This window comes from Magallana gigas, chromosome 5, assembly GCF_963853765.1.
Source record: "Magallana gigas chromosome 5, xbMagGiga1.1, whole genome shotgun sequence".
NCBI lineage: Eukaryota > Metazoa > Mollusca > Bivalvia > Ostreida > Ostreidae > Magallana > Magallana gigas.
In genome coordinates, this window is record NC_088857.1 from 15665510 (window position 1) to 15809688 (window position 144179).

The 144179-nt window shown below is 32.9% G+C and overlaps 6 protein-coding genes and 2 long non-coding RNA genes across 10 annotated transcripts in view; 5 read left to right on the forward strand and 3 right to left on the reverse strand.

Moving 5' to 3' along the window:
* The first annotated feature begins 10179 nt into the window (after positions 1–10179).
* Positions 10180–29361, forward strand: LOC105338092 (uncharacterized). The gene is made up of 5 exons (XR_010714172.1): positions 10180–10261; positions 11545–11598; positions 21178–21237; positions 22772–22842; positions 28852–29361. It is a non-coding gene; the product is annotated as an uncharacterized lncRNA (long non-coding RNA).
* Positions 17636–20506, reverse strand: LOC136269746 (uncharacterized). The gene is made up of 9 exons (XM_066085160.1): positions 20362–20506; positions 20153–20227; positions 19817–20026; positions 19548–19655; positions 19261–19432; positions 19070–19155; positions 18779–18848; positions 17933–18655; positions 17636–17785 (listed from the first exon to the last, which is right to left on the reverse strand). Exons 1-8 carry the CDS (start codon positions 20468–20470, stop codon positions 18361–18363), a joined length of 1125 nt encoding a protein of 374 aa, XP_065941232.1. The 5' UTR covers positions 20471–20506; the 3' UTR covers positions 17636–17785; positions 17933–18360.
* Positions 29362–35652: 6291 nt separating the features above from the next.
* On the reverse strand, positions 35653–45588 carry LOC117683811 (uncharacterized). Its single transcript, XM_034453723.2, has 4 exons — positions 45561–45588; positions 36793–37240; positions 36357–36572; positions 35653–35973 (listed from the first exon to the last, which is right to left on the reverse strand). Exons 2-4 carry the CDS (start codon positions 37237–37239, stop codon positions 35653–35655), a joined length of 984 nt encoding a protein of 327 aa, XP_034309614.2. The 5' UTR covers position 37240; positions 45561–45588.
* A 539-nt stretch (positions 45589–46127) lies between these two features.
* Positions 46128–48588, forward strand: LOC105323935 (uncharacterized). Its single transcript, XM_011423005.4, has 2 exons — positions 46128–47980; positions 48074–48588. Exons 1-2 carry the CDS (start codon positions 46403–46405, stop codon positions 48518–48520), a joined length of 2025 nt encoding a protein of 674 aa, XP_011421307.3. The 5' UTR covers positions 46128–46402; the 3' UTR covers positions 48521–48588.
* A 2969-nt stretch (positions 48589–51557) lies between these two features.
* LOC136275576 (uncharacterized) lies at positions 51558–55128 on the forward strand. Its single transcript, XR_010714168.1, has 2 exons — positions 51558–52050; positions 54342–55128. It is a non-coding gene; the product is annotated as an uncharacterized lncRNA (long non-coding RNA).
* Positions 55129–65020: 9892 nt separating this feature from the next.
* On the reverse strand, positions 65021–68505 carry LOC136275661 (uncharacterized). Its single transcript, XM_066085299.1, has 2 exons — positions 66914–68505; positions 65021–66574 (listed from the first exon to the last, which is right to left on the reverse strand). The coding sequence occupies exons 1-2, from the start codon at positions 67319–67321 to the stop codon at positions 65903–65905; spliced, it is 1080 nt and encodes a 359-aa protein (XP_065941371.1). The 5' UTR covers positions 67322–68505; the 3' UTR covers positions 65021–65902.
* Positions 68506–105457: 36952 nt separating this feature from the next.
* Positions 105458–114736, forward strand: LOC105338091 (uncharacterized). 2 transcript variants are annotated; one of them, XM_011443074.4, is made up of 6 exons: positions 105458–105609; positions 109684–109768; positions 110350–110403; positions 110892–110951; positions 113166–113245; positions 113687–114736. In XM_011443074.4, exons 2-6 carry the CDS (start codon positions 109692–109694, stop codon positions 113734–113736), a joined length of 321 nt encoding a protein of 106 aa, XP_011441376.3. In that variant the 5' UTR covers positions 105458–105609; positions 109684–109691; the 3' UTR covers positions 113737–114736. The 2 variants fall into 2 exon arrangements, with proteins under 2 accessions (XP_011441376.3, XP_065941082.1); XM_066085010.1 differs by lacking the exon at positions 105458–105609 and adding an exon at positions 105968–106009.
* A 21373-nt stretch (positions 114737–136109) lies between these two features.
* Positions 136110–144179, forward strand: part of LOC105338090 (uncharacterized) — a 26093-nt gene continuing 18023 nt past the window's right edge. The window contains exon 1 of one of the 2 annotated variants that reach the window (XM_011443072.4): positions 136110–136264. The gene's annotated coding sequence lies outside the window, so the exon portion shown is untranslated. Of the gene's footprint in view, positions 136265–144047 lie in introns of those variants that run through there. The other variant, XM_011443073.4, reaches the window with a different exon arrangement.

Here is a 144179-nt window from a genome sequence, read left to right on the forward strand (position 1 = left end):
TGGGGGTCATCAAAAGCATTGGGAAAAGTCTTATTTATTTACATCTGGCAAATACATGAATCAAATATGTAATAACAAGGGTCGGTGGATTCTCATTCGACCGCAGAATATTAACTGGCAAGATTGGAAATATAGAGCTTACGTCAATTTCACCAGTTACCTTCAAAACAATTAAAATGAGCGGGGAGAAATTGACGCGGACGTCTGAGAAAACATTGGATTGAAACTTTAATTATGGAATCCACCTCAGCGTTTCGTACTTGCTATGCAAGTCAAAGCGATCAAAAACGTTTTATTTAAAGTGATTGCATATTTTTTTCATCCAGGGACGTAGCATCAAGGGGGGATTTTTAAAACAGCAAAGATTTTTGTTAAATTTACATATATAAAAAAATGAATTATCATGGACTTACCCCCTCCCCCCACCCCACTTCTTTGGGAGTATGCCAAAATTGAAATGAAATAACGAATTTCACACAGAAAAAGAATTTATAGGTAGACTTAGTCTCTAAACCCCCCTTCCCGATGAAGATTTTCATGATTTTGGGGGGTTTTTTTGTGTGTTTTTTTGGCTTTTCAAGATTTTTGACAAGAACCCCCCCCCCCCCATTATTTGCAGAAACGATGCTACGTGCCTGTCATCAATAAGTACGTATATAATTGGCAAATGTGAGAGATCCCAATTCGGGAGAGATTATACGCAAGGGAAAGCATTGACCTTTGACTTTAGAGAATCAGTTTTCACAAGTCTGAAATAAAGTAGGGCTATATTGTTGCAATGCGGATCAGTTTAAAAAAAAAGTTCAATGGGACGATGTTTACGAAGTTGAAAGAAAAACCATGCCAGCTTGTATTGTATAATAAACACGGATAAGTCGTTTTAGACACTTCATGTACCTAGTATAAACAATTTAATTAAAGTTGAATGACTGGTCACATTTGAACTCAAGGAGAGAGTAATAAAAATGGGATCTCTACGTACGTTGTACACACGGGTATTTTTTATTGTACACTATACCGTTGAAATCAATTTAATTTTAATGTAGAGAAAGTCCTTGAGTTTCCAAAAAGTTTACAATTATGACTCGCAAGTTGTACATTTTCTTTCATCGAAGGAGTATAATTTATCTTTGTTTTGACAATTTTAGAGGGGCGCGCGCCGGGTGCACCCCCTCTGAATCTGCCACTGGTGTTCGTTATTTATCTAAAAAGTAAAGAACAACTTACGAGATTGAAGAAAATGAAATGGGTATATTAAGCTAGACGACCGAAAGATTTGAGAATATTCATCAATATTGCACAGCTATCTGAAGTTTAAAAAGAATTACATGTATATCGGAATTACAAATACTTTCATATATTCGGTTCTTTATTTATTGATTTACAGTTTCAGTCCAATGTTTTCTCAGACGTCCGCGTCAATTTGTCCCCGCCCATTCCAAATGTTTTGACTGTAACGGGTGAAATGGATGTTAACTGTATTTTTCTATTCTTGCAAGTTTATGTTCAATAAAGGTATATAGGGTATGTTACGTTTAAAGATATTAAAAATAAGAGGCTGCGTGGAATAGAGGGGGTGTAAATAAAAGAAAATAGGTTTTTGATTGTATGATGATATGTACATGTACTAGGCCTGTACATAGTTTTCCCCTCATGCAGTTATATGTATTATATTTTGTTTTGAATCTAGCCGAAAATACTTTATTTTACAAAAAGATCTCTATATACAAGTACCAGACCCCACGCAATTAGCAAGGTCATTGTATTCAGATTAAACAAAATTAAATTGCTCACCTTTTCCAATCTTTCGTACGTGGATTATTCTCTTTATATTGTATGTTCCAGGCAGAACCTGCCGACGGACTTGTCTTCTTTGATTAGCAACAGAAATATTCGTTGTCACTCACTTTTACAAAATCTATTTGCTTTCCTCGGGTTTTGGAAGTCATTTGCAGGGGGAGATAATACAATTCACAAAAGGGGGAGGTAATGCTATTATAAGGGATACGACCCAAAAGTATGAATATTTATTTGTTAATTGTCAATTGTCAGTTGTAAAAGATTAGTGCGAATGTTTCTCGACCTGTTGCAACACTGCTGTTGTCATAGGCAAAACCCCATCGTGAGCCCTGGACCGGTAAATGTCCGAGTAAAAATAAACTGGCGACTTCGAAGGAATAATGACGTATATCTCCGCTATTTTAAGACCCATCAACTTTAAATTCGGCATGAGTGTATCTCAGACATTACTTTTCTGAGAAATACATGCATATTGCGAGTGTTTTAAAAATTAATTGATTTATTAGGCTTTTGAAGCGAGCTGGAAGTTTTTTATCTGGGTCAGAGTTCGACCCCTTTCTTTATTTACGGTTACATTGAAATTAATGTTAAAACGGGCTTGGCCCCTTTGGAAAATCATGAATTAAAATGAAATGCAAAGAACTTTGGTTTGTGTCTCTAAAGAATAAGACTGCGATTTATAAAAGCTCTACCGCCTACCGTTATAAAAGTATAAAACTATTTGTCAAGGTAATTACTATCGGGGTCGAAATTTCTTAACATGAATGTAAGCGATAATGCTTTAAATTAAAGAAAAATCGACGTCATTTGAGTGTTTTACTACGGAAAGATTTTACTTGGACGCGCCGACGCGCTGAATACAATTAGCCGAAAGTACCTTTTATTTTGGGTAGGGTATTTGACGCAGAATCGTAACAAAATAACAGTATCACTTATTTTTACATCAATTTTAGGGGCAATTATCACAGATTACGCTGAAAATTTTATAGTTTTAAAGTTTAAAATACTTTACTGGTGGCTTTTATTACTGGTGCTGTTGTTTTTTCTCCCCGCTAACTTGTTATGAGCACAAACAATACTGCTTTTAGTGTGTCACATTTAGATATGCTTGAAACGTTGTATTTTTAATTCTGCATTCAATATAAAAATAAATAACTCACCAATTGAGCTTTGTATAGCTCTGTATCTTATTTATAACAGGGCGATTGAAACAAAAAACAAAACAAATGTTCAGCTCAAATTGCGATTATGTCCCTTTAAAGAAATTATGATAACACATTCTTTTGCTGCTTCTTACTTTTTCGGCATGAATCTAGTTGCCTTATCGAAGTTTTCGAGTTTTCAGACATGTAGACAGCTCATTAATTCTACAATTCGGATTTGATTTTGGAAACGGCAATTTGTACAATATTGCGTCCAAAAAGGAGTGCATATATTTTTAAGGAGCGAGACATTCAAGTAGACTAAAATAAAATAAAAAGTTTTAATCAAATGATTGTCATTTAATTTCTTGATATAATATTACTTGCACTTTTTTTCCAGTCCTTCGTTAAACGCCATGACGATGATACGACACTGTTACACGAGACACCGCAAATATATAGAAGCTACTTCTCGAACCATTAACAAAGTTAAGTTTATATGGTGTTTAAGTAAAAGTTGGGATCACAAGTCATTTGAGAGGAAAGAAAAAATGGTAGTGTATTGTTTCAGTTTCATTACGAAGTTAATTATCAACAGTTTCTCCTTAATGAAAAGGCGGCAATACTAGAGGTGTATATAAAGGGCCTTTCTAAAACACAATTCACCATTGCTACTGACACTCTTTGGACTACTTTGTAAGTTAACTTTATTTCCTTACTTTTAAATTTTTTGGGACCCTAAAATTTAAACACGCATAAGTATTTAAAGGCTGTGAGACGATATGTAAATTTAAACCTTTACCTGTTTTAAAAAGGGATATTTTCTTTGGATCTAGTATTTTTCAACTTCTCCTCTAAAAGAGTCGTTTCACAAATCATTTACAAAATGGCAACAGCGCAGGGTGTTACATTGTTTGTTTAAGGAGAAAGCTGTGTTCGTTGATTTATGTATAAAGATAATTGTTAGGTATGAGAAAGTGAAACAACAGATGTCATTCATTGTCATCCAGACTTTATTGAAACTATGTCTTTTTATGGGAATTATTCCATTTACTGAATTCTAGATGTATGATAGATCATATTCATGCTCCTTAAAACAAAGCACACTTGGCACTGTATGAACGATTTTCTGTTTAGAGGGGTTGAGGTTAAGACAAGACATGTTTTTAACGAGTGCATTATCATTTTTACTTCAAATCTTAAGAGCCTAGTATTTTAAAACAACATCAAATTTTAAAAAAGCTGAATCTTGAGTTCGGTGGTCAAATGAATTTTCATACCAGGTTTGAAATTTAAACATTCTGCACTTTAATTTTAAATGTTGCTTTTAGTCTGGTATAAATTTCAAATTACCTGAAAAAATCTATTTTACTTTTTGAGTCACAATTTGCGAATTTTGGCCAAGCATTAATTATTTTACATTAATTTTAAATGGTGTAAGATATTCTGGGACACCCTGTACCATTCTTTCTAAGCATAAAGAATGAGTTTCATCAATCTGATTAAAACCAGATCCTCGATGCTCCCGTATTAATGATGTGTCACATATTCTGGCCTTCAAATTTGCAGTTTTCTCCTCTGACTTGATCACGCTTTCTACACTTCTGTAGCATTTCACACACACGGTGCTGTTGGTAGAAAAGTTTGTTCCCGTTATTTTGAAAACATTATCTTTACGTTCCGTCGTTAATTTCAGCTTCCTTTCAAAAAACTTGTTGATTTTAACTTTTCCATCCTCCTTTTTTTCGTACTGTGTAAATTAAACCCCACACAAAACACAAATATCACTGAGTACACATGTTTTAGTCGGAGTTTCGGGAGCCGCCATGTTCTACTTTCGTTTTAAATGCGTATTCGTAATACATCGGGATTTATGAAAGGATACATGAATACCGACCATTTTTCATAACCCTGCAAGCGAATGTTTGATTGGATAAAGAAAGGGTCACCAGGAGATGACCCTTTACCGGGCTTCTTCAGATCCTCGTAGCGACACATCATTAAAACGGGAGCATCGAGGATCTGATTTTAATCAGATTGAAAGTTGCATATATATTTTTTCGCCTAATTGACTTTTATCATACTGATTTGCATCACGCAATCTTTTATAATAATGTAATTTTTGCTGATTCCTAGTTGTACTTAAATTTGCTCATTTAAGCATCAAAATGAGACTATTTACATGTAGTTTCATATATGCGCTCTGTCCGCAAAATTCTCAAAGAGTCGGAATTATGTTTTAGATGAAAGAATCTTTTTCCTTGCTTTTATCACGTAATGATGTTTAGGTTTGATATTCACAAAAAATAGGGTGGTTTTAGGGGGAGGGGTGTATCTTTTTAAACTGACGTCCATTTTGAAAATACGTTTTCACTCACTTTTTCTCACCACCATCGTTTGCAGATCCAGATCACTTAAAAAAAATATCAGTTAGTTGCAGTTTCCGTTTAATTCTTCGCTGAGTTTTCTCATACTGAAATGAAACTTGGTATGCAGATTAATCATAAAATATCTAGGTCGAGTTATTTTTTGGGTACGATCAAGCAAGTTGATAGAGTTATGCCCCTTGGACTTAGAAAAATTCCAGTTATTTACATTCCGTTTATTATCTCTGCAAAGGTTGAACAAATTGATACATGTAACTGATTTATCATGAAGAACGTGCCCCTGCGAGATGATCATGAACAATTCATGATTTTCCCTTGAATGATTCATGAATTATATTCATGAAATGTTCATGAACAGTTCATGAGGATCCCATGAACTTATTATTGGACATTTTAAAGTCATGAATTTTTGTTCATGAAAAAATGTTGATGAATATTCATGAACATACTTTTTCATGAATAATTCATGAACAGTTATATTCATGAAGCTTCATCATTTGATGAATGTCCAATAATAAGTTCATCGGATCTTCATGAACTGTTCATGAATAAGTTTAATGAATCTTCATGAACTGTTCATGAATATCATTATGAATTTTATTCATGCATAATTCATAAATAAAATTCATGAACAGTTCATGAAAATTCTTACCTTCTACATTTTGTATATAAAAAGGTAAAATCTCCTAAAAAATCAAATATAAAATACTTTATTATAATAAATTGAAGAATAATGAGACAATATCTTAAGTCTCACATAATTCTTATGTACTGACTATCACTTTAAATAATCAGCAAGTTTAATAAAGTTGTTTTAAAAAACAACAGGTAATGATATCAATACTAACTCATTAGCTTTAAAGGAATGTTACAATATTAGAATTGACATACCAAAATGCAATGATTGGAAATATAAGCGACATTAGAATATGATTGCTAGTTGATAACTATCAATATGTTCTTTATAAAATCTTCCTTTGTTGCATCTTCCTTGACTCTGCTCATGTTATTTTCACTTGTATTCCATATATTGCAATGTGCATTTACTGCATGGTAGGTAAAATGCTCCATCCTTTAAATGATTATTTTCTACAAACCCAGAGTGTCTTGGTGACAATACTTCTTGGTGGCAATTCTTCAGGCTTCACATATAGCCTCTTCGGTGGCAGAAAAGTTGTACCTCTGTACTGTACAAAAATAATATGACATTCAAATAGCAGTATAATTATGACATGTCGTTTAAAACATTTGGAACATCAACTAATCATTCAATCATCGCATTTAATTTTTATTTCAAATATTTTTATCAAATGATAAAGCTGAAATTGCACTAGAGCTTAAGAATGAGAGTGCCTACCCTAGAAAAAGTGATATCGCAGAAAAATAAAACAACTCAAGATGAAACAAGATGAAAAATTCAGGAGAAAACATAAATAGGCAATATGCCTGCTGTTCAATCCATTTCAATGTATCTATATACTTGAATAAAATACTTCTTAAATTAATTACGATGAAACTATAACTGTTTTCAAATTTGTAAATGATACTGGCCATTCTATTAGAAATTTTCAACATCAGCATATAACTTTACCTTGTAATTGCACCGATTTAGGAATAACAAATGTGTAATTTATTATCAATTATGTAGTTAAAACTTATAAGTTAGTCAAAAAAGAATTTCACTACAAATTAAAAACCGCCATTTTGAAATGTTTGAAAAAATGAACAAAACTTTATCTTACGCATGATGACTCCCTCATAAAAGTTATTTCAATATACATGTATACATACTATATTACCTTTAATACCATTACTTTGAACTACATCTGCTGCATTATCTTCTTGCATGTTCCATGCTTAATTAATCCATCGCTCATGTTGAAGATCCGTCTGCTTACATTCAAAATGCGTAATCACTGGGCGGAAGTGACGTAAAAGAATCAAAACAACTCGCTGACTGTGTATTCTGAGACTCTTTCATTTGGTTAAATAATTTTTTTAACATATGTTAATAATAATCAAAAAATATCTTTAAATGAAACTAATTTTAAAATGCTTAAGTTTTCATTATTATATTTTCAGAGATTATAAGAAACGTACGATTTAATATCGTTCGGTTTACACAAGTTGTGTCTGTTAAACTTCAACCCCCTTCGTTTTTGAACCCTCAAGGTTTTGGAACTTAAAAAATAATTTACACTCAATTAAATATTCTTTCATACTTTATTTCTATAATATGCATTAATGTTTTAAAGTAATATTTTCATTATTGCTTAGTATTAAGTTAATTGACAAATTGAAGTTCAGTGTGTTTTTGTAACGGAGGCGAATCAACATGACACCTCATAAACAATGGCGGACTCCTCGAAACTCGGAGTGTAGTTACAGTAGTAACGGTAGTTGTCTGAGTTTAAACAGCTAATCAAAAATGAATTGTTTGAAGTTCTCAACGGAATATTTACGTAACGGATTTGTAACTTCTTAGAATGAATCGCTTTCAAATGTGTGCAACAGTAATGCCTTTTACAAAGAAACCGCAAAGGTTCTAAACTCGACGGGGTCCAAATTTCAACCGAATGTGCTCGGAACATTTTCTCTGTCGTTCTCACAGGAACACACGCACTTCGTCTTGTGTGTATTTATGCTTCTATGATAGACTGACAACCTACCACGTCTTTAATAAACTTGATATACAATGTACTTCAAACAAGTTGGAATTCAACGTATACTAAATCTTTTTTCCAAAGAAATATGCAAATTTTTTAATTATTTCACTTTTTCAGTTTAGTTTACAAGATTTGTAACAACATAAAACAGTCATAATGTATCATCTGCAAAGACTGATTATTCACTGATAAATTATGTCATTTAAAAAAAAAAATATAAATTGAACAATGAAGAAATTAAGCGTCAAATTTAGGATCTAGTAATGACCATTTGATCATGATGTCCGAGACCTTCGTTGTTGTCAATGAATTTACATGTTTCTTAGAATTGAATAAATAATGTAACTATAATATATCACATCTTTCTTTTTCAAAATTAAAGATGCCACATTTATATAGGTGTTTGCATGAATATTCATGAATGTTCATGAAGACTGTGTTTTAATATTAATATTTTAAGATGTATAATTTTTTTCTAAAAAGATAATGTTCTGTAGCCCTTTTCACAAAAAATCTTACGATTGATTTTTATCGTAAGTGAAAACTTAAGTTTTTATTCATTTCCACAAAACATCTTATAAGATTCTTACGTGTAAAATTTGTCGTAACTTTACGATAGCACATACCCTCTCGTAAGTATGTCAAAACTGTAAATAATAATCTTATTATGTAAAATACACAAGAAAAACAGCTAAATATAATGTTCTGGGCTACATTATGCCTTTATTTCGCATTATATAGCAGTTATTGTTGAAAAAATACACAAATAAATTCAACAAAAATTTTTACGGCAAATTTTTCTCGTAAGATTTTCCTACGTCACACTAAACACACATTGTGATTGTGACGTCATATTTTGATTTCTACTACATCACATTGATTTCACTCGATGTTAGTGGTATATAATTTCAGTTTTGCATCCTTTTGTAGAGAATGTTGGTTTATCTATATGTTTCTCCTGTTTTATAAGAATTATTTAGTGAATTCAAATCGTTGCTAGGGAAAGAATAACTCGTAAGTAAATTCTTAAGTGAAACCTGTTACGAATGCGTTCGTGAAAAGCACTTAAGATTTCTCGTAAGATATTCTTAAGTTAAAATCTTACGCAAAACCTTAAGATTTTTTGTGAAAAGGGCTACTGAATACTAAGAGTAAACTATGTTATTTATAAAAGTATTTGAAATTAATTATATATTTCGTAAATTAGAACTTCATGAAAATTCATGAATGTTCAATACCTAGAACTATTGAATACCAGGTATTTCCTTTATTCTTGTATATTCATAATTTATTCATGAATTACATTCATGAACCACCTTTATGAACCAGTTATGAACCAGTCATGAATACATCATGAAACTTCATGAACGGTTCATTAAAGTTCTTAAAATCATGAATTTCATCTCGCAGGGGTGTTTTTGATTAAGATGTGATGTAGACGATTTATGCAACCTATAAATCTAAAACATTAAACACGTTATATTTGATACATTGATGCATCTCAGATAGTAACGGCAGCTATAAATGGCTACCATTGATTTTAAAGGGGCATGATCACGACTTTGGTCAAAAACTATTTTTCCGAATTTAATGTCTACAATGCTTCAGTAAGACATATTTAATAGGGAACCAAAACTTGAGGGTCTTTCGATGAGTTATAAGCGAGTTACAGAGCTTACACTATTTTGATGTGAAAACAAAGTTTTTGTTTACATTTTGAATGTTGAAGTGATAATTTCAGTTTTAGCCCTATAGTTAACGTGTTAAATGTTAAGAACTGTTTTATTTATGCTTAAAATGAATAACAAGCTAGACAAAAGCTGCTTGGAAAAGATATTTTAATGGTGTATTGAACGTATGTTAACAAAAACAGGACACGAGTCTTGTTTACAATGATTGTGAGCTCTGTATCTTGCTTATGGCTCTATGTCTGACTCAAATTTCATATGATTATTCGAAATGCATTCCTAAAGCATAGTGTAAAATAAAAGAAGAAAATAAAATTTGACCCGAATCGTGACCATGCCCCTTTAAGTTCGAAAGGTTATTTCAATATCATTTCCATTATTTTACCTATAATGTACACTGCCTATAATAAAGGCTTGTGCACTCTATAATGTATATCCAAGGGAGGGAGGCAGGCATAAGTGTTTCACAAACATCTCTTGTCACATTTATTTTCAGAAAAGATGACAAAACTAATCTATATAGCTTTGACATTTGCCTGTGTTTTGACATCAGGAATCTGCAAGTTCTTGCCGGATTTGTAAGTACATACATTATCATTTCACTTATGCTAATGCAAAAACTTTAAATAAATATTACTATTTCTGGGATACATGTACCTAACAGCTAAAATTAACGATGTTTTCTTTTTTTTTTACATTACAAACTAGAAATAAAAGCCCGCGCAAGTGCGGTAAATAATTTTTTACCCACAAAAAGAGCTTTGTATTTTATTTTATTTTTGTGTACATATGTTTGGCATATACTTTTTTGCCTTAATTGTGGGTTTTTTTTCTAAAACTATTATTTAAAATCAATTTTTGAAATTAAAAAGTAACTGGTTTGACATATGGAGAAGCAGGCAGATGAAAATCTAAACTGACGTTGATTGTATGAGGTAAAATTTCTTTTCCCTGCAGCTGAGTGAAAAATTAAACTTTCGGCTTTTGACTGTAGTCTGTATGTGTTTTATTGTTTCAAATGAATATATGAAATCTTCATTTAAGCACCATCTATTGTGTTAAATGTCAAACCTTATTCACATATACGTGCATCATATATCAAACCGGAAATGGTGTAGTGCGTGGTCATAGCATCTTTTTTTTTATATCATATTGTTCTTCAGGTCAAATTTAACTATAATTTTTTTAACAGTTAATATTTCAAATAAAAGCCTACTTTGAAAGATAGGGTGTGGGTGGGGGGGGGGTGGTTTATCAAAAATGAATATTTTTAATTAATTTCACGACAATAACTGATGAGTTAAAATTCATTTCTAGTTTACAGACATCATCTTACTCATTTTGAAATACCAAAGGTTCGACCAGGTACACTAATGCAAGTATTTTGAGAGGTTTTTTTTAGGGGGGGGGGGGCAAACGTCGTCATGTTTAAGTTCAGAGGTGTCCGTGTGCATCAAATTGACTTCTATCATTTTTATAATTCTTTCTGTGAAGAAAGACACATACATGTAATATGTATATATGCTAAGTATTGATTTATAGTACTTGAAAATCCAGCGGAACTTGGCTATGAATACGATGTTTTGAGACTTTTTCGAATACAATAAAAAAAATAAATCTTTTTTTTTCAAGACCCGTCCCGATGCGCTTCGCCTTTTTTCATTCACACTTAAAACAAACTTTATTTTTTAGGTGTTAAATATACCTCTTGAGGAAAATATATTGTAAAATATTATTGTATTTTAATATACCAATATGTGATATTGTGTTGAAAGTAAAATGCAGTCAAATACGGCATCAAGTGCACATGCACTAATTATGTTAGTTAAACACAAACTGGTTATTACCCTTATCATTGTAGGCAATATGACTCGGAATTCTTCAACAAGCTTCCACTCGAAACCGACTTGCAAAGGTAAAGCGTTGTCCAGCATGTCTTACAACATTGTTAAGTTGTTTTATCACTGATTCGTTTACATGGCAGTCTACATTGTACGTGTTAAAATGTTCTTTATTCAGGGCTTGACTTTTCAATATTGGATTGTTATGAAACTTAATGCCAATAGTTAAATGTGTTCAAATCACAACAAATAAAATCAATTTATATTGGCATTACTTTTTGATAAGAATTAAGCACAAACAAAATAGACTTGATTCAAAAGATATGAAATTGCGAATATTTTTTTCTATTGATGTGTTCCGCTTAAACATGTTTGGTGGCACTATCATATTAAAGTTAAAATTGTATCTGTAAGTCAATATCATTTAGCGTATTTTTCTTTTGGATTTATGACGCATTATTTTTGATAAGCACATGACCAATGCAGAAGAAAAACAATAAAAACATACATAATTTTTTATTTCATTAATATCAAATATATATTTAACATCAGCAGATCAAGGTCAATATAAGTAGTTTAGAATATTAATGCTTACGTGTGTGTAGTGTTATCATCGTTCAGTTTTCTGGTAAAATTGAATCAACACTTGGTAGAGTTTGGAAAATTGATAGAGGATTTGAACTGGAATATATCTTAAAAACAGTTGTTCAAAATCTTCCTCTTTTATTTAATAATATACACTGCCCTTTATGAATATTCAAATTTGCAAAGAGTTAATTTATTTGTAGTATTTATAAAATTCTGTAAATCTAAATATTTGTGGAAGAGTTTGAATGTTTTTGTTAATCATTGAAATAATAATCAAAGGCAATGAATCCGAAAAAAATGTCAATTTGTTAGTTTTTTTAAAGTGAAAAATAACACTACAATGACACTGTGTAGAAACGGACTATGGTAACGCACTTTAACCTAATCAAAGATGGCGATAGGGAAGCAAGCTTCGATTTGTTTACACAAGATTAAGCATTTGTTGGGGTACATGTAGTACATGTATGACGAAATAAATATACTTTACACGATTTGAAGTGTATAAACGAAACCATTGCAAAACATTTGCAGAATCTTTCCTTACAAAAGCGAAAAAGCAGGGAATTTTTTTTACTATGACTGTGTAAAGCAAGTTCATGACTAGGGTAAAGATTTTTAAAACTTTAAACGTTATTAGGGTAACGCTTTAAGGAATTTCTTATAGAGAGCATACATGTATTTGTATTTATATTTGTAGATTACAAACGTACTCTTCTAGATCTATAACCCATTGCGTAATACACAACAACACTGAAAAATACACTATTTAATTACACGTTTTGCTATTTGACAAAGACATATGTATACATGATTAATATCTAATAAATAAAGATTGCCAACATATTTCAATTCATTAATTATAACGCTAGGAACATATTTTTTCACTTTTCTACAATGACCATGTCGAAGTCACGCAATTTTAACTCCCTTCCTCGCAATCACGTACACTAACGATTTTTGTCTATTACTTTATGATTAAAACTTGTAATTTGAGAGTTAAACATTTAAATTTTTAGCTTTTATTCAGCAAACTGTCTGCACGAAGAAATATTTGTTACCATTACAGCGATTCGAAGTCGTGGAATGCGAGTCACATCAGGCGCGTAAAGCCTTACGAGGAATGTGTGCGAGAACCGTGTAAAACGTTTCATCAGGTTATTGAGAATTCATTACGAATATTTAACTCATAGAAAACAATAAACACTGTACTATTACTTCTTTCAGCAAACTTGTATTCTTTTTCAACAAACAAAATAATAAGAGAGTTGTGAGACGGAGGCTGCCTATGAAGAATGCCCATAACGTTTCCGTATCGGTACAATATTCGAATACGCAATCCGTCAACATGTTTTATATGGTAAACAAATTATCATAATGACTTCCATAGGCAACCCGAATCAACTGTAAGTGACAATGTGATGTTGTAAAATGCATGATTGGATACAGTTATCATACATAACCTCAGACATCGGTCAACTGCCAGAACCTGTTTATCAAATTTTGGGTATTTGATTTCATTGGGTTTAATTGATTTTAAAGCTGTATAGTACCATTTGGAATGATACAAAATTCAACAACTACAAAATAATGAAAAATATTCTGTTCATATTCTATGAAATGCGAATTATTTACTCTTATCAACCCTCTTAACGGATAATAACAAGATGGTTAATTACAATAATTACAATATATTTGTCCAAGCAATTAAGCCTGAAAATATACGCCGTTATACAGCCAGATTTTGGGTCTGAAATCTAAATCATTTATTTTGTTCTCTCCATAACAATGTTTAGGATTTAAAAAAAGGAAATCATAAAGCAGTGATACCCTGCGGAAACTTCATTTTTATTTCGTTATGCGTATCTTCTAGTAGATTTGAATTTTTGCTGGTTTTATGTTCGGAAAATATTCTTCAACGCGGTTAGAATGATCAAAGAAAAAAATAATCATTTGATTGCATAGCATCCCCCGTCATGTAGTTAATTTTGAATTTTATTCTCGGTGTGTGTAAATAAAAAATTAACAACGTATTTACACCACCCAGCAAAATTTACAACATGGACACCCCTTAAAAATATTAATAATGTGAATAATTTTCAAAAGCGATTTGCAAACCGTTTAGCGTCGGGCAAAGCGTGCAGCGTTTCGTGAAAACTGTTAAGCGCTTCGGTTGAACCGCCGTTTAGCAAGCATGTGGTAAAGTAGTAGATTTTAGGGTCTGTAGTTAAAAAAAAATATTCGTATGTTATATTTCCAAATACTAAAGCACGATGTGATGCGTTTCTTCCATACTAAGAAATTTAACAAACGTTCGAATAACAATTCATATGTTAATATAATAAATGTAGATGAAAAATAAAGATGTACATTGTAACATTATGTATGTATAATTTTTGAATGCACATTGATGAAACTAGATATAAAAAACGAACTCATTAAATAGGGTCATGCAATCGCTCGAATATCCAAATTCAAATTATGCAAAGCAAAGACAATCTCCGAAATCAATTTTTATGACGACCTATATTATGTTTGAATACGTAAACGCACCGCAAACTTTACTCTATAAAGTATGTTTTTTTTTTCTTCACGTCATCGTTAATTACACAAATGCGCCATGGGAAAAAGAATAATGCATACCACGGCATATTGCGTTACTTTATGCATACATTGTTGATTTCTATTGTTTATCATGTTATATAAAAATATTTCGACATGCATTTTGAAAATTTATTCCAATCTCCGTAATGTACCGAGGTCATAACGGATATTCCCGAGACCTCAGTCTCAAATGTGCTTCCAATACCTTAAAAATATATCTAGTTCAAACAGTCTTAAGGTACTTCACTACACCAAAATGTTATTTCATTTTTCATTACAGTACCAATAGTTAGACAGATATCAAATATCCATGTGATGATAGTAATATCTTGCGTATTTTAAAATAATTTTTTAATGTTTTTTGTGATTTTCATTCTAAAAAATATTTCCAGTACATAGTCAATAAAATAGAAGAAGTAATTGTTTCAAAAGATAGATCATTTCCTAAGACACTTAAAAAAAAAATACAACACCTCATATCATTCAAATATATTTTTATTAAAATTATTTGTGTTTTTCCTCAAAACAATCAATGTTCGTATCTTCTTAATCTGTGAATGAATAATTTAGAAATTTTGTTAAAAATAGTAAAGAAGTGTAACAAAATGAATACAATATGAAAAATTGAATGAAAAATGTTACAAATAATTGAAATAATTTTTCAAAAAATAATATGGTATGAAAGATCCACTTGTAAGAGTTATCTTTCCTAATTCTACGGACTGAATCACCATGGGACTTTTTCATGTCTAAAACATACTATTTTCAATACTTTGTTTGAAATGATGTAAATTTGCTGCATTTTTTGTTTAATTATTAGAATATAAATCAAAAGTATATGACTGAAAATTACTGGTAATTGAATTTAGAAATTAAACCTTTTGATTGTAATAGAAAATAAAACAATATATATATATATAAACCTTTTGATTGTAATAGAAAATAGAAAAGAAAACAATATATATATATATATATATATATATATATATATATATATATATATATATATATATATATCCTTTACACATTAAAAGAAATTTACTTACATATTTCAGCAAGTACTCTTTGCAAACTATTGTACAATGAAGGATCAATAATATGAGTTAATAAATTATTAAAGAAAATTTTATTCTAAAAAAAAACTCACATAAATTTACACACAAATGCATGCAATGGACAATACAACAGAAAAAAAGGACAATACAAAAGAAAAATAGGAATTATAATAATACTGATATATATTTTATATTTAAAAAGCTTGCATGCAACTACATGTACTACAGACACAGACACAAAGAACACAAACAGTACACCACACATAAAACTTACATGATGAACATCAAGTTGATACGCTATAGAAACACAAGCTTTTCAAACCAACATGATCGACATACTTACAAATAGTGTGTTTTTCCTCAACGATGTCACTAAACATGTTAAAATCTGCAATTGTATAATACATCTAAAAATTTATGGAACAAATTAAAAAATATGTATACGTTAATAAATTCTACATATATTATTAAAATCAATGTTCAGAACAAGCCTTAACTATCAAAGTAAGTTTAGCAAAAGTGATCATAAATTTTTCCAACTACAGTTTTGTTTTTTGTTACCCTAACAGTGCCCTGCTCAGTCTTTTCTCCTAAAACCATCTTTAAACCATCAGCACCACCCCTTTCAATAGCAAGTCTAAGATGGTCATAAGACAGTCCAGACAAGGCAATTTTTTTAAGCATGTAGGGAGATATGCATGAAGAAAGGGGAGCTAGTGTAGCAATCAATTCATTAGTTTTACTCTTGCTCTCAATGGAGGAAATGATAAAGTCTACACCAAAACTGTGCTTCAGCATAATTTCATATGAAACTTTATGATGTAGAACCAAAGATTGTAAGGCCTTAACATCCTCCAATGCTGAATGGGCATTGAAAGCCAGTCCCATAGTATCTTGTACCAGTGTCTGTAGTTTATAGGAGTGTTGTTCTGGCAATATTTCTCTAAATACATGAAGACTGTCAACAAATCCAGCAATTGTTGATTTTAGTCCACTCTCTGGATACTGCATAACAGATCTCATTAGAATTACAGAATCAAATACCTTTCCGTTATGACAAACTAGGATAGGATTTGGAAAATTTTTCAGCCATATATTAAACTCTGTCAAACAAGTCTGAATGTCAACTGAGTTCACTTTTGTTTGTTGGTAAAACAATTGTCCACTGGCAACATGGAGACCTGTAACTGCGGTTGCTTTGGCAGAAATGGGGGATTTGGGAAGAACGTACCTATTAAAGGTTTCTTCTTCAAATATGCAAGCAAGCTGTGTTATTTCTGCTGATGTACCTATGAAATAAATTAATTAAAATGTAGTATATGAGCTATGCTTCCTTGAATTAAATTTTAACAATAAATAATGTAAAAAAAACCAATGTTACTTAAAGCAAACTGCTCACATGTGCTGATAAAATTTTGTTTTACTGTAAGTGCCCAATAACAATAAAATACATGTATTATTTTAATGCAGTGAACATATAATAATAAGTAAAATATGTCTGCATGATTCATTCATGAAATGTCATTTCCAGTGTTAAAACAAATGATTGTTCAAACCTAGTCCAGTTGTTTCCAAGTCAAAATAAAGAAGGTTTGAGTCTGTATGGGTAGGCACTGAAACAGGTTTGGAAGCAGGGGTGCAATCTGGGATTTCTTCTATTTCAGCATCAGCACAAGACAATCCAACACCTGATTCATAGGTTTTCCCTTCTTTTATTTCTGAAGTTGATATCTATTGATAAAATTTTACAATGTGAGTTAATTTGACATTGCTAATGGATCGTTTGAAATATAACAATGTTAATTGATTGCAAAAAGAAATTAAATCTTTACACTTAACAAGAAAAAATTAGAACAATTCAACTTACTTGGCTTGATTTCAATTTCTTTAGTTCATGTCTTCGTCTTTTGCACTCAACAGTGCTTTGTCGCAATTTTTCTTTTTCTCTCTTTCGAGAAACCCTCCTTTCATGTACATTTGTGTGCATCCCTGGCGAGAGCATCAAAGTATCGTAAACCTGATGAAAAATAAAATTAAATATACAGAGAGCAATACTTACATTTCATATACATATTACATGCATACATTTCTTATTTTGTAACTAGCTGTTATAATGATATATACTATAGTATTATATAATTATTCTATGTAACATCTGATATACCTTTCCAATTATCAGATGTCCAATATTCTTATGTGCAACAGCAGCTGCTACTCTAAAGGATGTGCTCTCAGATCCACTGTAATATAATGCTTTGGGATTTTTGCAGGCCACTACTTTGTTGAAGTTTTCATTTGCCTGAGTGCTTCCAATATTGGAAAGTTTACTTGCATTTTTTGCTAAATCACTGAACAGATGCTGTAAATCTTTGAGTAAATCCACTCCAGAAAGATATTTTCCATATGGTAAATTTATGGGTTTATAATTTTCTGGGTCCTGTAGATATTTACACCACTTTTTTTCACATTTCTTGTGGTTTCCAAATACATGGAGAGGAATAGAGTCTAAATTTCTCTTTAAAGTGTCTGTGTCTTCGTTGGATTTAACAGCATATGTAAAACATTTTAGTAAATGTTGAATGGATTTTGGACCTAGAAGAGGATACTTTTTCTCCTTTTTGATGTCATAGAGTTTACTGCCAGATTTTTTTTTGTATGATTAAAATCCGAAATTTTTTGGATATTTGGATCAAAAGACATTTTTGCCTTGGCTAAGGTTGTTGAGTCATTATCCATTATAAGATGTTTTACATGGAAGTCACGCGCTTTTAAGTCATGCAACATTTCTAAAGCCATATCTGGTTCCATTGCCTTTGAGGATTTTTCCCAATTTCTTCTACAATCATGTTTATTCACTTCTGCTGATAATGGTGCTTTATCACAGAATCTGTATTTTAAAGAAATCAATTTATCAGTACATGTTTTTATCTGATTACATCTAAATTCAAGAGAGAGAGAGAGAGAGAGGGAGGGAGGGGGAGAAGAGAAGAGAGCACACTAAAAGCCCTACCTGCATTTCTTGCACCGAACAGCATATGAAAGAATTTTTCCTGTCTTCTCTCCAATCATACTCGCATGCCCTTAAAAAGCAACAACACTTTGTCTTATTGCTATATTTCAATACCAGTAAGTCCAACAGTATACATGTACATGTATTTCCTACTTACAAGACTGTTTATTATCTCCCCTTAAGGGAACTACTTTGTTTTAAATACAAAAACTGCTATACTGTTAGGTTTTATGTAGCATTGGGATGCTTGAATAATTATGCAAAATATAAAAAATGAATGATGGATGTTACCTGACAAACTTGCATAGTTTCGACCGCTACCTCTAGTCTGCCATCCAGCATCAAAGGACACAGAAAATTTTTCGGCATCTTGTGATCTATGTTGAAATTTGTATCAATTTATAAATAATCTTTAACCTATCAAGTCACTAAAAGAATATCATATGTTGAAATAAATCAGTAAAAAAACATTTCTACTGAACCTTTTTTTCTCCTCGGCAAGGGCTTCATTACAAGTCTCATTTGCAACAGCTTCAAAAATACTGCCAACCTCCCTCTCTCGTCTCTTAAAAGTTACAGAAGTTACAGTGGGAATATTCAAAGCAGCAAGGAAATTGTTAACGGTCATTTCTCCAAGTCCACAAAATACCACAGCTGCAATGAAAATATATTTTTTTTTCAAGATTTGATATTAGAAATCCATTATTAATTTTCTTTCATGTTTTATAATTTAACAATTATGTATCAATCAATAGAGTTAATATAATACCTGCACCCAATTTGGTATTAATATCCCATGTATTTTGACCATGTCTCTTGCCAGTAGGTACATTATTAATTTCATTGCAATTATTGCAATGGATTTTGAGGAGACTGCCTATAATAAAAGAAATGTTCAACAACTTGTGTATTTTGAAACTGTAAGTTATCTACCCTCTCTTATAATTTTAAAGATTGATATATTTTAAATTAAATGATATATTGTCATCTATTCAGATAATTATAAATAGGAGGAAAACTAATTAATGTCTTAGATACCTAGGCCATATCTGGTTCCTCCAACACAGGATGAAAGTTTTAGCTCTGTAGAGCAATTACTGCAGCCTTCATCTAATTCTGCAGCCAAAACACTCAACTCTACATTCCTGCGACCTCCAAGAGCCCCCTCCTCTTCTTCCTCATCCTCATCTTTTTCACTTTCAATCTCTGATTGACATGCCTCATAGTTGTCATCAAAGCAATCATATGCTATGATATAAATCAATATTCAGTCAGATCGAATTTCAGTTGGCCATTTAATTCATTTAGTTGTCTATCATAATTTATACTCAGTAATTGCAAAAATCACGGTGCATTCAAAAGTAGTTAATTTACCTGGTGACAAAGACTGGTTATGTTCTTGTTGACCATCAACATCATCATGTAGTTCCAAGTATTTATGTTTTAGACCTAGATAGAATTTTAGCAAAATGTAAATTTCATGGTTTTCTCTGAATGTATCAAATGTTATGATAAACTAATGCAATGTTCTTTGTGCCTATAATTATTTAAAATTTCAAACTTATTTTATATACACATCATACCTCTGCTATAACAATGTTCTTTACTTATATTCTCAAGCTGTCCATCCGTAATGTCACCTAAAGTTGGTAAACACACATTTCTGTTTGCCGACTCCGTGGGCGTGTCCATATTTCATTGTCGTCTTGTTGCTCTCAATGTAACTTTGTTCTTTTTTTCGTAATCAATATCTCCCTTTCAAAAACGTTTTAAAGATTAAGATCTCTTACAATAGTTTTCTTCCTCTTTTTTAAAAGAGCTGTACCTATACAATTCGTCCCCGACAAAAACAACCGTTCCCGGAAATACGTTTTACGAAGTGTATTTTTTTGTGTACTGCGTCATCAAAAACTGATGTAGTGCAAGACCTTAAACGACAGTAGCAGTGATGGATATCGAAAAAAGTCTATTTCAATATTACTAATTGTTTAAAGCAGTTACAAAGTCAACCTATGAAAAAGCAGTTACGAAGTCAAATTATGTAAATATTTAAATGTTAAACAAGTTAGTCTACCCTAGTCACAGAAATACTTTACCCTAATCGCAAAATATAGCTTAATTAGCTTTACCCTAGTTTGAAGGAAATGTTCGGCTCGCGTTATCTCTGTAATTACGAGGAATTAAAAACTAACACCGCCTAACATATACTGCACAAGAATTTTTAGAATCAACCATGGAAAAGGTGAAAACTTGCGCGAAAAAATTTCATTTTAAAAAGGAATTAGCCTTATGTAATGATGAACAGGGGCCTTTTAACCTTATACTATCAAGGGTTTTCTTTAATATGAAAAAAAATTATATTTTATTACTTCTTCACAAACTTTTTTTTTTTATTTCAGAGAGGAATCGTTTTCAATGCCACTGAACAACCTTAATCAATTTCTGACTGATTTGCAACGGTATAATTCTTGGGAAAAATATAGAAAGACAGTGTTCAATACTCTATGAATGTTATTTTACGTAAGACATTGGTTCTTTACAGCCTGTTTACCGTAAAATACGACGAGCGCACACCCCTTGTCATAATGGTGAATTACTTTGCAAACTTGACGAAACAAGATATGTTCGTAAAACACATATGCCCCCTCTCTTGGAAACATCTGCGAAGTAAATGAACCTAAACTGCAAATAATTGGAATTTGACTACGTCCAAGGCACATAATTTAGTCACCAAATGCTTGATTGTATCCAAAATTGAACTTGACCTAATGTTATTTTGAATAATCTGTTTTAGAACAACGATGACAAAATCTATAAAGAATAAAAATGAACAAAAACATATTTTTTTCGATCGAAGTCGAAATGCTCTTGTAAGAGAAAAAGAATATTGTACTCTATAGCTCTCCCTAAGGTAGTATTACTTACAATCACCCTCTTATATCTTGAGTAATAAAACATATGAATTACTAGTTCTAGTTCACGTCCTATACCGTTGTATTTTCACTTTATATACTGAACCATAATGACCAAATTTAATCAAATGAATACATGCATTAGAAAGGTGATAATAAAGTCTTTAAATTCAGTTTTTACATGTATGTAATGATTTTGTACCTAATTATTCTGGTTTTTTTCTTCTCGCATTCTTACTAGTGTGATATCGGTTTGTCCAGTGAGAGATTTGTTTGTCTTACACTGTACATATTACTACGCCGCTTTGAAACGTAAACACACACTGCTTACTCTAGAGAAACGCATAATGATTGATTGAAAGTATCCATTAAGTAATTGTTTTGCTTAATGAATTACAATTTATCATATTTTCATTAATGAAATTATTGTATTCTATCATTTTTACTTGCACTTTTTAAAGCACACGGAGGGATAAACCGAAAGTAATCTTTTGAACATCATAACAGAGGATTTTCAGTCATCGTTTTTTAATGTTAAATGCGAGAAAATAATCATCCATTATATACTCATATGGTATAGTGTAATTTCCCTGGGTGCCAAGATTCATGGTCTAGGACTCAACAGAGTCTGGTCCTAGACCGTGAATCTTGTCTTTCCGGTGGAATTTCACTATCTCACACTCATAATAATGAATGATTCAGCTCACCTGAGTTGATATTTCAAGTTAGCTTTTCTGATCACTTTTTGTCTGGCGTCCGTGTGTCTGTCCCTGGACAATTTTTGGACCCAACAGGGGTTTCAGAGTTTGATGTAGTTTAATATTTCAATAAACAATTATTAAAGATCTTTCTGAGAAACGCAACGTTTAATGTGTGATGTTAGTATAAAACCATCATGTAACAAAAGGACCTCAATGTTTTATCGATTAACTTGAAAAATTGATATTTTTTATACAGGATCTATTTTAATATTATGTTCAAGTATTTTGTAAATGACGATAAATAGCTGATTTTATTATGGATATAGTTGCTTAAGCTCCATGTGTCTCTTGTTATTTAATACAATCGCCCTACTTTACAGAAAATCAAGAGATGGTATACCATCAGGTCTTCTTTCCGAGATGGATGCACAGAGGAGAAAAATGAAATTGGGTATGTATTGAAACTAACATATTTTCATTGCAATCTCAGCCTATCTGGCCTTTCTGACGTGCGGTAAAAGAACTTTGAATGTATTACGTACGTATCCATGACATCTTTTTTAAATTTATAAATGACACGTAGAAACTCAGAACATTAATTTTATTTTATTTTATTATTGAAACATTTGCTTTCCCTCGGGAAAAAAGATAAACCATTAAAATTTTACCAAGAAGTAAAACAGGTTAATGTTTATTAATGTGAAAATTTTCCAGTCAAATGCATCATTAGATTATTTCTGATAAGCTGTCAAACTTGCTTAAGTCAGTGACCTGACGCTGAAAGCTCATGTGAGCATTTCTGATCACATTTTGTCTGTCGTCTTTCTGTCTGTCCGTCTGTAAACTTTTCACATTTTCAACATCTTTGCCAGAACTACTGGACTAATTTCAACAAAACTTGGCACCCTTGGGTAAATGGAATTCAAGGTTTTAAAAATTAAGAACCACGCATTTTTGCGAGGGGAAAAATTAGGAATTAATGAAAATGTTTGAAAAATTTGTGTGGAAGCATCCTCAGGTAGTGTAAATTCAAAGTTCTAAAAAACATGACACCCATGGGTAAGGTAGGGCCAACATAAGGGGTTTATCTTTTACCTAGGAAATGTATGTAGAGTAAAACGTTTAAAATCTCTCTTTCAGAGACTTTTCACCCGGGAAATCTGAAACTTATGTAAAAGCATCCTCTGTGGTGTAGAATCAAAGTTGTGAAAATCATGACCCCTTGGGGTAGGGTAGGGCCGCAATGGGAGGGGGTGTTTCTAATATATAGAGTATATCTTTAAGAATGTTCTTGAAACCTAATCAGACAGAAAACTAAAACTTATGTAAAAGCAACCTCAGGTGGTGTTAATTCAAAATTCTTAAAATCATGACCCCCAGGGGTAGGGTGGGGCCACAATGAGGATCAATTTTTTCCGAGGAATATATATAGAAAAATCTTTAATTAAAGAGAATCAAAGGGAAACCAATTGGCCAGAAAAGCTGAAACTTGTGTGGATGCATCCTCAGGTAGGGTACATGTAGACTCAAGGTTTCTTCAAATCATGATCCCCGGTGTTAGGATTGGGTCACAGCGTAAAGGGGAGGGCAAAAAAAAAACCATAAAAATAAAAAGAGAAAATCTGTTTTTTAGAAACCATTTATTTTTAAATTTTGCTTATTTCTTTAAAATTGTTTAGACTTTGGCCCCTGGACGATTCTTAGGCCTTACAAGGGGGGTTCATAGTTTGATGTAGGTTTATATCCCAAATGTAAACAATTGTTTATAATCATTTTGAGAATTGCAATGATCAACATGTGATATGGCTATAAAATCATTGATAAAATCATCTTGATTATTACCATAAAAATATCCACGGTAAAAAACATAAATTTTTATTTTTACTGGATCTACATGTATTACTGGATCTACATGTATTATACCACATTGTCCACATAGTTGTATTATGACTCCATTGAGCTAATTTCATCATACATATTGTTCCTCGGGTGAACAATGTGGCCCATGAGCCTCTTGTTATGGTCAGGGCCAAAAAGGCATAAAAAGGCACTGTTTCTGAAAATCCTACCTACTTCCACACATGTTTGGATAAAAACTGATTGGTTGGTTATGATGTTTGTGAAGCCCTTTACCACAGTTGTGAAATTCAAGGCCCCATGATCTGAAATTCAAGCCCTAGGGCGGGACAAATTTGGCCTTAAAATGAAAATGTATGAAATCTTTAAACATTTTCTTTTTAACCTCAGCAATAGTAAAGATAATCTAATACCTGTCCAGGAGGCCCTCTACAAACATTGTGAAAATTTTGATTCCTGGGTCACGGGGGCCTTGGGCGGGGCTATTATGGATGTATAGTGAACATGTAGTTAATCTTTAGCAGTTTCAGCAGATTTGGGTTAAGACTCCAATATGAAAATTTAGGTTGTTTAAAATTAATTCTACGTTTAACGTCACATGAAAATCTTAAACCTACGAGGGAGGGAGGAAAACAATAAACAAACAAAAATTTCAAACAAATGTGTATTTATTGAAAGTCACCCATTCAGTCAGTTACCAATACATCAACACTGTCATATAATGCATATGGTAGGATTCACTCCATGTTAATTCTTGCATTTTCCAAGCAAATACTTTTGTGTAATTTGGGTTTATACCCTTTCTGTGAGTACATCATGTATACTAGACGAGAAGTGGAGTGACTTTCAAAGCAGATCAAGTGGTTCAACCACTAAATTTTCATCACCATAAAAGTAGCAAACCAAAGGAAAACTTTAAATTTCCTTTTGTGGAAAAAGTTTATCAACATATGTGACTCGCAAGTTATCTACAATCAAAATAATGACATTATTTCATACATTTTCATAATGACACATTTTAGAATTTATTATACCAGAGCTGTGTTGTCAGATTCACTGTATCTAATACTAAGAACTTAAAACAGTGTTCTTGAAATAACTGCCACCCTACAAGTGTATTCCACTTCCTCTTTCCAATTATCATTCCTTATTAAAAGTTTTTTTTAATGTAGATACAATTCAAATGTAAGGGATTTGCAGTCGAACTCTAATCAGTTAATTATGCTGACTTGATGCATGTAATGCTGGGGCTCAATCATATTTCTTCTTTGGCTTTCACTTCAAGATATTACATTCATAACTGTCATATTTAACATCAAATATTGTTAGTTTAAACATTAGTATGATTAAGGGTTTATTCACCTTTGAAATAGAACAAAAGTTAAATAGTAACAAAGTTATCACATCTTGAAGTCAACATTGAAGTTTATGGGGAAAGGTATAATTTTTAAAGTCTATTGAATATATCTTTTCAGTACAGTGTTGGTACAGTAAGAAGTTACTTATTTAAATCTTTTCCCGTCTTAAAAAAATGCAAAAATCGTGACTTCAAAGTACACACTTTGGTTTTTTTTTTTAATAAATTGGGTAGTAATTTCAGTTGTTGATGGACTGCTTTAAAAAATATATACAACAAATCTCGTTTTTGGGGCGAAAGTTGGTTCAGCATGGTTCAGGCTCTCTGACTTGACAACCGACATCATACAATCCTGAAATAACATGTTTACTGTCAACTTCGATCATGTGCTGATCCATCATTTTTCGTTTTTAAATGTTTTTTAACACTTGATAGTGGCGTAGAATCTCATTTTCTTCGTATTATGAACTATGGTACAAACGAATTAAAATCGTACAAATGCATCTCTAATGGTACAAACTAATTTAGATGTTTAAAAATCCAGAAATGACTATATATATTGTTTGGGCTTAAAATGGTCCCCTAAAATGAACATCGTCATTTTACTATAATTAGGGTCTTCCGTTTCCAACGGAAGACCCTCTTGTTATTCTATTGTTTCTTTTTATTATTAGGGTCTTCCGTTTCCAACGGAAGACCCTCTTGTTATTCTAGTGTTTCTTTTTATTATTAGGGTTTTCCGTTTTCAACGGAAGACCCTCTTGTTATTCTATTGTTTTTTTTAATTATTATTATTCTTCTTGTTTTTCCTTCTGACTTCTTTTTTGCTTTATATCTCAAAAACTATTCAACCAATTTGCAAGAAATTTTCAGGGATTATTTTAATTTCTTGTCCTTCGAAGCCTTCAAACTTTTAGATATTAAGTCACTTCCGGTTTCTAGTTACGTCATTTTAAAAATTTTCAAAAAGTGATTTTGTCCAGCACTTTTCTCGTAAACGGTTGTTTATAAAGACTTGAATTTTTCTGTGATTGTAAATCTGCGGATTGACTTATGGCAAATGTACAGAAAAAATTATTTTGTCACTTCCGGTCGAAACCGGAAGTGAAACAAATTTTTCGAAAAAATGAATTTTCTGATCAAATCAAAAACGAATATGTGTTTTGTAGAACTTATTAAGCTGAATCTAACACTGAAAGCCGTTTCAAAATCGGGCGATGCATAACAGAGATATTGGAGTTTAAAAATTGATTTTTCCGGAAATTTTGATTCTGCTTCCTTGGTTTAAAAAATAGCGTAATATTCAAAGTAAAATTAACTCGTACCAAAAAAAATTGTTAAGTCGTACTTGAACACATTCGGATTTTTTTTGTTAAGTCGTTCTTAAAATCGGAAATGTTTTTGTTAAGTCGTACTTAAAATCATTCGTACCAGGAATAATTCGATTTTTTCATCTTTTTATTTTCGTTACTCTTGTTGTTAGTTTAAGAGCTCTGCTTCTGACAGGAACTTCCAGCTTTACTTCTGACATTAACGGAAGACCCACTCGTTGCTTTGCAACGAGCTTTGCTCTAGTTATTATTATAATTCTTTTTCTTTATTTTTCTGACTTTTTTAAAGCTTAATATCTCAAAAAGTTTTCAACGGATTTACATGAAACTTTCAGGGAGTATGGAACATCACTGTCCCTCAAAGATGTTAAATTTTCAATTTTAACGTCACTTCCGTTTTTACGTTACGTCAATTTTTAAATTTTAAAAAAGTGATTTTGTCCAGGGCGTTTTTCAAAAACGCTTCAAGATAGAGACTTGGAATTTTCAGTGTTGAAGCATTGATCGTTTTTATTTGGACATAAGGCTGGAATTTAGTTTCCGTCACTTCCGGTCCAAACCGGAAGTGTTTTAAAATTTTCGATTTTTCGAATTTTTCGTTTCAATTAAAAATGTTTCTGAGGTTTGTAGCGTTGGTTATGCTAAATACGAAACTGAAATCCGTTTGAAAATCGAACGACGCATTACAGAGATATCGGGGTTTAAAAATTGATTTTTCCGGAAATTTTGATTCCGCGTCCTGGGTTTAAAAAATAGTGTAATGTTCAAAGTAAAATTAACTCGTACCAAAAATAATTGTTAAGTCTTACTTAGACACATTCGGATTTTTTTTTTGTTAAGTTGTGCTTAAAATCAAGAAGGTTTTTGTTAAGTCGTACTTAAAATCATTCGGATTTTGTTAAGTCGTACCAGGAATAATTCGATTTTTTCATCTTTTTATTTTACTTTCTCTTGTTACTGGTTTAAGAGCTCTGCTTCTTACAGGAACTTCCAGCTTTACTTCCGACATTAACGGGAGACCCACTCGTTGCTTTGCAACGAGCTTTGCTCTAGTTCTTTGTTGTATTTGTACAAATACACATTTGAAGTTTTTACATATTTTATGCCCCCCTTCGAACAAGGGCGGGCATATTGCTTTGCTGCTGTCTGTCGGTCAATCGGGCGGTCGGTCCACTAACAGTTCCTATTCATTGTCTTCGCAGAGGATGAACATATTGAAATGGAATTTGGTATACATGTTTATCATGATAATGTCTATATCAAGTTTGATATTGGGTACGATCGAGCAATTTTTGACATAGTTATGGCCCTTGGACGTAGAAAAACTCCAATTATTTGCAGTTTCCGCTCATTTTCTTCGCAGAGGATCAACATATTGGAATATAAATTTTGGTACACAGGTTTATCATGATAATATCAAGGTCAAGTTCGATACTGGGTACGATCGAGCAATTTTCGACAGAGTTATGGCCCTTAAACGTAGAAAAACTCCAGTTATTTGCAGTTTCCGCTCATTTTCTTCGCAGAGAATCAACATATTGGAATGAAATTTGGTATACAGGTTTATCATGATAATATCTAGGTCAAGTTCGATATTGGGTACGATCGGGGTTATACCCCTTGGACATAGAAAAATTCCAGTTATTTGCAGTTTACGTTTATTTTCTTTGTGGATGTTTCCAAGAGAGGGGGGGGGGGGCATAAGTGTTTTACAAACATCTCTTGTTTATTTTAATAAAAGTGTCCACAATTTAAAAATATGACATCATTAAGTTTACCTTTTCCCGCCATTTTTGCATTCCTAGCGTAAAACGGCTTTTTTTTTCAAGAACTAATATCATATATATAGTTGTTTTTTTCTGTATGCAACTCATTCTTCATTGTTTGTAATATTTATAAAAATTACTTTTTTCAGAAGCCTGGGATCGTTTCAATGAATCACAATCATCTCAAGGGAAACGCAAAAGATGGCTCGTATGAAAATTATTGACTGCTGGTGCAATGTAAAAATTTAAATCTACTTACAAATACATTATACGGCCATTTATTGGTCGTGTTTACAATTTACAACAACAAAAGATTTAGAATTGAATTCCCGAGCATTGCAGTGTTGTGCTTTGTACATGTGATTTTTTGGATGTTCAATTACATGGCAATGAAGTGTCCGCAGTTTTCACAAAATGTTTGTACTTTTGAGTTCAATTTACTCTAACTCTAATTGTTATTTAAAAAAAACAAAACAATGACTTGTAGTTAAATTTACCAATTTACTCTATCAGACATTTGTTTGATTTTCCAGTAATAAATATTCTCATAGGTTTTCTAGTATACAAAATTAAACACTTCAGTTCTATTAAACAGCCGAAAACAGTCTTGAGAATTAATAATGTTATTAAAAAAAATATTTTTCACATGTAATAGAAACTGTTCCTTTGAATGAGTGTATGCCTGTTGGTTGTTTATTTTCAATAAATATATAGAACCATTTCACACCTGAAGTCGTCAACATTGTTTGGAAGTTCATTATTCACGTACTAGTAATTCATGTAATATATAATTTGTTTAGAATATTATCTTATAAATATTTTAAACAATAAAAAGAGGCCAATTGGCCTTGACGGACATTTGAGCACAATTGCTCTTTGACTGACAACTCAGGAAGTCTCGTGTTTGCACTTAAAGGTTCATTTTTGGAGCCTTAGTCCTTACCCAAGACTGCTGACCTCGTTTGCAGACATTTAATGATCAATCGTTTATATTATTCATTTTCGTTTCGTTTAATGCATGTTAAAACGCACTTTGACAAATTATGCACTTTAAAAACAAGAGGCCAATAGGCCTTAACGGTCACCTAAGTACTATAGCTCATACACAAACTTGTCGAGGAGTCTCATACATGCATTTTATAAGGTTCGTTCTGGAGTTAAAAAATTATACTATTTTAATGACGACCACCTTCTTGCCCGAAATTTTTCAAAAAGGACTATGAAACTTATCATTTCAAAGAGAAAAAAAATAAAGATCATAATAGAGTGCATGACCTGATATTGAAAATGTACAAGGCTTTGATATAAGATAATTTTCCCACATTTGTTAACTTACAAGATAGGTGTCATATGTCTATTTTTTCATAGGTAATTTAAAACATGGTGACTAGTATACATGTTTTATTTAAAACAACCTCCCATCCCCATGCCAAGGGGCAGACAGAAACTCTCCCTTTGGGCATTTGAACAAAAAATAATCAGTTGCATACTATTGGATCTATTATGTGTTATATTCAACATACACTAACTTAAGCTCATCATTTGGTATTAATACCAAAATGAATTTACATGTACTGTTTATCATTGATTTTGGTTTACTAATTACTACTTTACTATTAATGAGTCTATTTGTTTATTTAAAAAGTTCAAAAACTGTTTTTGTTTCAAATAATAAAAATACTTACATAACATTTTTGATCATAAATCTTCTTAATTACATAATATTTGATGATTTATAACTCCATTATGAAGAAGCAAGGGAAGATAACTCCATTAAGAAGAAACAAGAGAAGATAACTCCATTAACTTTCACAATATCTTAACTTTGATAGACAGTTTCATTCTTTCTCTTTTCTAAATATGTGCATTAAATCATATCTGTTATTAAAGTTCCTGAGCAGAATAAAATAATATGACAAATATATGCCCCCTCCCACTCCCAGCCATAACCCTTGCCTTACATGTAGGCGACATGAAATACTCACAGGTGCTTGTGGATTGGACCGTGCACTACCCCCCCCCCCCCCCCCCTTCTATTTTTTTTTTAATTTCTTTTATTAATTGTCGTTAACAACCCCTTATATACGTCTCCAGTCGAAAAATAAAAGTAATATCACGAATCGGTAGCATTTTATATTCACTCTCGTTTCCCCTATATATATAAAGGGAGAAGGTAAGCAACTCCCGTTTGTTTACATTGAGGTACCACCTGGGAAATTCAAACGATTACTACATCAAAAATCGCTATACCTGTTGGTATTATCTTTTTTTCTCATTTCCATACACATCCTTCTATCTGAAAACTGATATAAATTAGCATGCTGAATCGTAATATATCCCACGAATAAACATTTGTCACTCGCGACCACGATATTATGAAACGTTCCAAGTAGACGCTACGGAAGTTAGCTGCACAGCGACATCTATGCTAAGAACGATAACTCTTCCCGTGTTCCGAATGTCATTGACTTAACGGTAACGCACGAAAGGCCCGAAAATATTTAAGTACATATCGATGAAAATGGATGCTGATCAATTGTTTACCTTCCAAGCAGCTATTAATGACCATTACTTGTCATCACTGGCCAAGCTGGGACAGGCAAAACGTACATAACGAAAGAAATCGCAATTAAATAGTCTAGTCAATATACAAAATAACCTCACGAAAATTGCTACAAAAAGTTTTTCTGCTTTAAGTTACACTACAATAAGTCTTAATAACATATTAAAAATATACAAAAATCTAATTTGCGGAAGACGTTGAAAAAGGGATCCTTAATGTGACCGCGAATCGTAAAATTTCAATTTTTATTTATGGTGCGGTTTGTCCTCCATACACAGAAAATAGGACGTCATGATGACACAAGACAGTGACGTATCACTTCACAAATCCCTGAGACGCTGTGAAAGCATGGTCATTGATATTAGATAAGCTGCAATGATCATTCCTTTTACATAAGTACTTAAAGTACTTATTTTTTATTCGATGCTTTGCGTAAGTAGGTAACGACATAAATTTAGGCCAAGTAGGCGACTAGCTAAGCTTGCGTACCAGAACAATCGCCCAGTGCCCGATTCTTGATATTTGCCCGTAGATTAACATAAGTTCCATAATCTGAAATCAAATAGGCCTATTTCAAAGCAGATGCCAAAAAAACAATTTATTACTGAACGGGAAATCGCCATCATTTGTTTGAAAAAATCATCTACGGTGAGCCATGTGTGACACTTTTATGTATAGATACATGATAGATGGGTCATTCTACACACAGATGCCCAAATAGTGTCAACATTTCTGAAGAAATTGAAGTAATTTTAAAAATCGCTTTTTTGATCAAAGAAAGATATTAATGCTTTTATTCTTAATATTGGCCAAAAACTTTATAAAAAACCAACATAATTATTTTTTTTCCTTAATTAAAGTATCAAAGATGTTAAAAAATACGATGTCCCAGGTCTTCGTTATATGCATATAATTCATTATAAAATATTAAGTTACTGTCCGTATGGTAATTTTAAAAGCTTTTTAGCAATTGATAAACATACTTATTAATGCTTTTAGTGCAACTCCCAATTTCTACTTTTCATTTTTTTTAAAAAGTCAATCTAAAAGTTGTCCTATGTTTTTTTTGTCATTACCGTAACATAACTTTGAATTCGCCGCTCCCGAAAGACAAAGGCGCGTTTTTTTATAAACATCACGTGACTCATTATACCCGGGAAAGTTGATGAAGAAGATGCAGGGTGGAAGTTTGGAGAACGATGTAAGTACCTAAAACTTAGTCTTAACATTTTAAAACTTTAATAGTATGTTTATTGTGTGTCATTACCGAATGCCAAAAATTACAAACACCTTAGCCTTAAGCGGAAAATTATTTAAGTCGTCGATAAATTTGATTAAATTCATAACCAATTCAGACGCTATCAGCAGCCATGATGACACGGTGGGCCCTTTAGGTCATTAAAAAAAAAATTGTCATTACCGAAACTGGTCATTACCGTGACCATTTTTCGAAACGTTCTCGTTACGGTAATGACAATGTGTGACGGCAGTGACAATTAGATGATTTTCAGTTCATTTATATAAATATTCATTATATAAATATTTTATCATTTAATAGAGTAATTCACAAATATACTGAATATCATAGTAGTTTAAATAAAAAACTATAATATCTATTTGAATTATACAACATTTTATGTGTATTTTATATGTTATTTCAGATTAAACAAGAAGAAACTATAATTTATGAAGATTTAATAAGAATTGAAAAATTGAGTGTTTTATCGGAGAAAACACTGGTTAGCCTTTTACGCAGCTCCAGCGATCAACATCGCCATATTTGGGCTGGTCTGGTGGCCGATGCGTATGACAAGTGGTTACATTCGAAGGAACTTCTTATTTTACAAAACAAAGTAGTAAAGCATCCTTACTTGAAATGGCACTGTCGGCAAAAGAAAGAGCAAGAAGATGGAGAGAGCGACAGAAGAACGATCCCGAAAAACATCAGAAATACTTACAAGCAGAGAAAGAAAGGTATGAGTCGAGAAAAATCAAAGTACTAAAAGTACTGAAAAGCGCTAACCTAGCTTGGTTCTAAGAAAATTTACTGTGTGCAAGCGTAGGCGGAAATGAGCCTTATTGAAATTTTGGTTTATGTTTAATGAATATCAATTTAAAGTATCGAAGACCAGATTTCTTTAAATATATGTTACTTTTTGAAGAAGATGTGAATTAAAGCTTGTATATGGATACTTGCCTGAAACATGGTACATAAAAGCCTTTGATTTTATAAAACTTAATTTCTCATGTGGTTCTTGTGTTCGACGTTTTGAATGTTTTTTGGGGTCTAATGCTTGCACTTTATATTGTTGTTATACGTTTGCACAATTGCATATTTTTTGCTTTTTTGATATACTTACAGTTCATCATCATAATTCACTTCATATTATATTAGATTATTACCAGTTTGAGCGACATTTTTTTTTAGGTGTGTTATACCACCTTTAATAACACTATTCTGTTTTGTTTTGTTATACAGCTATTGGCGCCATTGAAGGTTATTTTGCAGCAAAGCTTAATAACTAGTGTCAACAATAAAAAAATAGTTCTTAAAACCGTATAAAAATTACCAAAGGTGTGGTAGAAATTTGCAAATACATCTCACAATAAATGACTCAAAATGAGGAAAGATAACGTTTATTTGCAGATGTTTCAAATTAGACCTTGTACAAATTATTTTGAAGTAATATTTTAACTTATCAAAATTGTTTGAACAATGAGTTATTTTTACAACATATACATGTGGTAAAACTTCAATTTGTTAAAAATGGAGAAAAGTAATTTTTATGTTATTTGGAAAACAGATATGGAATTGATGACAATTCTAATAGAATATATCTCTTCACAAGATGATTTTTCATCAGTCAGTGACAAGAAGAACTGTCTTGGTAAATTATGTAAGAAAAAGTGAGATTTTGGCAGCAATGGAAGAGGGGAAATTATAAATGTTACATTATGAAACTGAGAAGTAGTGTCCAATAATTATATATTAAAGTTAAAGTAAACAGAAGTTGGCATGTTTATATTCATGGCATTTACAAGCTGAGTTTTATCATTCCTCTTTAAACAATAACTTGTACAGTTTCTATGTTGTGCATAATTTTTACACATTTGGAAATGCAACAAAAGACATATTGAAAGTATACAAAAAGTGTTCTTGCAAGTAAAATACCTAACACTACTGTATAATTTAAATGCTAAACATTGAAAAATGATTAAAATAGACTTGGACATAACCTTGTCATGCATTTTTTTTTATCATAGTGTACAACAAAATGAGTTTTAGGCTTTTTGTTATTGGCATATTGAAAGTAAAATTGGAATTTTTCTGATATATATCAGACTGGTAAGTTTTTTTCTTCATAACCAAATAATAATAAAAAATAATGATAAAAAATAATGATAATATCAATGGAATATGAGAAGTGAATGACAAAATTCAATCTACATAAATGTATACAAAACCTATATTTACAGGTGTGTACAGTTCAACAAAATATTGGTACAAAGAATACACGTATTATCAACTCAACAATACTTAGAAGTTTAGCCATTATCTATAGTAGTTGACAATTAATAACAAATCATTCAAATCTCAAGTTACATTTAGAAACATCACAAAGACAATTAATGACATGCAAGATTGTCTGGTTGTTAACATGAAGAGTAAACTAAACAGAAGCTTCCCTGTTTAAAGTATATTAATTTTAGAAATATCTATGATACATGTTTATTAAAGGAAGTAGTTTAAAGCTCTGTACTACAAGTAAGTGTGAAGACTAAATACTACTTAAGAAAATGTACTATTACTAGTAAACGCACACACAGTCAGTTAACATATTTTTAAAAAACTACACATGAAAGGTACAGGTTCAAAATATGTTTTCTTTCAATTTTCAGCCATGCAGATGCAAAGTCATAACAGAGTCTGTTGCTAAGAAATGATAATTTTGGATTTTTGTGAATGATAAGGTGACATATTTATTATTTTTTACAGTTGTTATAGGAAATAACAATTAATTTTTCAGTTTCTTCCAAAATATTACCTGAATCTGTCAGAATTTCATAAAATATCAGTTGATCAAAAAATTTTGAAACCAAATAAAAAATAGAAAGGTAGTCTGCTACAAACATCTGTCTTATTTAAAATACATGTACAAAAAAACATAAGAAAAATTTGTTGTTTTTTGATACAAATAACATCCCAAAAATAAGCACTAGTTGCGTAAAACACATTCAAACACATATGAGTATATCCTTTGACTCATGAAAGTGTAACTATTATTTACAGTTGTATTCTAATTTCTCAAAAAAAAAAAACTCCCAGAATCTAGAAAGAGTGACTATATATGTACTTGCAAGTGCATGTTATTTACAAAGGCAATGTTCATTCCATTTTCTCAAATTGTGGATGTGGAATCTGCTTTGCTGGTAAAATTCCAAGTTGCAGATTAAGAATTCTTGATCCCATCATGACAGCTTGAAGTTTGAATGGAATTCTGTTGATAAGGACGTTTTCTAACTCCTCTTCTGTCAGAAGGCAGGCTTCGTCAATATGGCTTAATGCATTTTGCATCATGTCTTTTTCAATAACAATGTCTCTATATTGTTCTTTGTTGTCTTCTTTGAGGCAGACTTCCCAGGAAGTTTCTGTTAAACTAAGGGCTTGCACTGTTCCTGATACATTTGCTTCCAAGGGCTGTATTTCCTAAAAGAGGTAGTACAGAATACAGAAAAAAGATACAGAACATGTTTGTAAAAAACTGTACATAAAACAACTTATATGCTGCGCCAGTAGTAATACATAGCATGTGCCACATAAAAAAATAGTGCTTTTAAAATAACGTTATTTTAAAGTGTACAAATTAGAAATAAAATAAGTAATAAGGAACCATTCTTTGAATATAAGGAGGTGATAATTTTGGCCAGAGCGTGGTCAAATTTATCATAGACCTTCGCGCTTTATTGGATTTGACCATTACCAGATCAAAATTATTACCTCATACTACTCGACAAAGAATGATTCCTTATTATTTAAAAATTATAGTGATTAGTGAAAATTATATCAAAGATATTTTTCAAAATCTGTACCTGTATCGTGGTGTTCCTAGTCGTATTGAGGGCTTTCGTTCCTTGCCACTCATTCAGGAGACAGTGTGTGATTTGCAGGGTGTCCCCAATGTTTATCGCTAGTTCAGCAAGTTCTCGCCATAAAGTAATCTCGATGGTAGAACTGTTCTCTTCAATTGTAATGGTCCTTATAGTTGTTTCTGATCCACTTACTCTTACAGTTCTTGTAGCCTCATTCTAAAGAGAAGAATTGCAAAATTTTACACATATATATATATATATATATATATATATATATATATATATATATATATATATATATATATATTTAAACAAGTTTATATTTACTTTTGTTATTAAATCTTAGTACATGTACAAGCAAACTTCTAATTTTAAATAAAGAGGAGTATTGATAAAGTGATTGTACATCTACTACGGGAAGCAAAGCAATTATCACCTTAATCACTTGACCTTTCACAGAGCAGATGCTTCTGAGGGGAGCAGTGTGCACTTCTGCAACTTTCTTTTCAGGAGAAAGTGGTAAGATTAACTGGACAGCACTTGTCCTGATTTCATCTGGAATTTCTAGGCTAGGTTTACCCATGATGGAGGTTTTGGACGACATTGTTATCTTCCCTCCTTTCAGGATGAAGTTTCGAACAAGGAAAGTTTTCCCTTCAACAATTTTGCTGTGTTTGGTTTTGTCAGAAAGTGTGGCCAACATGGAAGCAGATTTGTCTGCAACACTGAAGTTTAGTAGTTCCCCCTGTTGTCCGTTACTATCGAGAAACTTTGCTGTGTGACCTTTCTTAACTACCACCACGGTTACTCCATCTGAGTAAGGAACTGGCTTAGAGGTCCCACTGTGACAGTTTTTAAGCTCTGACAGGCTTTTCTGAGCCATTCTGAAAGTAAAAAGCATAAATTTTCATAAAACAGTGCATTGAAATTTGACAACAAGTATAGGGATAGAACATGAAAATTAAAATTGCTTAGTTGTTCTTATATAAGTAACTGAATGTTTGTTTATCATTGAAATTTATCCTATTGAAGAAAATCAAACAATTTATTAAATATTGATGGCAAGGGTTATTCAAATTTTATTTCCCTGCTATAGTTTTCTATATGAGAGATGCGATGAATCAATTTAGTTGTTGACTTAGTTGACTAACACTAATGATGGTCGGATATACACAAGTATTACATTTGACTTGCAGAAGATTTTTATAAAAATGGTAAGTAAGCAACAATTGGTTTGTGGTCAGAGTAATAGGATTCTAATGTAGCAGATGAAATTTGATCATTGGACATCATGTTTGTATAAAGGTGGTCTAAACAAGTACCATAATCTGTTGTTGCATTTTGAACAAGCTGGCGAATATTTTTTAAATCCATAAATTTACTTAGAGTATTTTGATTATTGAAGTCCACATTTGTGTCTCCCATTATTATAATAGGTTTGTCCATTTCCAGAATGCCAAGCAATTGATTAAGGATATTGCAGAGTTTGCACAAACTGGTTCCTTGTGGAGAACAATAGAGGAATACAATCTGATGCATTTTTCCATTGTGAGTGACACACACGAGTACAGAATCAACATTTTCACACAAGAATAACCTTTTAATGTCCATAACTCCCAGCTTTGTATATACAACAATACCCTTGTAAGACCTTCCACAATTTACACCAACATCATCATCAAATCTGTACATATGAAAGCCAGGAATGTTGTAGTCATCATTTTTATCAGATTGTTTCAGTCTGCTTTCAGAAATTGCAATGATGTCACTTGCATGCATGTTGCTTTCATGAGCTAAGTCTCTAATGTGCAAATGAAGAGATCTTGTATTATGGTACACAATTTTAAGATCACTGGTAATGTCTTTCAAAATTGGCACACATGAATGCATATGGGTTTCAGTTCTTAATCTTTCCATTTCTTGCATGACATGTTTAGACACAGCAATCTTCTTTTCATTTAATTCCAAGATGAAGACATCATTTAATTTTTTTATGCGACTTAGTCCAACATAATGCATATGTTCAATTTTTCGACTTCCAAAGTGCAGGACTGCTTTGTTCATTGTTGATCCTTGCGATTTATGAATAGTTTTAGCACACGCAAGGCGAAGTGGAAACTGCCTTCGAATTACGAAAATATTTCGATGCTGACCTACATTGAAATTTCTAGTTATTTCCAGAATTGGAGTCCATGTCTTACTACAATCTGAAGTATACAAATGTGCGTATTTTGATCGAGCTTTTGCTCCAATTAGCAAAGTTTCAAATTCAACCCAGATTATACTACAACGAGTAGAGTTTTTTACTCTAAAATCCAGTTTTTTTACTATACAAGAAGTACCATTTGTAAGACCATCTTCAACATCAATATTTATACAAATTTCTGCTGGCAGGTCTTCAACTATCAATAATCTACTAACCAGTCCCATTGTCTTTGAAGGATCATCTGGTACTTTGTTCAAGAATATTTTCCTTGTTTCTTCTTTTACATCACCATCAACAGCATCTATAGCGGCAATTTCACATTTCTTTCTATCATCTGCTTTCTCAAAAGCTTCCATGTTGTGCAAATCAACTAAAGCATTAACAGTAAATAAATGTTGCAAAGATGAAACATTAGAATTTACTGTTTCAGGTGCAGTCAATCTCTGTTTTAGTTTAGCGATATCAATTTCTGTGTGCATGCCTTCTCTTAATCTATTTAACAACTCAGCAAATTGGCCATCTTCCTTCTGTCGCATGATTTCTGTCAACTCAAACATTCTGAAGTAGTCTTGCCAAAGATTTGTTGCTAGAGGCCCATATCCATCTTGCAATTGTTTGAATATCCAGTTATCAAATACAGGTTTCAACTGGAACAGATCTCCTATAGCAATAATGCTCACACCTCCAAAGATTTGTTCAGTGGCAAAAATTTCCTGAAGTCTCAAGTTAATGAAGTTGAACATTTTGTTTCCACCCATTGATATTTCATCGATGAATATAACTTTTAAAGATCGAAATTTCACACGAAAAGTATCAAGCTGCTGAACATCCAATGGTTTGAATTTTAAGCTTTGATTAGCAGGAATACAAAATAAAGAATGAATTGTATGGCCACCAATGTTGTGTGCAGCTTTTCCTGTTGGGGCACATAACACTGCTTTAATTTCATCAGGGTTGTCTGACAAAGACTTCACATAGAACCTTGTAATTGCTTGGTACAAAGCTGTGGTCAGAACACTTTTACCAACACCTGCTCCACCAGTTAGGAAGTAATAAAATGGCAAATCACTATTCTTAATTTTGCTCAAGACATGATAGAAAAATATCCTTTGTTTTTCATTCAGATTCCTTGTTAGTTGTGTATATTCACTATGATTTATACAATTAATCAGTGTCTCACTGCTTATTTGCTTTCTTGTAATACCAAGGTCAATGCCTAGATCATATTCATGTCCCATATCCTTTGGGTTAAAACAACCATGATAAAGACCTTGATTTTCTACCTGTTCATTTGTGTCTATTTCTTCAGCATGTTGAACTTCAGGTGCAACGACATAATTTTCATAACTCTGTTCATTACTGTTATTTTCCACCAAGTCTGTTATTCCATTATCCATTTCAAACTTTTTTTTGTTGGTATTGATTACAGAAATGCATTCATTATATTTTGCCTCATATGAATCAGAATTACCCAGCAGATCTTCCTTTTCCTTCTTCCATGGATAAAACAACATCAGCTGTTCTCTATAATAATTTTCAGGATCTTGTTCTTTATTATACCTGACATACCGAATAATTTTAAGCTTTTTCCTTTTTTTCAAAATGGTTCCATTTCTCATTGGTATTTCTTCATCAAACACTTGGCATTCATTGTTGCATTCCTCTAATGAAATCTCATCCTCATTTGTTTCAAAATGCTCATCTTCTGGTAAAAACTCAAGATTTTCTTTCGTTGGTTCATCAAATTTCTTAGGATATACAACATCATATCCTGACACAAAGTCAGCCAAACAGCAATTTTGTAGCACTCTTGGTCGACGCTGGTACCTTTGTAGAGCATTATCAGACTGAATATCAGTTGAGTTTTCTGGCATGTCAGACAAAACATCATAGGGCTTTAAGAGAAATGTGCGTGTTTCACAAGGTGAAGTATTGATGAACACAAAAGATCTAGAACATGAGCGTAATGACAATTGCAAAATCAAATATACTGCCTCCTGTGCACTTATTTCAACATGAGAAAGGAATTTATTTCCAATATGCCTCACCTGTTGCTGCAAATTTTTGTTTCCTTGCCGGGCTTCATTGCATGCTTCATACATAAGATTTGACATTCCTCTTTGGGACTTCGATATGTAATTAACTACATAAGCACCACATGCATAACCATCAGTAATGAACTGGACATCAATATTCGCTTCCCAACATCGAAGAATGAGTTCATTGTATGCATTTACCCTTATTTCTGACACATTTCTTTTCAGGAATATCTTAGGTGTTTTCAGGGAAGATCTTATTGCTGTAATATAGATTTCTTCACTCAAATTCAATGTTTTGAAGAAATCAGAAAATGTCATTTCTACACCTGATTTTAATTCATTCAAGAATGAACAAATTTTATCATATTCTTTTGCAATATCTGGAAATTTTTCCTTCTCAAATTCTTGGAATGGTTCCAATAACTGGGTACTGGACATGGGAGGCAAAGGAAAGTTGAAACGACAAATATTTTGGCCTCTTTTTCTACAAGTTCTGGCATGTCTGTGAGTTTGATAGTTAATGAGTTCTGGTATGTCATCATTTTTTTGACAAGTAGAATGTTTTTGTACAAAGTCAGCAATTTCTTCATTGCTGTTTTCACCATACTTTGGAGCACCTTCAGTCCAAACAAGCATATGAATATGGGGCGATCCTCTTTGTTGGAATTCTACACGGTAAAAGAAGTCCTGTACATTTCCAAGTGGAGCCAAAGGTGACTTCAACACATCCGAAATAAACACCTGTACTCTATGATCAAAGTATCTTGTACAGGTAACAGGATCACCTTGTATCAACTCACATTTTTCTGTCCATGTTAGGTTTTTAATATCATCATCAGTATACTCTACATTTTTAACCAATTTGCCGAGAATTTTCAGCAAGTCAGACCACTTAGTCTCAGCAGCTGATAATGAGCAAAACCAAGTAGGTATGCCAAGCTGTCTCATCATGGCAAACAGGTCTTTTTTTGCATTTTCCCAATAAGCTGGTGAACCACGCAGTTTCCTCAAAACCCTGAATCCTTCATTAAGTCTTACAATATTATCAAATTCCCCAGGGTTGAGTACATTTCCAACAGTTACCTTTCTTCCTTCAGTTTGACACTTTCTCATTGCTAGAGAGACTTTATCCTGAATTTGCTTTACCTGAATTTTTTTAAGTTTGAAAAAAATATTTGGAATTGAACTTGCTGCACGTCTATCTAAGCTGCGCAATTCCCATTTGCAAATTGAGCTGTAATGAACAGGAGTTTCACGATCTTTATTTTCAGGGCGCATTTGACCACAATAAATTGTAGGAAATGACAAAATTTCTGCATTCTTGTCCTGGTACAATCCAAGAGGAGTCTGTCCCTCACCAGGTGAAAATGACATTGTTTTACATAATGATCTGACATCAAGTGGATGCAATAACGTATCAGTATTTCCAGTTAGTCGACTTTCAAAGTTGGGATCCTCTGTCCATTCATCAGAGCTGGAATCATCTGTTGAACAATCATCAACATGATCTTTCATGTTATTATTTGATGAATCTTGTTCAACATTTGAACAGTCATCATTATCATCAGTTTGCAATCCTAACCAGTTCTGTTGCTCTGAATCTATGTTCCATTGTTCATTGATAGAAATTCCTTGTTTTTGAAACAAAACACTATTCTGTAACAGCCAATGTAGAGCTTTAATACATTTATTGGGTCGAATTGCCTCTTGCAATACACAGTGTTTAAAACTCTGCTTTCTTTTTAGCTTTACTTGTACAGTTTCAGAGTCAGATAAGGTTCTTGGTAATGTTGTGACTGTTGTTGTAACATCTGATGGAACATTAACAACATTACCGCGTAAACTTTTTTGACCTCCACGGGGTTTTTCAACAAGTTGCATAAAAGGAATTCTAGGGCTAAATAATCTCTCTTCTAACTCTGTAATCAACAACTCTGGAGGCTTAGGAGGAAAACTCATTCCATTTACAACAGCTAATGCTGGGACCTTGCATGCCTTGATACTATTGTAACAAGTATTGCAAACCCATTCAATATCATCAACACTTTTAAGTCCTGTCAAACATTTGTTTGCAAATAACGAATTGTGTAAATTACTTGCATTTCGAACACTTTCTTTGAACCAAGTTTGCGTACAACAAGAACACTGATATACTGGACCTCGTGTCACCTTTTTATGAAAACTTTCAATTTTTCTAGCAATTTTGTTGTCAGGACTAGACGTACTACAATTATAATGACTGTCATTACCATTTATTTGAGCAATGGGTGGACTAGTTCCATCCAGGTGTGTTAGAGAACTACCACTGATTTGCAAACATTGATATTTTGTTTCTGGTGTATTGGTAGTACTTTCATTACAAATTGTGTTTTCATTTCCCCTTTCTACAAGATTTCTATCTAAATCAATTGCTCCCCTTTTTCGCCTTTTACCATAATTAATGTCAAATAAACAAAGTTCATATTGCACTGCTTCTAAAGGAATTGTTGCACTTAAAGACACACACAGTTTTCTCAGGAAAACACAAATGTCTTCTAAAGAATAGAAAACTGATAGAACAGCAGTTCCATTTGGTAAACAGAGTCCATCCATTCCTCTACTATGAGAGTCAAACACATAAAATGCACCTGTTGTTTTGTAATACTTGATTGCTATAGCAGCAGAATGAAAAGTAAGAAGCAAGGAAACTTCTTGACGAGCTAATGATGAAACCAAATTTAAGCTTGATTCTAATGATAATCCTACTCCATCTATGCCTCCTTCCCTACACATAGTTCCTACATATGACTTTTTTCCATAAACTGTGAAACAAATGCTTTGAAACAGAATAAATTTAGGTATATCTGAAAAATGCAAAAGATCATGACTTTCTCCTTCACTGCGAAGTTTCTGATATAAAGTGTCCCCAGTTATCAAAACAAAATTCATATCTTGTGTGTCAAAATCATCAATTTTTTTCAGAAAAGATTTCATTAGAAATGATATGCAGTTTGTCACACACTGCCTTCCCCTTGAAAAATTGGAAAAACATTCATCACCTTGACAAAAATCTGCAAACAACACTTTTCTTTGATTTAAATTTGACAATTCCGCACTAGCCATTATACAAATCTTTTAAAAAACTTAGTATGCACAATTGACTCAAAACTTTGTTTGTAATGTATGCTCACTCAGCATAAAGAATTGAAGTAACAGAATGAACAAGTTTTTTAAAATATACATGTACATGTACTAGTTCACATAAAAGTCTGTCTTTTTTTATCCTTTCTTATTTATAATCAATAACACTGATAAATAATTAGAATAACTCAGTTTTAACAAATGCTGCACTTTTGCATGTCATTTTCAAGAAATTGTCTGTTTTAATTCATACAATATAATTAAGAATTTTAAAAGTTCCTTTTACTCTAAATAATAAAGGAAATTGCTCGATATGCTTTTATATGACAACATTTTTAAGTGATTAAAAGGATATGTATTTGAACAATACAGAAAATAAAAACTCAAATATTTTTCAAATTATCATCACAATGGTCAAGGATTTTTTTTGGGAGGGGGCGAAAGCTCTTGTTTGATCACCTACATTTTTTTAAAACAATCTTTTTCCTTGTAATAACATACGCACTCTTCTTTTTCTTATTTCATGAACTAAAAAAAATTCAAATTGGAATGTTTATCTAATGTATCTTGAAATTTTTTTTGTCACATATATATATTTAAATCAGAAGATTAATACTTTCTTACTATCCTGCAATTTTCGCACTCAATATTCAATTTTTTTTCTATCAATAATATTGTGATTAACCAATTTTGATGTTTGTCTTCTGGGAATTTTGTTTCATACAGTTTTTTTTATTGTTGTTATTGCACAAGTTGGTTAACAAATTTTGTTTAGGATTTTTTTTTGTACATGTATTTTTTTCTCTCAATATTGTCACTTTTTCCCTCAGAATAACTTCTTCTGTGCTTAAAACTGAAATGATTTCACATTAAATTTCAAATTTTTATGCAGCTTTATATTTTTCAATATTTTATTAACTACATTAAATCTGATAAAGTTGCTTCTCAGGTTCTCTGTTTTGATTGAGCACGATTCTCATTTCTTTATATTCACAATCTTTCAGTTGCTTTTCAAATTTTATCTCTCATATTCATAAAACTCTCATAATATCTCAGATGTCTCAATTTATGTTCTTAAAATGTCTTTTGTACAATGTTCTTCAATTAGATCTCATTTTTCTCACATATTCTCAATGGGTTTTTGAATGCTCTTATGGTACTGTCTCATTAGATTTCTCAAAGATCTCTTTGTATCAATGTGTTAAATTGTCATATAAACTCAGATAGTTTGCTCTTCAAATTTCTGCATTCAATACTAGTACTGTGGTTCAATTGTGTGCTCTAAATTATTCATTTACTTAAATGTTATTCTGACGTACAAATATATAATCTGCTACGCTAATATATAACAGTTTTTACAAACTTGTAAAATTGCAAATTTCTGATTCAAATACGGATAGTAGAATAAATTAGCCTGCATACATTCTACATTTACAATATTATCTCAGTCAAAGAAAACCATCGAAAAGAAATAAACAGACTTTCAATATTATCTCAGTCAATGGAAAAACAATATTAAAACATGTCGCCTTTTTACGATTATAGTACAGTATAGTCAATGAAACATGGTAAACAAGTAAACAATCATATGCGTAGGCTATCTAAATAACCGGAGGGGGTCATCCGATTGTTTCCTTGTTAGAATATAAACTATTTAGCAACTACGTATAACAGGATGATAAAGTAAATTGATAAAATTTATCCCTACAGAAATATTTTTCAGTCAAGTACGTAAGCGATCAATCTCGAACTGTAAGATTTCATGCCATTTATCACTGTTTATGTGTTAATTTTATATAGTACACAGTCTAACATGGAGTACTCAACCATAAAATTTACCTTGATGTTGGTTTGGTCACGCCTTTTATCGCCTTTTCTTGATCTTGATAGGTTGTATCCACAATCAATTCTCGGATCTCGATAAGCTCTGTTTACAAAACAAACCCACGCTATATTTTGGCGCCGGGCTGTTCGATGTATTCATTCGCAGTAATGTAACAAAACTACGAATTCGCAAAAAGATATGTTAAAATCACAAATTATAGCTTTTGAACAGTAATTTATCACAGTTTTTGACATTTTCTTGCAAAGAATCTATTTTATTTTTCTATATTTTAGGTTCTGAATACGCACTATATTTTTTCATCACTGCGTAGCATCCCGTGCAGATGTACGTAAGCCCCGCAAACCAATCGTATCTACTCGGCCATTTCCGTCACCCTGATAACTGGTTCCCTATACCTCTTACCAGTTTAAATGATGTATATTTCTGCTCATAGAGGGCAGTTATTCCTTGCACCGGAAATAGAAGTCTAACGACAATAAAGCGCTGAGCTATGCTTAGCGCTTTAAAAAGCGGAAAACTAAAAAATGTATCACAGATGACTGACAGGGAGAAAAGAACAGTGCGTAAAAGATGGAGAACAAATCAAAAACACAAAAGAAAAAGGGACAAAGATATTATAGATTTGTTATCTACAAACACTCCTCCGAATTCCCCCCATGAAAGAACATCAGTTGCTTTTCCAGTGGACTTAAAAAAATCTTCTGGAAGGAAAAAAGTAAGAAAGGACCGCGCAAAGGCTTACAGGGAAATAAAGAAATTGAAAGATAAATTACAAAAGAAAGAGAAAGACATTGAAAAGTACAGAAAACGTTTGCTCAGAGAAAAAGCAAAATATATGAGAAATGTAACAGACTCACCGAGAACAAAAACTAACAAATTACTCAGAGGCCAAAGTGTTTCTAAAGAAGTAAAACGTATGTTGAACTTTCACCATGCAATCATAAAAGGATTAAGAGAGAAGTATAAACAAGCCAGAAAAAGAAAAACCCAGAGAGCAATTGTCAACATTTTACCTTCCAAGTTATTGCGAAAGTATAGACTAAAATCTGTCGCTGCTGGGGCAATCGGATACTCAAGAAAAAGAATTCTTACTGCAATGAGCACAAAATCTTCAAATTGCGGAAATAAAAGAATTCAAAGAATACAAACAGCAGTCAAAATCTTTCTGCAAAGGGATGACAACAGCCGGTCCTCTGCTGGGAAGAAAGAAACAATCACCAGGTTTAAGATAAAGAAGCAGAAACGATTTCTTAATGATGATATGAAAAACCTACATGCTAAATTTCTAAGTGAGAACCCAGAAATGGGAATATCATATTCCTTCTTCTGTAGAGTCAGACCATTTTGGGTAGTAAAAGCAACAGAAAAGGACAGGCAAACTTGCTTGTGTATCAAACATGAAAATCTTCAATACCAAGCAGACAGATTAAGGGATCTGAATATCATTGGGACGTCAAACATTAATGTCCTCGCAGATATGATTTGCTGTGACTCAGATAGCAAGACGTGCATGTATAAGGAATGCATAACATGCAAAGAAAAGGTGATTACCGTAGATGCTCTTGAAAATGACCTAGGAAAACAGATAAATTGGAAGAAATGGACAACTCGTAGGGTCGAGAAAGTTAAAAAGGTACAAGGTGAAGAAATAAAGTACACTACATCCATGACTACCAGAGAAGAAGAGCAAGGCACAGTCGAGACATTAGTTGAAGATTTTCAGGCAAACCTTAAGAAAACTTGTCGACATTTATACAACATAAAGCACCAATATGCTGTATTACGAAAACTTAAAGAAAATATGACAGAAAATGAAATCATAATTCATATTGATTTTTCAGAAAATTACAGTTGTAAATATAACAAAGAAATTCAAAGTGTCCACTTTGGTCCAAGTCAAACTCAAGTTACTTTACACACGGGTGTGGTGTACTTCAAAGGAGAATGCACCCTGTCGTTCTGCACTGTATCCGACTACAATAAGCACGGACCCCCTGCAATATGGGCTCATCTAAAACCTATTCTAGCCCATGTAAAGGATGTGCATTCCACAATAGATACTGTCTACTTTGTTAGCGACGGTCCGACCACTCAGTATAGGTGCAAAGCAAACTTCTATCTCTTATCGTCATACTTTTTTGATCTTGGGTTTAAGATCGGCAACTGGACATTTCTTGAGGCAGGGCATGGTAAGGGTCCAGCAGATGGGATCGGGGGTGCAGTAAAACGGTCGGCTGATGCTGTCGTTGCGCATGGTGGGAGTATTACAGATGCTAAAACCATGATGTCTGCTCTAGAAAACACTGGGACAAAAATAAAGTTCTTTCTCATCACAGAGGCAGATGTAGAGCCAATCCAGAAGCATCTCCCATTGAACCTAGACACGGTACCACAGACGATGAAACTTCACCAGGTAAGCTAACCATGTTAACATTTTCTCTAATCTCTCACTAAATATAATTTATTGTGATATAGTACAAATTTTGTAATCTCGCTTTACTTTCAGGTGTTTACAAATAGAAGATGCGCCGTTCAAGTTCGTGTCCTGAGCTGCTTTTGTCAAAAACCAGACATGTGCTCTTGTTTTACACCCACTCCATTCACTTTTACTCATGAAGCTTCGACAGCCTCTCCGACTACATCAACAGAAAATTCAGTAGACACTTTCCAAAAGTCTATAGATAACCAGTTAGTAGGGAAATGGTGTGTTGTTTTATATGATGATATTCCATATCCTGGTGTTGTACAAAACGTTGATGATGATGATGTTGAAGTCCAAGTGATGCACAAAATCGGAAATAACCGATACTTTTGGCCCATGATTCCAGATATATTGTGGTACAATCATTCGCAAATTATTTGTGAAATAAGTGAACCGACTAAGGTTGGTTCTAGGCATTATCAGCTTTCTAAGTCCGACTGGGATAAAGTGGTGAAAGTGGTTGATGTTTAAAAAAAAATGTTAAACTGACAAAACTAATGCTTTGTATTTCATGTCTTTAAATAAAACTTTGTTTTTGTGTGTACGATTCTCTTATTAATGGTTTTAAAACGTCTGCTAATAATATATTTTGTGTATACTGTCATTACCATAACGTCTTGTCATTACCGTACGCCAAAGTCATTACCATAACACACTCTAAACATTGTAATATATTATAAAACAGTAGACAGAAATACTATTTTTTTGTATTTTTTAAATTAGTAAGACTTTAAGTGAATGCCCGAAACGTAATGATAAAGATATGATATAAATTAGACCCTAAAAGAACAAGGACATAATGTACAAACTTAAGACTTTAATAAACAGGGCGTTGTTTCTGCAATTACTCTAAAACAAACTAAACGATTTACAATTTTTTACGTCGGTTTTAATTGCATCATTTTATTTTATTTGGGATGTATGAAATATATATTGAAATAGATCATATGACTGATTAAAATGAAAATTTATTCTTGTTACGGGAATGACATTCATCAGTGAATAACACATTTTAAGTGCTAATTAATTGAATTTTATCACCAAGAACTTCACTGCTGATAATAATAACTTGTCGCACTATTTTTAAAAACATTAGAAACATAGAAATTATCCACATTTACACATTTATTAATATCCAGAATTCAGGTATTTGTTTGGGCATCTCTGTGTAGAATGACCCATCTATACGCAAGCAAGATAAACAGTACAAATTCTAAAGCAGTTTTTGAAATTCAGTTTGATTTTTAATTCTTTAAGCCTAATATTTAAAATTTATGCACATACATGGATAAGACAATTTTTTAAAAATAATATTCTTCGATTCACGTGATTTAAAAACTCAAAACACTATGAATTGAATTAATATAGAAAATGGATTTGTGTTTCCTGCAAGAAAGATCTAGGTACAGGAAAACAATTGAATTACGTGAAAAGGGAAGCATTGGTGTTAACAATGCAAGCTCTGAAAGAGGTGATTCTATATCTACTAGGGCTGGACAGGTCGTTCATGAGGAATGTCGACGCACTTATGTCAATCCTATTGTTATAAAAAGTTTGAAAAGAAAATCAACATCACCGGTAATCCTTATTCCATCCAAATCACTTAGATCAGAAATGCAATTTAATTTTAAAGAAGACTGCCTATTTTGCGGAAAACCGGTAAAAGATAATGCAAAACGAAATAAAAAGTGTACACTCGGTTCAAATAACTCAATTTCAATCAACTTTAGAACAGATTTGCAATGATAGAAACGACGAATGGGCAGTCAAAGCTCAAGGTAGGATAGAATTTGCTAGGGACCTTCATGCGGCTGATGATGTTTATCACAGTACCAGTAGTGGTAATTTTCGATCAGGGAAAAAAGTGCCAGAAGTGTTTTCAAAACGTAAGGAAAATGCATCTTATTCACGAGGTCGACCAAATACTGGCCACACATTGTTCTTACAAGTGACAAAATACTTGGAAGAAAATGACGACGAACAGACAATAATCAAAGATCTAGTAGACCACATGAAAAGTCTTTCAGAAGACGAGGCATATTCCAATCAACAAATGAAAATAAAATTAAAGGAGCATTATGGTAATTCAATCATAATAACTGAATTAAACGGCAAATAAAATGTAGTTATATTTCGCCAGAATGCCGTAACCATACTGCATACTTTCTATAAGGAATCAGTTCTTAAGTCTGACGAAGAGAATAAAAGGTTTCTGATTAAAACAGTGGCAACACTGATCAAGAATGATATACGAAACATGCCGGTAGATAAAGCATTTTATCCAAGTGTTCAGGATATTCTGTCAAAAGAGGGTCATTTACCAGACAGTTTATCATCATTTCTGAAAGAAGTAACTTCTGAGAATGTCTCATCAACCAAAATTAATTCAATTGGTCAAGCTATTATACAAGCCACAAGACCAAGAATAGTGATAGAACCTCTTCAAATTGGACTTGCAGTGCAACTGCATCATATGTTTGGTTCCAGGTTTCTAATAGATACCCTAAACAGTATGGGGTTTTGTTCATCATACTCTAAAGTCAAGAAATTCGAATCATCTGCTGTCATCTCCTCAAATCAAGAGACATGCCCTTAAGACGAATCACATTATCTACAACTTGTAGCAGATAATGTAGACCAAAACATCAACACCATTGATGGAAATAACACCTTTCATGGTATGGGGATTATATCTTGTTTATCTCCCGGGTTAGAGAAAAACCCTCTACGCATTCAACGCTTGGATGTTACTATTGATGCCTTTATTGCATCTGGCCATATCAGCTTATTTTACTTCAATGCGGAAAACACAAGAAGTTCACGCAACTTAAATTCCAAGAGCTGAGACCTCTTAAAAACATTAACTTTTCTTGGAAGATCGACACCTTGAGAAATGTTCTATGGCCTTTAAGATCACCTCTGCCTGGTTGGTCTGGGATGATGCAAGTGGTTCAAGAAGGCAATAATCAAGGGGTTTCAGATATAACGTTTTTGCCCATGATTGATTGGAACCCAAGTGATTTGAATTGCATCTTTTCAACGTTGATGTTTGTTTCCAAAAAAGCTTCACGATATAATCGAACTCTAATCATAACATTTGTCGAGATACTGTTGTTGTTATAGGCAAAAACCCATTGTGAGCTGTCCAAGTAAATATAAATTGGCGACTTCGAGAGAATAATTACGTATATCTCCGCTATTTTAAGACCCATCAACTTGAAATTCAGCATGAGTGTATCTCAGACATTACTTTTCTGAAAAATACATGCATATTGCGAGTGTTTTAAAAATTAATTGATTTATTAGGCTTTTGAAGCGAGCTGGTAGTGTTTTTATCTGGGTCAGAGTTCGACCCCTTTTTAGGCGGAAGCGCCTATTGCAATTGCTTTCATGACCTTCTTCGTCATAGGTCAAATTCCTGCCCTTTTTCATGGTAAACTATCGGATGTTATTTAAACTAAGGGAACACAACTCTATAACACCCCCACACACACTGTTCGTTCCCCGTTTAAACATCGTTTCTGATAATAGAACTGTGGTATGTCTCTAAATTTTTACTTCATCGTTTTTAATTATCCATTGAAAATGCCTATAGCAAAGATAGCAAGCGGTAGATTTACGTTTTTGATAGTACAGGAACGAGCGATAACTCTTGCGATGGTATGCGACATAAACAAAGGATAAGCACGGAGTCTGATGCCTGTAGATGAAATTCCGAGGTAATAGTTCAGTTTGAAATTGCGTGTTTATGGGTACAGAAGGAAAAATTGATAGGGAAACAGGTAATGAATGCTTTTTTTTAAAAAACGAGGGTGTGTATAAATCTATTTAAAAAAGATTATTAGAATGATACAATGCCTATAAATTATTTGTAAACATACCAACGTTTCGCGTAGTAATTAATCTCGGACAATACTGCATAACGTTATGCAGTGTAAAAATGTTGTCAACAAACCCACGTTGAGAACAACTGGTGACTGTCCATCTTCGACATACGTAAGGTAAGTTAGGTAATTAATGTGTTATTTCTCATTGTATAAACGTTTGCCTCATCATTTTAGATTTTCATGTTACAAAATCTTTATCGAGGCGCTGGTACATTCTTAGTCCGAAATTCCTCTGACTCTAATCCCCGCTTGTATATTGTGACGTGCGGAGTAGACATGTCACAATATAAAAGCGGGGGTTTGAATCAGAGAAATCTCAGATAAGTACATAAATTTTATGAAAGAATTTATATTGTTTGTGTTAGGCATTCATCGATAATTCTGAAATGTCGGTCTTATGTTATGAATACTGTACAAGGCGAGGCCTACAGGATATCTTTAAAGATTAAAATTTAGCACAATGGAATCGCATACAAAGGAAGATAACATTTCCTTTTTTTAAACTTTTATTATTTTGTGACATCTTTGCAGATCTATATTTTCATATGGTGATTTTATAATATGTTACGAACTGCACTGAATGATATAGGGTTCATTCATTTTGCTTACAAAAAATTACAATATTCAGCTTGGTTTAAAAATGACTCATGAATAATGCAAATGAATTTTCTCTAAAAATATCTCAAATATAGCTTATAAGTATCATACAAGATACAATTCATTGGTTGATATAATAAATATTCCAGGTAGGCTATTGCAAAGATATTTAATTGAACATTTTAAAAAATTAATATGATTTATCCTTTTACCTACTGTATTTACTTATATCTCAGAATTACCTTATCATTACTCTATAATGAAAGTGACTAAAATTTCCATTGGATATTCTCCGTGGTTTTCTCGTTTAAGTATGAACTAATTATACCCATGCTCGGAAGAGAGGGGGTATATTGTTTTACCCTTGTGTGTCTGTTTGTCTATAACACAAATTTTGTCAAAGATATCTCAGCAACAATTGCAGATGCTTGAAATTTTAACTCAGTCTCAGGGCTCGACATTAACGCTTGTCCGCTTGTCCGGTACCAGTTAAAAAAATATACGGACAAGTGAATATTGCTTGCCTCTTGTCCGACTGGACAAGTGCATTTTTATGTAAAGAAGTCTCCAACGTTTTAAAAAGTAAAGAAAGTTTTGTGATAAGTTTATCCGTAGTCCCGTTATAAGTTTATCGATTAGTTATTTTGAATTTCGATCCCGACTTCAAATCGAAATGCAATTGAGTTACTCTTGATCGGGATTGAAGTTCACTAATTACAAACAACTTTCAACTGTAAAGGTGTGGATCTTAGTTCTTACAAAGTACCAAACACACATGTAATCAAAAAGAAAGGAAGAACAGGTAGCAAAGATAACTTAAGGATTAATCATTAATGGAAAGAAATGTAATTTATTTTAGGTTTCATTCATCATTGATAGACTATGATGACTTTCCATGTTTAGTTTAAAAAAAACAGCTGAGAAATCAATATAAGAGTTACATGTATTTTAAAACCTGATGCTAAATTTAAAATGTCTTGCAATTTGCCATGACAAAGCTATAGCTGACAAATCATGTTTAATGTTAAATGGAACCAATACATTTAGGAAAGACACTTTAAGTTTCCATTTAAGAGGTCAGGTTATTAATGATGGTAAGAATAATCAATAAATGACTTTATTTTAGTAATACAGAAATGTAGTTTTCAAGATAACAATATTTGATCTTTAATATTGAAAAAAAGTTTTGGACAAGTGAAGTTGAAGTTCGGACAAGTAAATATCTTGGTCACTTGTCCGAATGGACAAGTAGGAAAAAAAGTTAATGTAGAGCCCTGAGTCTTTGTTAAGGCATGCCTTTCAGTAGGATTGATTTTTCAAAATATTTGATGTCATCTTCCCATTACATGTAATGTTAACTATGCTTTTTTGTATACACATCAGAGCAGGGGTATCACTAGTGAGCATTGACTCACAGATATCTTGTTGTCATATCTTTAATAATATAGTAAATATTCTTGTACTAAATGCAATTGAAAACTGAAGAATTTTGGAGAAAAAAAATAAACTTTCATTTACTGCAGTTCAATTACTATAGTTTCCATTACTTGTATGTAATATACCAAAATAACCTTACAGTTATTGATAATTCATTTCGTGTGATCTTCTTATATATTTCATCCTTTATTTGCAAAATACATGTATACTTTTGAAAATAAATTATTTAAGGTAAAACACATGAATTCAAAATATTTTATAGATTAATTTTTTTTTAAAATCCATGTTTTCTTTATTGGAGGTCAAGTATATTGTAATGAAATATTGCTTGATAACATATCCATTATTCATTTTTCATCAACACATTTTAGAATATCCTGCTGAAAAAGACAGTTGTCATTGGTATAATGGATGCAAGACAACACTAGTGAATTCAAATTGTTGTTACCACAAATGGCACACTCCAGGATTACACGCTTTCCAAAAACACCATTACGGCATGCAGCCATAAAGGGATTCTTTGAAAGTCTATAATCTGTAATGGTGGAAGTTCTCTTGAAGATTCCATTAGTATAAAAATAAAAAGTTCAAATGTCTTCAATACTAGAGACCTGTGATTTGGCAGTACAACATGGAGCAATTGTAAAGGACACATAATTTGTACATTATTGAATATCAATATATAGTAATCCATAATATACTGGGCTTTTACATTGTATTGTAATTCTCAACATTTGCATATGTGTTTGATCTTTGTAAAATATGTTTGGTATACAGTACAGTAAGTAAATACATTATTTCTAAGTTTTAAACATTTGTCAACAAAATATATTAACTGCAATCTGAGGATCAATTAGAGGTCTGCAATTCTCCACATATAAAATGACTTTGAAATCATCCTGTTACTGTTAAACTTGAGAATATATTAAGAAAACATCAAAATCTCTTTATTGAATACCTTTTTTAGAACACATTGTGCAGATATTTTGTGTATTATTCTATGAAGCTGATTTCTCAATGGCTATTGCTTCTCAGGTAAGCAAAGTGACACACATACTACTTGATTCTGTAAAATACTGTAATCAAGTGATGTACAAATGTAACTTCTGCATTTTTGTGAAACATTATTGTAAAGAATAAAATACTACAGTTTCAGAAGTTTAGTTTACTAAATTCTAATACTATAATATTCTTTCATCATTTTGATGTCAAAATGAACATTTTTAATAAATCGGCATAATAAATGAAAATGTATTCCTGTAATTTCAGCTTGTATATAAGTATCAACTGTTATACGAATGTACTTCACAAAATAAATTTTTTGATGTTTGAATTGCTCTTCTCATTTAATCTTTATTTTAGGCATGATCCAGACTAATCTGGTGCAGTAACAGAGTATATCCACATTTACTACGTACATATATATACCTTAATTGACATATTAGAATAGTGTTTTATGTTACATGTATCAAACTAATTCTTAAAAAGAAAATAGTTTTAATAACACTATAACATTGACAACTTGCTATCATGCTTCCGCCTATCAGTACTTTCAGTACTTTGATCTTTATTTATGGTTACATTGAAATTCATGTTAAAACGGGCTTGGCCCCTGTGTTACAGACGTACAAGTTCAGACACCAGAATAATCGTAAAGCAAAGCTATAAGAAGCCTAGTTCATCAACTCCTTCGGTGCATTCCAGGCGGCAGATATACCATTTAAGTACATCACTGGTTATCTAGTTATACATAATATTCTTTGCCGACATATCAACTATTTCCTTCCACGATCGCCTCTCCTTTCATGGTTATGCCCAGTTGCATATTCCAGCGATCTCACATGAAAACCGGTTTTAACGAATCTTTCTGCACAGTGAATAATATAACAAGCTATTGAATGTATTTTCTTTTTGTTTTCAATTCAGTCGGTTCAGATTTTAACTCACTATTTGTGTTTAATCCATTAAATTCAGCTCAATACCTCTGCATCAGCTGAAAACGCATCCATTTTGAATATTGTTGCTGTTGTTGTTTTGTATTAATACGCGCCGCTTCATTTACATTTTTTATCAATGACACTTCACATTTTATGATTCACAGGATGAATGACCATCTTTAAGTCCTCCTTAAAGATAGCTTAAAGGTGTTTAAAGGTAGCTTAAAGACGATCTTTAAGCCACCTTTAAGCTATATGTATTGCTTAAAGGTGGCTTAAAGAAAGCGTAAAGATGGCTTAAAGGCAGCTTAAAGACTATCTTTAAGCCACCTTTAAGCCACCTTTAAGGACAACTTATAGGTCCTTAATGTCCAAACTTCTTTAAGCCACCTTTAAGCCACCTTTAAGCTACCTTTAAGCCACCTTTAAGCCATTAAAAAAATTATTTCAATATTGTGCTTAATTTCCAACAAAATGAATTAACTTTATGAAAGAAAAGGTATTAAAACGGTTTTTGTTCCATCCAGAGATGTATCTAGCCAAGACTAATAGGTGACAAAAAATATTCTTGTTCAGGCATGCGCTCTATATTTCCCATTCGTAAAAAGATTTGTAAATAATGTCAATTTTTGACCGATTTTAATTGAATTAAAGAAATAGCGTCACTTCTGACGTTATATACTGCAAGTGAGTGCAAATAAATCAAATAAATGTTTGAAAAATATATTTTATATCAACTCTTCTAAAAAATAACATAACATTTAATTGAACCCGAAACACTTCAAAAAATGGCAAATTATGGGGGCCAAATTCAACTCATATCATATATACTTTTTTAAAGCCCTTTTCCAGCTTTTTAAAACTATCCATGTCGTTCCATTTCATTGATCAAAAATACCTATTAATGTACATCTTTCAAAAAAGATCTTAACTTTCGTTTTGGTTGGAGTTTATTAATATGCCTTCCATTACCAAAAAACCATAGCACACACGCCACATGGGCACAACAACCAACTGTACGCATGCCTGCCTTATATTGGCAATACCAAGCAGTTATTGCATCTTTACAATCTGAAAGAGAAAAGGAAATATTTCTTTAACGATATGCGTCTCGACTGAATTCTGACACGAATAATATTATCAGCATCATGATGGATGTCAATGATGTACTCGCCCTCATCATCCATCATTTTTCGAGTGTAACTGGCTGCTTGTTAGTCCCCTACCGGTTTCACCGGAGGGGACTATAGCTTTCCTCCGCGTCCGTCCGTCCGTCTGTCAGTCCGTCTGTCTGTCCCACTTCGGGTTTCCACTGTTTTTTTCTTTGTGCGTTTGACGAATGACATAAAAGTTGCTGAGCAGCTTCAAAATATTACACAACAGACCAAGTTTATATTTTTGTAGCGTCTGGTCAACATAATTTCGAGAAAATTAATTTTTTAAACTCCAAATTCTTTAATGATCGGGTTCGTTATCGGACTCGGTGTGTACTGAATAAACAAGGCCAGTATGTGGTCAGTAATAATATCGTGCATTATTTTTGGTATCATTACATATATCATTTGTAATAACAAACAAATAAGTTCTGTAAAATGATGTCAAGTATTGTGTTATACATTTTAAGGGCAGTTTTTTTTTTGGGGGGGGGGGGATGGGGGGGGTATTATTATTACAATCGGGTTCGTTGTCGGGTTTGGGCTGTTCAATAATAGACTAGAGTATTCGAGACTTGAAGATTGACAACTCGGGGTACAGAAGCAGTAAGTAATAATAACAGTGCATTGTTTTCACATATTTCTACCAGCGAATACTTAATGGACTTGCACGAAATAAAATAAATAGCATTATTTTCACCACTTTGTATTTAATTTGGATATCAACTGTGTAGTTTGAATTTCCTCTGTATTTTTGTTTAATCTCCTAATATATTTTACGGTGGGACCGTTGGAGCGAGCGCAGTTTATGATTAAATATATTCTTTAGTTTTTCCATGATTTTGAGAGGATTTTAGATTTCGGTTATTCAATTTACAGTAATTACAGTTAGAGTTATTTCCCCTTATTTAAACATAATTGTGTTGTCAGACTTCATGTCAATTTTTTGTCGTCTGGCTCTCTACTTAAAATCTCCCCTGATTATTAAAACTACGCATAGAATACTGTTCTATTTACCTTAAAAACATGATGTTACACATTACACATTTTATCTGGTTCTCAAAAGTTTTACTATGGTTCTGGCAAGAATGTGAGAACGCCATTTGCATTGTGGGTCTACTTGGAATTGCATTTTGTGGATTTAAATTTACTGACGCCGAAAAAATCTGACAGATCAATGTGCAAGAAAACCACTGTGACGTCACGCGAATGTATTGATGTTAATAGGCAATATAACTCATTTTATGGAATGATCTGTGTACGTTGTGTAAGCAGTATATATTTACAATGATTGAACATAGTCATGAATTATTTTTTATCCTGCTTATTCTCGTGAGAGTTTGAAATGGGAAACCATATTTATAGGGAACCGCTGGACCAATAAAAATAGGGCATAACTGGTCCAAGTAACTGACGCCAAAGAATCTATGGAATGAATGTGCAGCTGGTCCAAATTTTCTATTCGCACACGCCTTGCCGGTAGAGCTCGCTTCACTTGCCGGAGCTGCGTGCCGGCGAGCTGGGCTCGCTATTAAACAGAGTTTAATAACATGTTATTTATGTCTCTGCTATTAAAGTATGACATCTCGTTTAGTTCTTAAATAACATGTTATTTATGTCTCTGCTATTAAAGTATGACATCTCGTTTAGTTCTTAAATAGTTATATGCTTCAAAGGTTTCATAAAATAATACAAACTTGTACCCAAATTTTCTCTGAATTATTTTGTATTAAATAAACAAATGTTTGTGGATTCTAAAATATGTAAACATGTTTCACTGTAGGTGTTTTCTTAAGATCACAAAAATGGCATCGCCTAGCCCTAGCCCATCTAAATTAACAAGCCCAGCTAAAACTCCCAACCCTGCTAAGAAGCGACGTGTGGATAATTTAACAGACATTATAAAATCCACAGGGGATGATTTCGATACACAAATTACATCATGCTTATATCATATGGGAAAAAGGGACATAACACAAGCCACAAAAATACTAGAGAAAGTGAGGAGATTAATGAAGGCAACCAATGCACAATATATACTGAAATTAAATGAGATAAATAGGGAAATGTCAGCCCTTCACCAAAAGGTTGATGGACTGGAAAAAAGAGAAACATATCAATCAAGGCGAATTGCTGATCTACAAAGCAAAATTGAAAATTATAAAAGTTTGCTTTCATTCGATGAAGATTTTGCTACTGATGAAGTTGAATCATCTGATTTATCTACCCATTCAGAGTCCATGATTGGATCCCAGATAGCAGAGGTGCTAGGAACCTCCACCAAGGAAAATCCTCTGAGTCCTATAAATGACAATATCTAAACATGACATTAACACTCTCAAAATTTAATTTTGAAACTCTGTTGCTAAAAATTTAATTCTGTCATTTGTCAAAATTTAATTTGAAATTCTCTGTTCTTAAACATTTTATCCAATCAATTGTAAAATTACTATATGTGTTTATAATTACATATAAATACACAATATAAATTACACTGTAATTAGATTTAAGGTAATTTGTGTGATTTTCCCCAAACAAAAAAATTCTTTTTTCCAAACAGAGATGTTTTTATTTAAAAGGATAAGGCAGAAAGCTAATTCTTTTTTCCAAACAGAGATGTTTTTATTTAAAAGGATAAGACTGGAAGCTAGCTTAAAAAAATAAAATAATTATTGTGTAATGAATATTGTTTGTTATGTTGTTATGATTATATTTCAGACACTTCTAGATTTTTTTTTTATCTGATGGTTTATCAGATTGATTTTTAACACTCTTTGTAGCTTCACAATAACAACTTACATATGAACTCTTATTTTGTTACATTCAAGCTGAAAGATACATATAAACTATAATCAAATTTTAGACTCAATTTTTGTGCTTTATAATTAATGCAACTTGATGAATTGGTACTGACCTTTGTTTTATTTACTCCCACTATTATAGGAATTAATAAAGCACAAAATTGATATTCCCAGATAGACCATGCCTGATAATTATACTGGTGATTACATATTTTTAAAGATCCGATGAAAGTATATCAACCTCAGAGTTTGTCCTCAGTTGATATACTTTCATCGGTTCTTTAAAACATGTATCAACCAATTCATTATTTTATCATAATAAACCCAAAGATGTATTCCATTGATATAAAAAACTTTATAATGGCTAAATTGTAGAATTTATAGCATGATCATGTGACAGCAATTGACAAATCATGTCCCTGAAAAAAAACAATACTATAATAATAGATGTTATATATTTATATTGTAATACAGTGATCTCGAATCTACATCTGTTTTAGGGCTGTATTGCACTGCGACTGTGTTTTACTGTGTATATTTAACATACAAATATATTTAATTAATTAATTTATATGGCCCATATTTTACAGAGTTGATTTTAGCATGATATAGGAAAATGAAGAAAACATGCCTCAAATGCGGAAAAAATCACTTTCACAAAAGCAATACTTCGACAGAAAACGGAAGAAAAAATCAGCACCAGAAAGTCCTGTTCTTCATGATGAGTCAGTTCATAAAACAACACCAAATGAAAATCCTGTTCTTCATGATGAATCATTTCATGGACTATCTGTAGATGATGTACTCAGTGGTGAAATGGATGTCCAAATGATGGATTTTATCTCTCAGGTTTTGAAAACACAGTTTAAATCTCATTTTGAATGTCTTGATGGGCTATTGCCACCTTCATATCTCTACGGTCTGGAAAAGTCTGGCAGAGAACATTCTAAAATCTAAATAAAACTTTGCAGTGCAGATACATATAATACCCGGTCATTATATGGTGTCAACCCAAGTGAATGGTAGATTGTGTGTTTATGATAGCTTATACAATATCTGTCATTTAAATGCCTTAAAACCTCAATTAAGATTACTGTATGATACAGATGTAATAAATAATGTAATTTATACATGCCCACAGTCACAAGGCTGCAGCAATTTATGTGGATTTTTTGCAATTGCAAATGTTTTCAATTTACTTTGTGGCAAGAATTTGGAAAAGATAACATTAGACGTACAGCACATGAGGACTCATGTAAGAAACTGTCTTTTATCAGGAAAATTTGAATCATTTCCTATGTTGTCAAGAAATAAAGACCAACTTTATGACAACACAGATTTCAATGCACAACATGAGTTTCAGAATATTCACAAAGATCAACAAGAAATGATATCTGGACCAAATTTTCTTAATAAAGTTAATAACACTATCAGGAAAAGAACTCAACGGCAAAATATTTCCAAAGACAACAAGGAACAATTAAAAGAAAAAGATAAGATGCAACACTCTAAGAAAAGAAAATTAATGCCAGAATCTGAGAAAGAAAAATTGAGAGCAATAGACAGAGTAAAACATCGAGTAAAAAGAAAAACACTGACAACGCAAGACAAGAGGCCCATGGGCCACATCGCTCACCTGAGGAACAATAGGTATGATAAAATCAGCTCAATGGAGTCATAATACAAACTATCTGGACAATGTACAATAATTCATGTAAATCCTGTATAAATAAAATCCATTTTCCCCTGGATATTCTTATGTTTATAATCATTAGTCCCTTTTCTAACAGGATGATTTTATAGCCATATCATATGTTGAGTATTGCAGTTCTAAAAAAGATCCGTAACAATAGTTTATATATGGGATATAAACGTACATCAAACTCTGAACCTTCTCGTGAGGCCAGAGAATTGTCCTGGGGCCAAAGTCTTAACAATTATAAAGAATAATCTGGCTGATTTGCCCTATATATTCCTTTGTTAAACTTTGACACCCCCCCCCCCCATTGACGCCCCACCCTACCCCTGGGGATCATTATTTTCACAACTTTGAATCTACACTACCTGAGGATGCTTTCACACAAGTTTCAGCTTTCCTGGCTGATTAGTTTCTGAGAAGAAGATTTTTAAAGAATAACTCTGTTTATTCCTATGTAAAACATCGACCTCCCATTGTGGCCCAAACTTACCCCCAGGGGTCATGATTTTCACAAATTTGAATCAACACTACCTGAGGATGCTTCCACACAAGTTTTAGCTTTCCTGGCTAATTAGTTTCTGAGAAGAAGATTTTTAAAGATTTACTGTATATAATCATATGTTAAACTTCGATCCCCCATTGTGGCCCCACCCTACCCCCGGGGATCATGATTTTCAAAACTTTGAATTTACACTACCTGAGGATGCATCCACACAAGTGTCAGCTTTCCTGGCTGAATAGTTTCTGAGAAGAAGATTTTTAAAGATTTACTGTGGATTCCTATGTAAAACGTCGATCCCCCATTGTGGCCCCATCCTACCCCTGGGGGTCATGATTTTCACAAATTTGAATCTTCACTACCTAAGGATGCATCCACACAAGTGTCAGCTTTCCTGGTCGATTAGTTTCTGAGAAGAAGATTTTTAAAGATTTACTTTTTATATTCATATGTTAAACTTCGACCCTCCATTGTGGCCCCACCCTACCCCCAGGGGTCATGTTTTTCACATCTTTGAATCTACACTACCTGAGGAGGATGCTTCCACACAAGTTTCAGCTTTCCTGGCCGATTAGTTTCTGAGAAGAAGATTTCTAAAGATTAATCTATATATTCACTTGTTAAACTTCGACCCCCCCAATTGTGGCCCCATCCTCAGGTGAGCTAAAAAGGTTAAGTTTACAATTCAATAAGTTGGTTTCTGGAAGAACAGATTTTGAAAATTTTCGTAATAAATATTGACAATTTACTGTTACTTTTTTAATCTTTAGCTTTTAAGATCTGTGTACAAACATAGAATTGTGAGCTAATCTCTGTATCTTGCTTATAATTCGAAGCTTAACACTCAAATATGGTTAGTAAATAGAAATTGTAAACAATTAAACACAAGAAACATGCACTACATGTATAATGAATTATATATATACATGTATATACCTACATATTTCCGTAAGCGATATCAAACTCTATTTAAACTGAATAAACTAGAGAAAATGTCGAGCATCTCAACAAAACCTATTGCATTAATCTACCATTACGCAAAAGATAATGCCGAATTACCGATAGAATGAATTGTATTTCAGTACTCCTACATCAGATTTTGCTTAATTTGCGCAGGTAAACAGTTAACGTAACTGTTTGATTTACCGAAGTCTCTGTTTGATTTGATACGTAAAAATCACGAAATACAGACGATAGTTTCCAGGTTACAAAGCATAAATAATGAAAACGAAACGAAAATCAGAACAAGCTAACACCAACGTCATGTGTGAAAACTGTCAACGTATTGAAATATTTAGCCTCAATTTACTTCACAAAATCGGCACCAATATATTTTTCATGTTTCAAAATTTCCCTTCATACGCGTAGTCAGATCGACCCTTTTTCGTATAATGTCATGGCTGCTTTAAACAAAGAACCTCGTTTTAGAAGTATGGAATACGAGTCTTGGTAAAATGGGTATGCAAACCCGGGCCGTGGCAAAAAAAAGGCCGGGGCAGATCGGCAATCGTCAATTCCAAATACGCATTATTTTGCAGCAATATCTACAGCGAATACAAATATACTAGTCCATCAAATATCCTGAAATTTTAATGAGATTGGCAGATTAATAACTGCCAATCTTTTGTTTTGCCCAGGCCAAGTCTTGCCTACCCATTTTATCGGATGCCGAGCCCGATGCTATTAAACTGATCGAAACACGCCTTTCCTTTATTATTATTTTCGTAATAACTTAGATTTGAAACAAAATTACCCCTTAATTTTTGCAATTTTTATTTTCCTTCCCATAAGGATAATTTATGCTAAACTACGTTGAATTTGCCTCGGTAGTTCTTGAGAAGAAGATTTTTAAAAATGCACCCCCCTTTTTCTACAGTTTCAAGGTTTTCTCCGCTTTGAATACAGATCGGACTTTTATTTTTGCAATTTATATTTGCCATCCCATAAGGATGCTTTGTGCCAAATTTGGTTGAAATTGGATAAGCAGTTTTAGAGAAGAAGTTCAAAATGTAAAAAGTTTACAGACGGACAGACAGACAGACGGACAGACGGACGACGGACAAAATGTGATCAGAATAGCTCACTTGAGCTTTCAGCTCAGGTGAGCTAAAAATGTTATAAAACAAATCTAAATGCACTAATAAAAAAATCAATAATTGGTTTTAAAAATTTTTTAATTAAAAGGTGTTCCAACATGCATAAAACCTACTTGATAATTTTCCGACATTAATAATACATGTATTAATCAGACATCAAATTCTTTTAATAGTATATAATCTTCAAATAAGTATCAAAATTTAAGTTCCAAAGGAATGTATGCTTGTGAAAATAAGAGTGTATTTTTTCCATTTTTCATAGGAATGAATACCCTCTCTACACAAGTGCAATTTTTTTGGACATTGAAAAAAAAAAAGGAGTTACATGTAATCTTGTGATTGTTTAATTTCTAGTATATAGTGTGTGGCATTTACCCCTGGGAATAAGTTCAAAGACAACATAGTATCAGTCAATAAAAATCACTTTTTGATTTAACTTGGTCTATTAAAGAATACTTGAATTAATTACAAATGGAGTTAAATATATTGTATTTCTAATTTTTAGAATTTAAATGAAAAATCTAAGGAGAGATCACTCTGACTGCAAAGAAATACTTAATAAACGAAATTTTTTATTGTGCAGTGTAGAAAGGGTTTTTTAACAGATGGAAAAAAGGACATCACTGAAATCATTCAATATGAAAAATATGAACAAAAAAATATTAAAATGTAGAAAATATTTACTCCATGCTCATTAAAAGAAAGAACACAATATCTGGCTCAAGAAAAACAAAATCAATACTGACTAGATGCACAAAACCTGCATGTTAAATTTCACTAATTAATCAAATTTTTTATTAAAGTTCCCAGAAATATATCTTTCAATTCTGAAATTATCATTTTCCATTCTTGTAAATCGATCTATTTACTTCTTATGTTACAAGTGACTGTACACTTGTTCAAATATAACAGTTCAACAGTAATTGACCTATGGAAAAAGGGACATAATTCCAAAATTGAATGACATAATTGAGTATAAAAAATTAAAGCTTTTTGCTTCTTTATAAAAACCAATGCACAAAAAAAATATAGTCATAAACGGAGTAAATCTACATTCGCTACACTACCTCCATCTAAAAAAGTTACACAACAATGTTTACTAGGAATTTTTAAGGTGTTGTTGGTACCTCTTACATCGTCTCTTTACATACCATGATCAATAACATACTTTGTTGATGATCACAGTACTAAATAAATCCTTCATAACAGTTTCCAGCATTCCAAAATGACATGGAAGTCAAAATACTAAAAATTGGTTTACACCAGTCACAAACAGAGTAAATCTACATTCGCTATGCTACTTCCATCTACAAAGCCTACACAACAATGTTTACCAGGAATTTTTAATGTGTTGTTATTACCTCTTACATCATCTCTTTACATACCATGATCGATAACATATTTTGTTGATATTCACAGAACTAAATAAATCCTTCATAACAGTTTCCAGCATTCCAAAATGACACAGAAATCAAAATACTAAAAAAAAGCTTGTTATTGGTTTACACCAGTCATAAACAGAGTAAATCTACATTCGCTATGTTACTTCCATCTACAAAGCCTACACAACAATGTTTACCATGAATTTTTAAGAGAAGGTGTTGTTGGTACCTCTTACATCATCTCTTTACATACCATGATCAATAACATACTTTGTTGATATTCACAGTACTAAATAAATCCTTCATAACAGTTTCCAGCATTCCAAAATGACACAGAAGTCAAAATACTCAAAAAAAAAGCTTGCTATTGGTTTACACCAGCAACATTAGTAAGATGGACAATGTTTTGCACATTTTTTGTTTCATTTGAGTACGCTACTCTGAAAGAATTTGACAGAAGAAAATCTTCAATGTTTTCCGCATTATCAACACTGAGGTGATTAGCAATACACATTGTAAATAATGTTGAGGAGAAAATTGATAGCTTTACTTTCTGGTTTCCATAAGAGAAGCAGAGAGTACCATTCATGGATTTTTGTAGAGTTTGTTTGGCCATTTTCATTTTGCAGGTTGGGCATCTGATGAATTTAGAATCATCATCTGGCAGGGCAACTTTTCCCTTACACATTTCACATGAAAAGTGCATCACTAAACCTACTTGGGTTATTTTTCCTTCCTTTTCAATGACATCATTATCTTCAGGTGCCTGTAAACAATTGACCAAATCATCAATGCTTTCAATGCTTGTAGCTTTCGTAGCCGTAATAGTTTTTACATTTTGGAACAGACGGGTTGAGAGTTGATTCAATCTGTAACTTTTGCCAATTTCTAGCTTTGTCACCATCTCATCCCATAGTGTCAATTTCATTGTTGCCGTGCTATCTCCAACGATGACTTCTTGCTTTTGAATTGGAAGTTCTCTGACTATTTGTACTGATACTTCTTTTGCTGACAAAATCTTGACTTCAACAGCAACCTAATCAAGACATAATGATTAATAAGTTAAAAAATAAGTTTACTATGTTTTCATAAATAATTACAAAGAAATTAAACATTTACTTTGATCTAGTTGTAATAAGGGAAAGAATTTAGCAGTAAAGTTGTACAATGTACATGTACTGGTCAATGTCTTGTTACGGTAGGTGGAAATACGAAGGTAGGTATTAATCTTTTAATAGCTACGTAGGTAGAAATAACCTGTCGACTGGATCTAATAAATGATATGCTTCTTATCGGCTTGAACATGGATAGTTAATATCCCATCCTTGTATGGGAGGAGGGGTGATAATTATTTTAAAACAACAAAAAGAAATACCTTGTTGAATTCTGGGGTGTTCTGCACTTCTTTCAGCGTTTTGAACTTTTCTCCTGCCGAGTCATGATCATCCTCTGTAGATTTCTGGTATGAAAATGATAATTGTCTGGATACTTCAACTCTACTTTTGTAGTTGACAAGAACTTCTGTTTTGGCTGAGTCTAATCGACTGGGTACTATTTGTACATCTGTAAGTTTCAGTGGCGTTCTCGCTTGACTGGCCTCGACCAAGGTAGAGTGCTTCATCACATCAAAGCAGGCAACCTTTTTAAAGGTATCTCGTTGGACTTGTACCGTAGCGTTAAAGTATTTATTGTTAGTGCGGCTTGTTTTTATCGGTGACACATGTTGTATAAAACCGCAAACGCTAGTTTTTTCCTCAAGTTTAATTTTCTTACTTGCTGACATCTTGATTGTTTGGCGGGAAAATAAACAAAGGCTGCCGATCTTGTCCGAAGTACGAGCAATCTTTTGTGCGCGTAGTTTCGTACTTCACTAGGGTTTCCGACATTGGGCGTTAATTGATTTGTATTCTTTTTTCTTTTCATGGGAAAAAGAAATGTCGAACACTGCAAATATGAAGAATAATTAGTTATGGAGAAATTGAATAAAAATATTTCCGCCTCTATTCGGATTGCCCTTTCCGCTACTATCAGCAATCTTCGGCTGATTCCGCTTAGTCTCGTTCAACCAGATCCGGCTGTCTCCGTAACTCGGCTGTGTCCGTAAATCTCCGACTTGTCAGAGAGGCTGGTTGGAGATTTACGGAGACGAACGAGACATGGTGATTATGCTGATAGTCTACTGTAGAGCTGAATTCGGAACTACGATTTACCACTATTTCATAAAACATTCTTTATATCATTCTTTGTTAAAAACGATGAGAACGAAACGAAAATCAGAACAAGCTAACACCAACGTCATGTGTGAAAACTGTCAACACATTGAAATATTTAGCCTCAATTTACTTCACAAAATCGGCACCAATATATTTTGTATGTTTCAAAATTTCCTTTCATACGCGAACTGTTGCACAACAAGCAAATTCATCATAGTCAGATCGACCCTTTTTCGTATAATGTCATGGCTGCTTTAAACAAAGAACCTCGTTTTAGAAGTATGGAATCATTTTACCGGATGCCGAACCCGAAGCTATTAAACTGATTGAAACACGCCTTTCCTTTATTATTATTTTCGTAATAACTCAGAATTGAAACAGAATTACCACTTAATTTTTGCAATTTATATTTTCCTTCCCATAAGGATAATTCATGCTAAACTACGTTGAATTGGAATCAGTAGTTCTTGAGAAGAAGATTTTTTAAAATGCACCCCCCTTTTTCTACAGTTTCAAGGTTTTCTCCGCTTTGAATACAGATCGGACTTTTATTTCTGCAATTTATATTCGCCCTCCCATAAGGATGCTTTGTGCCAAATTTGGTTGAAATTGGATAAGCGGTTTTAGAGAAGAAGTTCAAAATGTAAAAAGTTTACAGACGGACAGACAGACGGACAGACGGACAGACGGACGGACGACGGACAAAAAGTGATCAGAATAGCTCACTTGAGCTTTCAGCTCAGGTGAGCTAAAAAAGGAAAGTTGAAAGACATTAAAAAGGTTCAACATCAGCTGAGAAGAAAAGCACTGACAACGCAAGTAAAAGAAAAGTTAAAAGACATTAATAGGGTTCAACAACAGCTGAGAAGAAAAGCACTGACAACACAAGTAAAAGAAAAGTTAAAAGACATTAATAAGGTTCAGCATCAGCTGAGAAGAAAAGCACTGACAACACAAGTAAAAGAAAAGTTAAAAGACATTAATAGAGTTCAACATCAGTGGAGAAGAAAGACGCTGACAACGCAAGAAAGAAAAAAGTTAAAACACGTGGATAAGTTTCAACATCAGCGGAAAAGAAAGATGCTGACAACACAAGAAAAAGAAAAGCTGAAACACATTGATAAGGTTCAACATCAGCAGAGAAGAAAGACGCTGACAACACAAGAAAAAGAAAAGCTGAAAGACAATAATAAGGTTCAACATCAACAGAAAAGAAAGACACTGACTACGCAAGAAAAAGAAAAGCTGAAAGACAATAATAAGGTTCAACATCAACAGAAAAGAAAGACACTGACTACGCAGGAAAAGAAAAGTTAAAAGACAGTAATAAGGTTCAACATCAACAGAAAAGAAAGACACTGACTACGCAGGAAAAAGAAAAGTTAAAAGACAATAATAAGGTTCAACATCAACAGAAAAGAAAGACACTCACTACGCAGGAAAAAGAAAAGTTAAAAGACAATAATAAGGTTCAACATCAACAGAAAAGAAAGACGCTGACAACACAAGAAAAAGAAAAGTTAAAAACAATTGATATGAGTAAACATCAAGAGCAAAGAAAAGCAATGACAACACAAGAAAGGGAAAAGTTAAAAGACATTAATAGAGTTCAGCATCAGCATAAAAGAAAAAAGTTGAGCAATGAAAACAAAATAAGACAAAAAGGAATTAATAGAATTCAACAAGAGAAAAGAAGAAAGTCTCTAAGTGCTGAAGAAATTGCAAAAGATAAACAAAAAAACAAACAGCAGCACAAAAGTAAGCGGACTGACAGAACTAATATGTTTCAATCATATGAACCAGACATGAGAACTACTCACGAAGCAGTACAGAATATTGTCACAAAATATTTGAAGACAATTCAAGATGGACCCACATATGAGTGTTGTGTGTGCACTCGATTTTTATATCGCACTTCAGTGAAACATGTATCCGACAATTTGATTAGTCAATCGTCAACAGTTTTATCTATGAATAAATGCCAGTGGATTTGTATCACATGTGCTAATAGCTTGACTAAGAAAAAAATTCCATTACAAGCATCAGTAAATAACTTAAGAGTGATTGAAGTGCCGCAATCATTAAAAACATTGAGTAGTCTTGAAAAGCAGCTGGTTTCAAAAATCATTCCTTTCATGAAAATACTTTCACTTCCAAAAGGTGCACAGCATGGTTTGAAGGGACAAGTTGTTTTAGTGCCATCTAATGTGCAACAGACAGTTTCATCACTGCCACGTAATACATCAGATTCTCAAATAATTGCCTTACACCTCAAGCGAAGGTTATCTGACAAGGTCGCTTTTAGCAAACAATACATACGACCACAGTGTGTTAATGATGCACTTGCATGTCTACAACAAATAAACAAGAATTATGAAGATATTACTGTTAACAAAGCATGGGCAGCAGAAAGTGAATCCCAAGATGAAGAACTTTGGAAATCAGCATGTGTTTCACCATTCAAAGAAACTTGTCAAATAAATGAAAGGACTGTTAATGTCATTAATTCCCCTCTAGATTTTGATAAAGATGTCCATTTATTTAACAAGCCTGGTACTCAAAAGGTAGCAGAGGAAGTAATTACAGATTCAGAAGATGAAGTAGAGAAAGATGTTCCTGAAGACATAGTAGAAGAATTAAATTTCAAAAGGTCTTTAAACTCTGTGACTTGTCTTTATCCAGATGAAGGGCCTTCTGTTACAAGTGAAAAGATTTTAAATATTGCTCCAGGAGAAGGACGAACTCCCACATCAGTGTTTTATCAAAAAGACTGGGAAACTACCCTATTTCCTGATGGTAAAAACACATACCATGAAAACAATGCAGTGCAGATAAGCCCAAAGAAATATGTGAATGCAAGACTTTTATCAAGCGACTTTCGTTTTGCAGAATCCCCAGAATACACATTTCAATGCCTACATTGGATTGAATAAGTTTCAGTTCATGAGAGCATAACCATGTCATTAAAGAAATCAAGACAAACAGATATTTCTGTAGGACAATTACAGCAGCCAGAAAGGCTCCAATCCCTCTTCAAAGACGATGAAATATTTGCTTCTTTTAAAAGAGTAAGAGGTACACCACAGTACTGGAAACAAATGCAACAAGATATGTTAGCAAAAATTCGTCATTTTGGACCTTACACATTTTTTCTCTCAGGATCTGCTGCTGATTTTCACTGGCCTAATTCTGCTACTAATTCAGATAATAGCTAAGCAGTACGGAGAACACTTTGATATAGACTATATAGAAAATGAAATGGATAAAAAAACAAAACGAAACTGGTTGGCGCGAAACCCAGTAACTGCTGCAAGACACATCGATTTCATCTTCAGGAAATTATGGGGAAATGTTATCCTCTCTGGAATCCATCCAATTGGACAAATTTTGAACTATGACATACGAAAAGAAATGCAGAGTAGGGGAACAGCACACTTTCATTCGGCAGTACATGTACAAGGGGCACCACAATTAAACAGGGAGTCAGACCAGGAAGTTGTTGCATTTATTGATTCATATATTTCCTGCGCTATTCCAGAAGAAGACGAGACTCTAAAAGATCTTGTCACTTCAAGACAAATTCATCATCATACCCGCACATGTAAAAAGAAGAAGAATGTGAATTGCAGGTTTCATTTCCCGAAACCTCCTGCAAAAGAAACAACGATTTCTCGTGTTCCCTGTGACAAAAACTTTAAGGAGAAAATTGAACAGTCTAGAAGTATACTTAACGCTGTATTGCAGACCCTGGAATGCACTGGGACAGATATTACAATGTCCGAGTTGTTAGAAAAGGCAGGGATATCAGAAGATAATTATCATGATGCCCTAAATGTATCTATGAAAAACAATAATATCTTATTGAAGCGAAAGCCTGCAGAGACCTGTGTGAATCCTTATAACCCAATTATTATGAAAGCACTAAGGGCAAATATGGATATTCAATACATTAGAGATGTTTGGGGATGTGTAGCATACATAACCTCTTATATGTGTAAACCAGAAAGATCAATGTCTGACCTCATGAGAAATGCATGTAAGGAGGCTAACACAGTCAAAGACAAGCTGAAGTCTATTGGAAACGTTTTCTTAAAGTCAAGAGAGGTGTCACAACATGAAGCTATAGCAAGGTTGATTGGTCTTCCCCTTAAAGAAACCAACACTCCTGTACTATTTGTTCCAACTGGATATAGAAATCAGCGTACAAGACTTCTTAAGCCACCTGCACTTCTGAAACACATGAACAAAGATGACACGGATGTGTTTGTGCCTAATATCATTGATAAATATGCAGCACGACCATCTACATATGTTTCGCAGAGTTTGCTTCCTGTTATACCTCTGCAAAATCACCCATATCAGAAGATGAGGATATAAACATTGGTTATGAAAACAACACTACAGGGAAAGTTATTAGACTGAAGGATGGTATGGGTACGATGAGAAAAAGGAATGTACCATGTGTGCTTCGTGACTGTCCAGTTACAAAACAAAGAGACTCAGAAAAATATTATCATCGCCTCCTATTTTTGTATTTTCCATGGAGGAATGAAGATGAATTAGAAGATATGCCTTTGTTCAAAACAAAGTTTGAAAGTGTATTTTCTTGTATGGAGGCAACAATTCAGAAATATGAACCTTACATAGAAGAAGTTTTAGCAGCTAGTGAAATTTGTGAGAGTCTTGAAGCTTCTGAAGAAATGTGGGATCAAATTCTACCACAGATAGAGCAAGATAGGAAACTGACGAAGACTATCAACTTCTTGACACTTGCAACCTATCATCAGATCAGCTTTACCAAGATACGAATGAGACTAATGTGATCTCGGAGCCAACTAAGAAAAGAGCATTGACTACCAATATTGATATAGAACCTAAGAAAAAATATACGAGTATGGTACGTAGCCTTAATAAGGAGCAGAGAGATATACACCAGCACATTTTCAGTTGGTGCAGAAAAATGTCATTAGCATCTTCAAAAGAGGAAGAGCCTAATCCATTTTACATATTTCTAAGTGGGGGTGCTGGAGTAGGCAAAAGCCATTGTATTCATACAATATACCAAAGTGCAGTACGAACGCTTAAGAAAGCAGGCCACAAGACAGATCTACCCACAGTTTTACTTACTGCCCCTACAGGAAAAGCAGCTGTAAACATAGGTGGGACAACATTACATAATGCTTTTCATCTCCCTGTAAAGCAAAAAGGTTCACAGTTTGTATACCGACACCCAGGATCTTCAACACTAAACACAATGAGAGCAACATACTGCCAACTAAAAATTCTCATAATTGACGAAGTTTCTATGGTAGGAGCACAAACCTTTTCAAACGTTAATCTCACATTACAAGAGATCTTTGAAAACGAGGAACCATTTGGCAATATCTCTGTGTTAGTTGTTGGTGACTTAATTAATGCAACTTAATCCTGTAGGTGAAAAACCAGTATACAAATCTCACATAACAGGATATGCAGCCTTAGCTTCTTCGCCGTGGGAACTTTTTTCATTGTATGAACTAAAACAAATAGTTCGTCAAAAAGAAGACCCAAGATTTGCGAACATCTTATCTCGTATAAGACTTGGTGAGCATACCACAGAGGATGTAACTCTTTTGAAAGATTTAGAAAATAATTCTAATGTATCTGAGGGATCAATATCCATATTTCTTACTAACGTTCTCAAAGACCTCTACAATGAGAACCAATTGAACCTGCTCTCGTCAGAAGTGTTTACGATAAAGGCTAAAGATACTAGAAGAGATATATACACCAAACGAGTCCCAGTACAAGTAACGAGCATAAATCCTCATGAAACTGTAGGATTAGAGGCTGAAATTAAAGTAGCCTTGAATGCTAGGTACATGCAGACTAAAAATGTTGATACAGAAGATGGACTTGTCAATGGAGCATCAGGAACCATAGTGAAACTAGATATATCACCATCCAATCCATTAAATGGCATTTTGTATGTCAAATTTGATGATGCCAATACTGGTCGCCAAGCTAAAGCAAAAAGCAAATACAAAGATCTTGTTCCAATTCGGTCAGTAAGTGCAACATTTAGCGTAAATGAAAAATGCAGCTCTATTCAAGTTGAACGTGTTCAGTTTCCTGGGACTTTGGCATGGGGAATAACTGTACACAAAGCCCAAGGCAGTACATTTGAAGAAATGATAGGAGATATGACTACGCACAACAATAAAAACAACACAATGCCAGGCCAAATCTACACACTTTTAAGTAGAGCAAAATCAATGAATGGCTTGAGATTATGCTCCTTTGATGCAGAAAAAATTAAAGTAAATAACTCAGCGCTTGATGAAATGCATAGGCTTCAAACTACCAAACTTCTTATTCCAGACACTTTACCTACAGATTTTGATGTAACAACATTTAGAGTGTCATGTTTAAATGTGCGTTCTCTAAAAGAACATTATCTGGATTTACAGAATTATAAAATAGCAGAGATTGCGGATATATTCTGCCTATCGGAAACAAAGGTTCACAATTACACCAATTATCCATTTGACAAGATGAAGTGCATTTATTCAAAATGTAAACATGGATCTGTCATATACAGCAACCATGATGATGTTGAAATCTTTCCTCTTAATACAACTGTCCTGGAAACAGTCTCTGTGGTAGTAAAAGAAACATTAATTGTATCCGTTTATGTCACCCCAGCAACATCATGGACACTTATAGCAGATGACATAAAAAGTGTGACTCGACAAATTAACTCTTACCCAAGAAAACACAACTTCTCAAAAATCCTTATTATTGGAGACTTTAATCTTGATGTCAGGATGCAAACTCTGCTAGTCAAAATGCTTCTTGAGAATGGATTACATCAGATGGTTACAGAACCCACTCATGAACTCGGTTCTATACTGGATCTTGCATTTACAAACCATAATGACACCATAGTTTTCAACACACCTGTCTGGTTTTCAGACCATCATATCATCACTGTACATTTGAAGTAATACGGGTGGATTTCACTACAGTCCTATAAGTAACAATATTGATATTATAGTTCAGTAATTATTTTCACCCATCACATATTAACACTGTTCAGGATATACTACTGTTCTGATCAAAATTTGTATATCTGTGTAGTGAAAGTCACATCTTTTTTTTATTAAATTTCATAGGAAGAATTTTGTTTTGTTTGAATCAAATAATGGCTTACGTTTATTATACATGTACTTGTAAGGCCATTTGCATGTAATGACTACCGATTCTTTCGGTTTTCATGATCATGACAATGAGGACACTTCAGGTTCAACCGGTAGGCAGGGGATGCTTACTCAGCCATATGGCACCTGATCCCACTTCTAATGTTTAGACTTCTGTGTCTGCATTGCTTCAAATACGTATTTTTTAAATGGATTTTTGAGATTGTTTGCTGTTTATTAAGGTCTTCCGTTTCCAACGGAAGACCTTGTACTGATTCTGATGGTAATTCTTCATTATAGTTATTCTTCTTCTAGACGTTTTTTATTCATTATTAACTTTTTTGTTTGTCATCCGATCTCATTCAAATTTTCAGGGTGTATTGTAAATTAGATTTTGTTTTTAAGTCAGAAAAAGATGAGAAATCGTTACTTCCGGGTTTGAGTATTTCCCTTTTTAAAAATTTTTAGGGGCATTCGTTTCCAGACAATATTGTTTGGATACTGCCTATCAATATCTGTAAGACCCTGACAAGTGTAAGGAGAAGGGGGATGGTTTTAATAAGACTGATTGACTTGAAGCGGTAACGGAAGACCTCCGAGCTCGGCTCTAGTTATAATTATTTTTTCATAATTTCATACTATACAGTTACTACATTTATGATTGGGGATATTTAATATACAGGGTCTCAAAATTTTGCCATTCTCAATCAAAGGGGTTACCGGTAGGGGACGTGTATTGCTTATGCAATACTCTCAGATTGCTTGTTTTAGTTGATACATGTACAACCCAAAAGTAAACGCTCTCAGTGATGATACACTTTGAACGGGGATATCTGGAGCAGCATTTGGGACATCCAATGGTCGCCATTTTCCTCTGCTGGATTACCATGTTCAACCCGTTCAAATAACACATTGCGATTTTCTTGACTTTTTCTTATCATACTAAGGGCCATTTGTCGGTCATCTGGTGAATTACATGTAAGGGGGGGGGGGGGGACTTCGCGGACAGCTCTTCTATTACCATTTGAAAAGCCCTTGAAGCTACCATACGACCACTGTACCAACTACCAAGATCAAAAAGAGAAGTTATTTGCAAAAAGACAGGGTTGTTTTTAGTTTGAAAATATCAACAATGCGATACATTTAGATCGGACAGCAGTATTGTGGCAATTGACATAATACGCCATAGCATCTATATGCTCTCTACTCCAGCCAGTCCATATCTTGCACTCTTCATTTGTTAGAAGTTCTGACGATGAATGAGACTTTCCTTTTTTTATTATTTCAATTAACATTAACAGTATGTCTTCGTCATTGTTATGCCCCAGTGTGAGCGGCTGGTTGTTTGATTATAATTCAAGACCATTTAAGATTTGAGTTTTTAATATGTTCAGTGCATAATCGAACAACCTTTGGTGCATACGTTTTATACATAAGACGAAAATCGGCTTGTAATGATCTTGTAATAGTTTTTCACCCAGTTTTTACAGGACGACGACGAACAAAGCAACGTGGTTGTTGATTTGCAAGGGAAGTAAACCCCTCTAATTAAAACGGTAACATTGCCACAAGAACTACCACTCGAACACGTTTCGGCTTCATAAGAATTATGTTTAATCTGTTCATCCGTACCTTGACCCGGATTTGCTTCGAGATGTCGTTTGGTAGAAGAAATGCATTTCATGCAAGCTACGCTACTTTTTGGAAAGCTAATACCCATTCTTTTTAGTTCTTTTCTTAGTCATGAAAAACCTTCACCGTTTACATTTATTCGCCCTTTGTATGCTTTTGGGGTCTTTTTAGTGTAGACACTTGTCAGCCATAATGAATATTACAGAGTTTTGCATAGAGTCACGTGATTCTCCTTTTGTGTGGCATACCCAGTTATATGGTAAACAAGCAGTTCAAAAAAAGGCATTTTGCTTTGTAACATTTCAAAAAATAATTAACAAATATGAATTAAAATGAAAATTTACTTTAATATCTAAAGTAAACATGTGAGTATTAAGTGTTTATGCATATATCGCCCGCTAGAAAATATATTTCCCATTCATAGAGTCCGATTTAAATAATGAAATTGTTAGACCCCTCCGTAAGAAAAACTTTTTTTTAAAAATAATTTACTACAAATTTTATTTGAATATAGATCAGTTAGGAATTGACTATACCTTTTAGTAGATAACTTTGTTTTTGAATATTCGACAGAAATTCTGAAATATTTGGATGTAAAATGTAGACGGGAAACGGGCGTTAGCGTTCACAGTTCTTGGTTCAACTGTGCTAATGGTGTTCGGCAAGGAGATAATCTATCACCCACTCTCTTCTCGATTTTTATAAATATCCTAGCTATTGAAGTCAAAGTACTCAACAAGAGAGAACAGATGAATATTGAGAACATTTGTTTATTGTTACATAATGTATATGCAGATGATATTGTACTTCTCAAGGGAAATGAACATGATATGCAACATGTACTAGATACTCATGACTCGACAATCCATATCTCTCAACGAAAAAGTATCACGAATCTTTACGAAAAAATTTAAAGCAATATAAGCTGCAATTTTCATGTTGAATTTTTTTTCCCCCGAAAATGTTATTTTCTAGTTAGAAGACAAAAAAATAACATGGCTTTAAATTTTTGTTTTCCATATTTTTGTTGGAAAATGCGTTGAGAAGCTTTTATTTGAACAAAATTGAATTATTGTCGTCCTGTACAAAAATTGACTTGCTATATATTCCTTAGAAGAAAAATCGTTCTTTTTACAAATTTTAATGATTTGTTCTAATCTTGTTTATCATAAAAGTTCAAGTTACATGCAGTTTTATTATACAAGCAGATTTCTGCATTAAAGGGGCATGGTCACGATTTTGGTCAAAAATTATTTCACAGATTTTAATGTAAACAATGCTTCCTTAAGGTATTTTTAAAAGGCAACTAAATTTTTAGTGCCATTCGTTGAGATATAGGCGAGTTACAGAGCTTACAATTATTTGCTATGTAAGCAAAACGTTTGTTTACATTTTTTATGCTGAGGTAAGAATCCCAACCCAATTTAAGACCTCATATGAATGTTTTAGACGTTAGGAACTGTTTATTAATGCTTAAAATGAATTAGAAAATAGACAAATGGGCTTGAAATTTTTTTACTGGTATATTGAACCTATATAAACAAAACAGGACACGAGCCTTGTTTACATGACAAAAAATTGTGAGCCTACGGGGCTTATAACTATTCGACTGACTCTTAAACTTCATTTGGTCATTAGAAATACATTCCGAAAATTTTGTAAATAATAAAAACAGGAAAATAGAATTTGACCAAAATCGTGACCATGCCACTTTAAAAAAAAATTATAAAAATACAACTCATATTGTTTTAAAACGCAACTTTCGTCGAAATTGTACCAACTTTGCTGTAATTAATGGAATTCTCCATTATGATCTTAAAAAGCGAATGCTTTGAGTTGTGAAAGATAACGAAGTGGAAGAAATTACCGGTATCTGCAATATCCACACAACTGGAAGTGGTGGTCACATGGGCATAAATAAAACGTAAGTTAATCTATTTTTGCAACATATTTTTATCTGACCTGATACAGATCTTCATAGCAAAATTAATATGAATTTCCACTGTTCAAAACAAAAGTGCTAGTTTTCTAGTCTTTTAATTTTTAAAAGGCGATTTCTTCATGTGCTTTGTTTTACAATATTAACTTAATAACTATTAATTCAACATATATTTAAACATTTCCTCGTATGAAAAATGAAGTAATGTTATGTAAGCAAGTGTAAATTCAAGTTATATATAATATAGGTCAACATAAAAGTTTAATATATTGTTATATATAGTCTCTCTCTCTCTCTCTCTCTCTCTCTCTCTCTCTCTCTCTCTCTCTCTCTCTCTCTCGTACTTAACAGGAAGCAGCTGTAACATTTTCTTAATTCGACAATTCAAATGTAGTTCATAACTTATTCTATGATAATAAGGTGGAAGAAGATACGAAAAAGATATTATTGGTCTTCATATGATGATGTTAACGTGGAGAGATGTGATCATTGCCAGAGAAAATCATCCTTGGAAAAAGCAAACCAGCCAATGAGACCTATTCCAGTAAAGTCAAAGCCATTTCTGCAAGGAAGAATGGATATAGTTGGACCATTGCAGGAAACTAACACAGTTAGTTCATAAGGGGAACAATATTTTCTTTATACGTGTATAATATAATGATAAACGACAATTAACTTCATTTAGAGTTAATTATCCCTCGCGCAACTTGTTGCGAAGGGGATATAGCATCGCTACCGTGCGTGTGTGCGTTTGTAAGTATGTATGTGTGTGTGCACTCCCATCTCAATTTTCTAGTAAATTAAAAAAAAACTTCCAATGGAATTTCCTTAACCTTTGCACAAGTATGCCTCATTGTAAAAGATTAAAACAAATGCAAAGTCATATCAATTAGTCAATTTTTAATGCAAAAACTTGGATAAAATTACACTATTGTAAAGGAGGGGGGCCTACGTTATGACAAAATTCGTTCAAAACTAAAAATATTTATCAGATTGCACACTTCTGTAAAATAACAAATAAAAAATGCATGTGCCTTTCCAAACCATTAATACTATTACAAATTATTATTTCATTAAATCAATGTCATAATCAACTTTGTATACGAGTTATCAATCGAACTTTCTGAGTAAGGGTTATCAATCTTCCGCTTCACTTCTTTGAAACCAAAGTGAAAGTAAGCAGTTCAAATCAACAACTTTATATTTCTAGTACAGCCTACAGGTAAAAAAATGTAGAGTTTGAAGTAATGGAGGGTTAGTAGAATGTGGTATTATCATTCACATAACTATATATTCCTAAATAATACATCCCTACACACAATAACTCATGTCGCGAGGGGATGCTACGCTTAGCGTTGCCCTTGTTGAATTTGTATTTGGAAAGTTAAAAGCTACAATATCACCACCCCCTTCTAAATATATGAAGTAATTTATTTATTTTTAATTTCTTTTAATGGGTTTTCGATCGATGATGTTTTAATGATTATTATTCAAATGAAGAAAAGAGTTAATGCTTGATTGAATCAATGATTGCGAAAATAAGATTAAAATGCGCATACAAACAATTTTACATAGCACACTATATTTTAATTGTTTAAATTTTTACTACATAGAATTTTTAAAATCCTTGCAAGTGTACACAGATCATAATAAAAATTAAGGTGCATTACATTTACATCCTCAAATATACTCTTTTAAACGAATATTCTTGTATGCCACCATATGCACATGTCGCATAAACTAAATTTAAGAGTGATCAAATCTGTTATTTAAAATTAACATGAAATAAATGCATATAAGAATGCTACATTTTTTAAAAAGTAAACTGGTGCGTGAATGATATTTTTGGATTATCAATTATGCTAAAAAGAGTCAATCGATGATGTAAACTGTGCATATATTGTATATGTAACATAGTAATTAAATGTACTGGAAATTAATTACGCTAAATCGAAAAGACCTACTAGTACAAGTTGTTACCTTTTAAACATTGATTGTATTCCATGAGGAAAGGGGGTTCAATGTCGTATTTGCTTACATTGTAAACAGACACGAAGCATCGTTTTTTTTTCAAGTGGGAAGGAAGGGGGGCAGGGTAAAAAAAACGAAGGCTAAGGCTACTTCCCAGGAACTATGTTGGGAGGGGTTTGGAGTAAACCTGTACCTTCAATTTCACTGTCAATACGTAACATGGTCCCATGTTCATTCATTTTTTTATATGTAAATCTAATAGAAATAGAAAAAATTTGCTGCCCCAAAAAGTAAGTTAGGGGTGGGGGTGGGCTGGCAACCTCTTGATGCAACACGTGCCTGGTAAATTCTGTGCTGTTTGAAATAGCGATATAGTGCAACAATCATTGAACTTTGAGATCGGTTTAAAAATGTTGTCTGTCATCTCTCGAGCTACGGTCTGATGTACGTATAAGGATCTTACAAATTCACCCATCTTACCAAGTGGTTTGACCGTGGTTTTCGACTATGTCTGTCTGAAGCATCGTTTTCGTTGTTTGCTATTAAAATGCTGGGAGGTATTCTATCGCTATACGGCCCCTAATTTTCCAATCTTGAATATCCATTATTTATTAAATACTGATACAGGTATTAATTTGAATTATTTTAGAGTAGAAAATGATTTACAAAGAGAAATTTTCAACAATTTTATTACTTTATATATGCAGTAATTAATTAATGAAGATTGCATTAAGGTCTCTTGGGACAAGCAAATTCTAGAAAATGGAAAGTAAATACAAAGAATATCAACAAATGTTCTGGTGGAAAACTGTTTTTAATCATTAGGAATAGAAAAACTATCGAAAAAAATCCATACCAGAAAGAATTTCTTAAAATTTATTTTTATAGAATAAAAGTAAAGAGGGACAACTCTTCAAGCACATGAAAAGGTCATTTTTAGGACAAATTTCGCTCCTGCATTCTGATACTTAAACATGAAAATTATGTCAAAATATAATGAGTATTAACCCATAATACATATTTGTTATGCATGCAGATTCATTGAATCTGGGGCTACAATGGATCGGATACCTGAATTGTCTTTTATTTCTTTTAATTCAGAAAACAAGTACCTACTTGTCTTCACGGAATGGGTGGAAGTGGAAGCAATTGCAGACAAAACGGCATCCACAATCCTAAAGTGTCTAAATTAATTTATTTCGGATCACAGAGTACCTGGAGTGAAAACTGATCAAGAAAGAGAGTTTTACAATGAACTGAACGATGGTGTATGCACCTCTTACGGAATTGAACACCGAATTGCGTCTTCCTATCATCCAAAAACAGGAGGCCATATTGTACGCTATGGTACAACGCACTTCGAAAAATTACGCACTTTGAAAACAAATTTCAAAGTGCGTTAATTTTGGGACCAAGTCAACGCACTTTGAAAAAAAAAATTCAAAGAGCGTTGATATCATCGATATTAACGCACTTTGAAAAAAATGTTCAGGGTTTAGTGAAAATAGTTGATAGTTTTATATACAATAAATGATTGTTTTAACCTTGTTTAGCTTAATATAATATATTTAAAAAAGAACTCATTGCATTCTCAGCTAACTCAGCTCTAAAAAAAACAGTTTCTTGATGAGAATTGTTTTCTTTTCTCATAAGACAATATCGACAATTTACACAGAAAGAAAAATTCTGGAGGTTTTAATTATCCAAATATGACATAAATTTCATCGCTTGGCAACTGCATTTTCTTTTTTGAGTATGCAGCAAATTTACTTCTTATCTAGTATATTGGGCTAAGCTTGAACGCATATGTTTTATAGATATGGATAATGGAGATCAATGTATTATAATATATTTCAACTTGCTCATTGCAAATATGATGTGAAAAGGGATACTTTAGTTCTGTTTATCAAAAACAATATGATCGTTTGGAATATCAGTCAGTCCGAGAAAATTAATCCACATCCTAATGCTTATTTTTAAGTTTTTAATAGTTTAATGTTCGTTAATGTAAATCTTATTTTATTTAAGTTATTCTTTTTATTAGAAGACAAAACGAGGGTTACTGTTTAAACATGTATTCTTTAACATACCAATGGAGAAATTATTGATCGGCCGGCTCATTTTTTCAATAACACTGCATGTTCTTATACAGAGCATATTTCTTTTTCCGATCTTAAATGTTTACCCAAAGTTGCTGAATATCATATGTTTTGGAAGGAAAAATGAGTGACAAGGAACCTTCATCTTGAAATCAATTAAATGATGCACTGGTATTTGACCTGTATCTTTGGTTAACCCACCCCATCCCTGTACTAAGTTCGGTAATAAACATATTTTTTTCAAAGTGCGTTTAAGAGTGTCAATACTAAAAAATCTTGATGTACCTTCATAACGCAGGTAAAAAATTTAACACACTTTGAAAAAAAATATCAAAGTGCGTTGATTTTGTCCAAAATTTAACGCACTTTGAAAAAAAAAATTCAAAGTGCGTTGCCTCAACGCTACAACCGAACACTATTTTCAATGCTGTCCTCTTGTGTAGATGACCTGCTAAATGATTCGGATACAAAACTTCCATTCATGCTTTTTTGGCATACAGAACTGCACAACATGAGACGACAAAGAAGATTCCTTTCTTTTTGGTATATGGTCGCGAAGCTAGATTACCTATTGATCATGAACTTGACTTCCCGATCCAATCAAACCCAGAGATTGATAAGTTTGAAGGTGTTTTGATGCAGCACTGTGACGCATTTATCAAGTTGTCTTGCGAAAGAGAAGAAGCCTCTAATAACATAAAGCAAGCACAAAAGAAACAAAAAAGCAATACGATAAGAAGATCAAAAATAAGATTTTGCAGATTTGGGATAAAGTCTTGCTACACAATTCTAGAAAGTTATCCCAGAAAGGTGGGAAACTAGAAAAGTTATGGACTAGTCCCTACACAGTTGAAGCTATAAACAAAAAGCATTCCGAGAGTATTGCATAAGCAATACACGTCCCCTACCGGTTTGTGTAAATTGTGAAAACATATTTTCTCGAACATATGTCAAGCAGACGCTACAAAAGTGTAAACTTGATCTGTAGTTTCACATTTTGAAGCTGTTCAGCAAATTTCATATTATTCCTCAAACGCATAAGGAAAAAAAGTGTGGAAAACTGAAGTGGGACAGACTGACGGACGCAGAGAAAAGCTATAGTCCCCTCCGGTGAAAACCGGTATGGGACTAAAAAGGGGACCTATACACCTTGCAGGGACTGAAATGTGCAATAAATGGCAATAGGTTGAAACTTTACCAAGAATCCAGCGAGGCCAAAACAAGCAGAAAAACAGTCGAAACACAAGAGAAAGGTGAAACGCAGAAAAAGACGACGACAAAACAGAGGGGGCACCCAAAGATGAAGACAATCAATCAACTGAAAAGGTGACACGTCGCCTCAACTAAAAAAGCGGAAAATTGAAGAAGTAGAGGTAACCCAAAATTCTGAACCCAGATCTTGCATTCTATTTTATCCTACAGATAATGAATGGCAAGTTAGGATCGCTGCACAATTTGACCACCAGGTAAAAAAAATTTCTGAAAATTGGACGCAAACGGCACGTGAATGTTAATGCCATTCCAAAAGTAACAGCATCTATGAGAGGAGATGGCAATTGCTTGTTTAGAACATTTTAGTTATATCTTATTTGGAGTGCAGGCTTATCACTATGACGTAAGAGAAAAAGTCGTAGATTTTATGAAAAAGAATACACACGTATTGGAAAAACTTTAAGGAGACCCACAACGATATTTGAAGTCTTTAAGGATGGAACAAGAGGGATCTTGTAGTACCGATACAGAAATTCGTACTTTCGCAACAATTTGCATTACAACAGTATTTGTTTACTGCAATCATGGGAGCAACCAAAATTACGTATGACTGCCGTACCCTTCCATATACAGGGAAAGTCATGAATTAGGAGAAAAGCAAAGTATTGACATTACAAACATTGCACACCACTACGAGCCTGTATTGGAGAAGAAACATACAGCCGAACGCCATACATCTACATCAAGAACTTTCTGCCCCCAAATACCACCAATACGTTTCACAAATAGTCCTAAAAGCCGCACTGGTTAATTCAGAAGTCGATTCGAACATTGTCAAAGATGAAGAAAAAGTAGAAGATGTCTACGTTATGCATTTTAAAGATTGCCCATATAAGATAAAAGGGTTGGAGCGACAGATCGAAGAAATAGGTCCTAACATCTTTAACTTACTTTGCGAGTGGGAGGACCTAGAAGAAAAACTGGGGGAAAAGAAATCAAAATTTGATACTCTTGACTCTTAGAAATTATGTTATAAAGTAGAGGGCAACGAGATGATGTGTTATTTCATTTTGATATCTAACAATTGCAATAAAAACTCTCATTGTACAATAAATGAGTACAGAAACGAATTATTCCGAAAAACAGTATTGAGTAAACTAAAGGGTTATATTGGAAATTAATCAGACATTCCACATACGCAACGAATTGCAAGTGCATCGCAACCTAGATGTTACAACTTAACTTTTCTTACAATAAATGTTTGTTTCACCCATTGTTTGTGAAATATTACGGCAAAAAAAAGTTAAAGCAAAGTTTTCAAGAATTTGTTTGCTACAAATCAGGAAAAAGTTAAGATCTGACCTTACTACGACAATTAGAAGGGTCTCGCGTCTACTAGCTTAACTGAATAGGCCCCACTATTAAACTAGATGATTTCATAGACAAATCTAACTAATAAAGTTAATTTTTATAACTTTCAAACTACAAAAGGAGAGTGCAAGCGAGTGCATCATCATGAATGTAACTTTAGGGGGAGACACAGCCCTAAAAAGGCTTAACCAAGTCCATAGTTCTCATTATAGTTCTGCATAATCTTTCAAATCCAAAGCTTTTGCTACCCCCTCCCCCGCCAAACATGAACGGAACACGTATCGCCTCTAATTTCTTACACTAGTATTTCTAAGTGGCTTATAAGCGAGGTCAACGTGTGTCAGTTTTCAACGTGTGGGGGACGTAGATCTACAGGTCTGGAATGGTTTTCTACTGTAGAAAAAAGACCCTAATTGTCTTAGAATACTGACCCTAGGTCAGTTTTCGCTGTAGAAATTTGACCCCGGGTCAATATTCTACGGGGGTCACTTTTCGTCGTTACACCGGAATGGTCATGGAATATTAGAGGGATATCAGATGGTTTAGACGGTCTCAGCATCAGAGGGCTGACAGCATCAGGATTTGATGGGTATATCCTACATACGCGAAATCCGCTCCGGATGTTTGTTATATTCACCACCGTTTCCCATGCAACCGCAAGAATGCCGGGAAATGACTACTTGTTGTACGAATTCAGATAATTCTGGCTAAGGAAATCTGAACAAGCGCTATTGTAGGCGGTATTCAAGGCACCAAAAACAGACCAATCTAACGGTTGTAAGGCATGGGTTGTGTGTGGAGGCAAACTAATGATATGGATATCATTTTGGATTGCAGACTCCAAAGTTTCAAGGCTCTCATGAGAGGAGTGGCCATCTATAAATTAACATTTGCGGTCTTGCGTCCCGGCATTCTTTTAAAAAGATTTCCTTGAACCATCTATCTCTTATTTCATCTGACATCCATCCATTCGTCTGGTAGTGCCATTTCATTCCACAAAGAGCAGCTTTTGTGTTGAAACCAAACAAAGACCTAGCTAGGTGTCTTTCCTTTAACAATCATAAGTGGAGTCTCCCGCAGCATTGACACACGCCATTACTCTAATATTCGTGCGTCCAGGGGATGTACGACCGACCACAGATTTTGATCCCTTTTCCACAATAATGCAAACTGGATCATGTTCATATCGTTTACCAGCCTCGTCACAGTTCCGTATTTTAGACGGGTTCAAGATGTTGTCGATGTCGTCAAAATAAGTTTTGACGACCTGGGGGTTCGCCATTCTGGCCCTAGTTTTCGGGAGTATCTCTGCCTTTCTTATCGACAACTCTGGGTGTCGTTTTTTAAACCCCTCAAACCAATCCTTTTCGGGAAAATTTCCGGCAGTGGATGGAAGTAAAAATTTCATTTTTTTTTTTTACAGAGAGCACCCACTCTACGCAGGAGTTGTCTTTGCGCACTCCCATTTCCTGTCTGGCCGCCTCGGTCAATGCGGTGGCAATTTTATTTTCAATTTCTATAGGAACCAAGGGGGCTCGTTCAGATTTTCCAGGATTTCTATACTTTTTTGGCATGTATCGTGCAAAGTAGATTTGTTTACGCCGTATTTCTCTGCAGCTTTTCTAACAGAGTATTCTCCCTTCTGCACTGCATGAACAGCCTTTTTCATGTCTTCAGAGTCATTCTTTTTCTTTTTCTTGATAAAATATGTCCTAGGCATTCTGAAATGTTATATTTTATGAAATTGTTATTTTTGTAATCAGTTATAGCTTATATATATATCAAAATACTTAGTTTTGAGTTTGTTTATTTAAGGTGGTATGAGCAACTGTCGACATTACTGTGGATTAAAGTACAATATAATTAAAATGCTTTCAACGATTAAGAATTTTCAAATTTTACATTATTTAACATAAAACTACGATTTAAATAACCCACAAGGAATTAAAATGGACAATCACATCCTTCCATTTACAAACAACTTTACTTATTTAGGGAGTATTGTCACAACAGATGGTGGTGCAGACAGGGACATTCAGCAGAGACTAGCCAAAGCCAGAGCAGCATTTAAGAACTTGCTAGCTGTGTGGAAATCCAGCCAGTATACCAACAGGACAAAGCTCAAACTATACAAAAGCTGCATCATACCAATTCTTTTGTACGGTTAAGAGTGCTGGAGAATGACGGAGAACGACCTTAACAAACTGTCAACTTTCCACACCAAGTCCCTGAGAAGAATCCTAAAAGTATTTTGTCCAAATACCATCTCAAATCAGGACCTTCTCAGCAGATGCGATCAGGAGGATATGGCCACCATCATCACCAGGAGACGATGGACCTGGATTGGCCACATACTCAGAAGGGACCCTGAATCCATCATAAAGACAGCCCTCTTCTGGTCACCAGAAGGAAAAAGGAAGACAGGGAGACCAAATGCAACTCTCTCATGCAATAAAACAGTAAAAACATATATTTTTCATAATAAGATTAAATGACAATTTTTTTTTTTTGCACGGCGTTACAAAGCTCAGAATCAATATTGATCACTTTTTTCATGTTCGCCGATTGCAGTTTTACTTTTGCAATTTGAAGCTTACCCTCGTCATGATAAATGTACCTTATAGAGCACCTCTGTTGAGGCCCAGGGGCCCGTTTCACTAAAAGGCGTAAGATACGACGGAACTTAAGTTAGGCCTTAGGGCGTACGCCAAAGTTTAGTCCGGCGTAAATTGCGTTCACTAAGAGGCGTACGCCTGGCCGTAAATACTAGTATCGGAATAAGTTAAGGCCACACTTACATCCTTGACAACGAGCTTATGAACATGCACAGACAGATGATAAACAATAGAAAGATAGATAGATAGATAGATAGATAGATAGATAGATAGATAGATAGATAGATAGATAGATAGATAGATAGTGTTTTATAGATAGAACGATAGAAATTTGTCAATTGTATTTACGTGAGAGAAAGAGAGAGGGAGCGAGAGGGAGGGAGAGAGAGAGAGAACCGCAAAGTATTAAGTCATATTGGTTACATGTACATTTAATTAAGTACATTGTTGTTAAAAATTAATCCTGTTAAGTGACAAAATCACACAGCAAAACTTGCTGAAATGTTTTATTTGAAGGATATATTTGATGAAGCATATATAGGATATGTTCAATCGAAATTATTAACTCAGCAGAACTATTTTGTTATCGATATCTACGGTGATTTAACCATGCTTCAAACACCCTTGGAATTTTTCTTTTGATCATGCGTCAATTATGGCCCGAGTATAAATATTTTTTTATTAAATTTTCTGGTTTTCTCTTGCTTAACTATTGAAAGAAAATCAGCGAATGTGTTTTAACATAGAAAATATAGCAAATTAATGCATGCAGTAATGAGCTATTTAACCATGGATCGGACAATATTACGCAAGCATCGGACAACCATACAGTAGATATTACAAATAACGAATTTCATGGGGGAAAAAAACCCAAGAGGTTCGGATAAATATATTTATTACTTTCATATTTAGATTTTTGTCAATGTAAAATTAATGAATTCCAAGGCTTATTTTTTTTTTACACATTTTGTTTCAGAAGTTAGTTTTTTTCGATTTATTTAAGTGAAAGGGGTACAATTTTCACTTGGTCCTTTCAAATGCCGAACATTCAAATTACCTTTGTGTAAAATGCGTGTAACCAAGTTTTTAATGATGGCGTATTTTACGATGCCTATATTGCTATTTCTTTCACAATGTGATAGTCAAATTCGTTCATCAGTTCTAATTCAGGAATGAATTAAACAAACCATAAGTGCATGCACCTTTATTTAATTTGTAAATGTTTATCCAAAGTTATCCGATCCAAGGTAAAGATGTATGTGTCCGATATATGGTGAACTCAACATAAACAACCCAAGTACACTTTCATGTGTATTTAGTATTTAATCTAGAGTCAGTATTTTGCATCGGTTGTATGATAAATACAATATCTAATGTTAAAAAAAATTAAGGACTTTTGACGAATCTAAAACACAGTTGGAGCTTTCATCATATTTATGTATTTACATTTAAACAATATTGAAAATAATTTTGTGATTAACCATAGTTTAACTACCTAAGCATGACACCTTTTACTCACCAAAAATGAAATAGAAAAGAGGAAACAATAAAAGTCAATAATTCACTTATAGAGTTTTTAATTTCAAAATATCGCGCTCACATATTTTGCGTGGAAGTGGGGGGGGGGGGGTGAAATGCTACAAATTTCTTATACAAATACACCTTTGCACTACATGTGCATCGTGTGTGTATTTTTCTGCATTATTAATTGCCAAATCTACAAAAATATTTGAAACGTAAATCAAATTTTTGAATAAAAATAATCGAATGAAAACTATATATCGATCGTCTAAATATGTCGTTTTAACATGTAAACGGCAAGTGCAAATATAAAGAATGTGCATGAAACATGGTAAGAAAATTTCTATTCAAGAAGTAGTGCCACCTATCAAAACTCTCTATTTTTTTTAATTCATATGAAATTAATAAAATTTACATGACAAATTGTACAATTTAACATTACGGTCACCACTGATATTCTGAGCAACAGAATTAGCGGTCAATTCCTGTTTACGCTATAAGTTACGACTACCCTTGGCTAGGCGTAGATTTTTGTCTTAACTTAAGGCGGGCGCAAAGTTACGCCTTGTAGTGAAACGGACCTTAGTCCAAATATTTGACTTAAGTCCGGACTTACGCCAGGCGTAAGGTTACGCCGGGCGTACCCCTTTTAGTGAAACGGGCCCCAGTTCTTCTGCTACACACAATTGGTACCTCCTTCGGTTTAAGGAGGCACTAGTTCGTCAGTTAGCGTTATGGTCAAAAGTATTTTCTAAATCTTCCTGTAAATTGTAGCCTGCACCCACCATCACTCCTCGAAGGCCCGTTTCACTAAAAGGCGTAAGATACGACCAAACTTAAGTTAGGCCTCGAGGCGTACGCCAAAACTTAGTCCGGCGTAAGTTGCGTTTCACTAAGAGGCGTACGCCTGGCCGTAAATACTAGTGTCGGACTAAGTTAAGGCCAGACTTACGTCCTTGACAACGAGCTTATGCTCATGCGCATGCATATCATAAACGGGGAGAGAGAGAGAGAAATTTGTTTGATGTTCATTGAGAAGATATATGGAAAAGATCACATATTCTTCTTTATTATTTATTGCAATATTTGTTTTGAGGTCTATAATAAAAACTTAAATGCGTTAAAACATATTTAGATTGAAAATAAATCGTAGATTGAATTATGTTGAAAGGAACACATTCGCAACTGTGTTTTGTAGTGAAATAAAGGTTTAAGAAACCAATCAATCTCTCTCTCTCTCTCTCTCTCTCTCTCTCTCTCTCTCTCTCTCTCTCTCTCTCTCTCTCTCTCTGATCTGTCATGTTGATTTCCATAGCGTTTTCTTAAATAATGTGAATTTCGTAACAAACAAACATGTAAATATCGATATTGTCGTCTGCAATATTCGCTATTGATTCTGCACAATCAAAATGTTTTCGGAGTGTAAAAAACGTAAGCCAAACTGGACTGATGATGAAATGAAAATTCTAACATCTTGTGTAATTGAAAACAAAGATGTATTATTTGCAAAACTGTCGGCATCAGTGACAAACGGGAAAAAGAAAGCTCTATGGGAAGACATCACAAAGCAGTAATCATTTAGGTTTTTAAAATAACGATCAACAAATATAATAACATCTCCGATTTGATTACAATTTGTTCATGTCTACATGTTATATATAATGTATATTTATGGTCAAAAACCTAACTAAATTGGCAAAAATAGGAATGTTATTTAGGTTTTGTGTATTTTTATATATTTCTTTAATTTCTAACAAAAAATATACAAATGAAGGTAGACTGGGGATTCAAAAATAAATTTAGTGTTAAAATTTTACTGCAGAATAAATTCTTCTTCTGCCTTGTGCAAGAGGGAAACAGAAGAAATAAAAAAGAAATGGAAAGATGCAAGATCCATTGTAAAGAAGAAAGAAGCCAGTAGAAAATACCAGACGAAGAGAACGGGCGGAGGGCCTCCCCCGGAATCTGTATTCAAGGCATGGGAACTTGACGTATGTGTTTTCTAATATTTACCTAAAATTTATATAATTATATGTATTACGTATCCGAAAAAAAAAACATTTCGATCGTTGCTAAGATGAGTTTCCGATACTGACATAATTATTTTTTCATTAATGTTTCGCACCGTTTAGATTAATAAATTGAAAAAGGCAACCACTATTTTTTTGTTTTTATTGCTAGATTTTGTCAATTATACCGGATGAACTTATCTCTGGGATTGACGCAGGGGTTGATACTGTCAGTAATTCTGAAACACAAATACATGGTACATGCATGTACATTGTAAACTATACGTTCACTACATGTATTTTTATAACCTCATAATGTTGCCTTCCCGACTTTTGCTTCATATGCTATTTGATTTTCCATGCTTTGTATATTTAGTATTATTGTAGTATACAGTAGTTGTAGTATAAAAAAAATTGAAATATATGATATCTAAATACTAGTATTGCTTTGTAACAGATAACTTAGCCGCTGGAATGCCATCCTTCATTGGTTTGTATAATTATACATGTTGTATAATATACTTATAAATTTAAAATCATAAATTTTTTTATAATAGATTGTCAAAATGTGATATGCATGTTCTTCACACGCGGAACACATAAGTGGTAGATTTGAAATATTGATTATTTTTTTTCAAATTAAAAAATGTATGTTTGTACATGTATATAGTAGAAGAAGTTGATGTTCCGGAAGACGCTCCAAGTATACATGTGTCCGGGCCTTCCACCGACACATTCTTAGCTTCAACTCTGTATGGATCTAAACGTAAAGGTAAAAAATAAACAACGTCAACGCTATGAAAATGAATTAAAAATGTATTTAACATTCCTTCATTTTTAATTTTCGCGTAATTTACGTTTGTTAAGAAAAAACCCCTAGTGAACTGTTTCAACTTCATTCATGCACTTTTAACTATTCATATTACACATATGATTTTATTTTATTTTCTTCTGTTTCAATTGACATTGTTCTGATTATAAAACTTTCATTAAAAATCAAGACACGGCCAGCGGCCCCGACGGCGCATTTATGCTGAATCTGATTGAAGTGAAGGAGAGAAGAGCCATCGCGGAGGAGAGAAAGGCAGATGCCCTAGAGAGGATAGCAGCGGCATTTGAAAAAAAAAATTGGCATTTAATAAATTTGAACACAAAATGATAAAGTAGTCATGTTCTTTATTACAATGTAAGTGTGTGATTTAATGAATAGATGAATTCTTAAAATAAATTTGCAACTTAAATGCGCACATCCTGTGCTCTCCTTTGTGCGTTTGCGTTAAACACGGCATTGTCATTGATATTCTGTACAACCACACCCTCAAGTAAAGGGACTTTCTCTGAAACAGCTAAATTATGAAGCCGGATACAGCATTGAATAATTTGAGAACATCTACTTGGTGAAAAGGGGAGCACTCCTCCAGTTCAATGTAAACACCTGCAAAGATTTACTTGAATGTAAATACTGTGGAATCATTAGAATTCGTGGTGGCTCAATTTTCGAGATATTCGGTGGTACCCCCCCCCCCCACCACACCACCACGAATTTACATCTTCATAGAAAGGAAATTTAAAAGGTATTGATTTGAAGAAATCTGAAATAAATAAATATCAACCAATTTTTCATCCTTTATACATATGTAAGCAAACAATTAGCATTCTTATATTTGTTTGGTTATAATTGGTGCAATAAAGTTATTTCAAAATTGACAACATTTACATTTTCAAAGGTTGTTATTTCATTTAACCCTTTTGACGATATATCAAATATTATAATTTTCTCCTGTTGAAGTTTTGGCGTATAAAAGGGTATTTCTATTACATAAAAATGATGTGCTAGTATTTATGTTTTAATCAATACCGTTTATACCTCATATTGGAATCTGTTACGGCCTGAATATTTAAGGCATGAAAGTTTTTTCTGCATACAAAAGCAGGCTCCTGTGGTCCACTCATGCCCTTAATTGGTATTAGAGTACCATCGATTGCACCAACGCAATTTGGAAATTTGGCAATGTCATAGAACTCAGATTTTTACGAAAGCCGAGAAGGATCATTCGAGATTCGAGATTCAAAATACGAGATTCGAAATACGAGATTCGAGATTGTATCCTAGCAACATCAAACTGTTCTTAATAAAGATCATTCGTACATGCTCTTTCCTACAAATAAATGTCTTAATAGCTCTTATATAGTGGTTATAAAATGGTTAAATTAACATTGATGAATTAACCCCACACAGTATAAACAATTAAATTAGAAATAACACTGTTGGCTTTACGAATCTAAGTGGTTTTGTTTGCCCTGTATGTATTTCCCCCCGAACAATTTTAACCCGAAGTGTATTCGCCCCAACTGTGTAAAAATCGGCTCGCGAAGAAAGATCTGTTTAATCTAAATGTTTTAGCTATGAAACGAAACTCAATGAAATAATCGACATGTCAAAATATAGGTTATGATAAAGTTTTAAACCATAGAAGATATAATGATTTACAACCTCAAAGACAAAAATCCAGATAAGAATAGAGTATTGTAGGGTATGGCAATGCCATTGTCGATATGAGAGAGAGAGAGAGACAGACAGACAGACAGACACACAGAGAGTTTTGTAGTGTCAAATTCAGTTTTGATTTAGAATTTGAAATTGATTTGATTTGTTACAAGCATATATAGACAATAATTAAGCCTCTAAAAGGAGACAAGAGAGGAGGTAGCTAGGGTAGGGCAGACCGACTAGAAAGCTTTAATTTTAACGGTGTTAGCGCACCTGTGATTTACATCGATTCTCTCTCTCTCTCTCTCTTTCTCTCTCTCTCTCGCTCTCTCGCTCTCTCTCATCACCTAGCATTTCCTTTTCCGTGAGGGGGTTTGGGGTATTTGTGATGTCTTACATTAGCTAGCGAAAATGATAAAAAAAACATGAAATTTTCTTTAAATTGTGTGCGGATGTTGTACTCTGTTTTCAGTATATACATTTCAAGAGGGGGGGGGGGGGGGGGGCTATATAGTCCTAATTAGTTTGCCAGTTATTCTGTCCCCACTTTGTTTTCTCTTCGTTTTCCAGGGTTTTTTTATTTGGCTCGGCAAATTAATATAAAACTTTCTGTGTAGCTCCATAACGATGCACTGTAGATAAATTATGAGTAGTTTTACTTTTGATAAACAGGTACATATCCGTACTTGATTTTTAATTTGTCTCTTATAATCGGATTTAATATTCCAATAAATATAGGGTAGGAAAGAGTAGACGGGACTTTTTTGCGCATATCCTACTGTACCATTCATTTAACACAGGTATAAGCACTCATCGAGTTCGACTTGCTTTCCTTTTTTTCATCCACTGGATTTAAAGCTATTAATTTTTGAAAATATTTTGAATTTATGGCCTGATTATATATAAATAAGAGCTGCGCTGGTGCATCTATTTACCCAAATGGACCAAAATATAACCAAATGAATCTAAAAAAATTTGACAAAATTAGTTTTAAACGTACGACTCTTTTTCAATTCTAATCGGGTATGTCCTTTAGAAAAATCTTGAACCACACACATTTTAGCAAATAAAACGACAATTGTTTCATTTTTTTTATGGGGAGGGAGGTGGTGCCGGTAAAGGACATGTATTGCTTGTGGCAGTTGTGCTATACTCTCATTTGTTATAATAGGTAATACTACATATTGGTATAAAATTAAAGTTTCCAATTACACTGTACATAGCTTCTATCATGCATTTTGACCCGTGCGATAGTTTAAAACAATTTTCAAAGCATTTAATGTAATTCAACCGATCATTTTTTAAATTTAATATTCTGGATCCCCGCCTGATACGTCAGCCTTCTTGTATATTAGAATTACATGTACGTTGACCATATGTACACATTAACATAATCGGCTATGTTATGGGACGATAACATTTTTTATCAATGTTTTTGCAGGATATGTAACAAATAACAGTCTATTTGTTGATTTTTGCACTGATTATTTGAGATAATTTGCCGCCATCTTTTATGCATTCCACACACCACTCACAGTTTCTTTATTTGGTGTTCTGTGTGTATGGCGACAAATTGGTAAATTTGCACCACTCACCCCTTGTAGCTTCATCCTGATTACATTTTATCTGGCTAAGTGTAATGTAGTAGTATATTAAATACACACATCTTTGTTTGCAGTGCTTATTTACATCTTAAACTTAACTTGGCTGTGAAACATATGCTTTTATTCTTTCTTGTTGATATATCAATGAATGAATTATAACAAAATACATGTACAACAATTAATTTTGAAATATTCATGCACAATCAAATTTTTAAAAAGTTTTACTGTTCTCTGCACAAGAAATCGGCAATGTGAACAAATTGGCACCCTATCATCCCTACCTTTAATTGTAGAGAGTATGTATCCTTCTATATTGAAAACAATTCCAAAAGTAAGACTCATAATAAGTTGTTTACTGAGGAAAAGGACAAAAATTGTATTTATTAATAATTCCGTATGATGTGATAATATCTCAATGATTTGTTTATAATCATAGTACTAGTGTATCACTGTATGCATACATAAAAACGACAAGTAATGCTTATATTTATTAGTGAAACAGGACAGATTATTTATATTTAGATTATTTAGATACATGTACTAATCTTCATGCGGGGATCTAGAAAGGAGGGGGTCAGGGAACTGGACCCCCTCCTCGGGAAAATTGGAGCTTATTAAATTTACATAGTAATTTTTTTAAAAATTGGCCTAGGACCCCCTACAGAAAAAATTAGCTACGCTTATGAAGCTCTCTACCATAACCGCATTTTTACACAAAAAGGGGTGAATAAACCCGGGTTTTAAACTATTACTGGTGGTGAAATACCCCAGGGTTCAAACGCATCAGGTGGAAATGCACCAGGGCAAACAAAATCACTTAGATCCGCGAAGCACATTGCATTATTACTAGTCTACTTAGATATTCTGTGTAAAAGTAAATACACATAATTATTTAGTTAGGTAGGGAGAAGTGAACATAGCATTTATTAAGAGGTATTAAGACATTTATTTGTAGGAAAGAGCATGTACGAATGATCTTTATTTAGAACAGTTTGATGTTGCTAGGATACAGGTTTCAGATCCATGATTTGATTGTTTAATTTAGATATTGAATCTCGAATTTCGAATCTCGAATCTCGTATTTCGAATCTCGTATTTTGAATCTCGAATCTCGAATGATCCTTCTCGGCTTTCGTAGATTTTACATGACGTAATTCATTGGCAGTAACTGGAAACTTAATGTTGTGTACTGTTGTATTTATTGCACTGCACACTGTATAACAATATGATGAATCTGCGTTAAAACCCTTAATGATATATAAAGAATATTTAAAAAGGAAATGTACAACTGATTAAATGTATTACAGGCATGTAGAAACATGAAGGATAGTGTACACAAACATGTACATATTATTATTATAATTATTATTATCAGTATACCCCATAGTACTTGCAATTGTCACTTTTCTGAAACTGCTAAACCTAATTTCGTAAAACTTTGCAGTTATTGAGAACACATTGTGTAGGCGCATATTACAAAGAAATTCCGATTCCTTTTTTTCTGGGAATTTCGGTACGTTTTATTATATTAATTTTATCTGTACAAAATAAAGACTCAATAATTGCACGGAGTTTTAATACATGTAACGATTACTTTGGAATTATGCCTCATTTTGAATTACTTGGGTGTATTTAATGTGTAACATGCCATTTATTTTGCATGACATTGTCAAATATTAAGAGGGGAGGGGCGTGGGATGTGTTAACTTGCTCACTTTTTCTTTTATTATCATTTGTGAATGCAGGGGACAAAATGTGAAAACATTCAAGGGGTCAAATCTCCACATCAACGATGCTACGTGCCTGCAATAATTTTTAATAAAAATAGAGTTAACATCATTTTAAAATTAAACTAATGAAGTATAACAACCTGTATGTACCATAGGCGTCGGAACCGGGCGTCGGAACCGGGGGGGGGGGGGCTCGAGGGGGCTCAGCCCCCCCCCCCCACTTTTTCTCGCAGAAAAGATGATTGTTCCTAAATTTACCTTGAAAGATTGAGAAGTTGGATTCAAAACGGATTAGGAATTTGAAGAAAAAAATTTGGGTAAGCAATTTTTTTTTGTTTTGGAAGTTGGAAGTATAGGTAACCTTATAACCATGTATAAATAAGTATGCAAATGTAGTTTAATTATATTAATAGGTGCATTGTAAAACCCATTATTTTTGTCATACCATGTGATTCCATGCGTCAGTATTTGTTTATTTATGTGTGGACATTTAAGAAGCATACAATGCTACAGTAAGCATTCACATATACATATACCTGAATGTGGGTGGGAATGGCATGACTTTTGTATGTAGGTCGCCTCACAATAGGGTCAACATCATTTATCAGTTTTCGAATGACTCTTCCCGGGAACCTATACCTACTTACGAAATCTATATCATCAAGATACTCGAGAGGGTTGGTTCTGTCCCGAAAAACGCGTTCTCTCCTAGGTGTTTCCCTTCTTCTTCTGCGAAGCAGCCAGAAAGTCGCCATTATCCAATGTTTACGTCTATAGTTAAGCCTGCCTTAGACCAGCCGTAGATTTTTGTCTTAACTTAAGGCTGGCGCAAAGTTATGCCCTTTAGTGAAACGGACCTTAGTCCAAATGTTAGACGTAAGTCCGGACTTACGCCGGGCGTAGAGTTAAGACAGGCGTACGCCTTTTAGTGAAACGGGCCCCAGTGGTGCATACCAACAGCCCTTAGGATGTAGATGATCAGTTTAAGCATGCTGAACAAAAAATGACATGTCTTATAGTTTCTATTTCTTTTGCGTGTGCAACACAATACCGGTAATTCGAAAGATTTATGTTTTGTAAACAAATATTAAAATTTAAAAATAAAACTTTTTTTTCAAAGGGTATGGTTAGGTGCGCTTGAAAGGGGGGGGGGGGGGGTTAGATATATGTATCAAGAACACGTAATTCAAATATTTTAAATTCTCAAGAAACTCTCTTGGATCTGAGCACTATATTTACTTAATAAAATATGAGGTGTCAAGAACCCCCAGTTTGTAAATATATAAATAAGCCTTTTATAACTATCTGTTCTCAGTACTGTAATTTTCAATGCTGTCCGAAATTACCCCACTGCTTTAAAAACAGTGAGGTTATTCCGGACAGGGTTTTTAAATTAAATTATTTATTAATTTAGAGGTTTTATTATTCATTTGACTCAAAAATTTGTTTTCATTCTTTGTAATTATGTCAAATAATGAACTACTATCAAATTATTACTTACATTTATGGTTGATTTAAGTATTTTCCCGCAGCTAAACAATCAGAGTGACAAGGTCCAAAGTTCAATTTATGACGTAGATATTTTTAACTGACTGCATCGGTATTTACGCAAGGTAGCATCTAATTATGGTCTGGTTTTCAAGGATTTGCGGGTGCCCTATAGTAATCACTATATCTGTCCTTCTGTCTGTCCGTCTGTCACTCTTCTGTACACAAATTTCTAATAAATACATATTTTGATGCTAAGTTTGGTTCTCTATGTCTTCTGGTTGGGAGCTGGGGTGGTGGGGTAGATTCCTTAACTATGCATAAGAATGAATGGGCAAAGAGAGATAACTGCTGAGAATGTTACCATTGTATACTTGGAAGGCTGTGCAATATTTGTCCTTTTGGATTAATTAACCTTTCACAGGAAGAAAATCATAAGCTTTATCTTTATCTGTCACATTGAGATTAATTACTGCACTGCCTGTGTCTGCAAATGAACTTTGTTTTGAAGTTAAGGTCAATTTTGAATGATGTGTAGTATTGTATACATTCTTTGAAATATGGATTTAAAATATAATATTTATACTTTATTTTGGTTAAAATAACGTACACAATGATTTATGGTAATTTCATTGAATTCTAAAATCAAGATATATATTAAGATATCCTTTTTCACTATTTTATTTTTTAATTATTTATTTATTTTTTTCTGCCTTGATGCTGTTAATTTTAACAGGTAATCAGATTTTAACCCCATTCTGTCATTTCTGAAAAAAAAATCTTATTGTAAATTTAGAAGAAAAGGATGAAAGGGCAGAACAATTAATCCCCTGGGATTAATTATCTTGCCTGCTGCAAAAAATTTAGAGGCTTATCTCTATCTGTCATATGAAGATTAATGGACACCTTTGTCTGCAACTGATGTTTGTTTTGAAGTTGATGTCAACCCTGGGTGATACAAAGTATTTGCATTCACTAAAGGTTTGCATTTTATAAAACACCTGTTTAACTCTTTTTGAAATACACATTTAATGTAGTTTTTTAATTTTTTTTAAATACACATTTAATTTAGTTTTTTTTTTCATAAGACATGAGGTTATCCCTGTTTTATGCAGATACAAGGTTACTATTTAGAGTTTTTGGACATTCAGGAATTATCTTGAAATTTTAAAAATACAGTTGTTACTTATAATTTCCATAAATATTTTTTTTAATGTAATCAAATTAAACTCTCTTTCCATGAGCTGCACCCTTATATTTTTACCCCTCAGTTTAAGGATGGTATTTGATAAAGAATATATTTCATTCTAGTCCAAATACTTATATTATGTAAAATAAAAAATAATATATGAATTACAATACCTTTATTAGATATCAGTTTTTTTATTCTTTTTTTTTTCTTTTTTAATGGATGTTTTGGTGTTGTTGTTGTTTTTGGTTGCTATGTTTATATTAAAGGAAACTTAAGAATAGTACCTGAAAATGTTCCTTCTGTAAGCCCTGATTAAATTCAATAAATGGATGAGAGCAGGATAATTAATCCCCTGAGATTAATTATCTTGCCTGTTTCAGAAAATCTAAGGTCTGTCTTTATCTGTTATATGTATAACTATTACCGTACACATGTGTCTGCAAGTGATGTTTGTTTGAAGTTGAGGCAAAGCCTAGGTATCATTGCATTGGTATCAATTCTTTGTTTTTTTTAACAAATTTTATTTCATCCCATGTTAACCCCCTTTATCCCGTGGATATGACTCATTGGATATTTTTTTTTATCCCACAGTTGTGACTTTACAGTGGGATTTGCATAGGCATAATGAAGTAAAATAATGTGGAATTTTATAAACAGTGTAAACATTGATTGTGGTGTATAAAACATGGGATAAATAGAATCTCATATGATTTGTAGTATAATATGATATTTATCCAACTTGTATGTTTTATCCCCTCACTAAGGCTCAAGAAAAAACACTTTAATTGTTGGATGAAAGTCATATCCAACTACAAATCAAGAGATCCTATATATTGCAGTTCTTTACATCTTTTGCTGGGCATTTATTTTTCATCATTGTTAATATAAAGAGGGTGGAATTCAAAGTTTTTTTCACTTCTCTATATTAATTGTCATAGTGGGGCCCTTCCTGACTGGTCAGTTTTCTAGTTATGTTAACTTTTCACGAAAAGTCCTTAAAGTATTCAAAGAAACAAGATGAGATCATGCAACTTCAAACAAATATGAAGTTTGTAACTCACTGGATCTTAAGTAAAATTATCTAACCCTATAGTGCCCCATGTAGCATACATGTTTCATATGTTGGTACTGAGAGAAGTGCGCAGATGAGCCAAAAAGGCAAAAATATTTGGTAATTCCGTTGAGGAGTTCATGTTTTGGACTGGGGAGATGTAGTTGTTTATATGACTCATTGATTGCTCATCTAGCAAAAAAAACCATGTAAGTTTATCCTTCTAATTTGGGTTTTTTTAATTTGCTTACAAGTCAGAGTGTGTTTATATAACATAATTCGATGTGGCCACTAAATGGCCAAACAAGGATTCTTATATTGGATTTTACATAGATAATGGAGTCTTCATTTTTAATCATTCTGCACTGGCAACACCACAACCAGTATAAGCATGTGAGACCTGTGCTATACAGTTTTGAACTCATCCAAGACATTGCAGATTATTGTTATATACATGTACCTCAATCGTCAAACATCCGAAACTTATGCATTGCCTCCAGTTTACTATCTCATATTGAACAATACTCTGCCTAATAGGATTTGGGGGGGGGGGTAACTTCCACATAATTTTCTTTATGTTATATTGAGTATGCTAAACTTCATTATTTTACATCATTTGTGAAACAAACAGAATAAAGTATACTCTCTTGGACCATGTTTGGAGGAACAAAGACATAACAGAAGTGAAACCTGCGTGTACAACAAAAAACAATGATTATATAAAGGATTTTTATTTCGATTCTCATTATTTAGAGTCTAAATATATTGCGCTTAAATACATATAAATCAAATAGAAACTGTCCTTTTGGTTTAATATGTATTTATTTATAGTTGCTATTTTTTAATTTGTTGATGTGGGGATTTATTTTTTTCCCATAAGCATTACTACGTTTTAGTCGGAAATTAATCTTTAAAATCCTAGCAATTGAATTTGGATATTCTTGTTATGTAGATTTTTTTTTTATTTTGAGTGTATGAATCAACATGATTGAATGAATGAACATTTTACTAAATAAAACTTGCAATTTCAGGTTACTTTTTAGTGTGAACTTTGCGAAAATGAAATCTAGATATTTAATGTCACTCTTTATTAAGTGTAATGACCATTATTTGTGAGACAAGAGAGGAAATCCAGAAGATTTTAATAAAGATTATAAAAAACAATTTTTGATATTATATAACAAAAATCTTTATTTCCACAATTATTGATTTGCACTTCTTTAGTCGACGTCTTTATGCATATATCACATTGATATAGATACATAATAAAAAGGTTGTGTATATGTATTACATTCCACGTTTTCACTCAAAACAATTCAATATAACCCGCTGTTCTAGCTAACTTCAAAGTATTTCCGCCCTGTTCTTGTCTCGCACCTTCTCGTGATATGCGTCTTGTTCTCGTGCAACATTCTTGCTGTTCTCGGAAGTCCGAAAGTTTGTACTTGAAAAGCGTTTTGAACACACTTGTACGACAACTCACGCTTCGTCATTTGGGCTAATTACATGTATCACTGATTACAAAAAGCATGGGTCTAATATAAACTATATAAAACGTAAACAACTTTTGTCAAAAGCTTAATTCAAATAATAAAAAATAATCGCTTTGTAGATTTTAGTTTGTGTTGGTAATTTCTTAAATGTTTGCTATTCCCGTTCGTTAGATCCTACACTTAACCACCCCCACCCCCAACACCACACACACACGGCAGTTCCTCGGTGCTTAAGGTTTGTGTTACAGGATACATTTTACACGTATCTTACTTCCTTTCGTTAACCTCTTTAGTGTAAAGTATGTTATCTTGACATGTGTGAAGGTCTGTCGGCAGCATGGAAATTGACTTTGACTATAAGTCACAAGAATGGATAGTCTGAGGATGTTAAGTTGTAATCAGGACTTCAGTTCTTGGTTTTTCATATTAAAGTGTTATCGTATGAAATATTATTTTCTTAATATCTCGTAAAACACGTTATAAGATTTACAATTTATAACAAGATAATAACATGTGATAACGAAATATTCATTGTGTAACTTTTATAAATATCACGTAATAATGAGTTGATTGACTCGTTAAAAGGAGTAAACTTATTAATTTTCACCCAGCAATGGCAATAACGCTCTTTGAGACAACTAGTCCGTCCCAGGTTATCGTTGATATAACTTTTTGTTTTTGAATATATACACAAACATATAGGTAAACACAGTTGAAATCAATATATTACACATTTTTAAGATTGGTTTCTTTTTTAAACTAAATCATGTATATTATAGTCATGTAAATTTCAATAAAGCTATGAATCACAATCGGTTTGCTAAAGAAACAGAGGAGGAAATATCTTTTTATCTCTCTTTAAAAAGTTTGTGTGCGTGTGTGTGTATATATATATATATATATATATATATATATATATATATATATATATATATATATATATATATAAACTCGTTTAACCGTGAAACTCACTTGATTTTTATAACGTACATGTGTTATCGTAAATGCGATTTAATTATTTTTTCACTGTTGAGAGCTCGAGCGTATAAAATTTTGTTCATTGTATTTTGTTTTACGATTACTGTATTATAGTCTGTCCCAGGTTTCCGTCACATTTAAAGAGTTTCATTAAAACGACACATACCTGTGAAAGAAGAAGTAATATGATTTTAAAGAGGGGGGAGGGGTGATTCTACAGATTTCTACATTGAAACATTATCCTTTAATTTACAGGAACGAAAACATATTTCTTACGGAGATTTATAATGGGGAATATTGACATCTTTTCTTTATTCGGAAGTCACCCATAGCTCGCACAACTTTCTAACGTTATCATCTGAGTACTTTCAAGTTTACTGAAGTGCAAAATTTCCGAACACTTTTTTAATTTTAGCTGTGTATTGAATCTGATAGGCTAGAGGCGTTTCAAATGAGAGCCCTTGCAATTATTTCAAGCTTTTGAATTAACATGGTTTGAACCCTGATGAATTTTTGAATAATATATGAGTAAATAAGCATATTATGAATCTATATCTTGGGACAAAGTATAATATATTATAAAATGACAATTCCACGGCTTGTCCGACTCGATATGCAATTATCCTTATAATCCACCCTTACATTTATTTAAGAAGCGTACTATATGTACATGTAATTCAATTCTACATTTGAATGATCAATATTTGATATGCATGTATATGTTCCTTAAATTCCACATTAAAAGAAGCAAACAAACCAGTAATCCCCGTACCGTAGAAAAAAACATTGCTTCGATCAATTCCACTTGGAGGTTATCCTTGAAATAAGAAACGTCTTTGAATCCTATAAAAGACTCGTATAGTAAAAGAAAAATAGCAGTTTTGTTGTAAAAGTTTCGAAAATCAATATTTATTTAATATTAAGGCGTTTTAAACACTTTGGCTCGATCACTCGAGGTAAGTCAGTTTTAGACAATGCTCCATTTGTGTGCCATCTGGGGATTCTGTAGTTTTCTTAACCAAACCGTAATGGACGTTTAAATGTCTGTTGTTTACAATATGCATACATAATATGTTTTTGAAATGAGCTCAAAATCGAATCTCGGAGAGATTTGTAGCTCAATTTGAACGCTGCAACTCACTAAAGTATATATGTTTTAGGACTATTATAAAGCTCTAAATATTTTTTTAACAAACCAAATACAAAACGTTGAGAAACGTAAATAAGACAAAATCAAAACAATAAATTTCCAATTTAAAGGCGTTGGAATGTTTTCTTATATATAAATGTGGGGAGATTGTACTTTTATTCAAATTTTGTCTAGTTTAAAGAAGTCAGTATCGATTTTCGAAACTATTGCGTGATGAACCATTTTGAACAAATAAAGTTTCCTAATTTTAAGTTTTTAACTGTATTTGGATCACGAACTTTTTGAAAAGATTTTAATATATTATGTAGGCTTCTTGACAATAAGGTACAACGAACCCAAAATCATGATACAGTGATATTATTTAAATATGTTTATTACAATTTTTAAAGGAACATGGTCACGACTTGAATGAAAGTTTATTGTTCTTTCTTTAGGTTTAAAATGCTTTAATTGAACATTTTTAATGGTCAGTTGAAAAATGAAAATTTTCAGCCTTCATCGTGATCAACAGACTATGATAACTAAAAACATATTTTTGCTACAGCTTATGACGTCCAGGCTTTGAAAATTTAAAAAAAAAACGTGACTGTAATGGAAGTTTTTATGTTAATGTACACTACCTTTTCGACTGGCTGTTACAACTGGTTTTGGAAACGGTAAAATATATTTCTTAGGCCTCTATATGTTAAAAAGTGTGTCCTAAAAAAGAAAAGAAGGATTTTTAGAGAGCATAATTTTAATGAAATTATGCTTTAATAATAAAAAAAAATTGAGAATTGAGTTAGATCAATTATTGTTTTATGATCTTGATATAGTATTATGTACTACATTTTTCCCGACTGCTTCTTAAAATGTTGTGACGATATGATACTGTTGTCACGAGACACCAAAAATAACGCTGCTACTTCGTGAACCATTAACAAAGTTAAATCTATATGGTTTTAAGTGAAAGTGGGAATCGCAAGTCATCAGAGAGAAAAATATTGGATAGTGTTTTATTTCAGTTACATTACGCGCTTGATTATCAACAGTTTTTCCTTATCTAAAAGGCGGCGTGGTGTACTAGAGGTGTATATAAAAGGTCTTTCCCAACTCACAATTTACCATTGCTACTGGCATTATTTGGACTACTTTGTAAGTTTTTATTTTTTTCTTACTTACAACAATTTTCGCAGTAACAAAAAGAAACATCTTAAATACTTCTTGAAACGTTTTAATTGATAAAAAGTTGATGAGTATATTTATTCTCTCAAATATATCTAAATTGGGAGATGAAAAATGCAACCTACTTCTAAAATACATGTAGTTCAATTATTCATTCTGTTAACAGTTATTAATAACGGTTTTTATAAAACAAAAATGTAGTATTATATACAGAATTTATCACGGGTTTTTAATTAATTTTGTAAGCAAATTATATTAATGTAAATTAAACTTCACAAATACTTTTAAAACACTCTCTTTTCTAATTTTACGATGAAAACTTGAGGTCCATATAAAATCAATGATACTCTTTAATCATCGGGAGGAAAAGGTATTAAATTAATCGACTTCGTTAATATGGCTTTTTATTTGCAGTCATTAGCGCAAAATCTTTATTTAAACAAGTCAGTTTTTTCTTAAAATATCTTCATTCGTCCTTTTCCCTTTAAAACAGTTTCAATTTAATTTGTTTGTTGAATATTATATTTATATTTTTGCTTATTTAAAACCTTCGAGATATTGCATGGCGGCTTCTACTAAACAAATTCGATGTATTTTCTTTGGGTCAAGTTTACCGTATATCCGGTAATTTTCGCAGTGATCTTACTTTCGGGGTTTTTTTTCTTTCTTTTTTGTCGATCCCTTGTAAATGCAAAATATTGAATACGCAGAAATTATATTTGTTTAATTTTCAAAATCGCATAAAATGACAAAAATTTAAAATACTTCACATTTTCCCTATTTTCGCAAAATTTGTGACACGCGGGAAAAAAACCCGGATATACGTTATGAACGGCTTTGGCCTTACGTTCTACAAGGAACTGCCTAAACGACCTTAATTCCATGCACTGTTCTTGTATTGATAATACTAGATAAAACCCCGCGCAAGCTCGGGGATTAACACTCTACATATTAATATGATATATTGCTTCATATGTTATACTATTTTTTTCTTTCTGTATGTACTTTGTCCGATTTTTTTTCTTAATTGCTTTCTTAACTTGTTCTTTAAAATTGAATTTAAAAAAATAATTACATGGCTGGATATTTAGAGGTGCAGGCGGGGATGAAAAATCTAACTGAAATGAATAATACATGTATATGCATGTTCGTGGCCTTATTTCTATCTGTTGCGTTTAACTGACAAAATTAATTAACTTTAAAAAAAAAATTCATATCAATAAATGAGTCGGTATTTAGTGCATCTCTTTTTAAATTACGTACGTACTTTAGGTAAAATTTCAGTATTATTTGTATTAGTTTTTATTATTTTACTATTTTTATATTTGTTTTATATTATATATAATTATAATGTCAGATGAAAGTCTGTTTTGAAAAAACACCCCCATTGAGCTTCACCGTTTTATGCAAATATCACTTATTATCAAGTAGAACAGAATCTGTTTATTGTTTACAAATTAATGCTCAATGTTTACTACCAGTCTGTCGGGGTATAAATATTTATGAAATTAAAAAACGCTAGTGTATGCACATTAATTTGCATATTTTAAACCAAAGTTGTTGGTATCAAATTATCTTCCCGATGGTTAACTCGCCCTACACTTTCCGCCATTAAGGTAGTTAGTCATCCTGTTTCTGGGCACCTCGGTCTGGAAAATTTTCACCATCACTTACTCTCAAGTTTGCTTTTTCGGGCTTGTTTGTCGAAAATGAAAGTATTGTTTTAATCATTACTACAATAATTACTTACAAGGTAAAATTCAATTATAGCGTACGGACATCATTTCACACGTGTAGGAAATCCGAAGATGTAAGAAGATACTATAGTGCAGGCATTTTTTATTTTATTTGCAAAAAGTTTTAAATTTTAAGTATAGATAGATACTAAAAGGGAAAAACATAAACGCATTTGTGTCTTAATTAACACAGTCGTATATGCCTGTATACACGAATGAATATAAAAAAAGACAGAATTTAGAATTACATCTCATTCACCGTTATCCATTTCTTTTCATGATACAATAAAAAAAAATTTGACGAGGAGGGGTGGGGCATTTATAAAAACCAGTATTCCGTCCGAACAGGTTTAAATCCAAAAAACAGAAACACAATTAAACCAAACACAACACACCCAAAATATAAACACAGGAAAAGCCTCAAAAGTTTAAAACATCACACTGTATTGAAATCCATATGTAATAATATACAAATATTAACTAACAGGATTTATTGATGAAAACACAATTGTATAACCCGTTTATGACCCAATACCAATTGTACATATGCTACTGTGTGTGAGAACACTTCGAATCAATTTTGAATCGTTTAGTCTTATATATTTCGTGAATGACACAACTAAACTTCACAATTTTGAAAGACGTCTCTTTGCTCCTCCTAACAAGTCACTTGGTTTGCCAGGTAGATGCCAAGCTGTAGAAAAATTGTTAGAAAAGCAATGCAGCTTCGCTATAAATGCCACTAGAAACCAATGTTACAACGCACTTTGAAAAATTACGCACTTTGAAAATTTTTTTCAAAGTGCATTAATTTTGGGACTAAGTCAACGCACTTTGAAAAAAAATATTTTTTTCAAAGTGCGTTGATATCGTCGATATTAACGCACTTTGAAAAAAAATGTTCATGGTTTAGTGAAAATAGTTGATAGTTTTATATACACGTAAAATAAATTATTGTTTTAACCTTGTTTAGCTTAATGTGATATATTTAACATTTAACTTATTGCATTCTCAGGTAACTTGATAAACAGTTTCTAGATGAGAATTTTTTTTATTTTCTCATAAGACAATAATTTACACAGAAAAAAAATTCGGGAGGTTTAAATTTTGGTCCAAGTTAACCCACTTTGAAAAATTGTTCAAAGTGCGTCAAAAAGGTACATCAACATTTTTTAGTATCGAGACTCATAATGCACTTTGAAAAAATATGTATAAATCACAAATTCTCGAATTGCATTTCTATTTTGCTGATGGTATGATGATTTGTTAACACTAGTGATTCTAATTTTGTCGTATTTGGAACGGGGATGGGAATGGGGATGGGGGGAGGGTAACCAAATATACAGGCCAATTACCAGTACATCATTTAATTAATAAGAAGAAGAAGGTCCACTACCCATCATTTTTCCTTCCAAAACATATGATTTTCAGCAACATTTTAGATCGAAGAAAGAAATCTGCTCTGTTGTAAATTAAGTAAATGCAGTGATATTGAAAAAAAACGAACTATATAGCAAAATAACTATGTTAAAGAATCTATAAGTGTTTCAACATTAACCTTCTTTTCATAATCGAATCAAATAAATCACTTCAATACAAAAAAATTAGCAAACATTAAATTAATTATAAACAAAAAAATAGGCATTAGGATGCGGGGTTTTTTTTTCTCGCACGGATCTTTTAAAATATCACACTGTTTTTGATAAACATAACTAACGTATCCTTTTTTTACATCATGTTTGTTTACAAACACATGCAATAAGCCAGTTAAAATATGTCATACCTTGATTTCCATTATCAATATATATAATCATATTCGTTCTGGCATAGCCCAATAAACCAGATTAGAAGTGAATTTACTGCATACTAAAAAAAAAAATGCAATTACTTGGCGATTGAGTTCATTTCATATTTGTATAAATCAAATCTCCCAAAGAACGAAAAGAAAAAAATTCTTATCTAGAAACTATTTATCAAGATAGCTAAGAATGCAATGCGTTCTTTTTTAAATAAATCATATTAAGGTAAGCAAAGATGAAACAATCATGTATTGTATATAAAAGTATCAATTATTTTGACATGACCCAAAACATTTTTTTTCAAAGTGTGTTAATATCGACGATATCAGTGCACTTTGAAAAAAATTTCTTCAAAGTGCGTTGACTTGGTCCCAGAGTTATAGCACTTTGAAATTTTTTTTCAAAGTGCGTTGTCTAAATAAATATTTTCTATTTGCGATTTCTCTCCTAATTGTTTATAAATTATATGGAAATATGTGAAAATAATATTTTACATACTTTTGTTAAAGAGCGCACAATGTCCAGACTTTGCTCAATAATTTTGACATTAACCTGCATATGGACATCAGGATCGTGCATGTTCTTGCCTGACCTGTAAGTATAAATTTTACTTATGCAAATGCAAAAGTATATCAATAAGCTAGATTACAATCTTACAACTTTTGCTTGACTTCTCAAAAAATATACAGAGTGATTGTTTGTCGTTGTTTTTGGCTTTTTTTCTTTCTCATATTTTTGCATCATAGATTGTTTTTATCTTTCTTTCCATGCGGCCATTGTGTTATTTATTTATTTTTGAAACATGAAACATATTTGCGATTAATCCTTATGAGCAGTTTGTTCTGAATCCCTTGGTAAGATTTTAGTAAATGTAATAAAGTATATTGAATTACTTTCAATTTTATTTGTTGTTTGAGTTCTATTGAGATTCCATATGTGCTTGGTTTTCCTGACGTTAAATGTTTCGGTAGCATTGGATGTAATACCTAAAAATATATTTCATTTTCAGAATTTTAAAAATGAAATAAAGTCAGATATGAGCAGCTTGTATGAAATTGAACGCGGGGGCTTATGAACATTTAAATCTGCACTGTGCATTAAATTCCAAGAATTGCGCATACCTGAAAAAAGTCATGTCATCAAACGATCGTTTTAACTTATCGTTATCATTGTAGACAATATGACTCAGTGTCCTTCAACAACCTTCCATCGGAGACCAACTTTCAAAGGTAAATTGATGTCTTACATGTTAGACCGTCTCAATTGAATACATTTTCATGTATTTAAAGAATCTAGCTATTATATAGCTACAGTTCTGTATCTCCGTCCATCCGAGTGTTACAGATCTGCTGCTAGTAAAATATTATACAGCCTTTAACAATTATGTTGCATCAATTCCATATGATTCACAAATATATAAATCTATTTTACATTTAAGGAAAAAAAATAATATAAAGTTCACAATCATTTCAAGAACAAAACTGACTTTTGATTACCCCGCTACATTTGTTAGATGCACTGCGCATTATATATTTCAAGATTTAATAACAAATTATTTCTCGTAAATGTGCCTGACAGTGTTAAGTATTGATTGGCAAGGGGCTTTTGAAAACTTTTATGAAAAGGTCAGAGGTTCATTTTCAAATAAATTGAATTATTGATCTAAATCTTAAAATGCATAACGTCTTTAAAAAAATGATTTTTTTTTATATTCCAGAGATGAAACCTTTTTAAGACTACTAAGCAACCTCAACCAATTTCTGGTCGATTCACAACGGTAACAGTATTTAATATTTTCAGCTATAAAATAGTGTGAAAAATATCATTTATTGGTATTTCTTATATTAACCTTTTTTTTAAAAAATCATTTTAGGTCACCTGAGTGACTCTCATAAATTTTCAAGTAAAACTGAAGGCATGATTTTATGTCGTTAAGGCCGTCTCGCAAAATTGTTAAAATCATGGCCCCTAGGTCAGGTGTTCAGCCCCTAGTGCGGGGCCAATAAGATCATATGGAGAAAATGCATTTAATCTCAAAAACATCTTATCAATATAACGTCTACAGAAGTGGAAGATTGTTATTAATAATTGTAAAATTAATGGTTCCTGGTTCAGGGTTCAGGCCTTAGGGTAGGACCACATAAAGAAAATGTATTGAATCGTATAAAATCCACTCCGATGCTCCTAAATGTGTGGGAATATTAAATGCATGATTATGTTGTCCCTTTCCCTAAATTTGTGAAATCCCTGGCCCCTGTGACATGGGCCTAAGCCCCTAGGGCGGGGCCAATATCAATATTGCCATAAGGAAAATTCAAATTCCATAATATTTATTTCTGTATCTCTATACTTTCCAGTCTAGGGACAATAGTTAAATGCGTGTTATAATGCGTGTTATAAATCCAAAATGTCCTCTTCTTAGATTGTGACTTAAATTTTTAGGGCCCTGTATGTGGGCACCCTATAGTGATTAGTCCGTCCGTCCGTCTTTATGTCCGAAATCGCCTTTACCAGAGCATATCTTATCACCCCTTGGCCCGATCTGACCCATACTTCACCCAGTTGGTGCATTTGGTTAAAGGGTGTGCAGTAACCTTGAACAATGTATCTAGGTCTAAGGTTAAGGTCTTAGCAGAATTATATATAAAAAGGATTGTCCGGGGAATATCTTTTCTTTCATTGGTCTTTTATGGCTCATACTTCACTCTGTGTTCATGCACAGGATGAAGCTCTGCCATTCAGTCAACTGAATAATTATGACGAAAACGAATGGTCTGGAAAGGTGAGTGAATTGCACATCTGTGCCATTCAGTCGCCTTTCAATTGACTGAATGGCAGAGATTCATCCTGTTATGGTTTAAGGATGTGCAGTGACCTTGAATGAAGTTTGTATGTCAAGAGTCAAAGTCTTATCGGAACACGGCAAAGGAAAACAAATCTGCGTATATATACTTTTCACTAAGCACTAATTTGCTCATACTTCACATAAACATAGTTTTTGAGTTAAGGGTCAATTGTGACCTTAACCCAAGTTTCAAGGTCAAATGTGAAGGTCATAGCTGAATTGTATGAAAATTCCTTTCTTGAGCATATCTTCTTTTCCTTTGCTCCGATCTGGCTCATACTTTACCTACATGGTATATTTGATAGAAGGGTATGCGGTGACTTTAAATGATGTTTGTAGGTTAAGTGTCAAGATCATATCGGATCACACAGGAGTCCTCTTTAGAGTATATAAGTATACTCTCCACTTAGCCTTATTTGGCTAAAATTTTTCTTAAACAGAGCTTTTTAGGTAATGGCGTACAGTGATATTGAACCAAGTCAATTAATGTGAAGGTCATTGAGGATCTCTTTATGATAAGTTTAGATCATAAATTATTTCTCATTTGCTTCATCTCGCTCAGATTGAACAAAAATGCCTGTATGTAAGGGGTTATGAAACTGATTTATCGATCAAGGTCAATGCTAATTTCTTTGAAATTCTTTTCTCAAATTGTCCATTAATTAAGTGGAACACTTTGAGATAATCACAATCTCAATTTGTCTAGTTTCGGTTTTTTTTGTACCTTCACAGTCAAGAATGATACATGTACATGTAAATCAAATGCATGTTATTATGTCCTTTATTATTTTTTTTTTTGGGGGGGGGGGTGTAAATATGGCCCTATAGTGCACCTGTTTGTTACCTGAAGTCACTCGGGTTCCTATTGTCATTGGTCGTGCATTACACGTTGACAATTTTACATAAGGTTATGGTACTCATATGGCGTCAAGGCTTCTTGTCTTATAATAAATTACAAAAAACTTAAAACAATTTTTTTTTTCATACAAGTCTTCTATATTTTATCCCGATATACTCAATTCAGTTTTAATAAGGTTAGTGTTCTTGCAATAAAAAGATAATAAAATCTTTAACAATGCAAATTATGATTTTCTGTTCGTGTTTTATACTTTTTTAAAATTAAATTTAAAATGCCTCATTTTGCAGCAACGAAAGGACAACAACTGAAGGTGACTTTGGAATCGGTGCAAAGTTAAAACAAATCTCGGATCTGCAAAATATTCAGAGTATGTATCAAAAACTACATATCAAGTTTAGTTTGCAAAAGACTTAAAATACAGAGAGAGAGAGAGAGAGAGAGAGAGAGAGAGAGAGAGAGAGAGAGAGAGGATCAAAATTAACCATCATTAGAAGCGCGTCCTTATTTATATATGACTATACAAAAGAAGTAAAGATTGGCCAATATTCTTAATTTACAAATAGATAGCTAAAGGCCAATATTTTTACCTTACTAAAAATATTAATGTAATATTCATAGTTTACTGAAATTACAAAACCGATATTTAAAAAGTGGTGAAATGGTATAACATCACAGATAAGTACAATTGGTTATAATGATATCTGGATGTATTTTGAATTTTGTCCATGGAATTTTAAACATAGACTTGCAATATCACTAATTCTTATTTGTTTTTTTTTTTATTTATTACGATTACCTTTTTTGTCAGATCATTACAATGACTTGCTCAACCCAGACCCATCTCATCTGGCGAGCTAAACAGATAGACCAAATAACTGATGCAATGTAAATGTTTCAGTGCATGTACTAAAACAATAAACAGCTACTTTGAAGAAACAAGAATTTTACAACTGTACTTATCGACTCCAAAGCCTTCTGTGAAGAGTGCTTATTTTTGTAGCATTAGAATATTGATGTATAATGCAACAAAGACTTACTTTACATTTTGGTTTGAACTTGTAGTCTCAAGAAAGCTACAGAATAAAAAAAAAACCTAAGCCAATTTAAAACTACATCTATGTTACTTTGAACTATATTTGCATAACATTTCGATTTGGCAATTTGACTTGTTTGCCTTTTTTGTCAAAAAATGGTGATTATTTTACTTAACATTATTTGTTACCAAAATAAGACTCGAACAAAAAATTTTAACTTCTGTATCTTATTTGTAACATTACTTCTAACATTGCATTCACTTGAAAAATTTTGATCTCAAATCGTATCTAGGTTCCTTTAAAGTTTTAAAGTTAAAATTTTGTCCTTACTCTTAAGACTCCTATCAGGCAAATTTAGCAGTTAAATTAATTCTAGATTATTTCAAAAGATCGACAAAATGAAGACTAAAGGCAACTTTCTCGTTCTCGGCATTTTCGTGGCCTTGACTTTCCGTGACAGGCGAACATTTGTCCACAAGGTGTCGTTTTTGGAAACTACCCATATCGTCATATGTGACATCGTTTAAGGCAGATTAAGTCACCAAACTATAAGATTTGATGGGTCTCAGCAATGTTTCAGCATTCTGGTTTTCCTCCAGTTTGTAAATACAGGGCCATTAATCAACTTGTGGATGGTGCAATTCCGATTCATCGAATGCCAAGGCTGGACAATGCATCCACAGAATTGCAGATTTGTTCGATTTCCGACCGAACGGGATGTTTTAGATGTCAAAATAAAGTTTTATAATGAAAATGATTATTAGCAATTGTATTAAATCACTGCGATTTGACCAGGAAGTAATTTGGTCATATATTTAAAACAATACGTTTTATTATAATTATTTCTATTTATTATATAAAGAAGGGGTTATTTTTTACCATTATTGTGGTGGGAAAAGTGTGGTTATATCAATTGTAATAGGGTTGTTACTACATAAAATACCACCAATATCAAATTTAAAGTCTTGCTTGATAGTTGTTTGTTATTTTCCCTCACTGCGTAAATTATGTGTTAGATGTTAGATGATTTTTATTCTAAATTTTATATACTTGCTCTGAAGTTTTCTTACTCTATTTAACTTAAAAAGTAAAATAGACTGACGACAGGACAGATAATCTTGAAGATGGATGGCAGCGGGATCACTGCTACAACCATTAACAGGAAGGGGGATATATGAATCGATATTAAATAATATTATAATTTTTGTAATTTTCATTAGCCGGAAAACTACCTGACTTTCGTCTGCCCATGGTAACGACTCAAAAGCGCGTTATTTAAATATAATATCGCACAATGAATATAGCAGTATCAACTACAACAGGCACTGTAAATATAAAAAAAAAACATACTGTAGGTTTGATCTCGGCCCTGGTATCACCTCAAGAGGTTAGTATTAGCCAAGAGGTGCGGGTCAATACAATATTATCGGAGGGATGTATCCAGGACCGATATCAAAAAGTTCGATGTTGTTTAGATCATAACTAAAACTAAAGACTTTGTAAAAGGTAAAATGCATATCAACATGGAATAAGCATTTATTATAAAACCAAACTTTAGGAAAGTTGACAGTGATGATTCCATTTATATAAGTTATAGCTCCTTGTAAGAGAACGAAGCTGCATTTCTCATGGGACTGAAGAGCCCTGGTCCATTGCTGTTAAATTGAATGGACAGATCTACAAAAGTAGCTGTTGGCGATGCGTCAACCGTGATTGCAGCTATATGAGTTGACTCTATGACTTCAACAGCCTGGCTCAGGTATTCACCACTCAACTTCTCGAAATCATCGAATCAATAGGACTGTGTAAACGGGACTGCAGACATTTTCATTTTCTTCTTAATGGGCACACTATTGGGCAGGTTGCTGTAATTATCAATGAACTGTATGATAGTGTGACTGGTGATTTGCATCACTTCTAGATCTATTGGCTGGAATCCTGCCTCAAGAAGACTGGTCACTGTTTGGGTGTGTGTCTCTTTTCTCTTTGATCCAAGCTACTGTAACAATTTAGTGACATTACAGACTTAAAAATTCTATTTATATCAAACAAAATATCGGAAAAACTTAATAACTATAAACAACTTCAACAGTTTTCATTACCTTCAGCGGTCATTTTTTACTATGAAAAAATGACAATTATAACAAACCGTCATCCATCTCAAAAATCCAAAAACGAAATACATGTACAAATACAAAGCAGAGCAACACGGACCTAAAAAAGATAGAGGTGGATCAGGTGTCTAGAAGAAGTGAGCATCCTCTGCTGAACTGTCGCATCTTGTTTTTGCCAGTTGGTTGTCATATAATGAATTTTTTGGTCTTCGTCTCAAATATTCTTTGTAAACAGGATGCATTTGATCAAATGTATTTTATTTTTAAAAAAAAATTATTGCTTAAAAGTTTACACTTTTATACTTTATAAGCTTCCAGGAGTTGACATCCAGTCTGTTAATAATGACAGACTGCTTAATTTTTATAACTCGTCCGTTCTGAACTTTTAAAAGATTAAAAGTTAAGCAGTCTGTTCTTGTTAACGGACTGGATGTCAACTCCCGACAGCCTTTTTTCAGCGACGGATTTAAACATATTGGGCTGACGTACAAAAAAATCATTAATGTAGAGTGACTTACTTGATCCTATCTAGTCAGTATCTTTCAACTTAATGAAGTTTTCCTTGTTTAAATCTGTTTCTTTTTTTCTTTTCTTCGCGAAGACTTCCAAAACAACCTCTCAGTATATCTGGTTCTTATTCGGAAACGTCTGGTCTTACCGACGTGGAAAAGCTTATATATTTAATTCAGATGGCGAAATTGCATTTCCGTACATACGTTTCCCTCAGTTTTTAACCTGGTTTTCCGATAATGCGGTTATTGAAATGGTGAAAATGGGGGAGGGGCGGATGCCAAAAGGGTACCCCTATTGTACGGATAACTTTTCCTACAGTTTTCAAGATAGGAAGTCGTTGTTTTGCAGATCAATTGTAGATAAGTTAGAGATTCTTATATTACTTGGATTTTTAATTTGATAATTTATGAATAATATAGCAGCTGTTGAACTTATTTTCACGCAAAAAACTAGTATTGCATACAGGGTACCCAATTTCTGAATGGGTTATGTTTTATTAATTCAGGGTTAACAAATTGATAATTGATACTGTTCACACAAAACAAAACCCGGTTTGTTGTCACATTGGCAACTTTCCTCTTCTTCTAGCGATGTTTTTGTTTCTGTTTGTTTGGATTTTCTTTTCAAAGAATTCTGAAGTTTCCTTCTCTGAAACTTGCATGAAACGAGATCCTACCTCAAAATTCGATAAGATGCACTTTCATCTCTTCTGGGACCAATACACAGTAATTTTAACATTTATCGCAGAGTTATTAACTCATAAAAGATTATCAACTAATGTGGTATCAGAATAAACAGTAATAAACATCATTTTTGTAATTTAATGCACTGCATGTTGTAGCATCATCCGTATCTATAATCCGTGAAGATATGGTTGCAAGTTATTAATCAACACAGATTTAATTAGAAAATGTCTAAGTTTATTATCATTCTTTTGCCTATGAGGTTAATTTACACGATCGTAAACTTAGAAGACAAAGCTACTTCACCTTCTTTTTTGAGGAAATTCTGGCGAAGTCACCGATCACAAAAGACTCTATTGGGGTCGGAGGGAAACAGAGGTATCTTTTTAGGTATTGATATGGTTTTCTGTAAGTTTTATAAAATTAGTTCGTTAAAGCAATATAAGCCGTCAAAACTATTAAATTTGGGGCCCCTTAAATTTGATCTAGAAATTGGTAAAAAATATTTGGATGCTAAAACATGCTTTATCGATTCATTAATGACATGATGTGTATTTTTGGCATGTAAAATTTATGAGATAAATACTTTTAATTTTTCCGAAATCATTTCCGTATGCTGCAATGATTCATTCAATTGGCAATTCAAATCCCAAGCCCCAATATTTCAGGTAGGCACAAAAGTTCTCTGGAATAACGCAAAAGTGACAAAGATATAATTGCTTGATAAGCAAGTTCAATCATTGTTTTGTGGACAATGACTCTCAATAACTATATTTATTTAGTTGTATTCCTGTGATAAACAGATCTAAAGATGAATCATGACGTTAACAATAAACTCTCTAGAATTCTGCATTTTTAGAGTGCAGTTCAATGCTTCGAACTATGGGCTTTTCATACTTTATTGTATCCAAAGGATTTGGCTATCGATCAACAACGACGTAAACATTGTTTTAAATATCAAGAGAACTTTAAAAGATAACTCATATGAAATGAACTGTATGAAATGTATACGAATCGGTTCTTAGATTCTTTCAGTCATACTACAAACTTGGATGCCTACACATTTACACAACAGTGCACCTTTTGTTAGTAAATTGGTTATTGATTTATTCAAATACTATATTACACTGAATAAAGAGAATACATCAGAATATGTTTTGGGAACATGTATGTAATCTTGCTCATTTTTTCAATTATTTCAATTATTAATTTCGTGATCTTTTATTTCTTCATTTGCATTCAAACCTCATAATGTCCAAAAATTCAGAGTACATAACCAGGTTATTTTTGGAGGAAAAATTATTAAAAATTTTTAAGGCATGCAAATTAAAAATGTCTTAGAATATATTTTCAATTGAAATTATATATCAAAAACATTTTAAAAAGTATAGCTAAACATGAATATATTATAATTTTGGAATTACGAAGTGAAATCCACCCATTGCGGACGTAGGAAACAAATAATAAGGTAAGATAAAACTATAGAATCAAAAATAAAATTTAATTTTTAAGAAGCTAACGGCCTATCTACTTCATTGACAAAAATCGCTAAATGTGCTGTAACAGGCCATAATGAGAAGCTTTTCATTTTCCTCTTAAGTTATATACAATATTGATGTAACTCTCTACCTACAGTTGTCTTTCGTTCCTCGTTGTAATAAAGTAGACGGATTACGCGGGAAATATGGCCTCCAGAAATGGGTATAAAAAAAACTTCTAAACTATAAGTGACTTTTTTTTACCATTAAACAAAACGAATACTAAAACGTCATTCAGCGGTAAATCTAGTGCTCATTCGGGTTGACATGTAATAAAGTTACATAATTATACATTGCTTCGACATAAAACTTGCGCTCTTTGTACTGATTAACCTTACCTTCGACAACAATCTGAACAAACAAGTCTTAGACATCGGTAAGCCAATGTTTACAAGTGTAACCCCCGCTCTAATTTTAATGTACAAAGTAAACAAAGAGAACATTAAACAAAAAGTTGACATGGAATTTCTTTAAAAAAAAAATCCCACCACATGGCTTGCCTAAACAAATACAATGTAGTGTGTTAAAATTTTACACAGCTGCTATTAAGCACCATTATCAGCACTTACAGTGAAAAGTGTGGATTTTTAAGATGTTATATGTCTTATCAACACATTAAGTAAACAAATATTTACTTACGAGGTCTGTCTGTAAAGGACTATGTGCGGTATGGTCAAATATCTGCCCCCGATTTCAACCAATTTTTAAATAGTATCGTATAAAAATCAAATCTTCACAAGTCATTGTATAGTGGATGCCTATAAGTTTAATCTTGATTTTAGTCATCATTGCTCATTCGCTGTTTATCTATGACGTCACGCAAATGACCTAGTTCCCGCAAATTTGCAAACAAATGAAAATATTCTCATTTTTGCTCTATATTTTGCATTCGGAAGTATAGAGCGCAGGTCTGCTCAAGTGCGATTTTAAGATATGTTTTTCTTCAGATAGTTATACACATTATACTAAAAAATTGTACTTGAGCAAGCCTGCGCTCGATGTTTCCCAGTCGAAAAACCATCGGAAAACACCCATATTTTGCTACAAAACATCAATTTATCAAAATAATGCAATCTTCGTGACGTCATTTCTACATTATGACGTCACTGTGGTGATAACCTTTTACACATTTATTTTCAATATGATTTTAACTATCTTTCACCTTATTTTTACAGCTCTTTCAAAAACTTTGATTTTGGGGGCAAAAAATGCATAAAACCGCACAGTCCTTTCGTAATTTTTTTTACTTATTTGGGTTGATAATTAACTAATTAAATAACGCCAATAGAAAAAATTATATATATTCCGATAGGCATAATTTAGTTTGGCATATTGTTTATTATATCTAAAAACGATTGACATCTCACTCGATAAATCGGTACTTAAGCACAAAATATCGAGCCCATGATTTTAAAATAGTAGTAACAACTGATAGCTTTACTTGCTTAGATTGTCTTAATATCACACCAAAATACATGTAGTTCCAAATTTGTCTTTTCTTTTGTACTTTTGTTTAATTTTTATACCCGCACTTTCTAAAGAAAGTTCGGGTATATTGTTGTTACCCTGTTCCGTCCGTCCGTCTGTCTGTCCGTCCGTCCGTCCGTCTGTCACGTTTTACTTTCTCAAACTGCTCTTACATCTTATAAACCAGCAAACTGAACTCTTGGAGTTTGATTTGGGGTGTCATGTTGTTTTGTAAAAAGGTTTCAAAAATTCTCTGGTAGTCCTGGGAGTCAAATAATTGGTAAAAAATGTCGTTTTTTCACAAAAAACCTTCTTCCTCGAACTCCTTCTACATTTTTAACAGTAGACAAATCACCTCTTGGAATCTGTTTTAGGGTATCCTATAGATGCGCAATAAGGTTTCGGAATTTTCAATTTTGTCCTGGGGGTCATTTAATGGCTGAAAAATGACGTTTTTTTGCAAAAAAAACTGGTTTCAAAAACGTCATTTTATTTTGGCAGTAGACAAATGATCTTCTAGAATATGATTGGGGGTGTCATATGGAAGTGTGATCAGGTTCCAGAATTTTTTTTTTCTTACAAGGATCAGTGGGCAACAAAAAATGACGTTTTTTTGCAAAAAAAGTATGGTTCCCAACTTTTGGAGTAGCTACGTCAACCCTTGGGATATAATTGGGGTTGTCCTATAGATATGCAATAAGGTTTTAAAAATTTTAATTTCATCCAGGGATTCAAATAGTAGCAAAAAATTGACGTTTATCACTACAAAAAAAAACATAGATCCCAGAACTCCTCTTATGATTTAATGGATAGACACATCATATCATCATATCTTTGGATATGATAGGGACTGTTCTATAGATGTGTAGTAAGGTTTTAAAAATTCAAATTTTGTCTAGGGAGTCAAATAGTAGCAGAAAATTGACGTTTATCACTCCAAAAAAAAACATAGATCCTAGAACTCCTCTTATGATTAAATGGATAGACACATCATATCTTGGGATATATGATAGGGACTGTTCTATAGTGCATTACGGTTTTGAAAAATTAAATTTAACCCTGAGGCCCATTACCTACATACCGTTTGATGCCCTTTACCTTAAAGGATCAAGAATATATATGGTTAAGGGGTGGGGATCTCAACCGTTTTTGAGATATTTGTGCACTTCCTGTTCGAGGAGGGTCACAACCACCCCCCGGGGCCCATGACCTGCATACCGTTTGATGCTCCTCGACACAAGGAACAAGAATATATTTGGTTTAAGGGTGGGGATCTCAACTGTTTTGAAGATATTAAGGGACTTGCTGTTCGAGGGGGATCAGGACCACCCACAGGGCCCATGACCTACATAACATTTGATGCCCCTTGATATAAGGAACAAGAATATAATATATATGGTTTAGGGGTCATGATTATAACAGTTTCTGAGATATATGGTAATTTCCAATTCCTGGGGGGTTGGGATGACCCAAGGGGTCAGATCTAATAAACCTTATATATTGCCAGTAACAGTCAATATATGATTATGAAAACTCTATATCATTATCTTTGTCTGTTTTCAATAGAATCTACGATTCTTCCCATAAGGTTCAATGTTAGACCCCACACCCTTTTGTAGTATGGCTTACTTATCTTAAATCACATCAAAAAATTGTCAAATATATGACTTGGAACCCGCACCCCCAAACAAACTCAAATTTAAACTGTCGCCCCCCCCCCCCCCCCCCCCCCCGCCCCTTTGGAATTTGAAATTACTTAATTTCATTTTTGAGATTTATAAACAAAATGTTTTTTTGCATGTGTATACACCTATTTGGGGCAGTTGTTAAGTCTCCTACACAAAGTAGTTTCATCGGCTAGGAATTACCCGCATGGATCAAACACTACAAATGAATAAGATAAAATACATTATTATTTCTAGTTCTAGAATGTCAGGGTGTTTCCAAGAGGGCATAACCTATATACAATTTGATATGCAATGACACAAAGAGCAAGAATAAAATTATATGGTTTAGGGATGAGGATCTCAAAAGTTATCAAAATATACAGTGTATCATCATTTCCTATTTCATAAGGGGGGGGGGGGGGGGGGGGGGGGGGTTAAAGACAACACCTGGGGGTCATGTACTTTACAGCATTTGATGCATCATAATGACATAAAAAGATATTTGGTATTTTCCTGTTTCATGGGGTCAGAACAATCCCATTTGATGCATTATAATACATTAAGAAAGAAAGACTCCTTCCTTCCTATTATAACTCATTATATAAAAATGATAAGTCTCTACACTTACTTATACATGTAATACACAAATTTAATACGAAATTGTTACAAGGTCAATATGGGGTCAACTCAATACTGTAAGTCTGACAAATGAAAAAATAACTTTTGCAATTAAAATGACAGAAACTTTGCAAATGTGATAGGATAGGTGACGATGATAAACTTATCTAAATATTAAAAGATGATGATACAGTATGCTAGCTAAGGGAGATCACTTATTTAGAAAGTGAAAGTAATAGTTATGTACATACCGGTGTCTCATAATATTGTGCTACTATAATACTCACTATACATGTATTATGCATACCTACATTGGTCAACATCATAATGATAATCCAATTAGAGCACAATATGAATCCCTTTAGCTGATCACCACAAAAGAAATGTTTATGCATGTTAACTAATCCTTTTCTTCATTTGAAAAGCACATACATGTATGTACATCAAATCGAAGAGCTGGGTAAAACTAGTACCAGCAATTGAGACCTGTAGACCTGTGTTGTGTACATAACTTCAGACAACGATCAGTTATTTGTAACATGCTTTTTTTTTATGACCTATTCTTCAAAACCTTTTCTGCATATGAAAAACACATACATGTATGTATACCACCTGAAACCCATATAATCGAAGAGCTGGGTAAAACAAGTATCCGCAATTGAGACCTGTAGACCTGTGTTAAATTATTGTGTACATAACTTCAGACAAAGATCAGTTATTTGTAACATGCATGTATTTTTATGACCTATTATTCGAAACCCTTTGCACTATTTTATGAGGAAAATAACAGCTTTAAGGTGGTGCAGGACACCTGCATATTCTGATGTATACTAGTACTTCCTATTGAAATAAACAATAAAGTATAAATATAATATTTTCCCCCAAAATAATGTTACCTTACGGGTTAGAGCAATTATGGGTTCGAGTAATTACAAGTCTGTAAGGGCATTGGAGTCCGAGGTGTATTTTTGGTAATTTTACTATTGATTTAAATGAATTTTCATTGGGGGGAGGGGGAGGGGGAGGGTCTGGACCCATTATTACCACCCCTTTTCTAAATCCGTGCACACGATTATGTACATGTAGGCACACAGAAGCAAATCTAAAGCCAGCAACCGAAGCGGAGAGCGGGCATAATTTAATTTTGTTTGTAATGATTATATAGACCAGTATACTTTCTATGACATGAAAAGTAAAAATTATTGATGAACTTAAAATTCACATGGAAACAGTTCAACCCCAAATCGCACATAAAGTGCTGCTCATGTGTTATTATCATATGGGAAGGGATCTCATCCTTCAGTTATGAAAATTATAATTTTTAATTGTATTACCGGAACTTGCATATGGCCTTCATTTTTAATTAAACTGGTACAAAACAGTGTTATTTAGGGGCAAACACTTAGTGCGGGTATTACTGTCTAATGACAGCATCTAGTTTGATTTGGAAATAAATTTATTTAAATCCCTCGCATCTTGTTTGAGAAGTGAGTACCTTCCGGGACAGCTGATGCACTGTTAATATTCTTTGCTCTGTATTTATGCTTTTAAAGATGTTTAGGTCACCTGAATCACTCATGTGACCTATTGCAATTAGTCTTCGTCCGTTAATTTTTTTTCCTTTGAACCTTCTTCTTGAAAACTATAATAGCAATTAATAATAAGATTGTTTGTTTCTTGTTGTTTTGAGTATCTCTTGGATAAGAAGAATCTAAATTGTGAAATTTATAACCTAACCACCCCTTATGCCTCATGGACAATGCCAACTAGGCAAAAAGAGCGAAGTTTTCAAAAATCTTCTTCTCTGCTTCTCTACTCTAACACGTGGGAAAAAACTATAGGTCTCCTGATAATGTTCATGAAGCCCTCGATCAAATTTAAGAAATTCATGGCCCCTAAATCAGTGATTCAGTACCTAACATTTTGCCCAATTTAGTCATACAGAGAAAATATATAAAATCCTAGCAATTTTTTTTCTCTACTCCCCTATGTACTGGAGAAAACTACAAGCTTGATTTTGATGTTCATGAAGCCCTTTAAGGTCTGTAGCTCTCGGTCTGAAAATATTCGGATGAACAGTCTTAGAGCTACAGTTCCATACATGTTTAAAAATTGCAATTTTTGGCGCACTAAATCTTAGAGTTAGTTTAACATACTTCATTTATAACCAGGTATAAGAGGAAGTCTGAGTCAAGTAAAGTGACAGTAAATTGCCTGAAGAATTTAGTGGTACTAATTATTTCCGAAATTAGAGGATTCAGTCCTAAACTAAGTAAACGCAAGTTTTTGTGCGTCGTAAATTGCTAAATTGCAACAGATACGGAATTGTAGCTCTCGAACAGGTCGTTCATCCATTTTTTTTCAGGCTAGGTGCTACAGACCTGCAGCTATGTTTCATGCCAAAGGGCGGGGTCAATACGGTCATATAGAGAACATATATCGAGTTTTAGATAACCTTTTTTACTTCCAGAGTAGTTAGGGATGAAAATGCAAACCTGAGACTCCCGGACAGGTCCAACTATGGGCTACGGTACTCAGGTAACTGTCAAGGTCCGTGGGCCAAAAGTTCATATTTTTATATATATATATATATATATATATATATATATATATATATATATATATATATATATATATATATAGATATATATATATATATATATAAAAACAATGTTTGGGTTGCATTTTAAGTGTTTCTTCCGGTGAGTTTTTGATACGAAAGATTTTTAGCACCGAAAACATTCCCGAACGTTTCGGACGTTATATATACAACAAATAAGTTACAATGTATTCAGATTTTTATGCATATAAAACAATAACAAGGAATGTCACGGGATGAAGCTCTACCAGTCAGTCAACTGAAATGTTACTTAAAGATGACTTAGATGTTACTGAATGGCACAGCTATGACCAATCAGTCACCTTTGCAGATCTCTGTTACCTTGCAGTTGACTGAACGGCAGAGCTTCATCCTCTGTGTGTGATTTGGCCTAGATTTTTATTTTATTTTCAACATATAAAGATGAGTTGGTATCCATGCCCCAAGTACATGTGGTTTACAAATCAAAATAAAACGAGTTTTGTATCTTGTTTTTGATACTTATGACTATACATTCATAACAACGCATGGACACAACAAAAATGGGGGGGGAGGTGTGAAACATTTTAGCTAAATTCATGACTTTATTCCTTTAAGAAGGCTGGAAAATTGTGGCCATTTTTTAAATATTTGGATCTCCTTTTAAAGGAGAACTTTGTATAAATATTTAAAAAATATTAAATTTTTTATCTAAAATATAAAAAAAAATAATTATTAAAAAATAATTTATGTCTGAAAATACCGGTTTAAAATTTTAAGGTAAATATTTATATCATCTATATTCCTTAAAAGCTGTTTATCAAAGGTTTGATACCACCAAAACTTTCAAATTGTATTTCATTTCTTTTATGGTTTATATCTGAATATTTTTTGTGTATGTTTAATACTCTGACCATTAATGCATAAGAGTGTAATGGTTTTGTCTTTAGCTGTGAAGTTTGATACAAGTAAAGTAAACAACCTGTTTAGATGTTCATGAATTCGTATTTAATTGAACTTATAATTGACTATCCAATCAGAATAGAAAATCTTACTTTCGTACAAACAATTAAATAAAATTAAACAAAGCTATTATGTTAAAAATATATATTTGTTTGAGCCATCATGTTAAAAGTACATTTTACATATGATCTTACAAATTCATTCTAAAAACAGACGTTTTAACAAAACTTAGATGTTTAAATTTTTCGGCAGGCACCCATATGCATGAAAACGGTTATGGGGCCCGATATCTGTAAGAAAATGTCAATTTTATTTCGATTTTAAGAATGGAAATGTCGTTCTTCTGATCCATTTGGTAATGGGTTTTAGATATTTAATATTGTACAGAAATAGAAAATAAAGTTGACAGTTCACATCTGAATTGTTGATGAACCCAGCTGCTCTAATGGAATTGGTCAGAAAGATGTGTAAAGAAGTAAACAATTTGTGTACATATACTTGACATACAACAGATGTCGTTATTGCAAACCTAAAATATTATACAAATACATTTAACAAAAACCCAAACACCCCTTTTCAAAGCTCAGAATCGTCAGAAGTGTGTCAAATTTGAAAGTTCATCTTCTCAAGAGCAATCCTCTGTCATTTTATATGAGATACGGCGACAGTTCCAAAGTGAAATCTACTGTTCTTTCCCCGTAATGACCACACTACACATGAAAGAGAGTAATCTAGCAAACATTTATGGAAAATTACGCTGGGGTAGGACGCATGTCGGGAGATCGCGCCGTCGATCCATGATAGGTGTATCGCCTGGCAAATAAAGCGGAGGGGAAATCGATCCCCTCGTATTTTTAATGGCGTAAATATGGCTCAGTTTAGATTCATAATTACATCAAATACGCGTTTTCTCACAGCAATTTTTCATGGTTGATCTTTTTAACGAGCGCTTTGCATCAGCTTTCCAGTTCCGGATGTGAAGAATTGCGCGAGGATAATCCGGAAGTAAAGCTTGCCTGATTTTATTAGAAAACAATTGTACATAATAATCAAGTTTCCGGAATGATCGCTGTATGTTTTTAAGAAAGCAAGTTATTTTTAACTTTTAATTGTTTGATAAAGTTTTACACAATTTTACACAATTTTGAGAGGTATTTTTCCGTCCATCAAATTTCAAAGCGAGGGAATCACGGAAGAATAGTAATCATTTGAATAAAGAAAGGAGAGTTTCCTCATTTTCAAGCCAAAGTGAGAATCATCACGCAGTCTTTCGTTTGTTGCGACCATTCATTGTGTAATTGGAGTTTGGTAAAAAATTCAAAATATAGAAAAAAAATCACACAAGTGAAATAACGCTAGCCTTCTATACAGAGGGAAATAGAACTCTTGTAATATTTTTCTTAAAACAAGACTTCGTATGAGATGAAACTTAAAAAGTAAAAGTTGAATCTTTAAAAATAACAATGAAAAATAATATATTTTGAAAAGAAAAATAAGAATTATGCAATCTTATGATTCAATAGAATATATTTTTTGTTAAAAGAAAAATACTAAGTGTACTTTTATGCATTTTCTGCAGGGATGGAAATATAGGTCAGAAAGTGGATTGAGCGATTTTTTTCTTGGCTTATACTTTATAAGAAATACCTTGACTTCTTGATTTATATCGTAGCATACTGACGTATATCATATTGAAATCATTTAAAGTTTTACAAACAGATAAGCATTGTTGTCAAAACCATTTCAATGTTTTATTGCCCCTGCAGATACTATAATCGAATAATTGCCATCATCGCATTAGAAAACGTCCGATTTACAAAACATTTTGACATCTGTGGCTTGCTATCATTTGATTTAATGCTGTTATTAATTTCTTGCATATCAATTTTATGTTTCGCCTGCAAAGCGCTTGGAGAACTATACATGTACCAGTATAAATATGTCTGTCTATAAACTAGCTCTGTTTTGGACGGGGGAAAGTATATCTTTTCTGCATTAAGCAGGTCACTTGTGTCCCTTAAACGACCAATGTTTTCATCGTCGCACTGACTGTGTTGGAATAAAAAAAAATAAGTACCAGCTGAAGCCGTATTTCTTCAACAGAGTAGATTTAGTGGTTTTTTATTGCATGTATAATATGGTCTTATATTGAACGTACATCAGATATTTTTAAAAAAGAATCTTCTCCACTCCCATACACATTTGAGAAAATCGAAATTTATAGTTATGATATCCATGAAGCCCTCTACCTAAATCAAGAAATCCATGGTCCTTGGGTCAGGGGTTAAGGTCCTAAGGCAGGGCAAATATGGTCATATAGTGAAAATGTATTAAATATTAAAAATTTTCTTCTCTACAACCACAGCAGATGGAGATAAACTGAAGGCATACTTATGAAATTCTTCAAGCCCTCTACCTAATTTATAATACTACAATGTAATGGTAGGACCAATATGGCAACATGGTAAAAATGCATTGAATTTTATATTTTATTCTGTACTTTTATTGTCGTGGGAGATAAACTAGTAAATGCATTGTTACATGAATTATGTACAAAATCTTCTATTCTTATATTGTGAAATTTACTGCCCATGGGGCAAGAGTTGAGTTTTTATTTAGGTGGGTGGATGACAAATATTTTAGTTTCGGATGAGTATTTTGACTCAAAAAAGGATGATTAGTGCAAAAATGATACCTTCTAACAGCTCAATCTATGGGCTATGGTACACAGGTGACCGTCAAGGCCTGTAGACCTCATGTTTTTTATGTTTATAATATGTGTAAAATTTTGTTACATTGTAGTTCATTTTTTTGATTTTATGAACAAAAACGATTACGTTTATACAGCTATTGACATATAACCAGATATACATGTATGTAATTGGTCCAGTCATGATAATATAGGCATTCAACACTGATCAAATTAACCTTTCAAAACTGACTTCTTACACTTTTAAACTTTTTAAAAAAACAACATTTAATCAAATAATTTTACCAGTGTAAAGCAGTGTCCAATTTGTACTTCTGAGGTTGTTAATAAATGCGTTGAAATTTCAAAAGTAGCTACATTGAAAACACGGACTGACGTATTATGCGCGAGAGAATTTGTTGTCTTTCAGTAAAACGAAATGATCGATACATTACGTACTTTCATTCTTTTATATGCATATGGGTGGTTTAAAAAAAATTCTGAGAGATCTGTTTACATGAACAGTAGAATGCTGTCTTTAATGCTTCACACGGCTATAAAGGTAAAGATAATTGCAGGAATAGTACATGTTAGTATGATTACTGCAGTGTTTCTCACCTTCATTACCATCAAATAAAGTATTTATTGTTAAGGTAATGATTGAATTGACATTGTATTATTAATAACAGGTAATATATGTTACTATTTTTTCTAGGAACAGACGGTCCTGATAAATATGTTCATGATTTCATGATTTTCATCTGTCATAGATCCTTTTCACGAGTTTACTATGCAAAATGACACATCCATAATTTAAATATATTTAAGGGAGCGAAAAGTTGGCATCAATAAAATATAATAATTTTTGCCCAACATATTTCAAAAATGCAAAGAAATCTCGACGTTTACACTTGATAACGGATTATATATTAAGCTCTCACCATTTCTTTGACCTTGTTAGGGTTTTTCAAAGACACAAAATTGTTCGAGATAGATTAATATTATGACAGGTTGATTTATTTCAAAGCAGAAATTGGTTAATTAAGAATCTGTAGTACAAATTTTGGAAACTAGCACGTGCTGGACCGCGTCATTACACCTGGCTTCTAATCAACGTCTAATCGACGTCTGTAAATACAGCCCGCGCTATAAATCATTTCCGGTGTTTGGAATAATCAATGGTTCGAGTTTTATTTATATCTCTCTGGTAAGACTAGCGAAAGTGGGTCTGAAGTTTTTTTTAAGGTCTGTGATATCAAATAGAGATAGTCCAGATTCCCTCCTATAGCGATGTAGCATGGTCACACCTTTTTCCTTTTCTCTGGCTCTCGATTTTTACTAACGCTTCTTTTTTCTGAATCATTAGTTCTCCGCGAATAGAGAGAGGACCTAACGTGGGTGCACTAATTATGAAGACAATATGATACGGAGATTTAATGATAGTAATTTATATTTAACCATTGAACATTAAGATTACAGGTAGTTGTTGGTCGTATTCAGATCAAAAGTCGCAGTAACTAAGGACGTTTTTTAAACTGCCGACGAGATTCGGGCTTGCGTCATTATTCCATCCGAAATGTTTTCCTGGCATGTTTTTGCCTGGCATTATAATCCTGCGCTTTAGTAACCGGGTTTAAACATTGTTGTCGATTTTTTTGTTTTGTTTGTTTGGTTGTGTGATGAAACTCATTATGTCTGGAACAAAATTAATTCTACGCATAGAACTTAATAGTGCAGAAAGACTTTGTCCTTCATTTCTCTAAATTCAGTCTGTAGCTTGAGGCATTTCATAGACATACTGGGTTTTTTTTTAAAGTACTTTTATCAAATAATTTTTTTAATACAGAATTTGTTTATTCCGCTGTAGTTTTTTTAAGTAATAGCTTTTTGAGAATGTGCAACTGAAAAAAGTTAGCAGTACATAATTTGTTGGTTTTTATTTATCAGCTTGTATTCATTGATGCAATACCATTCAGATTTTATTATTGGACATATAATTAGTATAAATATATATTATTGGTGTTTATTAAAGAATATTTTGAATTCTATAGCGTCGTCTTTTTTTCATGCCATCATTTACCTTCGAATTCATGGTCTCTAAATTAAAAGCATATGATCATTTGGGAAAGTGAAACTCTACCTTATATATTCATAAATAAGACACGATATAAAACGTTGTTGGTCACGAAGATGCAAGTCGCTATATTAATAAACCATATTGCAAAGATGCATGACATATTCTAATTTAACTTGAGTACTCGGTTACTTGCTCCATTGCAATTTCAATGAAGATTGAGGTTGTAATGCTTTTAACCTTTCCTTATAATTTATGTGTCTGAGGACATTCGTATAGTTAAAAAATGTATCATACATTTATTTACCAACATTCAATATCGATCCTTCGAATGTTCTTAGGTCATACACCCTTCTATCAGGGTTGTTTTCTTTAACATTAATGATCATATTTATTTAGAAATGCTGAGCAGAGAGAGAGAGAGAGAGAGAGAGAGAGAGAGAGAGAGAGAGAGAGAGAGAGAGAGAGAGAGAGAGAAAAGAGAGAGAGAAGCAAAAACCAAATATCAGTCAGAAATAGACCAAAAGTAGCAGTAAACATGGACAGATGAAAACTAGGATATAAACTCTTGTTGAAACTCTGCTTTGTTTGACGTATATAGTTGGTTCATCTAAGCAGAAGGGCAGCAACGTGATTAACACGGCTTAAATCTATTTTGGTGAATTCTTAAAATATATTCACAAAAACTGCATTTTTGAAGAATAGCAATATCAGACAGATGCTCATTTTAAATGAGGACATCAAGTTCATATTCCATTTTTGCATATTAACAGTTACTGCTCATAGTCGTTAAATAATATGATGATTTTATGTATTAATGATTTGCCATAAAATAGCTTCTTTTATCAGACCATAGAAAATTAACATGAATACAATTTTTTTATAATTAAGTATGAAATATACATGTTTTAGATCAGGACTGCGGTTTTACAAATGAACTTAGTACGACTAACGACTAAATGAATGATTGCTAACAAATCAATCGGTATTTTAATCAAATGATTGCAAGATATGACAAATACTTTTACATACATTTTGTTCGTTTAAGGTATCCGATCAATAATAGCCCGAGATTCAATGATTCTGGATGCATATCATATATGTATGGCCTGTTCTTGAAGAGTTACCCCCTTTGTTTTTTTTATTATCTATTAAAATCAATTCTAAAAAATATATCCGGTATAAAATCTGTTTTCTGCAGTTTATCTATTCCTAACGATTAAATACATCTTTCCACCAAAGCATTTATTGATATCCTTTGTATTTACTTTTTTCTTTTTGAAAAATTTGCTTGTCCCCATAGACCTTAATGCAATCTTCATTAAGTAATTACTGTTTAGGTAATTACATTTTGAAAATTTCTTTTGTTAAAACCTTTTCTACTCTAAATGTTTCGAATAAATGTCAGCGTATTTAATTCAACACAGATATTCAAGGTTAGAAAATTTGGTCCTAATATGGATTGTGGATACATGTACCTTAAGATCTTTCCAATAGACTGAAAAATATTTACGACTTTCCCGTAAGTTATTTTATTAAACACATCCCATGAGATTATTGGAGATACCACTTTTAAAAAGGATTTCTTTTCTTTTTAATCGGATTGCCTCAAACATCTAGTATGGATACCACCCTTACAATACCTGTCCAATAATTCACATGAAATGTATATACTAGACCCTAAAAGATTTTTTTTAAAGCAATCAGGGCTAGAATTACCACTTGAGCATGTTATTTTGGGGTCTAGTTTCCCCTTCTCCTCTGTTTCTGTATAAGGGATGTATCACTGTGGGATGCCATGTCGTAGTTTTCCCCCTTGGCGCCATGTGGTGGTTTCTTGTTCTAACTGTGAAGGATAAATTGAGTCAGGTGTTAATTATATAAATTAAAAGGATGCAATAAAAGTTTGGTGAATTTTGTTATATATTTTTATTACATCCAAATTCATTTTCATTCTTTCCTATTTAACCCATCCTCCATTAAATGTTTCAACTCTTTTTCGTGGGACACTTTGTCAAGTAAGCCTATTGGTTCTGTAGAAGTTTATAAGAGCTTAGAAACTAGAGCTATGAATTCCGTCTAATTTGATCGTTTGCGGTTATCTGTGAAAACGAAAGAAGTAAGAAACGCCAAAATGGGGGGGGGTGCGTTTTAGTTACGTAACTTGTTTGTAGAAATGGTGAAGATAGATCGGGATTCGACATTTTCTGATTAAATCCGAATAGGTCTAAAAAAAAAATCTTTTTAAAGTTGAAAACAAAGTGCAGTTAAAAATTCGAGTTTGGAAACTAGAAAATATATAATTTAGAATTCACGGTGGCCCTTCATGAGTATTTACCAATTCATCTCTTTTCCCTCCACACAGTATCATTTCAACAGACCATAAAAATGATATATTTCTTATTTGTTGCAGTTATCGTCAAATTTTATTTGATTTACAGAAAGCATTGACGTGATTTGAAGGATTAAGATTACAAGTCAGCGATAAGGGGTATCCTAACAAAGTTAGTAGGCAGGGGGAGCCGAGGATATCCGTCTGCAGCAAAGAAATACCAGTTTGATAGAATCACATTCTACAAGCACTAGTTGTCCTAGGAAAAAAAATGCTCTCCAATATAAACATGCACGTTAATACCGCATGTTTAACTTAGATTTTTATTTTTTTATTTTTGACCATGTTTTGCACTGCATGCAAATTAGATTTAAAAATATATTCGTCATGTTATATCTTGTAGACAGCTATCGTTAAAAAATTCACATGCGTGCAAAAATGAATACTTTTTTTATATTTTTGATTCCGCGATCTCTTTTACAGATCTATTACAGTTTTGTTTACCCAAACTCTTCTTTTTTTTTTCTTTTTTGGTGATATGAAGTTTATTTGACGATGAAATCCATATGACGTACTTTAAAAACTGCACTATATAGTTATGATTATCAGAGATTAAATGATTAAATCTGACATAGCTGGTGACGTGAGAGGGAAAATAGGATATGTGTTAAATATATTTATTGACACAGCGATGCGGAACATTTATCCAAGATCACCCTTATCTGTAGGACTCTACCAAAGGAGCTACACCGCAAACGCGAAATTCCTTGTCTCGTTTTCGTCCGATTGATATAAAAAAAAAATAAAAAATGGTGTCATTATAAAAGCTATTTTGGGTACTAAAAATAGGTCAGTTGAAAAGAGTTTTTAATACAAACCCATTGTACAATGTACATGTAGAATTAGATTACTGATCCTCATCATTTATTGGGCCGATAACTCAACCTTTAAAAACGTTTAATTTCATAGAACTTGCATGTAGTTATAAGGTTTTACAATTGGCTTAGTGGATAGTTATTGTTCATGCAATTAATACAACTCGTTATTGGTTCGAATCACGATAAAAATAGAAGGGTTTTTCTCTAATTACTAGTTAACCGTTACAGTATATTCTATGAGGTTTTTAATACATGTCTACCCTGTGTGTCCACTGACAATTCTTTTAAGATGTGATATGATGCAGCTTTAGGTTAAAACGAACATAAAATGTAAATTTTATGACTCTTGGTTTAAAGTCAATTGTTTGAAAAATCTTCCCTACTTCGGCAAATCTTACAGAAAAAATGAATTCATACCTTTTTATACCAACCCTCTACCAAATTTTTTAAATATTATGCCCCCAGGAATAGGGGTTTGGGCTACAGGGCGGGGTCAAATAGTACAATTGTTTATATAAAATCTTGTTTACTTTTGCGGACACTAAATAAAAACTGGCTACATATTTTGCAAGACTTATAAGCTTAGGTCTTCTATCAAATTTTCAAATATCATAAATCCCGTGCTGATTCCAGGTCAGGCGCAAAACGGTCATACAACTTGTATAGTGTAAATAAATCTTCTTTACTTCTAGAAATGAGAAGAAACTGATTGCATATTTGAAAGATCATTTGGCCCTCTTCCAAACCTCTTAATTTCATAAGGGGGTTCTGACTTTAGGGCGGTGCTTAAATTGTCATATAGAATAATATATGAGGGGGAAGGGGTTGTAATTCCAGGGAGGGGCCAAAATGGTCATGTTTATTAAGAGGAACATTTACATCTGAGATGTAGACAATGCTGAATCTTGTCAAATTGAAAGTCTAAACGCTCTGATACATGATATTAACAAATAATAACAACGATTTTCTACGAGAACTAGATTAATGGTAATTTTGTAACGATATTTCTTATTGCTTTTGTTTATATACTGTCAGAAAGAGATCTATATAACGTTACGTGACGCGGTTGATCTCTTACAGCAAAAGTTAGAGAGTAAAATAGAACGATTCTGATAAGGAAATTATTTTTAAAAAATATCTTCAAAGTACCGCTTTCCCCGTAAGATATGAAATAATATTGATAAAGAGCAAGGACAATATGACGATGAGGTTTACGTAGATAGAGAACACAATGACATATACATTTAAGCGACAAAAATATCATTGAAGTGATTGTTTTATCACGTACTTTACTAAAAAAAAAAAATACCATTGATATAGCACAAAATATATCCTCTTGCCGGAAACAACATTGGAAACATTGGACTATTATTAGGGCAAATAGGTTACATTATTAGGAAACAACATAGTGCATTAATGAATTTAATGTAGTTTTAATCCAAGATCAAATCATTACATTAGGTCATCATCGGCTCTCCAGGGCATTGGCAAAATGCACCGTGGCTGCTGAACTTAGTATCATATATATTTTAAAAAGAAAAGAACATGTATTTTGTTTTCAACTCCCTTCACTCAAACATTGTACAGATCACAAGGAATGTTGTTTGCGCAAAGTTCAATCCTCGCAATATAAAATCCGGCCCTTTAAGTTTTTCTTAAGCTTTTTATCATACCAATAGAAATGACTTGATGTGTACCTTTGTTAAGTAGAAAATCTCTCTCTCTCTCTCTCTCTCTCTCTCTCTCTCTCTCTCTCTCTCTCTCTCTCTCTCTCTCCCTCTCTCTCTCTCTCTCTCTAACTCGAATGTAAAAAAAAAACAAATTTTCCTTATCCATTACATTTGATTTCTTAGAACCATGCACATGTATATATGATATCACACCTGGCGGTCAAAGTGTATATGTTTCTCTCTGACATTCCACCCCTGACTATAGGTCCAATCGATCTCACTCCTTTCCTTTAAACAGTAATTCCAAAGCTTACAAAGATGAGCCTTTATTTGCTATGAAACAATTGCAATTTCGGGCGATTAGCAATGTTTAATTTGATAGGGGGCTGAATACAAGAGGGTTCGATTAAACAGAGGATCATCGCAAGATCACGGCTTCGAACGCGTGTGTCGAGCCGATGACGCTCTAACGTCAGTATATATTTCGATCATTTCCAGAACTAATCAAATATCATTGTTGTCTTACTGAGGGAAAACTGCGAGGGGACAAGCAACTGTCACAAGGGAGGTAAGTGCCAAACTGATAATATCAAAACTAAATAACTGAATTATTTAGAAGAAGACTTTTTAGTAACCGGATGTACTTTTCAATACAAAATACGGTTGATTGGTCGTAGATCATTGGCGATAAATGTTATGATCGAGTTTCAGCCGAAATATGTATTTTTCATTCATTGTTTGTTTGATTTAAAAATTGGACCTACATTTTGTGTTGGTTTTGAAAGATGTTTTTCTCGATTTTAAGGAAGACTGCCTAGCAATGCTCCTCCCTAAAAACTTTTCTCGTTAAGAATTATAACAAATTGCAGTTAAAGAAGACTGTGTGGTCAACAAATTACCCGTCTGATCTGTCTGGAACTTTTGAATATGATATTTTTGACATTGTTTTGTGAATGCTGTCAAAATTATTTTAACATCGAATTTTGAACATTTTCTTACTTTTCTCGTATCCGGACTGAACCATCTAACCCTCTATTTCAATCTTCAATCGTTCTCCTATCGAATTCTTTTCAATTACAGAGTTCAATGAATAAATTATTATATCTGCACAAATGAACTATATCCTTTCCTTTTGTTGTGATTCAAACAAAGAATTGATAGAGACAAAGTTTTGGTAACTAAGTCATCTAGAACTCTGGTTTTAATTTCACCTCAAATCGGCCTTTGATGACAATGTTTTGGTGTATTCATTAGCGCTTGCCTAATCCATGGATTGGATTTCTTTCGGTTAATGTTATCTTGTCGTATATCGGTTTGTAACTGTCTGCTCCAAATGGAGGAAAAAATTTCCTGAATAAATCTATACTTTAGTAAAAGCATTGTTCATCTGGAGGTTTGAAGGAGTTCCTTTTCATTTTTTTAATCAATCTTTCGACAAAATAGAACTTAGTATTTCTTCATATGTGAGCAGATGAGTGAAAATAAAAAGTAAAAAAATTTACTGGTATCGGCAATATAAAACGATCTAAAGAATTCGATTCAGAATTTTGTCACTGTGCACCAAGATTTTTATTTTCTATTGCCTAAATAACTCAAAAGATGAAGATATGATTAACCAATACATGTTTCACGTACCCATACATTATATATATAGAGAGAGAAAGAGACCCAATGGAGTACATTCCTAGATGTGTAATATATTGAAATCGTTTTTGCAAATTGCACATTTTAAAGGTCGGCAAAGTTGCATTCAATAAGTCAACCAACCAATGGGTTCAATTGTGCATTAGATTAGTTTACCTCCAACAAACAAATAACTTTTAATTTTTTAGGTAGATTGCTTCTGAAACTGTTTTTGGTTAAATATCATCCCGTTGTATAGATGACCATTTTCAGTTTGACAAAGTGACTCCTACTATCTCCATTTTTCGTAATAGGGACTATGCCTGAATTTTCATTTGTATAGATATTTGGCAATTTTTGATAACATAATGATATATGTTCTTGCCATTTCTCTCTGTAAAGGTCCTTACAAATGCAGGCATTTTCTCTACATAAACTATAATGCGTATATTTCCCCATTAAAGTATCTTATTACCGTTTTTCATAATCTATATTTTCTAATCGGACGTCGCTCATCTAATGCGAAGAACCTAACGTACGTTTTCAATAAAATCATGAAATAGCCAAATATACCATTAAATAATGTTCTTAATCGCTGAGAATTTTCTTTGTGACGTCAAATTTTCAAAATAGTTATGCCGTGCAGTTATCTTGTGTACTTAGTGCGATCGTATTTTGTTAAACGATAAGAGGACTCGGTCGGTTAGGTCCCTCTGTACCCTCTCAATAACTGTATTATATAACTTACTTAGTTTAATAAGAATAGTTGTAGTCAACTCCTCTGATATAGTTATATGCACAACGGGTGCTATTAATTTTCAGTCTTATATATGCAATTAGTTTATTTGCAATAAGTATAGGTTTCAACCAGAATAAATTCCCATTTATTCAGTGGTTCTTCACTGGTTGGGGGAGGCTCCCTTCCGACGTTTTTATTAGTTGTGGTTGAAAGAGATAACCCTTTAGCTGCATGGATTACGTTTGTCAAGATTAATCATAATTAATAATCAAATATCCGGAAATGTAGGGATATCCTATTTAGACCTACGCCCACTGGTCAGAGATAAGCAGCGATTTTAATTCACCAGTGACCCACAGGTCTTATAGTCGATATGTTTTTATAATTTGGATCGGTCAGCAAGATTATCCTTTGCTATTTTTTACCATTATAATTTGCCCGGCATGGAATGTTTAAACATGGTCGGAAAATATACTTACAATGTATATCTCACTATCTAATGATCGCGTTTATACTATATTAAGACATTATATATAAACTTTCTTAAAATTGTCAATCTCCGGATCCCGCTGCTTATTTTGGAATGACATCTACCCACAGTACAACACTTAATACCATTGGAATTTCTATTTCAAACATTGATTTCAAGACTAAACCTAATAGTATTTCAAGTCTTATTTCATGTAAAATGTTACTTCTTGTATAATATTAATTGTGTAAAAAAAAAAAAAAGCGCCAATTTACACTTATAATACGTTCTTAATACTCTTATAATATCTTTTTTATAGATATCCCAGTCTTGAAATAAACACGATACTTAAGTAAAGTGTTTTACAAAGTTTCAAATTCATTTAGATTTTTCTGTCTTTTTTGGCTTTCTTGCTTTTCTTAATATTAAGTGGTTTTTTTTTTTTAGGTCTATCTTTTATCATTTTTTTATTGTTTAAAGATAAGAAAAGTTCATGAAATAATTTTTAATTTCAAATCTTCGTAACCTGTATCTACTTTGTCTTAATTAAGTAATCTCAGCAAAAAATATATATTTATCTCATTACCGTTGCTTGGCAGTGTTTATTTGGTTGGGATTTTTTTTCGTGTTTGTTTTACTACACATGACTGTTGTCCATAAATATCAAAGATATAGTTCTTTTATAATTAAAAAGTTAATCGCCAATATTTATCATAATCTACTAGTATTAAGCTGGCATCATATTACTTTTATCTTAAGGTTATCCTTATAGTTAAGGTTCTCATCCAAAATTGCAATGATAGTTAAAGCGATCATCCAGCAAAATAGTAAATTGCAAACCTGTAGTAATAATGCCGGTTAGTCATTGTATGCATTTGTTATTATTTGGAGTATTTTTCAACACTAACGCCATGATATTGGCATACGATATACTTCTCCCTGGAAACTTTATGCTACAAAGCAATTGTAGAATAGGAACAAATTACTTTTTTTTAATGTTTTGTGGTTTATAAAACATCTACTTATATATTAATATACGACTTTTATTAATCAGTATACTAGATGAACGTCGAAGGAGAAACATCAGATTTATCAGAATAATGTAAATGTCGCTGACAGAACATTAGCATTTTGTTCCAATTATTCAAAAACCTAAGTGCTTGTCAATGCCCACAACGACAGTGTTTATGGCAAATATATTAAATATCAAATGGTGGGTTACGTAATATGTGGCGTTAATCTTCTAGCCTTTAACTTTCATCTGTGCTGACTGATAAAAATCAGTCGTCGATTTTGCGTGATCAAGTATGATCGAACTTGAACTGCAATATCATATTTATGACTTTCTAGCAAAGGGAAAACAAATTAAAACAGAATGCCAAACTGTCCGTGAATCGAATAATAACTATCTCAGGAAACTGTTTTCCTCCGAAAACGATCACCTCTCAATAACACTTAATAAAACGAAATATAGGCTTGATTGTTTGTATTGAGTAAATTTTCAATGTGTACGTGTACTGTGGAATCATTAGATTTCGTGGTGGCTCAATTTTCGTGGAATTCGTGGGTACCTCTTATCCACGAATTTACATCATCCACAAATTAATCAATTTTGGTTCTAATGGCATATCTCTCTTTTTAGGTGAAATAAAATACACAAAATTACCTTCCCACGAACCTGTAAAATTTAAGTAATCCACGAAAATTGGCCCCACGAATTTTAATGATTCCACAGTAATAGACTATCATTGTACATTATAAAACATATAACTAAGAACATAAATTTTGTTTCGTTATGATAAGAACTCGGGAACCATGGACGCAATTTCATATATGCTGATTATTCCGATGCATATAATAGGCCCCTAGCTTAAAATCGCCACAAAACACTGTAATGAATAAAATTGTTAGGGAAAAATTACATATTTACAGAGTTTAGAAAGGGACTATTCTTTATATATATCATAGGGTGTAGAGCGGATACGATGCCCCTGTGGTGCATACCAAATTTCTAGCTAGTTTTTGCATTGGTTTATCATCGTGTTGTTTTCAAAAACATATTTTAACAGAATTTCAATATGCTATCGACATATATTGGCACATTTAACTTATATTTCATAAAGTCAAGAAAAAAACTACAATTTTTCCCTAAAATTAGCTTATTTCATGCTTTATCTCAAATTTACATCATAGACCCATACTTTTGGTTTTATTTTCTGAATTTGTAAGATATTTTTGACAAGTCTATTATATTTTGAGAAAAAGTTTGAGACTTTTAAATAATTTTCTTGCATGTTGAATCGTTAAATGGATAAAAATATCGTTTTATCAGTGCAAAAAGGTAAAAAAAAAATCAATTAGGTGAAGAAATTGAAAACTTTTTCTTTATGATTATTTTAATTTTATTAATTTTAAATGATATAAATTTGTATTTGATGTCATGGTTCAATCCGATGAAAAATTATTGATGGAAAGGCGATGTATATGCAATTTGCACTTTCATTGCAGAGAAGTCATATCAAATACACTGTAGCACCGAAAGGAGCATATACATGTAGACCCCAAAATTTTGCTTTGAAGTTTGGTTTAGCTATGTTTGTAGATATTTTTTAAAACACAAGATTTATGATAGCAGGATCCAATGTTCTTTATAATAATATAGTCTGCATAGTAGCTGAGTCAAAATTGGACAGTTCAAAGATAAAAATGAAATAGACTATTATAGTTTCTGTATTTCTACTCTGTTGACTATGATGGAGTCTGAAATAACTACATGTACTTTACTCCCTCGCCTATTTAAGATTGTTGAAGGTTCTGTAATCAGCCTCATATATAGTTCACACTGTGACAAAATATAAAGATGTACATGTATGTTTGAGAAGTCCACTCAAAGTATGGGCAAATTGGTTATTTTAGTTCAAGTAAATTAGGTTAATTAACTCAAAACTACTTGAATTCGTTAACCTTTACATCATTAAATCGAAAATACCATTTCTGCCTATATTCTCCTACGTAACCATTCGGTGCAACATTTGTGACAATAGACGAACACGGCAGACACCATAACGTTGATAAATGTCTCTGGTTTTAGTCCTTAAACTGAATTTATCGGAAAGAAATGCCGATAATATGATTAATTGAAACGTGGGAAATGAAAGAAACCGTGTATTTCATGGTTGTAAAACTTATGAGCGGCAATGATTGAGCAATTCAAATTAGATCTGAATGAAAGGGTCACGTGGACTTACCGGAACAGGAAGCCACATTTTGTGCATGCTCAATTTGGTCCAATTTTGTCACATTTAAACCGTTCGTCAACACGCGCTACTGCATGTTTTCAATTATCTATTGACCAATTTCCGAAAAGGGATTAGTATTGATTGATAAGATATTTAATAAGTTCACATTTTATCGTTCACTAATACTAAATAAACGTTGCAGATCCTAGATTTTCTAAACCTTGATGGACAGGTTCAATAGTGTAATGTGAAACTAATCCCGGTATAAGAGGTCTGTCAATTTTATTACTGTGATGCTCGGTCTCCGATCTGTTGTCAAGAGACGTTAGTATTTTAACAGAATATATAAATAATAATAAAAATTCTATACATTGCCAGTTTCCTGCGGTTTATTTTTCAAATTGAATAATGCACCTTCTAGGGACAACATGTAATATGATAAAAACATATTCATAAAATTAAAAGGTTTTAGAAGACGGAAAGATAGATCACCAAAATCATCTGGGTTTTGGGGGTAAAAAAAAATGATCGCTCTTAAGAAAAGTGGTGAATTCGCAAGATACACAAGTAGATTGCAAACAGGGCTTTTCTCTTTGACGCAATATAAATCAAAATGAAGCTGTTAAATTAAAAAAAAAAAGTAAGTACAAGGAGTAGAGGTCTACTGGGATTTCTCCTTACACTGTATTTAGATTTTTTTTTGTCTGGCAAGTTGCAATCCGTCTGTTTGATTTTAAAAGGTTGATGAGAGAAAACGATCATGTATTTCTCGGTGAAAAGTTAATAAATAGAGTGATGGCGTTAACAATTCTCCTCGCAATTTAAGGCGGCTGGATGGTCGTGACCGTTTAATAGACTATACTGATCTCCTTAAAAGAAGAGTGTATAAAAAATATTTGTGCAAAAAAAATCGAATGAAGGTTACAATATCTATGAACATTTTTTATGTTTTCCCAGTTTGTTAGAGAATAAACTGACTAGCAGTTGAGTAGAATAAAACAACTTGTAATGCTTTTGTGTCGATAGGCAACTGTATAGGATAATGGGCTAGATGTCTATACTGTTGGGCGAAGTGTGAATTGAAATGACAATCGCAAGTCTCGTATGGTGTTATATACCTTATGCAAGCACTGTGCATTCGTTTTTTATCAAATCATTATAGATATACATGAACTTATATCCGGTCACTCAACGTACAGGAACTGTTATTAGTAGAAAGCGCTTTGTTTGAGTGTGTTTTGTATCGTACATATATGCCTGCTTTGTTTACGTGTGATCTAAAATATAAAATGGCAAAAACGCGAATAAAAGAAATATTTGCAGGAAGTGTATATACAATCGTAATTTGGTTTTTCGCTCGAAATTGAAATAGCAGACATTGACACTGCTGACGTTATCACCAAAGTAAAAAAAATTATAAAGTATACCATGAAAAACACTTCTTACTCCATCGTAGAATGTAAAAATGTAAGAGCTCTCTGGTTTTTTAGTCACAGAAATATTCTTTGACTTTTTCTCTAGGAAATGGCAGAAAATATACAAGTGCACTCCGAAATGTGAAGTGCATTTGGCATTAACACTTTCTCTGATAGCCCTGTTTTGAACTAATCTGAAACATTTTTTAAATAACATACGTTCAAGAAACCGATAGGTTAATTTAGGGTGTTTGGGTGTTTGAGATACTTAGTTAATATACGCATAACCAGCCATAGTTTCTGGAATTAAAACTACTTATGTCCAAAGGATTGGATAGATTTTCAATATGGATGGACGGCTGTAATTCAAAAAAAAGTTGTTCGATTAATGAACCGTTCGATTTAACTACAAAGATAACGACTCTAATAATCTGAAGATTAAAAGAGGGTTTTTTTGTTCTCAGTTAAATGATATGTGTATGAGAATTAAACAGCTTCAGAAAAAAGGATGAAGAGCTTATTTTTAATCATCAGTTTCCTTAAATTAAGTAGACTAACTAACGTTTTGGTGAAATTGCAATATAATTGTGAATGATATCATTGCTTTTATTTTTAATCAGTTTTAAAATGGTGGGTTTAAAGTGATAGTGAATATAGACAACAGTAGTGTTAGATCAAATAAGCACTTTTCTATTTTTGATTGTTTTCACATAAAGTATTAAATTACAAACATGGTATATAAAGGCTTAAATGATTTGTATGGAAAAAAGCATCATGTTTTTCACGCGTCTTTATTCCATTTATTACATGTACAGAAGTAGGAGGAGTCTTGTAGGAAATCATATAAAAGAACATAGAAAAATGTAAATCAAGTCTGGATCACTGTTCACCACACATTGCCACAAGTCAGACAAAGGACTTGCGGAATAAACTAGAAATATGTGTCGCTGTTGAGTGTAATTAGCTTCCTATCGTGTTTCAGATCGTGATTTATTCTA

Bases quoted from the DNA above. Each gene is read 5' to 3' on its own strand.
- LOC136269746 (XM_066085160.1), bottom strand. From the start codon at position 20,470: ATGGACACGCCCACGGAGTCGGCAAACAGAAATGTGTGTTTACCAACT. The intron at 20,228-20,361 runs GTATGATGTGTA...AATTCTATCTAG, and splicing joins AGAACATTGTTATAGCAGAG to GTCTAAAACATAAATACTTG. The intron at 19,433-19,547 runs GTATTATATTAA...TTTTCATTGCAG, and splicing joins TAATACCAAATTGGGTGCAG to CTGTGGTATTTTGTGGACTT.
- LOC117683811 (XM_034453723.2), bottom strand. From the start codon at position 37,239: ATGGCTCAGAAAAGCCTGTCAGAGCTTAAAAACTGTCACAGTGGGACC. The intron at 36,573-36,792 runs GTGATAATTGCT...TCTTCTCTTTAG, and splicing joins TGAAAGGTCAAGTGATTAAG to AATGAGGCTACAAGAACTGT. The intron at 35,974-36,356 runs GTACAGATTTTG...TACCTCTTTTAG, and splicing joins CTAGGAACACCACGATACAG to GAAATACAGCCCTTGGAAGC.
- LOC105323935 (XM_011423005.4), top strand. From the start codon at position 46,403: ATGAGAAATGTAACAGACTCACCGAGAACAAAAACTAACAAATTACTC. The intron at 47,981-48,073 runs GTAAGCTAACCA...CTTTACTTTCAG, and splicing joins AGACGATGAAACTTCACCAG to GTGTTTACAAATAGAAGATG.
- LOC136275661 (XM_066085299.1), bottom strand. From the start codon at position 67,321: ATGTCAGCAAGTAAGAAAATTAAACTTGAGGAAAAAACTAGCGTTTGC. The intron at 66,575-66,913 runs GTATTTCTTTTT...TGTCTTGATTAG, and splicing joins ACACCCCAGAATTCAACAAG to GTTGCTGTTGAAGTCAAGAT.
- LOC105338091 (XM_011443074.4), top strand. From the start codon at position 109,692: ATGTCCAGACTTTGCTCAATAATTTTGACATTAACCTGCATATGGACA. The intron at 110,404-110,891 runs GTAAATTGATGT...TTTATATTCCAG, and splicing joins TCGGAGACCAACTTTCAAAG to AGATGAAACCTTTTTAAGAC. The intron at 113,246-113,686 runs GTATGTATCAAA...CTTTTTTGTCAG, and splicing joins GGATCTGCAAAATATTCAGA to ATCATTACAATGACTTGCTC.